Source organism: Manis pentadactyla, chromosome 8 (genome assembly GCF_030020395.1).
Source record: "Manis pentadactyla isolate mManPen7 chromosome 8, mManPen7.hap1, whole genome shotgun sequence".
In the NCBI taxonomy this organism is placed as follows: Eukaryota; Metazoa; Chordata; class Mammalia; order Pholidota; family Manidae; genus Manis; species Manis pentadactyla.
This window is the reverse complement of record NC_080026.1, coordinates 51,599,401-51,743,579: the sequence shown is the minus strand read 5'-3', so window position 1 is coordinate 51,743,579 and position 144,179 is coordinate 51,599,401. Positions and strand designations below refer to the sequence as shown.

Below are 144,179 nucleotides of genomic sequence, written 5' to 3'. Positions count from 1 at the left end.
TCATATTTATTGATCAAATGGTCGTTAACAACAGTAAAATTCTGTATAGGGGACTCAATGCACAATCATTAATCAACCCCAAGCCTAATTCTCAACAGTCTCCAATCTTCTGAAGCATAACAAACAAGTTCTTACATGGTGAACAAATTCTAACATAGTGAATAAGTTCTTACATGGTGAACAGTGCAAGGGCAGTCATCACAGAAACTTTTGGTTTTGATCACGCATTATGAACTATAAACAATCAGGTCAAATATGAATATTCGTTTGATTTTTATACTTGATTTATATGTGAATCCCACATTTCTCCCTTATTATTATTATTATTATTTTTTTTTAATAAAATGCTGAAGTGGTAGGTAGATGCAAGATAAAGGTAGAAAACATAGTTTAGTGCTTTAAGAGGGCAAATGTAGATGATCAGTGTGTGCCTATAGACTAAATATTAATCCAAGCTAGACAAGGGCAACAAAACATCCACAGAGGCAAAAGATTTCTCTCAAAACAGGGGGGGTGAGGTTCTAAGCCTCACCTCTGTTGATCCCCAATTTCTCACCTGATGGCCCCCCTGCGACTGTGCCTGTCTTAGGTTGTTCTTCCCTTGAGGAATCGAGAAGCGGTGTTTTTAAGGGGATAGTTTTAGCAGCTGTGGGTATGATGGTAACAAGGCAATCATACATCTAAGGACAGTGTATGAACCCCTTATATTTGTTTTTCACAAATGAATTTTCTTATTTTCAAATCCACAACCTTATGTGAGCTAGGTAATACCCTGTGAGGCATGCCACAAAGGTTTTATCATTCACATTTTCCTCACAAAGAAACCACAAGTTTGTGACTTCAGGGTCACAGAGACAGGAGGCGCTGGTCCTACCAACCAGGCTATTTGCTCATATAGGATGATATCTGGGAGATGGGGTTCCAAAAACATTTTTCCTTCCTATTCTTTTTACTTTTACATTAGGAAAACTTGTGTGTTTCCCAAAATTTCTACATTGGCCAAATATAATTTTATAATTAAAGGTGACATTAAATATTATTGCTTTAAAAAGGGACAAAATCTCTGCTTACATGCCTCCTACTCCACTTTTCTCAACTCCCTGCTGGAAGCTAGAGCAGACTTTCCTATTCCATCCCTTCCTGTATGCACCCCAATAGGAGGACTGGACTCAGAGGATGCATGGCTCTAGTCCTAGGCTGAGTGTAGGTCTAAGTCAGTGCAGAATAGACCAGGCTGAGTCCAGAAAACCCAACTAACATCCTACTTTCCACAATACTGGGAAGCTACTTTATAACCATGCGCCCCAGTTCCCTGTCCCATACCCTTCCTGCCAGATATGGAGTGTTTCAAGATTCTGAAGCCAACATTGCCTTACCAAAGAGAAGAGATACTAGGATTGCATTCTTATGGGAAATGGCTGAAATGCTGAAATGCTGCCTTTGAGTCTTTGGCTTAGCGTTGGCCTTGTTGAAAGGAGACTTTGGCCAGGGGCAGAGGGGGAAAGCCAAGTCAGTGGGCGTGTGAGGCAGTGGAGAGTGAGGTTATCGGCTGAGTGGAGATTGAACTCATCAGCAGCCACCCTGTGCTTCCTGTAGCCTCCTGTTACGGGCCTTGCTCTAATGTGATGCTCCACTAGCAGACATGCCACAGAAACTCCTGCGAGGAGGCTGATCTAGTGTCATAGGAAATAATAGACCAAGCTGCTTCATTGACTATGGGCAAGCAACTTAGCCTCTCAATTTCCCACTTTCTCTACCAGTAAATAAATTATCTCTCTGGGAGAGGAAAGATAATTGAGATCAAATCCCTGAAAGATTTTTAATTCCTCAGAATTCATGAGTTTCTACCTTCAGGGGCTCTTGGACCCTTTTGAGAATGTAACGAAAGCTACAAGCCCTCCTCCCAGAAAAATATGTACGTACCCATCAACCTTTCATATAAATTTGTGTGATTTATAGACTCCCTAAAGCTTAAAGCTCCTTTAGGTTGGAGAACATAAAAACTTGTCTTAGAAGAAAAGTGCTATAAACATGTAAACGATGACTGACGTGTCATTTTTTTCACATAACTGCCATCCTTGTGAACTTTACTTGTGCATATGGTGTGCTATGTCATCATCATTATCTTCATTTCATTATTACTAAAAATAACTCTGCTATCTCTATTGGCATTCACCCATCCCTCCACCCCAATATACATGTGTGTGTATATTTAGATTGTATTTGATTATTTCCACTCTGAAGGCCTTGGAACAAAGGAGGCTTTTGCTGTTCGGCTTCTGAGAGGCAGCATAGGCTCCTTCTTTCTGAGTGTGATCTAGTGAATAAATAAGAATACACATAACTGAAGTGGATTTTTAAATTGGGCTCTTCTTTATCACTCTTAGGCAGGTACAATTGCTATGACTGAGAGGAAATGAAAGTGGCCCCTCCACACATTAGAGAAGACACTTGACATAAGCATTCAATCTAAGACTGATTAAAATGTGCATGATTCTTTTTTTTATTTATTCTAAGATATCGAAAAGCAGTGGTCTTGAGGAATGTTTTTTTAAAATGATATTTTACACATAGGTTTAAAAGGAATCAGCCCACTTATTCAATAATGGAAAATACCATTATTTTCACATTCCCAACTAATGTCTTCTGCTTTCTTCCGACATTTTTTAGCTCAGCTGGGATTTAGGCATATTCCACAGTTAAACTTTAAAAAAAATACAGCTAGTATTGTGAAACAGCAATTATCTATCTTTTGCAGACAACTGAGTATGTTTAGGTGTTTCTTAGATTTGTATGAGACCCTCCTTTCTTTTCATTTCCCATTTTTGGCACAATGTGTAGGTGTCCTGCACACAGGAATGTGGAGTTCTGTCTCTGTCTCTGTCTGTCTGTCTCTGTCTGTCTGTTCTCTCTCTCTCTCTCTCTCTCTCTCTCTCTCTCTATATATATATATATATATATATGTATATCCCCCACTTTTACTATCTTCTATAAAAGGAGACTGCTATTGATTGCAGCTGATGGAACCACTGGAGTTGATATCTAAGCAACACTAACCCAGATAGGGATTAGCATTACATCAGCTGTCAGGCGAGGGAGCCTGGCAGCATGCCAGCCTGTAAAAACGGAACACGTTTGCGTCACTGTTCCCTTGGTAATGCTTCTTGGAGCCTTGTCAGCTGTCCCCTGAGGTTGTTTCCTTAATATGTCAACAGACATTCCTGAATCTTTAATGCTGAATAGCTCTTTTCCTTTTCCAAAAACACTTATGTGACCAAGCAGCTGGTGCGCCCTGTTGCTCTGATCTTTTAAAATGTATCTCTTTCATGAAATAGGTGTTTGTTCTATTGAAAACATTAGAGGGGATTTAAGGTTTAGATTTCTGCTTCTCCATGTTAGAGGATCTATTTTTGGAGAAACAGGGCAGCCACTTAGTGCTGAAAGCTGCTTCTCTGCTTTTATCTTCCCTAGGAAAACCCCTTATTCCCTCACCAGCTTATCCAAACCCACCAATTATCCTGTTACACTATGATATTTCATAGAACAAATGGCTGGTTGAAAGACCTGGCTGGAATTTGCCCCCATTTATGATTTGCTCTCTGACCTTGCTCTATGAACATTCTCGAGACAGAGGGTGTGGGCAGTGACCTTTAGTGTCCCCTGCTTACCGAGAGCCACAAATAAGAAAAAATTTGTCAACCATTGCCCACGTGAAGTCTATTTCCCCATATTCCTGAGGTCTTTTCTTGCTGTCCTGGTAACCTGATCTCCACTTTCATCTTGGAATATTTTACACTGAAAAGTACCATATCCAAATGGGAAAAGGGGGCCTCAAGTGAATTCCCTGCCTTCTTTCTCTCTGCAAGTAAACATTGCTCATTGAAGTTGGGTTATTTCCCCCTGTGCAATAACCCTCCAAATTGTCACACAGTACTTAGCAGTTGATCACAGCCAATAGTTTGAGCAGCTTAAATTTGGAGATCATTTATTTTTGGGGCGGGGGTTAGTCTGGGGGATGTAATTAAATTCATTTAATCATGAGTGGCCATGATGGAGTAATTTGGAGGGAAAGCCACTTCCCCCAATGTGAGCATCACACTCTGCTTTGCAGAGGTGCTTGTCACCACCTGCTCCTGGAGATGGCAGGGGTGGGGGGGTACTCAAGGGTCAATACTTTGGAAACATGGTAAGACCCCTGGGAGTTCCGTGGCCATGGGCTTTGCCTCTGGGCTGGGGCTCCCAGGAGCGCTGCTTTTGCATTCTGCTGACTGATGTAGCAATCCTGTTTCTGTTCCTAAATCTTTGTGCTCTCGTGCCTGGCCTCCTGGGAGCTCCTGGATCATCCCCACTGAGGAAGGTCCCAGTGGTTCACTATAGGAGAATGGAAACAGAGCTGTCCAGAAGAAGAGAGATTTAGAACCACTGGATTTTAGAACTGAATGAAGTTTTAGAGACAGTAAAACCCAAGCTTCTCATTAATTTTAAGAATGAGACATTTGAAGTTAGGAGAAGTGAGGTCAGTCTGCTGAAGTGGCTGTGGCGGTGTCAGATCTGGGAGGAGGACCCATTTCCACATGAGCCTCTGCTCTTCTCAGCACAGCATCCAGCCCTCACCCTAGGGCAGGCTGGGCTGAGGCAGACCATGGGGCAGTTTGCCCCAGTTTGGTGCCCTGACCAGAAGTGAGCAGCCGAAGACCATTAAGGTGTGTGTATCACAGACAGTAAGAATGGGCTTTCACTCCAGGGGGTGTTGCCTGAACCTATCTCTGTCTTTCCTCACTTAGCTGGCTGCGCACAGAAGAGCTGACCTGTCTGTGTTCCACTTTCAGTGGCAGGGGTATGCTGACTACAGACTGCACTTGCCCCAGGCAGGAGAGACAGTGGGAGGCAGCCCAGCAGTTGCTGTGGGGCCAGAGGGAGAAACTGGATAGAGCTGGAGACAGCGTTAAACTAGACTTTCACTTCCTTTCCCTTGGGATCCAAGGGGAAAAATATCATAGACACACATAGAGAAGCGGGGAGGGGTCTCTCCCCTGCCACAGGGCTGGTGAGTCCAGAACAAGGTTTCCTGGTCCTTCCCTTCTCTCTCCCCAGACTGCATGCATCCCCATGAGCTGGGATAGTGCATGGCTGGCTGAGCTGCGTGACTGATTCAGAGCAAGGACTATGGGTCCATCCTCCTAAATTTTAATACAGGCTCTGCCTCTTGATCTCTGTGTGTTCTTGGGCAAGATTTTATCAGTTTGCTCATCTGGAAAATGGAGATCATACTGTTTAGTTTAAGGAATATCATAAGGATTAAACCAGATAGAGTGCCATGTCTTGGCAAAGTGCCTGGCACAAAAGTGATCAGTACACCTCAGTCACTGCTGTTAATTGTCCCTTAAAGAACTTCTGTAGAGATTTTGCAAGGTTACCCACATCCACCCCACGTACTACTACATGCAGGGTGCACACACCCAGTCCACATGCTACTACGTGTGTGGTGCACACATCCATCCCACATACAGACATACACGTGTGGTCCAGCTGGGGTCCCTGGGACCTCCTCTTCCCATTTGCTAGCCCAGTTCCTCCATCAGCTCTAGCTTTCCCTCTCCTTGCCTCTGTCATGCTACAGCAGACTTGGCCAGCTGACTCCCAGAGTGAGCAGAGTCTGCCACTAGCTCTGAGGGGCCCTCTGTATCCCCCGTGGTGCCAAGCGAAAGAGTGTATCTGGGAACACCAGGGACGTGTTTTGAGCGGGGATTTTCTTGCTTTATTTTCTCTATAGGTTTTAGGGGTTTCTTTTACTCCTTTGGGAATAAAATTAATGACAATACAACCATAAATCTTTTTATGCTTGTGATATCTATACTCTTCATGGTTGGTTCATTGAAAGTTTTTTAATAGCTCATGATATTTTAATAGCAAACTTATGTCCCACTGGCTGCCACACATATGAATTCAGTCACTCATGTGTAGTCTGGGAGCACCTTCTGTGGTCCAGGCACTGGTCAAGCAGCTGAAGATACAGCAGTGAACAACATACTTCTTGTCCTTAGGAACATATATTCTGGTGATGAATAAAAAACTTCATAGATGTGTCATAAACCAAAACTAGAATGAAGGTCACTACATGAAGTCTCACTTAAACTTCATGGCCTATATTTATTCATATATTTTAAAATATTGTTATCTAGTCACTTAGTGGCAATCTAAATTTGAGGACTGGGGCTGCAGTTCTTTTCAGAAACTCATCTCCTGACTTTGCTGGCCTTTGCTATACACAGATATCCACCAGGCAGCCTGCTGACTAAAGCTGTGTTACAGAAAATCTAAGACTCTGAATTCTCCTATGGTGATTAGAAGGGTTTTACTATAGAACTCAGAGGGCACCACCCAACCTATGAAAAAATTGGGTTTTGCTGCAGGTTTATCTTGGAAAAGGACTAATAAGTAAATATAATATTAATGGTTTGTTTTTCTTTAGGGACATGGAAAACAGCTATTTAAATACACTGCTAATTTTTGTAAACCTGGCATTCACTGATTTCAACTGGTGGCTTGTTCATTCATACATTTCTTGAATGCTGCAGTGGGCCAGGCACTGTGCTCTGTGATAGAAACACAAAATTTAATAACACAAGGTGCTCACCCTCAAGGAGCTCATAATCCTGTAAGAAAAGCAGACGTGGAGACCATTGGGTGACTGAGACAGGTGCTGCCCTTGAGGTTGGTGTGATAGGCTCCACCCACCATTGGCAAGGGGGTGGGGAAGTCGTCAACAAGAGGACGAACGTTCTGACTGCGTCTTCAATATATGAGTTTAAAGATATTAAGTATCTCAGAAGAGCCAGTGCCCTGTATCCATCCTTTTCTCTCTAACATCTGTCTCCAGTGGCCATGAGGCACTCAGATCACCTTACCCGGCCACCAATACAGAGCCATACCAGCCCTTCTATGAAGTAAGCTGCTTAGTATTCCATTTTGTGCAATCAGAGATTAAATTCCAAATTCACTGACACTGAAGATGAAACAGCTAATTATACACAGTAATTGCACTTAAAACCCATGCCTTTGAATGACTGATGAAATCTTTTTAAAATGCTCCTGAAACTCAGTGCACCCGGCAGCCAACTGTAGTTAAGGGGCAGTACATTTTTAGTCTTAGAGTGCGGGCACAGCGTCATTCTCTTTCACTCATGTCCTTTCCCTGAATATCTTTGTTGTAAAGGAAAAAACCTTTTCTTCTTACAGAAAACCCTAAAGACGCCACCAAAAAACTCTTAGAATTAATAAACAAATTCAGTCAAGTTGCAGGATACAAAATCAATATCTAGAAATCAGTTGCACTTCTATACACTAACTGCAATCTATCAGAAAGAGAAATTAATTAAGAAAATATCCCATTTTTTAAATCGCATCAAAAAGGATAAAATGTTTAGGAATAAATTTAACTGAGGTGAAAGATCTGTACACTGAAAACTACAAAACACTGATGAAAGAAATTGAAGAAATCACACAAAAAATGGAAAGGTATTTTGTGTTTAGGGTTTGGAAGAATTAATATTGTTAAAATGTCCATATTAAAGCAATCTACAGATTCAATGCAATCCTTTTCAAAATTCCAATGGCATTTTTCATAGAAATAGGAAAAAAAAAATCTTAAAATTTGTATGGAACCACAAAAGACCATGAATAGCCAAATAAATTTTAAGAACAACAAAGCCGGGGGCACCACACTTCCTGATTTCAAGCTATGTTACAAACCTATAGGAATCAAAAACAGACACATAGACTAGTGGAAGAACAGACAGCCCAGAAATAAACCCACCCATATATGGTCAATTAATTTTCAACAAAGAAGCCAAGAATGTACAATGGGGAAAGGGTAGTCTTTTCAATAAATTATGTTTTGAAAACTGGATCTCCACATGTAAACAAATGAAACTGGACTCTTTCCACCATGCACACAAATCAACTCAAAATGGATTAAAGACTAGAACATAAGACCTGAAATAATAAAACTCTTAGAAGAAAACATAAGGAAAAAGCTCCCTAACATTGGTCTTGGCAATGATTTTTTGGATTTAACATCAAAAGCAAAGGCAACATAAGGAGATAAAGAGGCACAAACTTCAATTTATAAAATAAATTAGTTATAGGAATGGAAGTACAGCATAGAGAATATAACTAATAATATTATAATATCTTGGTATGGTAGCTGGGGGTAACTACACTTACTGTGGTAGAAGCATTTAGTGATGTAAATCACTATGTTGTACATCTGAAACCAATAAAATACTGTGTATCAACAATATTCCAATAAAAAAATGAAAAAAAAGCAAAGGCGACGAAAGCAAAAACAAACAGGTAGGACTCCATCTAACTCAAAAGCTTCTGCACAGCAAAGGAAACTATCTGCAAAATAAAAATCCACCTATGGAATGGAAGAAAATATTTGCAAATTATATGTCTGATAAGGGGTTAATATCCAAACCATACAAAGAACCCATACAACTCAACAGCAAAAATAAACAACAAAGGAAAACAAAACAATTTTAGGAATGGGCAAAGGACCTGAATAGCCTTTCCAAAAATATACAAATAGTCAAGAGGTACTTGAAAGGGAGTTCAACATCACTAATCACAGGTGAATGCAAATCAACACCACAATGCAGTATCCCTCATACCCATTAAGATGTCTCTTATCAGAAAGATAAGAGATAACAAATGCTGGTGGGGATGCATGGAAAAAGGAATCCTCATGCACTGTTGGTGGGAATGTAAACTAGTGTAATCACAATGGGAAAATAGTATGAAGGTTCCTCAAGAAATTAAAAGTAGAACTACAATATGATCCAGCAATCTCACTTATATCTGAAGGAAATAAAATCATTACCTCAAAAGGTTATCTGTACTTCCAAGTTCAGAGCAGCATTATTCACAATAGCCAAGGTATGAACAAATAACTTAACTGTCCTTCTGTGGATGAAGGCATAAAGAAAACCTGATGAATCTCTGCCTCACAGTTGTCCATCTAATTGAAGTCAGTTAGAAACAAAGATGTGTATGGATGGGAATATGTATATGTATCTTCATAGAAAAAGTCATGAGGCAGCGAGCAGAAAAAAAAACCCACTGAAGTATTAGAAATAGTAAAAGAACCCATGTCTATAATTAAGACAACATATGATACACAATAAACATAAATTATAAGATGCCATGAATTGATAATTTTGTAATTGTGTCATAACATTATACCAATGTTTATCTATAATATCTATAATATTTTGAAGTTTATAAACATTCCTAATGTTTCACATTTGAACTATTTTAAATATATATTTACAATTGTAGTGTTATTACTCATAATATTAGTCATTAGTTATTAAAATGTAGTCAGTCATTTATTAGAATTTATTCATAGAATCCACTATTCATTATAAATGTCTGGGGAAGGGAAGGTATCTTATCCAGCACCTATGCTTAAGCTAGTGCTTCTGCTGCGGAATCATCTCAGGGCATGGCTGTGTGTTTGAAGGACATTCAGTTTGGTTCTCTCCCAACGTAATTACTAGTTGAGGCTTTTGGAGTTGTTTCAGTTGGATGGAAAATGAAGGAAGTAATGTCAGATGAATCATTTCACTGTGTGTTGCTTTACAGAATCACTTCCCCTGGATAATTAATAAAAGATTGACAGGAAGAATGTCCTTGGAATAATGAGCAGCCGGTTTTTGGAACTGGAATTTTTATTTTTTTCATTGCTTAGTCAAACCAAGCACCTACTTTTTGCAATTTGAGGATTTTGACAGAGACGAGGCAGCCTTAGAGCAACTGCAGAGCTGATCCTAGTTAGAACACAGCCTGTGGATTCCCAGAACAGCAACCCCTGTCCTCTTCACCATAAAGGCACCAAGGAAGTGTGCCAGCGAAGGCAGGGAGCAGCCCTTGCGGACTCTCTGTCATGCCACCCCTGCAGAACCTCCTGCTCTGACACTGGTTCTGGCATTGAGTGGCTCTGACCCTCATCTTCATAATGAATGAAGTTTCTGGTTTTCTAGGCAGATACGTGTCAGGCAGGGCAAATTCAAGGGGCATAAGGTTTTCTTCTGTCTTTACATAAGATATACAAAAGATTTTCAGGGTTTCTACCAAGAATCTGAAATCCCATTTGGTTAAAATACACTTAGAGCTCATACTCTATTTAATTGTCTTGAACCCTGCAAATTCATGTGGAGACAATAAACTCATTCATCCTTTGGGTCAAAATGCAGACTTTCTGTAGCCCCTCTTTTTCCTGACTATAGTTTTCATATTTTTGCTTTTAAAATAATTTTGTTCCTTTTTGCACCTATCCTGTCATGTCTGTTTTACTTAGCAGAATAATGTTTTCTGATGCAACTGTCATGCTGATATGCATTTTGCAAGATAATTGATAATCTTGATAAGATTGTTAGCATTAAAAACACACGCCTGGCATGAATTTGCTATGTGATCTCCTGCAAGTCACTTAAATGCTTTGGACTTGGGTTTCCTGACTATAAAAGGAGGTTCCTTTCAGTGTCAACAGTATGGTTCTGAACTGCGCCTGGGTTGGCTTACTCCATAACTATTCCCAGTTTGATTGTGTGGTAACTGAAGGCTCCCCCACTACCCTTCTGGGGACCCTGCCTCACCTTTCAGAGCCTCCTTCCCTCTCCTCTCTCCATCTCTCCTCTAGCTCTCCCTAGGAACTCACCTTCCAGCCTTTTAGGGACCTGACCTGCTGCCCCAGGCCAAGAGCTCAGACTCACAGGCCATGTGGAGGGGGTCCAGCCCACCCTCCTGGCAAAATGCTCTGGGCTGCCATGGGGCCATCCACAGCTTGACCCAGTGTCTTATCTCTGCACGCCCCCACCCCTCTGAGGTAGCCTCATTCCAGCAAGATGGTACTCTCTGCCTTCTGAGATGGAAACCAATTCAGTGGCCTTCAAAACTGCCACCTAAGAATCCCTGAGACCAGAAGAGGTAAATGCATGTTTTATTTTAAAAGTTCATGGAAATTTTGCATTCCACTTCATAATATAGCAATTTGTTTCGTTATAAAAATACCATTTGAAATAGCATAGGAATACTAATTTACAAGTAAGACTGAAGCTCCCAGGAAAATGTTTGGGTAAAATGACACAAATTCAATGACCCATTTGCACAGCTTAAGGAAGGGCAACTTGCATTTCTTGAAGCCTACCTTCCTCCTTATACATGTTCAGTTAATGAGCATTTAACAATCTATGTGTATTTTAGTGAACTATTTCCCCGGAAATAATTTTTTTGTCTTTCAGCCCACATGGGAGGGCTACTTTGAGCCCACCAGTGTGGGGGCCTTTGGAGCAGATGGAGTTCCTCATTTTCTCCAAAGGAATGTAGGGACAGAGGTTGCTCTTTGTAAGTGCTCTGGACTGGCCTGGCTGATCTGGCCTGCCCTGCTGGGGTAGGTTGCTTCTCTCACCTGGGACCATACAGGGCTCCTGTTCATGCTTCCTCAGAGCTCATCAGCTTTTTCAACATTGTTGGAACATTTGCTATTTTGACAGTTTGTAGAACTGTAACTTAATGTGTCACAATTTACATGGCTAATTTCATGTATGCATGATTGTTCTATCACATCCCTGACAGAGTTTTGCTTGTTTTTGCCTCTGGGAAGTATGAGGAGCAGCCACCCTCCAGCTCAGGCTTCCTGTGGGCTGCAGCCCTGGGGAGGATGGCCTGTTTATACTCTGAGGGGCAGCATATACCCACAGGGCAGGAGGCGAGATGACTATTTCAGATCAAAGCCTTCGCCAAACACCACCACCCTGTAGTTGATCATTTACAACAGGGTGCTAAAAAGGGACCTACCTCACCAGGCTGTGTGGGTGCACTTGAACTGATGTTATGTAGCAGGACACGAGTGCTAAGTATCATTATAGTAATAGGGAGAGAGCTGCCATTAGCATTTTCAAGCCTACGGATACTTGAAAATCAGAAATTCATAGAGGTGCTGATAATGGCTGCCTGAGAGCAGGGAAACTTGCTTATGCACAGCCACCAAGTTGCCTGCATTTAACTCATCACTGTGCAGAGTAATTTGTATTACACTGGTCTGAAAGGAGGCTGGGGATCTGGAAGGGGGACTAATTTTTAAAAAATCCTTTGCTGTGTGTTCATTTAATCAAGAAATATTGACTGTCAGGAGTTGCTTCCGGCAGTGGGCGAAGGGTGAAGGTACTGTAGGGCAGCCAGCCTCCAGGATGGAGGAATAATCCTGGGGTGGGGGTTTATCCTGGGGTTGACAGGAAGCAGCAGGATCCAGGACGATGAACATGGGTGCTGGGGGTTGTGGAATGAGTAAGTGAATAAAAAGGAACAACAGTCAAAGTCCAAATAAGGGTGAGATAAACCCAGTCAAGTTAGAGGTTGCAAAGAAATCACTGGGTGGCAGGGAGCGTGGCCTCAGAGGGACAGCAGCATGGTGGCAGAGGTCTGAGGTACATACCTGCATTGTTCATAAGAATCCAGGGGCACAGAAAGACAGGGAGAACAGAGCAGGGAGGGCCAGTCCCCAGGTAATGAGCTGCCTCTAGGAACTCCTCTAAGCAATGGTGATAAATCCTCGGGCAGTGGCCCAGGGAACTTCCCCAAGTCCTCACACATGCCACCCTAAAGCCTGAATCTCCTCAGGTGGGCACCTGCCAGCTTCCCCAGCAGATTTTTTGACCCATTCATCCATTTCCATCTTTGCTGTAAATTTTGTAAATAGTGTCTCAGTCCTCAGAACAATGATTTGGTGGTTGGTACCGGCCCTGTTTTTCAGAGGAGGAACCTAGGCATAGAGAGGTTGAGCGACTTGCCCAAAGTCACACAGCTAGTAAATGCAATGGCTAGGAACTGGAACCAGTATGTCTGTCTTCACAGCCTGGCTTTGTTCTCCTTCAGCAAAGTATTTTGTGGACTCACAGAACCTCCAAATTGGGAGGGACCTGGGGGGTCATTTGGATGACTCCTCAAAATGATGCAGGAGGCCCTTACTAGCATTCTCCATCATAAGTTGCTTAAGCTCTTGGTTAGAGAAATAGCACACAGAACAACAAGGTAGGAAAGAAATGGGAAAAAAAGAGGGAGGGAGGGAGAAATCCAAATTCTAGCTTCAATGAATATATTCAGAATTTCATTGACAGAAAACCCTAGGAAAAAGCTATCTTAATTTCAACATATCTGAACATCTTGTATTTTATGTTTAGTGTTGTTTGTATATTGAGTTACATTTGGAGAGGGACCCCAGTGTCTTCTCCAGGTTGAAAGTCTCTGAAGGCCCCAGTCGGCTACACCTTGTCTTGGCCTCTTCGCAGGCAACACTTTGTCTCCTCTTGATGAAGGTCCTAATTTGCTGCCCTGGTAATGAAGCTCTTCTATCACCTCTCCCATCCTCCCCCAGCTTGACCCAGTGTCAGTATCAGCTCAGGGGAGTACTCAGTGGCCTGCCCAGGCTTCCTGAGTGAGACATGACCAAGGGGTCAGGTAGGAAACAGCTCAGCAGCACACCCCAGTCGGCGGAGATAAGGGGTAGCAGCTTTTCCAGATTGGGTATCTCAGAGAGACAGAGATGCCACAGCCTACAGCTGAAATGGGTGCAGACAGGTGATGTGGTCACTTCATGAGGTATTTGTTGGGAGACAGCTCTCAGGCCTAGAAGACTAGCAGCTCGGTCTAACTCTCCAGTTTGCAGACATAAAGGCTTTCCTCTCTTTACCAATGAGCCTCTCTGCAGTTCCAAGTAAGCGGGGAGGCAGCCTGCAGGCAGCACCTGCCTTCCAGCACCAGTACCTCCTTAGGCCTGGAAACCCCCTAACCAGCACAGGGAATGTAAGAACACAAGAAGGCAGGACTGGGGCTGTGGAGGAAACAGGTACACTGAGGTTCAGGGGAGCAGGGCTGGTAGCTGGAGAAGAGCTGGGCAGTGCTCATGCCTGAGGCCTGATTTTCCCACCCTGGACTCTACAAGACATCCTGTAATTCTTAGACTAAAGTCCCATTTTCACTTAGTTATGTTGAGTTTCCTTTGCTTTCAATAGCAACCTTCCTAATATACATATGTAGCCCCTTTAATTTTCTCCCCAGTCCTGCAAGCTCACTCTCATTGCCTCCTTGCATGGACCAAGTAGGTCTCAGGAAATAAGGCTCAGTGAGAAATTTGTTAATAATTAGCTGGACTCAACTTCAGGTCTGCCTGATTTCAAAGCCCAGGGTTTTCACCTGCTCCCCCGTAGTGCTCTATCCTAGTTTCTAGGGCTGCTGGGACAAAGTTCCACAAACTTTAACAACACACACTCTCCAAAGTATATTTCATTTTCTCATTGATGGGCCTTGGTTAAATATCCTTCACCTTCAAGAACTCCAGTGCCACTTTAGTCTCAAGAAAACAACATGACAACCAGGAAATGTCAGGGGAAAATCCATGAGAATGAAGACTGTTCAATCATCTTGGCATGGGAGACCAGTATTTGTAGGGGACATAATCTAGGGACCCTAGAGAGAGAAGATGTGTGTTGTAACATTCTGGATTAAGCACAAATCTTTAGCAACTGGGAGCTTACAAAAGAAATGTCTTCCCAGTTTCCAATTCTTCTGTCCCTTCATATTTCTGACATGGATGCCATCATTCTCCTGGCTGCGTTATGCCCTCCCCAGACCCCAGACACTCACACCTGGAGATACCCTTCTCCCTGGCTACACCCAGCATGATAAAGTGCTCCCCACCCTTCCACTTAACAGAGGATGAGGTAAGCACTGCATTCAGTTGGGACTGGTGGGTTAGTGTGTGACCCTTTCCAACGTTTGATTAAATATTTATTTAGCTTATTTCCTGTTCCTATTTTGAGGACAGTAAAGCCTCCCCCCAGTCAGTGAGCACATTCAGAACTCCTTAGTTTGGCATCCACTCCTCGGATGAACCTCTCCAAGCCAGCCTCTCAGTGTTGCTGGGGCATCAGCGTGCTCATCTGAGCCTTGATTCCATGACTCCCTTTCCCTCTCCCATGACCTCAGTCACAGGTTTGTGTCCGGACCCAGCAAGACCACTCCTGCTCTGTGGACATCCCAGAGAGGCCCCCTCTGAACTCCTGACGCTGCTTCTTGTTTGGCACTGTCTTTCTCTCCCAGCTAGGTAGACATCAGTGTCTAATATGGGCCAGTGCCATGCTTTGGTGCCTCACTGAGTCCCCGACTTCTAGGTTTGTTCACAGATGTTTGCTGCAGATATGAGGTCCAAAGATGGGAGGGGAAAAGCCAATGCTTACCCTCTCTCCCTGAATCAAGGGGCACCATAATTTAAAAAAACAGTCCTGTGTCATCCCTGACTCTCAGGGTACAGACACACACACCCTCCAGCCCTCCCTCATGACCAAAATAATTGAGAGAATTCTAAAACCCTAAAGAGGACAACATGAAAAGGAACTGAGCTTTTCAGTACTTCACATAAGCAAGCTGCACCTTGAATGTTCAAAATAGTAAATTATTGCATAAGGGGTGTTTTCTACACTCTTAGTCCTGGAGCTGAGTATTTATTTAGCTTTCTGCCATGAAGAGAAAGGAGAAAATAAGAAAACCACAGCTCCTAACTTTCTAAGAGATGTACCTCATTACACTGCATACATGTAGATAAGGGAGTCTCTCTCTAAATACAAAATAATACATGTAGAGAGGAGACAGCTATTAATTAATCAAGGACTGATTATCCAGTTAGGACTTGACCCATGCTTTCACTGTTTTCTATTCTTCCTTTCTCCCAGCCTCGTGGATATTTGGGCTACCATTGCCAGCCAGCAAGGGAAGAGAGCCATCCCTTTTCCACATAGTAGTTTGAACTTGGATTCTTGGAAGACTTTTGGATGGTCTTTGTGCCTTGATTTCTTCACAATTCCCCTAGTTCCCTAATTAAACTGCATCATTTCCAGCTGGTTGCACAGGAGAGCTTAATGATTTAAACCAAATTAAAACATTCTCTACCTGGCCATGCCATTTGAACAATATCTCCTTCCTCCTCTGCTACCCTGGGGCAGGAGTGGGTGATCTAAAACATGCCCTGCCTGGAGACAAACAAGCATGGGGGGTGCACAGACGGGCTAGCCCAGGGGTCTGCCTTACTTCAGGGCTTTGAGGAGTTACCAGTTAGGGGATGTAAGGTACTATAGAAACCTAAATTGTTTCTGAAAATTCTAAACAATAAGACATTTCTCAAAAGGGACTCAGTCCCTTCAGTATTTTGCAGGAATTCCAACTCAAGCAGCTTTACACAGCCATTATCACTTAATTACCAATATAAATCTCACCAGCAACTTCCATAACTTCATTTGCAAATGAATATGTGCACCTCCTAAATCACTCCCTCTTTTTTGCTCTCTCCTGTCAGCCATTCCTCTCCCAGCTGCTGTGATCCGCAGAGGCTCCTGGTTTCCCGCGTGGTCCCAGGCCAGTATGCACCTGGAACAAGGCCGTGCACAGCAAATGGTTCCCCAGGGTTTGCTCAGATCCATAAATCCCTCCTGGCATCGTGGGGGCAGACGCATGGCAGAAACCTGGCTCCCTCTGCTCCAAAGGTTCACAAACCACAGTGAACTTTTTTGTGATCTGAGGCCAAGTTTCCCATATGTAATGAAAACTGAAACCTGGTTTTGGGTTTCCTCCCCAAATTCACACAGAGCTAGTCATGACAGGAGGCGTGTAAGGTAGGCAGCAGGGACAGCAGGAGACAGAGCAGTGGGTTCTTTTTCCAGCTCTGCCACCAACTTGTGTGGTCTGAGGCCATCACCTACCCTGTCTCCGTGCAGCTAACTTTCTCCAGCACTGAATGGGCATTTTTTACCATGACTTACCTTTCTGGGGCCTGGGAGTGGGTGGCAGGAGTGTATCTTGAGACAGTAGCATTCCTTTGAATCTCTTTTAATTACAGCACACACAACTCCAAAATTTTACAGCCAACCTACCCACTCCATTTTTAAAGAAAATTGAAACAAAATCTAATCTATTAATAGGTTAGATCTATAAATCTATAAATCTAACCTATTTATTTAAGGCCCTCTAAATTCCAGCATTATCCAGAGGGCTCATTTAAATGATCTCCGAGATCCCTCCCAACTTGGAGGTTCTGTGAGTCTATGATATGCCTTTGTGAAAGAACAAACCTGGGCTTTGAAGTCAGACATACCTGGCTTTAACTACTAGCTATCACATTCACTAGTTGTGTGACTTTGGGCAAGCTGCTTACCCTCTCTGCACCTAGGTTCCTCCTCTGAAAAACTGGGCCAATACCAGCTACCAAATCATTGCCACAAATATTAAATTAAGAAGTTATTAAATAAGCAAGTTAAATAAGAAATTAATAAGACATGGAACAAAGTGCCTAGTATGGGGAAGGTGCCAATGTAGACAATGAGTCTGCTGTTCTTTATTCACAAGAGTCTCTGATGGGTCAAAAATGAAGGCCATAATAGATTTGAATATCGCTTCTGTCTTTACTCCCAGGGTTCTACTTCAGGAAAAGAAAGAAAGGAAATAAACAATAACTGTCAGAGGCCCTTCTGAAAGCATCACCCATCCAAAGAAATGTACTTTCCATTCAAAAACTAGGTTATTAATTATTCATTGCTATTGGAACTGAAAATAAGGGCAGAGCTGATTGCTTATGACCCAGAGCTTGACAAGAGTAGTGTTTCAAGTGCTTGATTTCAATAATTTCTGATATCTAGGCAATATATCCCAAATCTGAGTTTTATGTGTCAGCAGTAAAAAAAACTAGACTGAATGACTGTCAGTAATATTGAGTAAATGCCCTGGAATGACTGGCTGTTCACTTTACTTTACCTTCCACTCTGGGCAGTGCATTTCTGGGGGATTATTTCACTGCATGGGTGGCCCTGGCCCCTTGGCCTTCAGCCTTATGGCTCACTCCACTGCTCTGGGCAAGCAGTAACCACCCAAAAATGTAAGCCTTTCTTTCATGCCCCAGTGGCATGAGTAACATCATTAACTCTGTGAGGCTGAGGTTTGGGATTACATAAAAATCTCACACCCCATTGTGTTAGCAGTCAGTATACCAGCTACCAGCATAACAAAGTGTTTGAAGTTTGTTTTTGTGCCAGAAGTGCAGTTGCCCTAATAAACAATCCTTAAAATATTTTTTCTTAACGATTTGATTTCATCAGGATTGGGGGTTTCAAAATGCAAGCAAAGTACTCCCCATTTGTAGTGCTAATGGGAGCAAATATACAAGAGTGTGGGCTCTCAAGCTCTTCAGACAAGGGGAAATGCTGCTGATGGGTCCCCAGGAGGAAGAGGCCAGGAAGAGCACCGCTGTGCGGTATGGCGTTTCACATAGTCCTCTACAGATGAGCTCTCTAAAGTGTAAAATCCTTGCAAGGCACTCCTGCCGGAGGAGACACAGTAACACATTTCCTACAGGCCCTGGAGGCTCAGGGACAAACGAAGGCCGGCGCACGTGCACTGTGGATTCCGCGCGCCATCTGGTGGCTTCGTGTTGACAGCGCCAGCACCTTCCGGGCTTTTACCCCATTGATGTATGTTTCATACAAGGAGCGCGTGTGGGCTTCCAGTTCTGTTGGGAAGTGATCTCTGGAGCCCCAGAGAAAGGCGCCCAGGAGGGCCCGGCGTCTAAATTCCATTCCTTATTCTACAGGTGGATTCTCAGGCCTCACGTCCTCCTCTAGAGATAAAAACCTTCCTTTAGGACCAAGCTTCACTTGGAGAGCACTATCAGCAATCATCCCAGAACAATCTGGCCCCTCGTGTTCTCCTGTATGTGGCATGATCGCACAGGTCTGAGCACAGGAGTTCCCCTCTCGTCCCTGCCTGGAACACACTTATATTCTCTTCCCCAGCCTTCTGAATCCTATGCTTTCCAAGGCTGGGTCCACAGGCATCTCTACATTCTCAGAATATCCACCTTATTTTTTGCTCACACTAGTGTTTCCAAAACATGTGCCAAGAATATTGGTTTTATTATTAAGAATTGTATCTTTAAAAAAGAAAAGGCATTCATGTTTGGGAAACTCTGGGTTATATCAAGCTAGAACAGGTATTGTGGAACACCTCAGGAGCCTTGACACTCTGAGATCCTAGCAGACTTTTAAGAAGGAACTACAATTTGTATATTCTCTAAATTTATTTGACTTCAAAACCTATCCCCCACCTCCACCTGTCAAGTGCTCTCTGAATATACTGCATTTGCCAAAACACCTTTAGGGAGAAAATGGCCCACCCTACTCCCTTGACCCATGGTCAGACAGTCATCTTCTCTAAAGTGAAAGAGTGTCTGGTCCACTCTGGCTTCCATAACAAAGTACCACAGACCGGGGGGCTTCAACAACAGAAATTTACTCTCTCACACTTCTGGGGTTGGAAAATCTGAGATGAAGATGTCAGCAGGGTTGGTGCTTTCTGAGGTCCCTCTCCTTGGCATGTCGACAGCTGGCCGTCTGCTCCCTGTGTCCTCACGTTGTCTTCTTTCTGTGTGTGTCTGTGTCCTAATCTCCTCTTATAAGGACACCACTCATTTTGTGTTAGGGCCACCCTAACAACCTCATTTTAACTTAAGTACCTCTTTGAAGACCCCATCTCCAAATATAGTTGTATTCTGACATTCTGGGGGTTGGGATTCAGCTTTTGAACTCTGATGGGGATACAGTTCAACTCATAATGGCATCTTATTTTTGTTTCTGTTGGAGAAAATCTGTGCTTCAGTGGTATGCTATGCATCCTTTGGAATAAGGTCAGCAAACTACAGCTGTGGGCTGGTTATGTATTGCCACATTTATAAATAAAGTTTTATTGGCACAAAGCTATAGTCATTCCTTCATGGATTGTCAACAGTTACGTTCACGTTCAACAGCAGAGTTGAATAGTTGTAACAAATACCAAAAGGCTTGCAAAACCTAAAATATTTACTTATCTGGCCTTTTATAGAAGAAGTTTGCCAACCTTGGGCCTAGAGCACACCCTTTAGGAGTACCTAATTCTGACACTGTAGGAGCTGTGCACCTTTCACTGCCTTTGAGCTGTTTTACAACTCAGTAAATCATGGACAAAGCATAACGTAAGTTGTAGATTATGAATAGCCACATGAAATAGTCCTACCCATGGACACAAAGAAGCCAGTTCTACCTCCATTTGCTCATTCCTTTTAACATTCCTTATCTATGTATGTGTCTGTTCTTTAGATTCTGCTTTGAACTGGTTGTGACATTTTACACTGCCCTCATTAATCATGGATTAAATAAAATCTTAAACATTTATGCTCATTTTACAACTCAATGAGTCACAGTTTTACCTTTTTCAAACTCCTTTAACTTTTTAATGTTATTATTCTTGGGTGTGATAACAGCACTGGGTTTATAAAGGACAATGTTTTTGTTCTTAGAAATACATATATACTGAAGCATTTGGGGTGGGGTGTCATGCTACGATTTACTTTCAAAAAGTTTGGCATATATGATATATACCCGTGTGTGAGTGTGTGTGTGTGTGTGTGTGTATGTGTGTACATTCTCACACATATCTAATGTATATATAGGGGAAGAGAGAGCATCTAGGGTGAAAGAGTAACAATCAGTGAATCTAGGTGGAGGCCACATGATGTCCTAGAATGGTGTGTTACTTATTTAACTTCTCTGTAGGTCTGACAGCTTTCAAAATAAAAAACTGGAAGGATAAGTTCATGTCATGGCCCCAGCTGAGCCTGCAGCTGGCTGCATATCCTGTACATGTGAATGCTCCTCCAGTACTTCAGAGGGCAGCCAATCACAGACATTTGTTAGCCATCTGACTCCTTGAGGTTGACACCATTAAAAAGAATAAGTAAATGAAACATTGATGTTTCTATTGTCATGTGGCTCAGTTTCTTTTACATTTCTTAAAGACATGAAGGTGGAATTTTTTTTAACTTGACTTCTTATATTTCCAAAGAATGCCTTTAAAAGAAATACATCTTTTCAAATGTACCCAGGATCTGAGGACCACTTAGAGGATGTTCATGTTCAAGTTTAAGATACTACCTTTTGGGGTTGGTGCTGAGGTTTGTATATTGTTGTGTAGTTATTGCACACACACCACACCCAGCTTGACATCCTGGTCTTAACACAGTTAGGGACCCACTAATTGTGACTTGCTGCTTGAGTTGGGACTGTAAGATTTGGAGCTTTTAGCAGACTTAAAGGTATGAATGGCCAGGTAACAATGAGGGAAGAAAGTTAACTAAGCTCTCAAACACTGTGTCATTTAGCATGAAAGTTTGGGATTGAAATTTTCTGCCTGAGGGAAGCAGAAAAAATGGTTTTTTACAGAATACTGCCTGTTTCTAAATCTAAAAAGCACACTAAAAATAGCTGAATAGTCTGAGCTGCCCAGAGGCTTCTTGAGTCACCCAGTGGGAGTTCCTGCTGAGAGAACCTGTCCTGCAAAGCCACTGCTCCCAGCGGCCCTGAGAGTCAGTGTGTGCTGAGGCACCCTCCTGGGCTGCCCGGGGTTCACCTGCTCACAGGGAAGCAGGTGCAGGTGCTGGAGTGCACAGAGGAGTTCGCTAGTTGGAGGAGCCAGAGAGGAAGAGACTTCCTTCCTCCGACAGAGGCTGCTGGCTCCGAAGGTACAGGTCCAATGTGGGCCGCGACCAGACCACCTGAAATCAACCAAGAGCAGATGGGCTTTGGCCATGACTAACTCTAAAGAAAAAAAAATGCCTTTCTTTCCATCTCCACTAATATCATGCTAGTTACGATCTTGATTTTTTTCTTCTCCGGGCTATTGCCATAGCCTCTGATCCAGGCTCTCATCTTCAGTTTTCTTACTCTTCTTATTGAGGGACTCCTAAATCATATTTCTGTAGCCCAACCCAATACAAATTGTTCTATTTTTAGTTTGACTTTTAACAGGTCAAATAACCAAGCGAGCAAAAAGTCCCCACATTCTTCAGTGGTCCTCTACCTTTTATAGCATTAACCTAGCCCGTTAACCAGTTTCTAACTATACCAGCTACCTCTTGTTCATCTACTCCACCAAAAGCTGCAGAGACAGAGGAGACATTGTTCTGTCTGCACGGGGATGGCAGGGAACGTGCCATATTCATTTTTCTAAACCCCAGTAGTGTTTAGCGCAGTGTCATTCTACACTAACAGGGTTTCAAGAAATAGCCCTTGAAGGAATATACTAAAAACAATTAAAAGCAGGGACTCAAAGAGATATTTGTACACCTGTGTTCACAGCAACATTATGCACAATAGCCAAGGGGTCGAAGTAATGTGTCCATTGTCATGAATGGATACACAAATGTGGTCTATCCATACAATGGAATATGAATTGGCCCTAAAATGGAGGGAAATTCTCACCCATGGATGAACCTTGAAGATGCCATGCTAAGTGAAATAAGCCAGTCACAAACGGACAAATACTATATGATTCCACTTACATGAGGTTTCTAGAGGAGTCCCATTCATAGAGACAGACTGTGTGCTAGAGTGGGTGCCAGGGCTGTGGGGAGAGGGGATGGGAGTTAGTGTTTAGCAGGGACAGAGTTTCAGTTTTGCAGGAAAGTTGTAAAACAACGTGAATATACTTATTGCCATTGAACTGTATGCTTAAAAATGGTTAACATGGCTAATTTTGTGCCGTGTGTATTTTACTACAAATTTAAAAAAATAAATAGCCTTTGAATGTTAACTGTTGAATTAAAGAGTTCATGAATGATTTCTCCCACCCTTTTACAGGCCTGCTCTTTCGCCATGATGATCACATTTCTAAAATATGCAGAGCACATCATGTCAGCATTTCCTGCTCTCTCTAAAAGTCCTACAGCACCTTCCCACCTAGAATCAAGTCTGAAATTGTTCACGTAGCCCAGGGCCCCCCTGGCCCCCCTCATCTCTCACACACCCCGCCCAGTCCTACCCCACTCTCTGGCATTAGCCTTCTTCCCCCTCCCTCCTGTCTCAACACCTCCAGGTCTTTTCCCCTGGGGGAAACCATTATTAATTATTCATAAAAAGACTTGGACTGCAAACACCATGAAGACAGGGTCACTGACAGCCTCAACACAGGGCCTGGCACATCATAGGCATCAAAGATCTGCTGGGTGAACAAGCCTGAACTGATGTTGTCCTTCCTGATGTGGGCCCTTTCTGCCCATCCCATCATCAGGGTAAGTGCTAAGACCCCAGGAAACGTACCTACATATTCCATATAGCCATTTTGAGTCATCCCCTGATGTAAACAGGTCAAATCTATCAGCAATAGCAAGCTCTGCCATAACTCCTAACCCACAGGAGTCAACATGGACAGAGAACTGTGGTCAGATGCAGATCTCACTGCCCTGTGCATTCACATAGACATTAATATTTCCATAAGGTCAGCTCTAGATATAAAAAGAAATTGCCCAAACGCTAGATGTAGTGCTAGTTTACTGGTACCTAGATTCTCAAATTGAATGCAAACAAGTCAAGGACAATTTCTCTTACCTTCTCTACAGGCAACCCCAGCACTTGACTCCTCCTTGCAAAAGGAATTGGATGTCAGAACTTTGCAACGACTTTCTGTTGTTGTACTCCACTGTTCTTGGTCCTTCTGAAGGCTTTTGCTTTCTCTTCTCTTCTCCAACCTCCCCAACTACCCTCAAAGTCTTATTCCTCTTGGATTAGATCTCCTGAAGTAAGAAATAGTCAGTCTTTTTCTGTTCTCGCCATCTATTGCTAGATGAGGGTGGGATGTTGTGGTGTGTGTGTGTGTGTGTGTGTGTGTGTGTGTGTGAGAGAGAGAGAGAGAGAGAGAGAGAAGGGGTGGGGTGGTCTTCAGTTATGAGGATGGAGAAGGGAGCAGGAAGAGGATTTTCCCAAAAAATCATGTCTCTGGGTAGAGTATAAAAAATAAACTCAATTCCACCTGAAAAGATCAACCTCCTGTATGTTCTTTTGCTAAGTGGCTGTCCACTTCCACCTGTGCCTTACATCCTTACATTCCAAAGGCTCCCTTGTTTGACCTTAGCCTGGGTAGGCACTGGTACAAGGAAAGGAGAGGGAGCTAAATCTTCCCAGTCACACCAGTTTTTATAAACTGTGTAAGGAGTATATAGTGGATGATGCTGAATAAATTCATCTTGCTCTCTTGATTACTTAACTGAGAAAAGTTAAATAGCACCTATTTCCTACAGACTCAAAAGCATTGAAGTATTAGTAGATGAGAACAACATTGACCTTAAAAAATAAAACTACCCATCATTTGAAAGAGGTGAGATTACCAATTTTAAAACACAACAATCTTTAAAATGAACTTCTTGAAACATTCAGCAAATATGTCTTTTCCATTCTCCTTTATTTAACATTGCATTTAGTAAACAGTTTTCAGAAGTACTTAAGTGTTTGGGCACTCTTGTGCATTAGTGTTTTCTAGAGAAACAGAATCAATAGGATGCGTATGTGTGTGTGCGTGTGTGTGTGTATGATTTATTATAAGGAATTGGTTCATGAGATTATGGAGACTGGCAACCCCAAGTTTGCAGTGTGGGCCAAGCAGGCTAGAGACTCAAGTGAGCCAATGGTGCAAATGAAGACTGAAAGCCATTTATTGCAGTTTTCCATTGTTTAGGGAGGCCAGTTTTTTGTTCTGTTCAGGTCATCAACTGGATGAGGTTCACCCACACTACAGAACACAATCTACTTTATTCAACGTTCACTGATATAATATTAATCTCAACCAAAAATACTCTCCAAGCTGACATGTGCAATTAACCATCACATCTTGTATGTACACATTTACAAAGAAAGAGAACCCAACAGGGAACATATTTGAGTGAGAAAAAACAGCGTAGGTGTCACACCACACAAGAACTAACACACAGCCTGATAACTGCCTTGCAGGGGAGACGGGCACCACTGGCATCTGCTTTTGCCCTCACCAAACAGGAAAGAAAGAAACCGCACATACTTCTGCATGAAACCTAAAAATTGTCCCAACAGCTTACCGGACAAGCCTTGTCACACCTACAATGAGCAATCAGTAATATCTGTTTAATGCCCTCTGGCTCTGAGCCCGGGTACAAAAATTTAAATCTAGATGCCAAAACCCTCTCTAAGGAAACCTACGTACCTAGCAAGAAAAGGAAATTCCCAGCATTCCAGGAAAAGCTGCCTGCATAGCTATCGTTGGTAAGACTTCCATCCGTTTGGTATGTCCAAACCTAGCTAAAGCAGCTGTTTCATCATTTATCAGCAGGCTATCGAGATAAAAACAGTTGGTAATTGATTTCACCTCCTTCTTAATTGCAAATGTAGCTATTAAAGGTGCGCTCACACTGGTGAGAACTCCCCGGGCTTTATCTTTTCCCTGCAGTCATGTGCTGCCTGCCATGGAATTGCAATTCATCATTTAACAGGAATCCCATGTGACAATATATTGCCATGTCCTCCCTGGGCTAGAAGTAGCAGAGTGAGAGATTCTGACAAGGACAGAAAGCCTGAGAATTCTAATTTTGCCTCTGAAACAGACTATATGAGCAGGCTTAACCCTGCACCCTCTGCCTTCCAGACTCTTAGGAGGCTGCGTAAAGACCATAGGAACCAGCCCATGGATTGAAGCCATCTCCAAGATTATTCTATACTTATTGGAACAGATATGCACACTTAAGCAGGACCTCTTTCATTTGCAGAAAACAAAAAAAGTGTAGGACAGGAACTAGTGGTAGGAGTGGGTGATTTTTTTTTTTCCTTTTTAAAAGTTCTTAGATTGTGTTGAAAAGATGCTGGTGGAAAATTTGTTGGCTTTTGGAGCAGTTTCACTGGGCTCTCCAGGGAGACACACAGGGCCCACTGAGAGGGAGCGTGTCCCTCCTGGGCACTGCTGTGAGTGTGGTCACACCCTGTCCCTCCCCTGAGGCTAGGCCCATGGACCTCTCAGTACTCCATGAATCTTCAAAAGAGCAAGGCAGTCCCAAGTGGAGGTGAGATGACATCTAGCTATCATAGGGTGACATGCTGAGTGTTGAAAGGATGGCTTGTCCCCACATATTTAAGTTTTTTTGTGTCTCTTCCCCTGCTAATTTACTGTGAGCATCTACTGTGAGAGTGGGGAATGCAGGAGTAAGGCCAGCAAACAGTTCTAACCAGCTGGTGGAGTTTTTTGAAAATACAGATTTTCTGGTGTAACTGGTCTGGCTTAACTTGCTCTCATTCTGTATAACCTGCCTCTCCTGTGGATTAAAGATTCCTGGTGATTCTACTCTGTACCATGTGGAGAACCACTGGGTTAGGCCAACACAACTGAGGATCTTATTTTCTAGAAACAAAAATAAAATGTACATATCAGATGCTAATGGCTGTCCCTAATAAACTTCACCTTGGCTTGCCACTTGAGTTGGGAAAAAGGGGAAGGAGAAATGGATGCTGAGGAGCCAATGTGTCACCTCCTCTGTGTACTGGGATGACCAGGAGGAGTAGGGCTTGGCAACAGTGGATATGGGTTTCAAGGCAAAAATGATGCTGGTGATTGTTCAGAAATAGCCTCCTCATTCTGGAAAGAGTGAGATGCTGCAAACCAATTCAGCTAATCATACTAAATAAAATACAACTGGGCAGGAGTTCTGCATCAGGAATACTAGGCTGCAAGTAGAGCAAACTTGACAAGAGACACCTAAGCAAAGAGGGGCTTATTTCTCTCATCTAACAGTAAGTCTATGTCTTGCCAGTGGGTTTCAGCCCCAGCCAAGTTCACTATGGATTCAGTAAGACCAAAAAATGAAAATGGAACATTCTTGGGGTGAAAGCATATATACCAAGCCTTATTCCCATGGTGGCAGGTCAGTCACTAGAATCCTGTCCACTCAGAGCAAGTCTGCACGCAGCAAGCCTGTCTCTGCCTCTGGGCCTTTACATTCCTCTAGCCATCTCAGTCTCTGTCCTTGACAATGCCACCACTTCAGCCTTTGCCCTCCTGCAGCCATGCAGCCCAGAACACTGGGCAGAGCTCTTTACATAGAGTCAGTAACAACATATTGCCCACACATGTGTAGTGAGCTAGCCAACCAGGGCCAGGTGAGAATCCTGGCCACAGGAACTTTCATTCTCTTTACAGTCTAAAGATAGATACTTGCTAGCATTGGTTGAATAGCTCCAAGGAACCCAAGTTCTTTCTACGTTTTCCTCCCTGCCACCCTTAATGCCATTTGCCATTTTGCTCTTGTTCTGTCATGGGTTTGAGATGGCTGCCATGGGTCCAGAGAGGTCCTGTGTTCAGGCAGGAAGGAATAGAAAGATGGCTGTATCAGTCATGGTCTCTCTCCTTTTATCAGAAAGCAAGAGCTTTCCCAGCCATGACCCCAGCAAACTTCTGCTTAAGTGTCTTTGTCACGGACTAGGATACCAAGCCAGCCCCCATTCCCTGATTATAAGGAAGGCTGATGTGGAGAAAGTGAAGGTTCCTATGGCCAGGATTCTCACTTGGCTCTGGTCAGCTTTTTCACTATACACGTGTGGGCAATATGCTGTTACTGACTCCATATAAAGAGCTCCACCCAGTGCTCTGCACGACATGGCAGCTCCACAGGTGCAGGAGAACAGAGACTGGAGTGGTGGCAGCACTGAGGCAAAGACTGAGGTGGCTGTGGGGGCAGAGAGGCCCAGAGGCAGAGACCAGCTTACAGCATGCAGGCTTGCTCTGAAAGGATGGGATTCTAGTGAATGACTTGCCACCATGGGAATAAAGCTGAGTATTGTCTTGCAAACGGGTTTCAGCCCCGGACAAGTTCACTATGGATTCAGTGAGATGGAAAAATAATGAGAGTGGGACATTCTTGGGGTGAAAGGGTTTATACCCAACTTTTTTTCCATAGTGGCAGGTCAATCACTAGAATCCTGTCCTCTCAGAGTGAGTCTACATGCAGCAAGCTGGTTTCTGCCTCTGGGTCTCTCTGCCCACAGAGCTGTCCTTTAGGCCTCTCTGTCCCCATAGCCATCTCAGTCTCTGTCCTCGGCACTGCCACCACTCCAGTCTCTGCTCTTCTGCAGCTGCACAGTCGTGCAGCAGCCCAGAGCACTGGGCAGAGCTCTTTATAGAGACTCAATAACAATGTATTGCCCACATATGTGTAGTGAGCAAGCCGACCAGGGCCAGGTGAGAATCCTGGCCACAGGAACCTTCACTTTCCCTACAGTTATAAACCCTTTCACCCCAAGAATGTTCCACTGTCATTTTTTCAGTCTCATTGAATCCATAGTGAACTTGTCCTAGACTGAAACCCGCTGGCCAGACAGCTGGGAAAGTGGGGAACAGGACTGCCCTGTTGGCTGCCCAAGCACAAGCCACTCTCCCAGGAGTTAGCACACTGCCATTCGGAATAGTCAGGGTTTTGTGAGCAGGGGAGAAGGGAGGATAGATATTGGGTTAATAACTAATGGTATCTGCCACCGGTCCCCAGAGAGATCTCAGTTTTCTAGATGTTGCCCTTAACATAAACCTATTACTGATACTGCACAGCAATTTTCTCCATGGAGTCTCTGAGGGCTTTCATGGGAAACATCACAGGCGAAATCTCAGATGGAGTCTGTCAAGCAGCTCTTACATTCTCAGAGGCAAATAGCTGAAGAATCCAGCTGAATTCTTGCTATGCGATTGCTATTTTCTTTTTTCTATACCTGTCTAACACTTTGCGACCAGGAGCATTAAGTTGAAAGGATGTTTCATCACTGCGCGCTGACAACAGCACCATCTTCTATCCAGAGAATTGCAGCTTCTAAACAAATCCGGCTTTCTTGTTCCACAATTGCCCCTTCATTCCAGAGCATGAGTGCTGTCTTGCCAATGGGTTTCAGCCTCGGGCAAGTTCACTATGGATTCAATGTGACCAAAGAAAATGACAGTAAAAGACCCAACTTTATTTCCACCGTGCCAGGTCAATCAGTAAAATCCCGTCCACTAGAGCAAGTCTGAATGCAGCAAGCCGGTCTCTGCCTCTGGGCCCCTCTGTCTCCACAGTCATCCTCTGGGCCTCTCTGCCTGCACAGCCATCCCACACAGCCGTCCTCTGGGCCTCTGTCCTCAGCACAGCCACCACTCCAGCCTCTGCTCTCCTGCAGCCTTGCAGCCCTGCCACCTTGTTGCTCAGAGCACTGGGCAGAACACTTTGAATAGAGTCAATAGCAACACATTGCCTACATGTGTGGAGTGAGTTAGCCAATCAGGGCCAGATGAGAATCCTGGCCACAGGAACATTCATTTTATCCACACCCACTCATTATTTTCTGTGGATATCTGTCTTGTCAATGGGTTTCAGCCCCAGGCAAGTTCGCTATGGATTCAATGTGACCAAAGAAACTGACAGCTAAGCATTCTTGGGGTGAAAGTGTTATACCCAATTTTATTTCCAGGTGGCAGGTCAGTCACTAGAATCCCATTCACTCAGAGCGTGTATGCATGCAGCAAGCCGGTCTCTGCCTCTGGGCCCCTCTGCCCACACAGCCATCCTTTGGGCCCCTCTGTCCACAAAGCTGTCCTCTGGGCCTCTCTGCACAGCCGTCCCACACAGCCATCCTCTGGGCCTCTGTCCTTAGCACTGCCACTACTCCAGCCTCTGCTCTGCTCTCCTGCAGCCTTGCAGCCCTGCCACCGTGTCATGCCCAGAGCACTGGGCGGAGCTCTTTATATAGTCAACAGCCATGTATTGCCCATGGGTATGCAGTGAGCTAGTCAACCAGGGCCAGGTGAGAATCCTGGCCACAGGAAATCTCATTTTATCCACAATATCTAATTGACTTTTAGGGCCCAGAATATTGTGATGCTCTTGCCCACTGATTCTCTGGCAGCATTGTGAGGGAACTACCTAAGCACCTGCAGGGGCCTTAGCAACAGCCACAATGAGTTCATACAGACAGTCCCAAAGGTAGGAGGCATCTGAGGGGACATTTACTTAGATCACTTTTCCTAACTTACACTTCCCCTTTCCCATTCATTCTTGCTCCTCTCTCCATCACCCCTACTACAAGGGAAGGAGTATCCCTTTTAAGCTGGCAAAGTGAGAAGGGTCAGAATTAAAATGCTGAGGTACTGCTGAGCAATCATATTCCTAAATGCATGTGGATAAAACCCATTGGCAAGACATACATGAATACGTGAGCTCAAGTAACGAAAACAGAAGGTAGGGAAGACTAGCACTTGTCCAGACCAGCACCTTTTTTGATGTTAAAATAACAGCTGGCAATAAACTCTAACTCGTGTGTGGATGAAGCAGGAAAATTGCAAGGACTACAGGAAGCAGACTATTCTAAACTCTGTTCTCCCACTTCCAATGCAACCATTCCTCTTTAAAAGGATGATGAGGAACAGATGGAGACACCAGGTCGCCTCTACCAGAGCAGCATATTATCCCATGTTGAAGCAGGCCACAGGATTTTAGCTTCAAATGCTCATGTTCCAAGAATAATTATGTCACTGGAAATTTTCTGACTGATCAATTTATCATACTATCACTAGAAATACTGAATTCTTATTCATCCAGTTTCAAGTACTTATTGAGTAGCATGGATAAAATGGAAGTTCCTGTGGCTAGGATTCTCACCTGGCCCTGGTTGGCTGGCTCACTACACACATGCGGGCAATATGTTGCTATTGACTCTATAAAGAGCTCTGCACAGTGCTCTGGGCAACACGGTGGCATGGCTGCAAGGCTTCAGGAGAGCAGAGCAGAGCCTGGAATGGTGGCAACACTGAGGACACAGGGCCAGAGGATGGTTGTGCATGCAGAAGGGCCCAGAGGCAAAGACTGGCATGCTGCATGCAGACTCACTCTGAGTGAATGGGATTTTAGTGATTGATCTGCCACCGTGGGAATAAAGTTGGATATAACCCTTTTACCCCAAGAATGTTCCACTGTCATTTCTTTGGTCACACTGAATCTATAGTGAACTTGGTAGGGGCTGAAACTCATTGGCAGACAAGTAGCTACCATGTGTGTGTTACTATGTTTGGTGTGTAGTTACAAAATGAATGAAAGTTAAGTCCTAATTCTTAAGGTGCTCATAAGCCATGGTAGAAATGTACATATTCATTCATTCACAATGATAATTTACTGAGTGCCTGCTGTGTGCTAGCCACTGGGAGTGCAGGGATGATGTAGGTGGTAAAGGGTGCATAGTAATTGTGTACAACCCTTTCTTGATGTTCGGGAAGTAACGTAGCAGAGTACATAGGTTTGAGCCAGCTCTGCTGCTTTTTTGTTGTGTGACATTGGTACAAGTTAATGAACACCTCCCATTCTTGGTTTCTTATCTGTAAGATGAGAAAAATAATAGCAGTTCATCTGTGACTTGTTTAGAGGGTTAAATGCAACAACATTTATATATTTATATATATAAATATATTACCATGTCTTATTTATAATAAGCATGATAAATACCTGTTAGCCATCATTATTGTTACCACAATTAAAAGTGTAGGGAACACTAAAGTAGAAGTAAGTGTGATTAGGGGCATTGGAATGGCTCCTCAGAGATGCCTTGTAATTTGGGTCTTCATCAAGGAGTAGGTAATGATTCTTCACTCAGTAAGCATTACTTGAGCATTATACAGCTAGAGGTGCAGGTACTGCAATCAGTGTGATAAAAGACAACTGTGTATAACCGCTGTCAGTGCTCAAATTGCTCAGGGTGGGGGTAATAAAGAAGTAAACCTGCAGTTACAACACAGAGTGACAAATGCTGCATTGGTGATATGCCAGGATGTTTTGGGAATTTGGATGAGGGATCACCTAACTCAGATCGGGGTGGGGGGTGTTTGTGGTGGGAGTGAGGTATTAAGAAAGGGTTTTCTGGAGAGATGACATCTGTACTGTGTCCTGAAAGGAAAAGGAGTCAGGTGGAGTAGTGGTGGGGGATTTCCAGAAGACAGAAGGCTTTTTGAAAAGACTATGTGAGAGCAGGTGGTGCGTTTTAGGGACTTGAAAATCCGGGTGGATATAGGACGCAAGGAAGATGGAGCTGGAAACATAGGCGGGGGCCACCTCATGAGGCATCCTGGATGACATGCTAAGAAATTCAAACATTATTCTGAGCACTATGGTTTGCCGATGGTTTAATTTAGGAAGATCATCCTGGTAGCATTATAGAGTGTGTATTGGAGTGGAGAGGGAATCAGAAATGAGCTTATTGCTGTTGTCTAAGTAAGAAATAAGATGAAAACTAAGGGGTTGGAGGGCGAAAGAGAGGAGGGGACACTAAGAAAGTGTCATGGGAAGATTAGAGTGATTGTATGTAGGAATCAAGGAAGATAGTGGGAAGTCTACTGGCTCCCAGGTTTTTTGACTTAGCAACTGAGTGAATGAAGGCCATTCCCCTAAATAAGAAATACCTGGGACAAAGTATGCTGGGGAGTAATGGTGGAGTGAGAGGGGATGCCAACTCAATAGTCCAAGCAGGTTTATTGCTGAACCTGAGAGGGACTCCTCTGTCCTGGCCAGCAGAACAAAGGAAAGAGAGTCTCTAACAGGTCAAGAGGCTTTTTATGGCCAGGTGTGGGGAAGTTGGGATTCCTATGGCCAGGATCCTCACTGAACTTAAACCACCTGATGATGTAATTGGCCTGTTGCTAGGTTATCATTTTCATACCTTTAGGCAATAAGCTATTATTGCGCTATATCGAGAGCTTGGGCCAGTACTCTGGGCAGAGGCAGAGACGCTAGTGCTCCACCTACCACTGGGAAAACAAGCTGGGTGATTGAGGATAAAATGAGAGTTCCTGTGGCCAGGATTCTCACCTGGCTGTGGTTGACTAGCTCACTGCACACCTGTGGGCAATACATGGCTGCTGACTCTATAAAAAGAGCTCCACCCAGTGCTCTGGGCAGGACATGGTGGCAGGGCTGCAAAGCTGCAGAAGAGCAGAGCAGAGGCTGGAGTGGTGGCAGCACCAAGGACAGAAGCCTAGAGGATGGCTGTGCAGAGAGGCCTGGAGGATGGTTGTGTGGGACAACTGTGCAGAGAGGCCTGGAGGATGGCTGTGCAGGACAGTTGTGTGGACAGAGGAGCCCAGAGGCAGAGACCGACTTGCTGCATGCAGACTCACTCTGAGTGAACAGGATTTAAGTGACTGACCTGCCACCTTGAAATAAAGTTAGGTATAATCCTTTCACCCCAAGAACGTTTTGCTGCCAATTTCTTTGGTCACACTGAATCCCTAGCGAACTTGCCTGGGTCTGAAACCCATTGGCAAGACAATTGGCGAAAGTCGGCAAGGTTCAGTGTTGACCAAGGAATAAGACCGCTGCCCTTATGGGAGGGGTGCTTCAGCAGGCTGCCCTGTGAATGGAATTGTTCTATCGGGATCAGAGATGGGAAAGCTGTCTTCCCTGACAGTGCAGTCTGCCTCGAGGCAGCGATTACAAAAGGCACAGCAGACCCCAGGGAGTCACTCCCTCCTCGGCTGGCTTATGGCCACACTTCGTGCTGTGTGGCCCAGTCCGGGTGATCTGCCATCCTCTCCTGTTAGATGGCATACATATGCTGAGCTCCAACAGGTGCTATGAGAACTAGGCATAAGAAATGCCTTCTATAGTCCAGAGAATTATGACCCAGATGAAGAGATTTTCACTACTGGGATGAGAAATACTGTACTTCAAACGGCTCCTACATCCCTCTTTGGGTCTCTAGTGGCTAGTCTTTCCTCTCACTTAGGGCAGCCCATAAGCAAGGTGACACGTACAGTAGCAGACTTAGGAGAGGCAGAGGCAACGAGAATCCAGAAAGAAATAAGACCTGTTACAAGAAGAATTTACAGGGCCCCATCAGGGTTATGAGGACCCAGATGTGGGTTGATTTGACATGGGCAGGAGCAGATGGGAAGCAAATAGGATCTTACTGGAGCTATGGCAACAGCTGAAACCAGAGTAGCAGTTCCAGACATTAAGACCAAAGAGGCAGAAGTCAGAGACAGAGCCACAAGTCCAGCCTGTGTGTCTGCAAGACTTTTTGCTGGAGAGGCTGGAGAACAATGTTCGAGCTTCCTTGCACAGGGACCATTGCAGAGGGCTAAGGGCACATAGATTGAGGGGAGAGTATCCTGGAGGGGTGGAGTATGGATAAAATGAGAGTTCCTGTGGCCAGGATTCTCACCTGGCCTTGGTTGACTAGCTCACTGCACACCTGTGGGCAATACATGGCTGTTGACTCTATAAAAAGAGCTCCACCCAGTGCTCTGGGCATGACGGGGTGGCAGGACTGCAAGGCTGCAGGAGAGCAGAACAGAGGCTAGAGTGGTGGCAGTGCCGAGGACAGAGACCCGGAGGATGGCTGTGTGGAAGGACTGTGCAGAGAGGCCCAGAGGACGGCTGTGAGGGATGACTGCAGAGAGGCCCAGAGGCAGAGACCGGCTTGCTGCATGCAGACTTGCTCTGAGTGAATGGGATTTAAGTGACTGACCTGCCACCTGGAAATAAAGTTGGGTATAACCCTTTCACCCCAGGAACGTTTAGCTGTCAATTGCTTTGGTCACATTGAATCTATAGTGAATTTGCCCGGGGCTGAAACCCATTGGCAAGACACCAGGGTTCTTGGCCGGCTCTTTGAGGGGAGGGGTCAGGGAAAGGTGGGCTTTTGTGGCTTGCTGATGTGTCCTCTGGAGAATGCTTGTAGCCTAGGTAAGATGAAACCGAGGTCTCTCTGAGACGGTGGGTGGGCTTATTAAAAAGGTGGTACTCAGGTCCAGATTCTATCAGGGAGGAAGGTGGGGAAACAAGGATAATGAGGTTAAGTTTGTAAAAGTGGTGACTGAGAATGAGGACCTGAGTGATACTCAAATAGAGACATCTGGTGGCCAATTAGATAGGTTTGGCGCTCAGGAGAGAGATCTGGGTTGGAGATAAGAGATTTTTTTCATCATTAGCATGTAAATGGCAGTCAAATCTATAGTTTTAATGAAGTTATTCATGGACAATTTATAGAGTGAAAAGAAAAGATATCTGGAGGTATAAGTCTGGAACTATAGATTCAAACAGATCAGGAAGAGTCTTCTCCAAAGAGATGAGAAAGTAGGGAAAAGACAAAAAACAAAAAAGCTCTATGATGGAAACTGGAGGAAGAGAGAAGATAGTGTTTCAAGAAAAGGGAATCCTCATCACAGTAACTGTAAGGATGAAAAAGGGCAGCTTTGCAACTAACCGACCACTGCCCACACTGGTGAGCCAGGAAAGTGGTGATCGGTGGGAAATTAAGAACTTCAGGCAGAGAAAATAACTAGTGCAAACATGTTGTGGGAACAAAGGGAAGGGTAGGAGGAGTTAGGCTATGAGGCTGGTTGGCTTTCACTAGATCCTGAGAAGCCTTCGGTGCATACTTTATTTGGTAGTTAACAGGAAACAAATACTTAGGGAAACTTCCTATTCTTTTAATAAGTCATCTTTTAAAATTGAGGTGATGCTCACACACAGTGAAAGGCATAGATCTTAAGGGTTCCATTGAGGGAATTTTGACAAATGCGAAACCTGTGTAATTAACAATCTAATCAAGCTGGAATATTTCCATCTTTCCATCACCTTGACAGTTCCCTGGGCCCTGTTTCTACATCTCCCTGTAAGCTACTATGATTCTCATTTCTGTCCAATTATCTACTGTCTATTCTTGAATTTCATGTAAATGAAATCATGCAGTATGTAAATTTTTTGTCTCTGGCTTTTGTTCAACATGTTTTTGAGATTTATCCACGTTGCATGGATTAGTAAGTCATCCTCACTGCTGAGCAGCATTATTTATATGAGTAGATCACAATTCATTTATCTATTCTTCTAGTGATGGACATTTAGAGTGTTACAAGCTTTTAGTTAGAATGACTCATGTTGCCAAAAACGTTGTACAAGCATTTTTGTTAGAATATGTTTTCATTTATTTTAGGCAAATACCTATGGGTGGAATCACCAAATTGAAGATTAGGTATATTTTAACTTTGTTAGAAATGGTTTTTCAAAGTGATTGTGCCATTTACACATCCACCAGTAATGTGTGGGAGTTCTACATCCTTGGTCCTTGCCATTTGGTGTTTTCAATCTTTAATTTTAGCCATTCTAATTGATATGAAGTGGTATCTCTTCAAGGGTTTAATTTCCATTTCTGTAATGACTAATGATATTGAAACACTTTTTCAGATGCTTCCATTTGCTTATCTTCATTTGTTAAGTATCTGCTCAAGACTTTCCCATTCTTTTATCTATGAAGAATATATGTTGAAGGCAATCGATATTTATGGACACATACTAAATAGGCTTATAATAGAATAATTTATGCATTCTGTCAACAGAAAACTGAATGAAATATGGAAAAAAATCTTGCATATATGATGTAGGTTAACTTTAAGTTTAAATGACTAAATTATGTCAAGTCAAAAATATAAAAATTAAATAACTATATAAGAAAATAACCTTAAATAGAAATACCTTTAAATGATACCTTATCCATTATGCCTATTACACATTAAGCTCTTTGAAGGTGAGATTGTTTTCTTAGGGAAACTTAGGGAGAGATCATTATGGTTAGCAGGCAAAGAAAACCCATGGTCAGTGATTGAGTCTGCCTAGGATTGAGCCTGGAGCAAAACCAGAGCAGTCCATGTTAACATGAGATTTTGTTTCTATATTTAGCAGTAGATGTCAGAAATACAGTAAGTACGGACACCTGGGCTATTTTTGAGACTGCATGTGAGAGCACAAGCATTGTGTGGAAAGATCTGCATGCTGGTCAGCTTGGGAATTCATTTGACTGTAAGTGTTGGTGCGGGCATCTTGCTATCAGCCCTAGTACATAGCTATACTACTTTTCAGGACCTCTAATCATTATTGTGTTTTCATTACCTATTTTGTATGCAAATGTCCGGAACCCATTTCAGACCCACTATGTTAGTCTCTTTGTGGTGGTACCAGCCTGCACCTTTTTGAAAATAAGCTTCCAGGTGACTGTGGAGTACACTTTCTCTGCGTACCTGTGGCCCAAGCTCAAAGACACGCCTTGACTGATTTAGGGCCGTGGGGCAGGCCAGTCTTCAATTGGGAATCAGTGGAGAGGATGTAGATATTACATTAACGCTCTAAAAACACTAAGGGACAGGAGCGAGAGGGATCCGGTTCCAGGCAGCGCGGGCGGAAAGTATTCAAAGCTCTCTGAACAACACCGGGAAGCCTGCAAGCCACCTCCCTGCAGGAGTGCGCCCGGGCGTCGCGCACGCGCACGCACTCGCGCACGCCGGCCCCTTCCTCTGGGCGCCTGGAGTCGGCGGCGCGCGCACGGCAAATGGAGTGGGTGCTCACGGAAGCGCTTCTCTCGCAAAGCCGGGACCCTCGGGGCCTGCTTGAGACGCTGTGCCGCGGGGAGGCGTCCGCGGAGCGCGTGGAGACGCTGCGCTTTCTTCTGCAGCGGCTCGAAGACGAGGAGGCGCGCGGCGGCGGCGGCGGCGGGGGCGCGCTCCCGGAGGCGGCGCGCGAGGTCGCCACCGGATATCTGGTGCCGCTGCTGCGGGGTCTGCGCGGCCGCCCTTCTGGCGCCCCCGACTCCGGCCAGCCGGCCACCCGCAGCCCGCGCGTGCTGAGGGCGGCGGGCGCGGCCTTGTGCTCGTGCGTCCGCCTCGCCAGGGGCTCGCAGCTGGCCGCCGCTCTGGCTGAGGAGGCGCTTCGCGACTTGCTCGCCGTGCGGCCCGCGCCCGGTCTCGCGGGGGCCGTGGAGGTGCTGGCGGCCGTCGGGCCCTGTCTGCGGCTCCGCGAGGACGGGCCGCTGCTGGAGCGGGTGGCGCAGGCCGCCCTCGCCCTGGCGCTGGGCGGGGACGCAGCCGGGACGGCGGAGGACGCGGCGGCGCTGGTGGCCGGGCGGCTGCTGCCGGCGCTGGGCCAGTGCGGTGGGGCGGCCCTGCGGGCCGTGTGGGGTGGCCTAGTGGCGTCAGAGACGCCCTCGGAGCCCGGCCGCGTCGGGCCGAGGCTTCTGGTGCTGAGCGCCCTAGCCGAGAAGTTGCTGCCCGAGCCGGGCGAGCGCGGGGCGGGTCCGGACGCGCGGCGCTGCTGGCGCTTCTGGAGGACGGTGCAGGCGGGGCTGGCCCAGGCCGAGGACGCGCTGGCGCGCAAGCGGGCGCGCCACCTGCTGCAGAGAGCGGTGGAGGTGTCGGCGGAGCTGGGGGCCGACTGCGCTTGCGGCCCGCTGGAGGGAAATGGTACTTGCCTCTTTGTCCGCCAGCCCAGCCCTGCATGGTTTTCTTGGAACGAGGACTCCTGCTGCCCAAAACTACTTTCTCGGGGTCGCCTCCACGACCCATACATAATTTGTTATTCCCATAACCACAAAGCCTAAAAACCTTGGGAACCTCATTTCGAGGGCGTTCTCTAAAGTGACACAAATCACTGCAGCTGAGAACAGTCTGCATTTTCTAACCGTTCTAACCCAGAACAGGACGGAATAATTTAGGAAGATGACTGAGCTCATGCAGAATTTTACAGACCCAAGTTTGCGTTATATCGTCGTAGATTAGAATATTTCCATTGTAATAGAAGAGAAGGGATAGCTTCCAAATTGAAAGAAAAATTATTTACCTGTACTGACCAGTGAATTGAATCTTGAGTGTTAGAATTCTGTCATAGGAAACATCATATTCTTTTGAGTTTACCTTTGGTAATTCCCTCGGGAGCAGGATTTACTAAACTTTGTTAAACATATGGTCCTTAAGTCGACCTTCTGAGGGTATTTTTGCCATTGATTTAATAGAATGAGTCATATTTTTGTTTTAAATAATTTCTTATTGCATATTAAGTAATATTAATTTAAAATTTTTTTATTTTATATTGTGAGTGTACTTTCTACTACGGTACGTTGTTACAGAACAACAGTGGATGGAATAGCAAGTCTCCCTTCAATTTGGTATTTACTATGGATTCGTTTGTTCACTGAAATGTGTGGAAGTATCCTTCAGTCGTCTTCAATTAATTTTTGAGCTATCAGAGTCCAAAACAGACTTATTGAAAACTACCTTAATCGATAGAAAATTTCTACTTTTTCAACTGTAGCTTCCCATTCATTTATTACTAGTAAAGGATTTTTGTTTGGTTGAAGTTGTGGGTAGATTAGATTTTCATATAAGTTTAAAACATTAGATAGTAAAGGGGCAGTTCTCAAATTGGTGGTCATTCAATGAGGGTTTTCACTGGAAAACATTTTTAAAATAACCAAAATTAAACATGTATTTTAAAGAATCAGTCATTCTGAAGTTTTAAACGTAAGTAATAGTCTTTCCATGCTTGCCCCTGCCTTCCTCCATTTCAGAGAGCAACCTCTTAGCTGATTATTTTAGTATTTGCTCCCATGTCTTGAAATAATCTAGATATATTATAAAATCCATTGTCATAGCTATAATTTTTGTTACATGTGAGTTGTGTATCTGTAAAAGTATGACTATGAAAATACTGTTCATGGCTCATCTGTGTAATGAGCTACGATTTTTTTCCCTCGTACAAGTTTTCCCTAGAATTACATCATTTTAAAATTTGATTCTTTCTGTATTTATCACTAATTCAGCTGCAAATTCTTAGCTAGTTGTCTAAATCTTTCCTGTATAAAGTCGGATCATCAGATATTTTATAGATTTTCTTGAGGAAATCTCTTCTAGAGTTCTCCTAAAAACACAGCTGACATTCTTAGATCTGCCTTCACCATCATTCTGGGGATTCCCCTCAACTGAGTCCTCCTGTCTTGGACCTTTCGTTTCCTGGAGTTCATTCTGACCTTACCACTAGATCCTTCAACATATTCATCATAGTTTTGTATAAGTCCTATCCATGGACCATCTCTAAGTTCGGTTTTGTTTTTTGTTTTATCTCTTGGCCATGAGGTCACCTTTTCAATAGAAACTGAAGTAAATATGCCTGTAGATAGGCATCCCTCTTCTGTTAGGCCTTCAGGTTTGGAGGTTGAGTCACACTAGTGTTTAGTTAAGTTAGATTTGGATTTTGTTGCTATAGTTGTGAATTGTTGCTCCCTTGTGTTCAGTGTGAATCTGAATGTTCCTAAAATTTTTTCTCAGTGTTCTAGTTTTTCTGAAGCCATTCATGCTGATGGTACCAATGTTGTTCTACCTTCATGCCTGTCTTTTCCCTCGGAGTAGACGCTGATGTTTGTTACTAGTGCCAGGCTTCAGGTGGCGGTGGGGAACTTTTCATCCTCAGCGCCAGCCTGTTTTTAGGCCTCGTGTGCCTAAACCTCAGGGTTCAAGCTTTTTTGCCATCTCTGCTCCCTCTCCAGAGGCAAGTAAACTGTCTCCTAGGTAGTGAAGGGCTTAGAATTTCCTTGCCCTCTCCTGTGGGGGCTGCCTGTGACCTGTATCTGAGGTAGGTCTTGGGTGCTAGTTTGCTGCCCTTCCCCAGCAGCAGACCTGCTTTGTATCAGTACAGGACTCTGGGCACTAGAAAGTTTCCTCCTGTCCGTGCTGGGTGGAGAAAGCAGGCTTTCTCTCCATCCCCTCCAGGTAGCCCACTTAGGTATTGTGGGAGGAGCAGATCTCATGGAGATCTTCCCCTCTCCTGCTGAATAGGGAAGGCCTGGTCAGCATTCTGGGACCTGAGGGTTAGCTAAGATGGTGGTGGGGGCAGGTCAAACAGGGTCTTGGTCCCCAGGTTTCATACATGTTCACTAATTCCCATTTCCATGTGGTGCTCACCCCTGACCTCATACGGGTCTGGTGCATCTCAGTCCAGATACACTCCCTATTTTACTTTCTCCGGAGCATAAAGTCCACTCTTACTCCTCTTTAGAGCACACGAAGGGGCATCTGGGGATCTGATTGTTTCTTAAACACACTGAAAAAATCCTCTTTAGCTTTGCTTTTCACCTCTACTTAGAGAATAATTTCTGCTGCCAATTCCTTAGGTTTGGGGAGATTTTTCCATATAGATCAGTTTTTTTCTTGGCTTTCCCTGTGTCAGCTAATACGTTTCTTGAGTCTGCTTCATGTTAATCTGATTTTCAGTTTGTAAATTTCATTGCTGTTGCCTGCTTCCGTTTTCTCCATTGTTCCGGGGTTTTGCCTTTGAAAGATCCTTTGCTGTTAGAGTGAGGTTCTTAGAGAAAGTAGTTGATGTGTTCAGATCTGTCATTCTTACCCAGAACTTCAAAACAGTAATCTTAATAAAAAAAAAAAAATCTCCTTTTGAGATTCTGGTTAGCCCAAGCCTCCTGTCTAGGCTTTGATACCCTCCATTATTAGAGAATACAAGATTTGATAGCAGTGGTACAGTTTTGATAATGACTGTCACTGAGAAACTTACAAGATTTGCAAAAGGAAGAACTAATTTTCTTTTTTAAACCGTATCAGGCCCAAGTCTGTTTTGGTGGTCTGAGAAGAAAAAAGATGAGCTTCTAAAATTTTGGGAAAACTATCTTTTAATTATGGAAACTCTAGAAGGAAATCAGGTAAGTGTTTTCATATTTTAATAAATCCTATGTAGATGCATTTTTTATTTTTTTCAAACATTCTGTAAAAGTGCAAAAAGACCACTTGAATATAGCCTAATAGAATACAAGGGTACTTGTTTTTTAGCAAATGTACACTCGGGAAATAAAGTATATTTTCAATTGATATAAATTATTCAATAATTTAGTCTTATTTCATCTTCCCTTGACATACTTCTCAAGTGTTAGTTTTTAATTTCTCAATGTTATGAATAATCTCCAAAGAAACACTTTGGAAAATGTTACTTAAAACAATTCTGAGGTAAATTGTTAAGTAAGTAATTGCCCTTTAATTTTGTAAGTTTTCTTTTCGTTCTTAACATCTGTGCATACCTGGTCCTGAGAATGGAAACTTGAAACATCATATCAGCTGACTTTGAGTTAGTTCTGTAGATTCATGGAATTTTTTAATTGAGAGGAATCCCTTAAGTGACCTAATCTTGTCCACTTTGTCTCAGACTTTAACGTTCATCAGAATCACCTAGATGGCTTGTTGAAGTATAAATTGCTGGGTCTAGTCCCTAGTCCCCAGAGTTTCTGATTCCGTAGGTCTCGGATGGGGCCTGGTAATTTGAGTATTTTTAAGGTTCCCAGGTGGCGCTGTGCTGCTCTGGGGACCACCTTCAGAGAACCGCTGGTGTAGGGCTACCCAGTCCACAAGTTAGAGACCACTAAGGGGCCTACCATCTGGAGTCGCTGCAAGGTGTCAGTCTAAATGCACACCAGGCACTGGGGACTGAAATAAAGAATCCTCATATGTGCTAAATGAACATGGATACAAGGATGAGGAATAAAGAAAAACATTTCTGAATTCAAATAAACTTTTGTGGTTTTCCCAAATCAGTAGTTCTGTAAGACCCTCTACAATTTATTTAGAAATGCTGATTTATCTATATTTTGAAGGCTGTATAAATTAGACTTTGTAGCAGAGGTATCTATGTAGTATGAAAAACTGAACTTTGAACTGGTCCTACTTCTAAATGTGTGGCCTTGAACAAGTTGAGTGGCTAGAGAAAATATTTCAGTACTCTTTCCTCTGTAGTAAATCAGTATTATCAGCCTACGTATTTCCCTGGACAGTTGAGGATTATATGACGTTAATTTATAATATTCACTATATAAATATAACATTACTGTAACTATATTCAGATCATATTCATTAGCTCTATGTATATGATGTAAAAACCGGAAGACCTATGCACCTCCTGTGAAGTGTTTACATGGAGGAAGAGTGGGGAGGTGACAGAAGGGCTACCATTATGTAAATAGATGAAAATTCCCTTAAGTTTTTAAAGGCAAATTTTCACTTCATATGGTTTTTTTGCTTTTGTTTTCAGATACATGTTATAAAGCCAGTTTTACCAAAGCTAAACAATCTGTTTGAATATGCAGTGTCAGAGGAAAACGGTAATGGTTGCTTTCATTTTGATTTTTTATAACATTTATAGTTTTTTCCCTTTGATTTTATAACTAGCTGTTACTGTAGAAAATGTGGTAAAAACCATAAAGTGTAAAGGAGAAAATATAAATCTGCTGCCACTAAGACAATAGCTGTTAACACTCTAGATACATACCTCCTGGATTGATGTTCATAAATGTTTGTTCCACTTAGCAATATATCAAAACGCATTTACCTTTATCCTTAGTCTTTAAGGACACATTTTAAATGGCTGCAGAGTTTTCTGTAATTCCGAGGTGTGCTTAATTTTTAGAACTTTTGATTATGGAAAACTTCAGATATTTAGAGAAGAAAAGTCCGTATAAAGAACCAGCTTCAACTATGATCAGCTTGTGGCCAGCCTGTCTCTTTTATCATACATAGCCTCTTCTAATCCTCTACCAAATGACCTTGAAGCACATTCCTAGATGGCATATCATTTCATCTAATTATTTCAGCATATATCCTTAAAAGATAAGGACTCTGACAATGTTTTAATGATGGTATATTCTACATTTTGAATAATAGCTCTTTGGCCTTATATGTTTTAACTGCTTTCCATTCTTAATAATATATCTACTTCACTGTTTGTTAGAGTTACTTTTTTTCGGTTTCAGTTATTCTGTATCTTGAACTCCTTAGAAAAATTCCAAGATATACATATGTATATATATAGAGAGAGGTATTATTGATATACACTCTTATGAAGGTTTCACATGAAAAAAAACAATGTGGTTACTACATTTACCCATATTATCAAATCCCCACCCATACCCCATTGTAGTCACTGTCCGTCAGTGTAGTAAGATGCCACAGATTCATTATTTGCCTTCTCTGAGCTACACTGCCCAAGATATAATTTTAACTATGGTTTTAATTCCCTAATTAGTACTGTATTATGAAAACTCTTTAGGAGAAATAAAATGAAACTGGAGCTTCCTAAAATTATTTTACAAAATTAAATTTATGTCAATGAAAAAGCTAAACATAGCTAACATGTTTTGTATTCCTATGAATGATAAAATGCTACATTATCATGTTTACACATGAGACTTAAGCTGGGTAAATGGATTTTAGTGCCTACGCTAGATAATTACAACTTTAATAGTTTGACCCCTTAGGAATTGAGCTTTATTTAGCTGATTGCTGTAGTTGTTCTCTGATAACATGGGGATTTTTCACAGACTATAAGAATATATAGTCCCACCTGGGGCTAGAATTTAATTGAATACTGTTGTGACTTCACTTATGCATTTACTATTAAAATGATTCTCTTATTACCACGTTTTGCCCACAGCTCTTTGGCAAACCAAATCAAATAGCAGTGACAGATTTTTAAAATATTACCGTTGCCAAAGAATTGAACAAGCATCTTGGCATAAATTACAAATAATAGATTGATTTATTTATAGACTACCAAGAGTTAAAAATGCCAAATATTTTTTTCTAAAAGGATATTTCAAGAGTTAAAAAAAAATACATCTCTAAAGGTACACATTTATTCTGTTTTCACGCTCATTTGTATATTAATAGATATTTAATGTCCAGGATATGCTAAGCCCTGGGGACAAAACCTTGAGACATATGTACTATTTTTCACTTGATTTTTTTGGGCTATTTTCCATGGAAACATAGTTTTGATAATAAGTTCTGTGATGGTTAACAAACATGGGATTGAAATGGCATATGTAGTGAGTGGGGCCATACCTTACAGTAGTCAGGGAAAGCCGGCCTTAGGAATGACATGAAGCTCAGAGACTGCATTGTATACAAAGGCCTTGAGAGGGAACAGCTGCTTGAGGTGAGCACCAGCTGGACCACTGTGGCTCAGCATGGTGGCTGTGGGAGGGTGGTGTAAGGTTGGAGCTGTAGCATGATTCATGCCTTGTTACCTTGTTAGGATGTTATCCTAAGAGTATGAGAAGCCATTCAAGAGTTTTAGGCAGAATGGTGGTAGTTTCAGATTTCTGTATGAAAATGGGCTGATGTACTGTGAGAAAAGACTTGGTTGAAATCACCCCAAATCTGAAGTTCCAACTTGTGAGCATAGGATAATATTTAACTTGTGTACACTGTAGCAGCTGTTAACATTTGCTTGCAGTCATTCTAAATGAAGCTTTTTGAATGTGGAATACTGAATACTGAAGATATTTTGCTAATTCAGTAAACACGCTTGGTTGTTTATTTCCACAGGATGTTGGCTCTTTCACCCATCCTGGCATATGTGTATTTATAAAAGAACGTTTGAAAGTGAAAATAAAATTCTGAACAAAGAAGGTGTGTTTCATTTTCTGGAGCTGTATGAAACAAAGGCCCTTCCATTTTCACCAGAGTTTTCTGAGGTAATGACAGCCTTTCCTTTCCTTTGCTCCCTTTGTTGAAAGGTAAGAGGTAAAGGCATTTGTTGCATTACATGTGATCTTCAGAAAATATACTGGGGCTCTATAATAGCAAGTGAAGCAAGTGACATTTTATAGATTTGAGTGCAACAAGTCCTGATTCTCTTAATCTAGCTGTCATATTTGGGTAAAGCTTTTGTAACATAGTTTATCGACAGACTGAATGGTAGTAATGTGGTTTGTGGAAGAGCTGCCTGCACTATGAACAACTAGTTCTTTGGTATCAGTATTGTACACGCGAGTCAAGAGTGTGAAAACTGTGGGCTAGAAGCTTGGTAGTAGTGCTCTTTGCATAGTTCTGAATCACTGATTTATTGCTATTTATTTAGTGATTCTCTTCCCCCAGTTCTGAGTCATGAATCATTGTTATCTGCTGTGTTAAACAGAGGTTGCCTTTTGAGCTACCTTTATTAGCATCTATACTTCATTTGTCAGAAATCACACTAAACAGACTGAGAACTATAGTTGTGATTTAAGGCTTATAGTGTTATATGAGTCATATTACCACTGAGCGATAGTAATTTACCTTTCATTCAGAGGCAACCTAAGTCCACTTTCCTAATTATCTGATTAATGCTACAGTGTTTTGACATGTATCATTTCTCTATCCTTCCTGCATTTCTGTAAGCTTGCTTTTTTGACCAGTGTTTAAGTAATATTTTTGGAGATAGAATTTATTCCCCTTTTCCCCCCTTTATCTTCGGGCATAGGTGCTTAAATTTTCTCTCAAGTATCTTTGTTTTTCCTTTGTGACTATCTATTTTCCACCATGTTTCTTCTTTGGGCCACTTTCTTCTCAACCCAACATGAGCTCTCTTAGTATTCCATAAGTTTTTATCAGGTAGGGAAATGTTATACTTGTTTTATTGTTCTGGTGGAATTAAGGTACCCTCCAAAACTGTCACTGAATTAACCTACAGCATAAGAAATCAGCTTTACTTACAGCTGCTCTTCTGCAGGCCTATGTAGGACGTGCAGTTAGGGCAAGCTGACTTTATAAAGTTACAGTTACAACTTAACATCAGTTGCTTTTTTTTTTTTTTTAGTTTATTATTGGACCATTAATGGATGCACTTTCAGAGAGCTCTCTATATAGCAGGTAAACATTACATTATTTAGCACCAATGTAGTAATAAGAATTTGTTACATACATTTAACATATTTATGGAATATGACCAGGTTGTTTAATGCATTTGGTACATATATATGTTGCCTAATAGACATTGAACTTTTTCTTATTGCAAAGTTCCTTCTATGTTTGTTATATTTTGGGGCTTGCTTCTATTAGTTTATTCCTTTTTTTCTTGTTTTCTTTCTGACCTTGAGTCCTTCAGTTCTTGGGCTTATGGAAAGTACATCTTACATAGCCTACACTCTTCCCCTTACTCCTGATTTCTGCCCTCTTTAAAATTGTAGTGATTTGGGCTAACCAACACTTAAAAGTTTTTTTTCCTTTTTTTTAAACATTTTATTTTGACTTACAGGAAACTGGTGAGATTAGTACAAAGAATTTCCACTTACCTTTCATGCCCCAGATGTTTTACCACATCCGTGTAATTGTTCTCTGTCCCTGTGTGTGCATACATGTATTTCTTAGCTCTGCTGTTTATTTCAGTGTGTGGGTCTGTCCATCCATGTGAAGACTATGGGATCACACCAAAACATCCAATTCTAGTCCAGTACCACAGGGCAGTCCCCTTTGCCTATCTGACAGTGGCTACCATTATCATAACATGCTACAGCTGCCCCTTGAACAATGCAGGGGTTCGGGCACCGACCCTCAGCACGGTTGAAAATCTGCTTATAACCTTAACTCCCCAAAAGCTTAACTACTGTTGCTTAATACTGTAGCTTAACTACTACTGATCTTACCGGTAATGTAAACAGCCAATTAACATGTATTTTTATGTTACGTATTATATGCTGTGTTCTTACAATAAAGGAAGCTAGAGGAAAGATGTTTTTTCAGATTGTCACAAGCCTCCAAAAATTTTTCCAATATGTTTATTGAAAAAAGTCTGCATGTAAGTGAATCCAGGCATTTGAAGCCATGTTGTTCAAGGGTCAGCTGTACCTATTTGCTACCATTACTCTTTGAAAAGGTTGACAGAGAGAATAGTTTGTCAGTATTGTGCCTTGAGCCTCATTTTTTGAGCATTATTTTTGCCCTTGAATTGTCTCTTCAAAATTTGTCCTGCTTTTGAACTTATGTTGTTTTCCTAATATTAATTAAATAAAATTATACTTGCAAGTCTTCTGTTTGTTGTACCTCTAAACAGGAAAAAAGCAAACCCCCCACTGCTAATTTCTTTAAATTGTTAAATTAGTCTGTGCTAAGTTATATTAATATTTGGTACTATTTAATAAAAGAGCATAGCAATGCTTGATTTACCAGTTATTTTCCATTTTCAAATAATTCATTACTATTGAATAGTTTTCTGAAACAGTTACATGGCTGGAGAGCAGTAAAACCAAATTGGTGCTTTCTAAAGGAGTTGACTAACATGTTTATTATGAAATGTCTTCAGTTTTCTAGCACTCTGATATGTTCAATTAATAGATAAATGTTCCTGGCAGAAGCATATAATAGAGAAAAATGTGAGTTTAGTAGATGTTAACAATTATACTCTTGCAAAATAATTTATTGTTAATATATGTGTTTCTATGAATACTATTTGTTTTATTTAATACCTAAATATTTAAAATCATTGTACTTTGGAAACAAAATATAATTTATAATGATCATTTTTAGATTTTTTAAAAAATGCTACTATTTAGCAAGATTCATATATGTGTGTCAGGGAAACTATCATTAAAAGGAAATCCATGCCTGCTTATTCATCTATTACATTAATAACTCCTGTTCATTTTCCTAGATCTTGATGTTTTTGTAATCAGAAGGACCTTCAAAATGTTACTACAAAATATAATAAAGTGTCAGAAAAAGAAGATGTTTTGATTGTTTTATTGTTTTATTACTGAAAAATTTTGGGGCCATAGTCCATAAGTTTACTTATTTGTAAATAGGTTTTAAATATTTGTTTTTCCTCCTTTATAGGTCCCCAGGCCAGCTGATAGGAAGTGGTTCTCCATTGGGATTGAAATTACAGAAGTTTTTAGTCAGTTATATTTCTCTTCTTCCAGAAGAAATAAAGAGTATGTCTCAGTAAACAGGTTTTATTTTTTTTTCAAATTCATTAACTTTAAAATTAAAAACAAATTTTAGTATGTTGGTTATAATCACTATCCTATGACTATTATAATCAGTATTATCAAGATAGTTTCCTTTCTCCAGGATATACAAATTTGGTTAGAGTTATACAGGTGTGCATTGTAACTGAGTACATACTTTTGCTTTTGTATGTAACATATTATCAATATGAGCATGAATAGCATGGAAGTAATTTTCGAATGTGAGCTGCAGTTTGCTGTTTTTTCTATTTGTCTCTATTCAATTTCAAAACTAAAATAGGCTGAAGAAAGAGAGAATTTGGGTTTAGGAAAAAGTCGTTGACAGAAAATCCACTGTGGCAGAGTTGTCCCTTTATAGATATTGACTTAGATAAGAAAGAAAAATATATTTGCTTTATATAAGACCTTGTATTTTAGAAATATCCCACTTCTTCAGATTGGGTGTTTATTTCTCCTGTGAGGTAAATTGGTAAGCAAATAGTAAAACCAGTGTTATTTTGTTTGCTGAGCAGCAGAAGGACTGACTCCCCTTACTAAGTCCTTTTTTCACTTCTGGCTTTATGGCTTATTTAAGTGACACTGGGTATGAAATGTATATTTTTTTCTTTTGTATTCAATCTGCAAATAGGGTGAAATGATGGCCAATAGTATCCATTCAAAAGTCAGGGGAAAAAAGGGAAAAGATGGTTTGTATATCACAACTTTAGATTTATAGAAAATTGTTTTGATTACTTAAAAAAAATTAGCTGATGGAGAAGATAACTCTCAGAGCCATTCTTTAAGAAGATAACTCTCAGAGCTAGAACTTGGAAGTTTGGGGATTAATTTGCTGACCGTGCTGGCACATCTTTCATCAGTAGTACAGGGAGTGGGGTGTAGAGGTCAGCGCCCCCTAGAGTTTGGCCAGTGCCAGGCACACAATAAACACATGTCAATGTGTTAAATGAATTTGAAACAAAAGCTTGGGTAACACCATCTTCCTTGTGTCCTGAGTGAGGTGTTAGGCAAAAAGATGGGAACTTAACTAGTTCAGAGCAAAGGGCAAGTAAAACGTTGATTCACAGTTTTTACTTGGAAGTTCTTTCAGTCAACAATTTACAGTAAGTCTCTTAAATATATCTAGTTTCATGCTATGTAGGAGCTTCCAAGGATTTCTTTAAAGTCACTCTACAGTGATGATCTGAGGAAACAGACGTTTTCACTAACTGCATGACTTGAGGGTCCTTAAGAAATCACATGTTAGCAGAGAAGGCAAAATGGAGCACATTCCTTTGTATCTTAACGTAGAAAAATAAAAAGTGATTTTCGTGTGCTTATTTGTAGCAATGATATTTTAAAACTTGTTCTTTTAGATAGTTTGCTGTTAAGTTTTATTCAGAAGATCTAATGTTATTGTAAGCAGTTACCAGAGGCCAGGTACTCTTGAGTATTTCTTACTGTTTTTCTTTAACATCTACAACAGAAGAATGGTTTCTAACAGTAAGAAATTTATCTTTTACCTGAAATTTTTTTTATAGCTGCACAGTTGTCAGACTCTCTACAGTATAGTAGACATTTATGTTATTAAATAGGAATGAAATTGGAATAACATTGACTTTATTCCAACAGTTTTATTAAGATATTCATATACCATCAAATTTGCCCTTTTAAAATGTTTAACTCAGTGGCTTTAGGATATTCATAGAGTTGTACAAACATCACCACTAATTTCAGAATATTTTCATCACCCCCCAAAAGAAACTCAGTGCCCATTAGCAATTACTTCTCATTCTCCCTTCCCTCTAGGTACTATCAGCCACTAATCCCCTTTTTGTCTTCATAGATTTGCCTGTTCTCGACATTTCATATAAATTATATAATGGCTGGCCTTTTATGTCTGGCTTCTTTCACTTAGGATCATGTTTTTAAGATTCATCCATTTTGTAGCATGTATCAATATTTATTTCCCTTCTGTGGCTGAATAATACTCTACTGTATAGATATTTCACATTTTATTTATCTCATCAACTGGTAGACATCTGGATTGTTTCCACTTTTGACTATTATGAATAATGCTGCTGTCAATATTAATGTACAAGTTTTTGTATGAACACATGCTTTCAGTTCTCTTGAGTATGTATCTAAGAGTAGAATTGTTGGGTCACATAATAACTGTGTATAACTTTTTGAGGAGCTGCCAAACTTTTTCACACTGGCTGCACCATTTTACGTTCCCACCAGCAGAGTATGAGAACTCCAGTTTCTCCACATCCTTGTCAATGCTTGTTATTGTCTGTCCTTCTGATTATAGCCATCCTAGTGGGTATGAAGTTATATGTCATTATGGTTTTTATTTGCATTTCCATACCTAATAATTACTGATGTTGAGTATCTTCCCGTGTGCTTATTTGTAGCAATGATATTTTTGAACTTGTTCTTTTAGATAGTTTCCTGTTAAGTTTTATTCAGAAGATGACAAGTAGACATTGGTGTGCTGTTCCTATTTTGTTTCTATCTAAGGCTTTGGCACATGTCCCAAGATGTAAAGCCTTGGATGTAGAAGGGCTTTTTGCTCTCAGGTAATTTACTAATTTACTCTGTGTATGTTCACATATGGTTATCTGCCATAGCTTTCCACCAGTAAATTTTATTTTCCCCTCTGCTTTAATCTATAGTGAGCGGTTTTAGTTAATATTGGCATTGGGATTTTTGAGCTCTTAATTTTATACAAGGAAAAAGTAAGAAGATCTATTATTCATACAGTTGAACTTATTGAATTACTAATTTAAATATGTGCCATAATATATGCTATTGGATTTTGATCACTTTAAAATAAGGCAAATAAGTTTTTTTTAACACATTGGTATATAGAAAACTGGAGCTAAAATATCAGACAGTAATATTGATGACACAGTATTTCAAAAAAGGTAAAATTCTTACTTTAAATGTATCTTCACTTATAGTCTTATTTTCAAAAGAGATTTGTTTCATATTAAAAATAGCTCTACTAGATACCTTAGTGGAAAGTAATAGCTTTGAAATTCTGACAGTGACTTTCTGCATTCGAAATTGTAGATATTATAAATCAACTTGTCAGTAATTACAAATTATTAGAATTGTGTTTGGGAGCATGGAAATACAGTTTTTGTTTTCTGATGTCAGAGATGTTCTTCAGTCTACTATGATCACACATCAGATCCTACTGAGAGGGGCGGCTCAATGCTATCTTCTTCAGACAGCTATGAACTTGGTAGATGTGGTAAGTTATCTTTTTTACTCATGATACTTCAATTTACAGTCTTTGTCAGTGAGTGGGTGTGTAAAAGAGTTAATATAGCTGGCTTGTAAAGCTGTCCTTAGAGAGCCGGGCTTGTAAGGTTGGCCCATGGCTGGATTTCAGGAGGGTTCCCACCATCCTAACAGATAAAAGGGCTCACTGTGTTGAAGTGTTGATGTAAACAATGTTGCTTATACTGAGCACCTGCTTTCCATCTGGAAGTCTGGAATTTTCGTAGGTGCTATGTGGGGTGTGCCTATGTGACCAGCCCCCAGTAAAATCCCTGGGCAGTGAGTCTAGAATGAGCTTTGCTGGGAGACAACATTTCACACATGCTGTCAGGACTCATTTCTGCAGGAATGAGGCACTCCTTGACTGACATCGCTGGTAGGAGACTCTGGGAAGCTTTGGCTTGAGTGCCTGTACACATACTATTTTTATTGTTTGTTTTTCTCAGAGCCCAGTAATACTGCTACTGAGAAGACTGAAGAACTGGATTAGTAGTTTTTTTAGGCTTCGTGGGTCATATGGGCTCTGTCACAAATACTAAAAAGCAGCCATAGATACGTATAAATAAATGGGCATGGCGTGTTCCACTAACACTTTATTTACAAAACAGGCTGTGAGTGGTTTTGCTGACTCCTGGCCTAGAGCAAGGTATCCTAATTCAAGATGTATATAATCTTAAGGGAATGAAAAGACCTGGGTGGATTTCTTAAGGTAGGGGGTCATTTTGTGGCTTTGAAAAGTAGGAACCACTTTTTGTAATTTATTTTATTTTATTTTATTTTGTTATCATTAATCTACAATTACATGAAGAACATTATGTTTACTAGGGTCCCCCTTTACCAAGTTCCCCCCACAAACCCCATTACAGTCACTGTCCATCAGCATGGTAAGATGTTGTAAAATCACTACTTGTCTTCTCTGTGTTGCACAGCCCTCCCCATGCCCCCTGCCACATATTATACATGCTAATTGTAATACCCCCTTTCTTTTTCCCCACTCTTATCCCTCCCTTCCCTCCCATTCTCCCCAGTCCCTTTCCTTTTGGTAACTGTTAGTCCATTCTTGGGTTCTGTGATTCTGCTGCTATTTTCTACCTTCAGTTTTTCTTTGTTCTTATACTCCACATATGAGTGAAATCATTTGGTGTTTGTCTTTCTCCGCCTGGCTTATTTCACTGAGCATAATACCATCTAGCTCCATCCATGTTGTTGCAAATGGTAGGATTTGTTTTCTTCTTATGGCTGAATAATATTCCATTGTGTATATGTACCACATCTTCTTTATCCATTCATCTACTGATGGACACTTAGGTTGCTTCCAATTCTTGGCTATGGTAAATAGTGCTGCAATAAACATAGGACTGCATCTGTGCTTTTCAAACTGGGCTGCTGCATTCTTAGGGTAAATTCCTAGAAGTGGAATTCCTGGGTCAAATGGTAAGTCTGTTTTGAGCATTTTGAGGAACCTCCATACTGCTTTCCACAATGGTTGAACTAATTTACATTCCCACCAGCAGTGTAGGAGGGTTCCCCTTTCTCCACAACCTTGCCAACATTTGTTGTTGTTTGTCTTTTTGATGATGGCGATCCTTACTGTTGTGAGGTGATATCTCATTGTGGTTTTAATTTGCATTTCTCTGGTGATTAGCGATGTGGAGCATCTTTTCATGTGCCTGTTGGCCATCTGGATTTCTTCTTTAGAGAACTGTCTGTTCAGCTTCTCTGCCCATTTTTTAATAGGATTATTTGCTTTTTGTTTGTGGAGGTGCATGAGCTCTTTATATATTTTGGATGTCAACCCTTTATCGGATCTATCACTTATGAATATATTCTCCCATACTGTAGGGTACCTTTTTGTTCTATTGATGGTGTCCTTTGCTGTACAGAAGCTTTTCAGCTTGATACAGTCCCACTTGTTCATTTTTGCTTTTGTTTCCCTTGCCTGGGGAGATATGTTCATGAAGAAGTCACTCATGTTTATGTCCAGGAGATTTTTGCCTATATATGTTTTTTTCTAAGAGTTTTATGGTTTCATAACTTACATTCAGGCCTTTGATCCATTTCGAATTTACTTTTGTGTATGGGGTTAGACAGTGATCCAGTTTCATTCTCTTCCATGTAGCTGTCCAGTTTTGCCAGCACCATCTGTTGAAAAGACTGTCATTTCCCCATTGTTTGTCCATGGCTCCTTTATTGTGTATTAATTGACCATATATGTTTGGGTTAATGTCTGGAGTCTCTATTCTGTTCCACTGGTCTGTGGCTCTGTTCTTGTGCCAGTACCAAATTGTCTTGATTACTGTGGCTTTGTAGTAGAGCTTGAAGTCGGGGAGCAAGATCACCCCCACTTTATTCTTCCTTCTCAGGATTGCTTTGGCTATTTGAGGTCTTTGGTGTTTCCATATGAATTTTTGAACTATTTGTTCCAGTTCGTTGAAGAATGGTGTTGGTAATTTGATAGGGATTGCATCAAATCTGTACATTGCTTTGGGCAGATGGCCATTTTTTCGATATTAATTCTTCCTAGCCAAGAGCATGGGATGAGTATCCATTTGTTAGTGACCTCTTTAATTTCTCTTAAGAGTGTCTTATAGTTTTCAGGGTATAGGTCTTTCACTTCCTTGGTTAGATTTATTCCTAGGTATTTTATTCTTTTTGATGCAGTTGTGAATGGAATTGTTTTCCTGATTTCTCTTTCTATTGGTTCATTGTTAGTGTATAGGAAAGCCACAGATTTCTGTGTGTTAATTTTGTATCCTGTAACTTTGCTGTATTCCCATATCAGTTCTAGTAGTATTGGAGTGGAGTCTTTAGGGTTTTTTATGTACAATATCATGTCATCTGCAAATAATGACAGTTTAACTTCTTCTTTACCAATCTGGATTCCTTGTATTTCTTTGTTTCGTCTAATTGCCATGACTAGGACCTCCAGTACTATGTTAAGTAACAGTGGGGAGAGTGGGCATTCCTGTCTTGTTCCCGATCTCAGAGGAAAAGCTTTCAGCCTCTCGCTGTTCAGTATGATGTTAGCTGTGGGTTTATCATATATAGCCTTTGTTATGGTGAGGTACTTGCCCTCTATACCTATTTTGCTGAGAGTTTTTATCATGAATGGATGTTGAATTTTGTCGAATGCTCTTTTAGCATCTATGGAGATGATCATGTGGTTTTTGTCCTTCTTTTTGTTTATGTGGTGGATGATGTTGATGGATTTTCGAATGTTGTAACATCCTTGCATTCCTGGGATGAATCCCACTTGGTTGTAGTGTATGATCCTTTTGATATATTTTTGAATTCAGTTTGCTAATATTTTGTTGAATATTTTTGCATCTATGTTCATGAAGGATATTCGTCTGTAATTTTCCTTTTTGGTGGGGTCTTTGCCTGGTTTTGGTATTAGGGTGATGTGGGCTTCATAGAATGAGTTTGGAAGTATTCCCTTCTCTTCTATTTTTTGGAAAACTTTAAGGAGAATGGGTATTATGTCTTCTCTGTATGTCTGATAAAATTCCAAGGTAAATCCATCTGGCCCGGGGGTTTTGCTCTTGGGTAGTTTTTTGATTACCGCTTCAATTTCTTTGCTCGTAATTGGTTTGTTTAATTTTTGTGTTTCTTCCTTGGTCAGTCTTAGAAGGGTGTATTTTTCTAGGAAGTCCATTTCTTCTAGGTTTTCCAGCTTGTTAGCATATAGGTGTTCATAGTATTCTCTAATAATTCTTTGTATTTCTGTGGGGTCCATCCTGATTTTTACTTTCTCGTTTCTGATTCTGTTGATGTGTGTTGATTCTCTTTTTCTCTTAATAAGTCTGGCTAGAGACTTATCTATTTTGTTTATTTTCTCAAAGAACCAGCTCTTGGTTTCATTGATTTTTTTGTATTGTTTTATTCTTCTCAATTTTATTTATTTCTTCTCTGATCTTTATTATGTCCCTCCTTCTGCTGACTTTAGTCCGCATTTGTTCTTTTTTTTCCAATTTTTATAATTGCTACGTTATACTATTCATTTGGGATTGTTCTTCCCTCTTTAAGTATGCCTGGATTGCTATATACTTTCCTCTTAAAACTGCTTTTGCTGCGTCCCACAGAAGTTGGGGCTTTGTATTGTTGTTGTCATTTGTTTCCATGTATTGCTTGATCTCTATTTTAATTTGTTCATTGATCCATTATTATTTAGGAGCATGTTGTTAAGCCTCCATGTGTTTGTGAGCCTTTTTGCTTTCTTTGTACAATTTATTTCTAGTTTCACACCTTTGGAGTCTGAAAAGTTGATTGGTAGGATTTCAGTCTTTTTGAATTTACTGAGGCTCTTTTTGTGGCCTAGTATGTGGTCTATTCTGGAAAATGTTCCATGTGCACTTGAGAAGAATGTGTGTCCTGTTGCTTTTGGATGTAGAGTTCTATAGATGTGTATTAGGTCCATTTGTTCTAGTGTGTTGTTCAATGCCTCTGTATCCTTACTTATTTTCTGTCTGGTGGGTCTATCCTTTGCAGTGAGTGGTGTGTTGAAGTCTCCTAAAATGAATGCATTGCATTCTATTTTGTTCTTTAATTCTGTTAGTATTTGTTTCACATATGCTGGTGCTCCTGTGTTGGGTGCATATATATTTATAATGGTTATATCCTCTTGTTGGACTGAGCCCTTTATCATTATGTAATGTCCTTCTTTATCTCTTGTTACTTTCTGTGTTTTGAAGTCTATTTTGTCTGATACTAGTACTGCAACACTTGCTTTTTTCTCCCTGTTGTTTGCTTGAAATATCTTTTTCCGTCCCTTGACGTTTAGTCTGTGTGTGTCTTTGGGTTTGTGGTGAGTCTCTTATAAGCAGTGTATAGATGGGTCTTGCTTTTTTATCCATTCTATTACTCTGTGTCTTTTGATTGGGGCACTCAGTCCATTTACATTTAGGGCGATTATTGAAAGATATGTACTTATTGCCATTGCAGGCTTTAGATTTGTGGTTACCAAAGGTTCAAGGTTAGCTTCTTTAGTATCTTACTGTCTAACTTAACTCGTTTATTGAGCTATTATAAACATTGTCTGGTGATTCTTTATTTCTTTTCCTTCTTATTCCTCCTACTCCATTCTTTATATGTTGGTTGTTTTATTCTGTGCTCTTTTGTGTTTCCTTTGACTGCTTTTGTGGGTAGTTGATTTTATTTTTTGCCTTTAGTTACTATTTGGTTGGTCTGCTTTCTTTGCTGTGATTTTATTTTCTCTGGTGACATCTATTTAGCCTTAGGAGTGCTCCCATCTAGAGCAGTTCCTCTTTAATACCCTGTAGAGGTGGTTTGTGAGATGCAAATTCCCTCAACTTTTACTTGTCCGGGAATTGTTTAATCCCTCCTTCATATTTAAATGATAATCATGCTGGATACAGTATTCTTGGTTCAAGGCCCTTCTGTTTCATTGCATTAAATATATCATGCCATTCTCTTCTGGTCTGTAAGGTTTCTGTTGAGAAGTCTGATGATAGCCTGCTGGGTTTTCCTTTGTAGTTGACCTTTAAACTCTGTCTTTGTCCTTGATCTTTGCCATTTTAATTATTATGTGTCTTGGTGTTGTCCTCCTTGGGTCCCTTCTGTTGGGAGATCTGTGTATTTCCGTGGTCTGAGCGATTATTTCCTCCCCCAGTTTGGGGAAGTTTTCAGGAATTTTTTCTTCAAATACGCTTTCTATCCCTTTTTCTCTCTCTTCTTCTTCTGGTACCCCTATAATGCGGATATTGTTCTTTTTGGATTGGTCACACAGTTCTCTTAATATTGTTTCATTCCTGGAGATCCTTTTATCTCTCTCTGCGTCAACTTCTCTGTATTCCTGTTCTCTGATTTCTATTCCATTAACGACCTCTTGCACCCCATCCAGTCTGCTCTTAAGTCCTTCCAGAGATTGTTTCATTTCTGTAATCTCCTGCTGGACTTCATCCCTTAGCCTTTGCATATTTCTCTGAAGATCCATCGCATAGTTATGACCTTTATTTTGAATTCTTTTTCATGAAGATTGGTTAGGTCTATCTCCTTCTCAGGGGTTGTGTCTGTTATTTTGGTTTGGATCAAATTCTTATGCCTTTTCATGGCGATAGAGGTAGTTGTGGGGAGCTGGTGCATGTGTCGACTGGAAGAGTGTCCCTTCTTGCTAGTTGTGGCCTTCCTCTCCTGGGAGAACAGCAACCCCTAGCGGCTTGTGCTGGGCAGCTGCGTGCAGACGGGGTCTCTGGTTCTTGCCTGGCCACTGTGGAAGAAGCTCTGCCTGGTTGCTGTGAGCGTGGCCACTGCCCCTATGGCAGAGTCATGCCGGAGGGGGAACGGGTGGGAGGCTGTTTATTACCGTGAGGGGCCTCCAAGCTGCGCTGCCGCCCAGGGGGTTGAGGCCCCTGGAGTTCTCTGGGATTCCCAGTTACTGGGCTGATTGCACCGGGGCGATTCCAGCTGTGAGGTCCCTGTCCCTTTAAGATTTTCAAAGAGCACTCACTTTTCTTATGTCCCAGAAGCGCCGGCTGTGGGGACCTGCTCACAGGTCTTACTGTCCTGTTTCCCTAGTACCCAGCACCCCACGAATTGTGTGTCTGCACTCCAGTGCGGATGGCTAGGGCTGGGTATTTAGCAGTACTGGGCTTCCTCTCCCTCCCTACTCTGTCTCATCTCCTCCCGCCGGGGAGCTGGGGTGAGGGGTGCTTGGGTCCCGCCGGGCTGCAGCTTGTATCTTACCCCCTTCGCGAAGTGCTGGGTTCTCACAGGTGTAGATGTAGTCTGGCTGTTGTCCTGTGTCTTCTGGTCTCTCTTTTAGGAATAGTTGTATTTGTTGTATTTTCAAAAATAAATATAGTTTTGGGAGGAGATTGCTGCTGCTCTACTCACACGGCCATCTTGGCTCCACCCCTGCGGCCCTGCCTGCTGCTCAGGCCCACCCAGGGCATGTGCAGGATCTGGCCTGGGACAGCACGGGCTCCGGGGCCTCTCCTCGTCCCCGGCCTCTCGCCCTGGTGTTGTCACCACCACCTCGCCCTCCCTCCTGGGACGCTTGGGTCTCTGCGGGTGCTGCCACTAGTGGCTCCACGCACGAACCGGTGGGGTCAGAGGCAGAGAGGTGCTGCTGGGCGGCGAGGGTGGGGGTCTGCACGGAGACTGTGCCACTTTTTGTAATTTCTTATAGAATGTTTTTGTTTTTGATTTTGGGTCGTGGCCATGTTTTCTTTAAGATAGTAATTTTGATTTAAAAAAATAGATTTATAAAATAATTTTTCATTTTATACATTGTACTAGTTACGTGTAGTCAATATCTTCATTTTAAAAGTTGCATAATTTCTTCTTAAAAAAGAGTTTTCTTTTGATTTAACTAATAACAGTCTACTTTAAGTAGTATACTAGCTTGCTTTTTAGTGATTTCATTTTATTCAATTACAATTTTTTTACTAAGTAATTTTTAAAAATTTCCCCCAGGAGAAAGTGTCATTTTCTGAAGTCTCAGCTTTTCTCATGTCTCTGAGACAAGAGGAGTCCTTAGCACGAGGAACTTCGTTGTGGACAGAGGTGAGTCTGAAAATAGTGATAAGGTCTTTGAAAACTTAAAAAAAAAATTGTTTTCTAACTGAATTCCATAATAGCCATTTATTAAAATATATGATTGGTTTGTTACATATCAACAGAGATTTTAAAGCATTGTATATTTGCTTTGAGCAGATTTAAGAATAACGCTGCCAAGGTTCTTAGGGAGAAATGGGAGACAGGAAAACGTTTGGAACAGAAATAGACCTATTGGGAAGTGGACAGATCTCAATTCTAGATGAGCCCCATTAGGAATAGTGATGATATTAGACTCAAAAACAGGCAGTAACACAGACCTCCTCTTTCATTTTTTTCTACCTGTTAATGACACTTTCATGTACCCACTTGCTCAAGCCTGACATTTTGGTGGTTCTTAATTCTTCCTGACCTTATGCATCTAATTCATCATGAAATCCTAGATGTCCTTCCTTTTCTCCAGCCAGTGGAGACCCTCCCTTAGTGCTGCCTCCACTGTTGTGGCTTCTTTTGTGTTGGTAACTGGGACCTCGCCCTGCCCCAACCCTCGTGCAGAACCTCAGAGGCAAGCATGGTCTGACACTGGGACTCTTCTGCAGTCAGCTTCCTCTTCCTTTGTGTTTTGTTTTAAGCCATGGTACTCAGTTCATACTGTTGATTTTCACCCTTATGTGTCAGATACTTGGTTGAATTCTAAGCTGTGTCCTCTATAGAGTACATATTTTTGAAGACGGGCTTTATTTTTCTTTAAATTTTGTATTTCCTCACTGCCTAAGAGATCACTCAAGCTAGGGATGTGATTATTCTTTTAGAAGGCAATTCTGGCTGTGTATGCATAGAGAATAACAGGATAAATCAGCTTGCACTGTGTAAAATAGGCCCTTATCATACCTCAAAATGTCAACAATAATGTCTTGATTTCAAATATTCAGTGTTTAAATTTCTCCAGATGTCTGATAAATGCACTCTTGTTTGTTCTTGCATTTTCTTTGTCCAAATATTCAATTTTCTTTGAGTATTCAAATAAGATGTAGTTATTGCATTGATATGTGTTGTTTATAACTTGTGGTCAATCCATCTAGAATTTATTTTGGTGTATGGTATGAACTGGGAGGTTTAAATGAGAAATGCATGTAAAAATGTTTCAGACTATGGTAAGTGTAAATATATATTACTGTTCTTATCCAGATGTTTGTTTTATTGTTTTAAAGTAGCCAACCCTCAGAGTTCTTTATTTGTCCCACTTAATTTTTCAGTTCTTTAATTCATTAATATATGTTTTCATCTTTTTTCTTCTTTTATTTTTTCATAGAATGTTTTGCTTGTCTCTTAATGCCTTCATTCACTGAAACTATTTATTGCACACCTTCCACATGCCAGGCTCTTACTAAGTGTTGGGAATACAGTGGTCAGGAAAATAAACATGACCACTGTCCTCAGGAAGCTTATGGCCTGGTATTTATAGTTGAACTCAAATTTTAATTCCTTTTGTTTGTTTAATAATAAAAACACATATATGTATGTGTATGTATCTGTATTTTATAACTTCCATATGTTGGCTATATTTTATAACTTCCATATGTTGTCCTCATTATTGTGTGAATCTCTATGAGTCACATAAAATCAATGATACTCAGTCATTATTCAACCTATAGAAATGGCAATATCACATAGCTCAACCTAAATAATTTTTAAATTAAAGAACTTAATTTTTTTAGAGCAGTTTTAGATTTATAGAGAAATGGAACAAAGTACAGAGTTCCCTATCCTCCCTCACCATTCTCCCCATCACCCCCAGATGACCCTATTACGATTGATGAGCCACTATTGATATATTATCATTAACTAGTGTTTATAATTTACATTAGGATTCACATACTTTATGGGCTTTGACAAATGTATAATGACATGTGTCAACCAGTACAGTGCCCTGCAGAAGAATTTTACTCCCTAAAAATCCCATGTGCTCCACCTAGTTATCCCTCCCACCTCCCAAACCCTGGCAACCACTGATTTTTCATTGTCTCTTTAGTTTTCCCTTTTTCAGAATGTCATGAAGTTGGAATCATACAGTATGTAGCCTTTTCAGATTAGCTTTTTTCACTAAGTAATGTGCCTTTAAGGTTCATCCATGTCTTTTCATGGCTTAATAGCTCATTTCTTTTTTTTTTTTTATTAAGGTATCATTGATACCTCTTATGAAGGTATCATTGATACCTCTTATGAAAAAACATTGTGGTTACTACATTCACCCATATCATCAAGCCCCCACCATACCCCACTGCAGCCACTGTCCATCAGTGTAGTAAGATGCCACAGAGTCACTACTTGTCTTCTCTATGCTGCACTGTCTTCCCCCTGACCGCCTCCCCCACACCATGTGTGCCAATCATAATACCCCTCAATCCCCTTCTCCCTCCCTCACCACCCCACCCCCTCCCCTCCCCTTTGGTAACCGCTAGTCCCTTCTTGGAGTCTGTGAGACTTAAATGACACTTTCATGTACCCACTTGCTCAAGCCTGACATTTTTGTGGTTTTGTTCCTTCAGTTGCTTCATCGTTATACTCCACAATGAGGGAAATCATTTGGTACTTGTCTTTCTCCACCTGGCTTATTTCACTGTAGCTCATATCTTTTTATCACTGAATAATACTCCATTGTCTGGATGTACCACAGTTTATCCATTCACCCACTGAAGGATGTCTTGATTGCTTTTAAGTTCTGGGAATTATGAATAAAGCTGTTAAAAGCATTTATGTACAGATTTTAGTGTGGACATAACTTTTCAACTCATTTGAGTAAATACCAAGGAGCACAGTTGCTGGACTGTATGGTTAGAATATGTTTAGTTTTTTAAGAAACTGCCAAATTATCTGTCAAAGTGGCCAAACCATTTTGTATTTCCACCAGCAGTGAATGAGAGTTCCTGTTGCCTCACTCCTTGTCAGCATTTGATGTTGTCATTGTTTTGGATTTTAGCCATTCCTATAGGCATGTAGTAGCTCATTGTTTTAATTTGTAATTCTCTAATGACATGCGATGTTGAGCATCTTTTCATGTGCTCTTTGTTCTCTGTGTATCTCTTTTGGTTAGGTGTTTGTTCAGATCTTTTGCTCATTTTAAAAAATTGGGTTGTTTTCTTATTGTTAAGTTTTAAGAGTTCTTTGTGTATTTTGGATACCAGTCCTTCATCACATGTGTCTTTTGCAAATAATCTCTCCCTGTGTGTAGCTTGTCTTCTCATTCTCTTGACAGTATCCAAATAGACTTTTGAGACTTATATTTTAGTATGAGAGACTGATAGGTAGATGCCATTTTAAACCATAAGTCTGACATGAAAACTCTTTGAAGGGAAAAATTTTGTGACAGATTTCAGGAAAAGAGTCAAATAGGACTTTGAGTTTACTTGTCAATAATTTTGTTAAAGTAGGGTTATGATTGTGGAAATATATTTGGAAAACTGTGCACATTTTTGTAGCAATAATTAAGAAACTTAATCTGGCTGGTTTGAGAGGAATATAAAGAAAAAGTATATATAGTCGAAAGATAAATCCTGGCTGACTTCACTGTTATTTTAATATTATCCTACTTGTTAAAGATTTACACAGAACAACTTCCTTTAATGTTACTGAACTGCTCATTCATTGGTACTTAAAAGTATGTCAGTTTTAGTTTTGACCGATTCATTCATTCATTCATCAATTTTGTCTTTGGTTGAGTGATGTATTATTATTTCATGTCCTTATATGTACTTTTGGGTGACCTTAATGAATGCAAAAAATAGTTTAAAAAAATTCATTTTTAGGAAGACTCATTTCATAATTATTATTCATTATTAAATTCATGTGTTGATATTGCACATTGAGATATAATGTAAAAAGAAAACTGAGAACACAATTCAATTTCAAAACAAAATTCACAGTTATATCTGATCAAAGATGAATTCTCTGAAATTCTGTGACTTTCAGTTTTGCAGATTATCTGAAAGATATAATGGAAAAAGACTAAGACATTATTTCTCTCTTAAATTATATATAGTTGACCCTTGAATAACATAGGTGTGAACTGCATGGGTCCACTTATATGCAGATTTTTTTTTTCACTAAATATGTTGGAAAATATTTTGAAAATATTTTGGAGACTTGAGACAATTTGAAAAAACATTTTCTTTAACTTTATTGTAAGAATACAGTATATACAACATACAAATATTTGTTAACCATTAATGTTATCAGTAAGGCTTCTGGTCAACAGGAGGCTATTAGTAGAAAAATTTTTGGTGAGCCACAAGTGGATTTTTGACTGCACAGAGGATTGGTGCTCCTAACCCCATGTTATTCAAAGGTCAGCTGTCTTTTAAAGTATACACATGAGAGAAAATAAACTTGTAAGAAGGGTAGGAACTTTAATTATAACTTATATTATATTTCAAATCCTACATTCTTTGAAAAGTAAACATGTTCTTGTTTTAGTATATGAAACTGTAAAGAATTTAGATTTAAGGTTGTGATTTGTTTTGCATGGTGTGTTATTTTTCACAGGGATGTTCTTATCAACGTGGATTTCATATTAGATACTTTAAAAATTCTTGCCTATTAATGAAGTTTGTACATTCTTTGAGGGAGATTAGATAACACATAGCCACACATACATGTGCATGTATATATATCGTACACATACATACATATACACCCATGTATACATATATATGCATGTATGCATTTTTTTCTGTCTGCACTATCTGTAAGACTCAATCATAACAAATATTTTATTACTTTGTTATGTTCAGTCATTTAAATTCAGTTTGTGGAAGAAAGAGTGGGCTTAGGGAAATTAGAAACTGTTTGTTTAGTTAGGTTTTTAAAATAAAGTAATAACTGTTTTCTTTTCTAGCTCTGTGATTGGTTACATGTTAATGAAAGCTGTTTTAGGGGCTCCTCAACTTGTAGCTCCGTTGGACTTCATGAGACATCCTCTTTAAATGCTTATGTAAAGAACCTGGTTCAGGAGTATATTAAGTCACCTGCTTGGGAAAGTAAGTATGAAATCATTTTATGGGTTGACATAACCAAAATATTTTCAAAGAACTTTTTGCTAGTTTCTTAGATCAAGATTTAAGTTTAACCAAATGTGTGCTGATTTACTGATGTCAAACTTGTATTTCAGCCAGATAATCTGAATAACAGAATGTAAAAATACTGTCTCCTAACCTGTACTTTATCTGTTCTAAGACTTGAGATTTTAAGCTATTTTATATGTTTTTAAGAAATAGTAAGTTGCTGGAACAGCAGGTGGACACAAATAAGCTTATTAAATTATTCTACAGTTACTGAATCTTTGTGGGTCAGTTATTACAGATGTGTTTTCAGAGCCTCTGTGCTCCAAAAATTTTTGTAGATGAATCTGTTCATCTTTTGTTTTTTTTCAAGGCATTACATTTATTGTGAACTGTTTATGAAAAATAATTTTAGAGAGAAATGCTTGAAAGGATGGTTTTGTTTTTTCTTTTTACCAGATACTTGGCAAAGATCAATTTTGCAACTTCTTTAGGGAAATATGTAAGACTGCATGAAGGAAGAATGATTAACAGATTCATTAATATGGATTCTTTTACATGTCTAATGCTTCCTCTTCATTAAAGTCATTAGTGATAATTTGGATAAATTGCATCTTTGAATTTAACGTGTCTTAATTTCCTAGCTTTGTATCAGATTGAATCATTTTCTCTAATCTGATCATGGAATAGGTCTTAAATGATCAAATAATTATCCTTCCAAAATACATGAATTTATCTGTTCTTCCTTCTTAGAACATTTCTCTTTTGTGTTGTATTCTCTCTATTGTGTAAGTTTTCAGTGCTATTACATGGACAGTGGTTTTGTTAAGCCTATAAAAGTAAATAAATTTTAGTCTTACCAGAGTAATCATAAATTAAACTCCCAAAATATCTATAAAACTTGCCTTATAATTCAGAGTATAAAATAGCATCAGATTTGATGGAATATTCAAAATTGGATGAAAAAATATTTTAAGAATTCTTAATATTTCTAGGACTTCAAATATACAATTTAATGTATGCTATTTTAAGTTTATAAGAAATTTAAAGCTTTATTTCAAGTGCAAAGAAGGCATTTATCTGTGTGTGTTTAATATTTTTGTTTGACTTCTAATGCCCTTAGCTAAGTGCCTTTATATAGTTTTAGTTCAGTTATCAATTGGCAGTTTTTAGAACAAGTTAATAAATTACAAAGCAAACGCTATTATTACACTTGCACTTTTGACCATAAGATAGATACTTGAAATATTCAAATATGTTTTTAAATAAAGACTCATCAGCCAAACCACCACTTTCAATTAGAGTCTACATGTAAAGTAGCTTTTTCTTTGGGTTTTGAGATAGTACAGATACATTTTACACTGTTTATTCAGAAAGCATATATAAGATGTTTTCTAAGAGCCAGGCATTGCAGTTACAAAGATAAAAGATACATCCCCTGCCCTCAGAGAAAGCATAATCTAGTAATGGAGCTGATAAGTAAGCAGATAAACCTAGCACAATGCCTTGAAAGACATAAGCCCTGGGATGGAGGACCTGTGTGAGCTGTACCTGTCCAGAACAGGCAGACCTGCAGGGCTTGAGGAGGTCACCAGAGAGTGCTATTTGATGAGTGACTAGGAATTAGGGTGAAAAGGGGGAAAGAATATCCTACAAGGTTTGAATGAATGTGCATCCAGGGAGCTGCAAGTAGGTAGGTATCCATCCAGCTATCCTGTCTGCCTATCTATCAGGTGAAGGATAAGGGTGGATATGAGTAGGTAGATATGGAAATGTACCACATCATATATATGACTGATAAGGCAACAAAACAGTCAACAACAAAAACCACACAAAACCGACATTATCAATAAGCAAAAATATTAAAGAGCTTCCAGAGCAGACTTTCTGAATTACAGAAAGTGAAACACTGTTTCGAAACAACAGTAAGGGCTTGTCAGAGCTTGGGGTACCAAAATCAACCAGGGGGTGAAATATATTTAAAGAAATTTATACTTAAATCAGGCAGTCCATCAGAAAGGATTTTTTGTGTAAAGATTTTGTACTTAAATAATGTGCCTACTCAAAATGTAACCAGGAAATCTAAAGATATGCAATAACCCCAGAGTAGTATGTTGCAGCTGTAACAACAAATTTTAAAAACAGCTTTGATGTGTAATTGACATTTATTAAACAGTACATAGTTCAGCTGTATAATGTGATGGATTGCCTGTGTATACGCTCATGAAATCATCAGTGTGTCAAGACTTGAACAGACTGTAACCCCCAAAGGTGTTTCCCTGTCTCTTTGTGATCCCTGTTTCTCCCATCTACCTGTTCCTCCTCCATCCCCAGACAAGCCCTGAGATGCTTTCTGACACTGGAGATGAGTTTGCATTTTCTTGAAATACACTAAGTTTTTAAAATTTACAGTAGCAAGATTTGACTATGATTCAGTGTTAAATTGCATTAAGGTGATTAATAATAACCAGTGATTCTTTTGTTTCTTTAAAACCACTGTTGCTTCTACTTTTCTAGCTTCAATGTGAAAAGGGAGAGTAAATAAGGAATTCTGTGCCAGTGATTCACAGACCATAGTTTCTAGACCAGCAACATCAGCACCACCTGGAAAGGCATTAGAAATAGAAATTCTCGGGCTCTACCCCAAACCTATTAAATCAGAAACTCTGGGTGTGGGGCCCACCTTCTGTTTTAATGAGCCCTCCAGGTGATGCTAGACAAGCTGATGTTTTGAGACTCCCTGCTCTATAGCATGGCTTTACGGTGCCCTAAGAACTCAGGAAGCAATCTACAACAAAAATCCTTGCAGGAGTGTGGCCTCCGCTGAGAGGTGAGGCACTTTTGTTACCAGCCTGCTACTGTGGCGCTCCTTGAAATCAGAAATTGTTAAAAACCACTAAACTTCTGATTTATAACCTTCCCTTTCAGTATCCAAGGTGAAAAATTGCTTAGAATTTCAGAAACGATCTCAGAGTTCTTCCAGAACTCTGCTATTGGAATTTTGCTTGAGGCAAGTGAGAGCTGTCTGGTTAGTCACTTTGAAGACCCCTAATATGTGTGCCATCTATACCAAAATGTGTGGTGTTTATGCTTGAAGGCCTCCAGCTCACATGCTGTATAAAGGGTGCTTAAGCCACTGGAATTGGAAACATTTCATTCTCCAGTAGCCACCCCTCCACCTTCCACTAGTTCAAAACGTATCTGATTATTTGACTGCTAATGAAACTATAGGGAACTGAATAGTGTTAGCCTTTGATTTCAATTTAGTCTTCATTTATGAATGAATTTTTAATATAATTGTGAGATACAAAGCATTAATGTGAGTAAATATTTTGAGGGAACAAGTTTCAGTAACTCACCTATTCATACCTATAAAAGTAACCTAATTTTTTCTGCGTAGCACCAATATTTAGATTTTTTTAAAAAGTAGAAGCAGATTTTTTATTGCTGGCAACCAAATGGGATTTATAGCATTAAAAATGTATTATAAAATTCATCCTTTGGTTGTATTTTTAAATGACATCCTTCATGCAAGCATATGTTTTTAGTATTGTCTGTCTTCTGTACTATTCCAGTAAACTTGTATCAAAATATATTAAATTATCCCTATCTATCTTAAAATAGAATGTTTAAGAAAATGTTTTAAGGATTTGAACCACTGGGCTGGAAAACTAGATCTCTTACCTAAATTTTTCTTGAGAGTGAGATGAAAAGTATAATCTTACTATAGTAATATACCATGAATGAAAAAGAAATCCTCTATTCATGAATTATTTTAATTTAATAGGCTTTCAGAGATAGGAAAACATTAATTTTATCTGTTAACCAAGTTATTTCAAAACTTGTTCTAGGGAATTCGCCTATATTATTTAATTTTTATAATAAACCCAAGGAAAGTCAAGGTTTCGTCACTTTGATTTCATGAAAGATGACCTAAGCTTTTTGAGAGGATAATCAATTGCCCCAAGGCCCACAGCCCACGGGGAGCAGGGCTGCGGTCAGACACAGGTCTGAGGCTCCAGAGCCTTTGTGGCTGAATCCATTAAATCCCCTTCTGGTTATACTTAGGGACCTCTCCTCTCAACGGAAATACTAGAATTGCCTCTTAGCCAGTGTCCTTTCATCTACCCTTGTATCCTATATTGTACCTGGAGAAATCTTTTTAAAATACAAATTTTGATGAAGTTTTTCCTCCTCTTCTTGGTATACATTCCCTTTAATCTTCAGTGGCTTCCTCTTGCGAGGACTGAAATCCTTTTACATTGTCTACAGAATGCCCTGGCCTCTCCCTGTTCTGTTTCTGTGACCTCATCTTTGGTAACCCCCTTTCTCCTGTCTTTGTGAACCCAAGCCACACAGGCATCTTTCTGTTTCCTGGAATGTGAAAATCCCTCCTGCCAGAGGATCTTTGTCATGCCCCTCCTTTTTTCTGGAACCGTCTTGTCCTTCTTACTATCTCATTCTTTCTCCACCTTCATGTACAACCCAGTTGTCCCTCCTCTTACTCCCAGATGAGGGCATATCCTCAGCACCATCTATGGTGCTCACTGCAATGACTGTTTTGTTTTGTCATTATTTGGAAGATGCTGTTCTCCTCTACTGCTCTGTAAATTCTATGGGCGCAGGAAGCATTGAGTCTGCAGTGCCTTGGTCAGGGGATGGCCTGTAGTGGGCAAGCAGAGATTTGCTTTCATTCGTGTGTAACAATGAGCCACACTGTAGGGTGTTCTATATTTTGTCTCAACTGGCTCTCTCTAATAATTTCATGTTGATAGGCATAATCATTTAGATGTTTTGTTTTTGAAACATCATCTATGAAGGATTTTGTTAATGTTTTGCAAACCTTAACCTGTTTTAGCAGGAGAAAACCGCTTTATGCCTGACTGGTTTGAAGCCAAGCTTGTTGCTATGATGGTCTTGCTGGCTGTAGATGTGGAAGGAATGAAGATTCAATCTAAGTAAGTGTTTCTAAACTTAAAACTTTTAAAAAAAAGGCTAATCAGATTTACAGTGTCTACTCATACTGTTATGTGATTGGTATGGAATTGGTCACAATATATTAAAGGAAGGAACTGGAATATTGGCAAATTTACTAAAGAAATGTTTAAAGTTAACAATAAATTAATAAGAATAGGGGCTTGCTAATCCTTTTAGGTAGTAAGTCAAACTATTAAGAAGGTCAAAAAAACTATATGCAATAATCACTGGTTTTATGTAATAATATTAGAAGAATGGATTGTAAAGATCCTAGCATAAGATTAGGTAAGTAAATTTACTGAATTTGACCCCTTTGTATCATGTGTAATTAAGCAAAAAGGTAATTGAGTTAAAATGATATAATTTATATTTTGAGAATGTGAGCAGATCCGTTCTCACCAGATTTTAATTGCTGCAAAAAAGCAGCTTCATTAGGTTGTGTATTTGCATGATATGCAGTTAATTTGATTAACATCAAATATCTTTCCTAGACAAAGAGAGTACTTTTCTAGTTCTAAAGTTGGTTATAACAGTTTTTCATAAAGCCTTAATTCTTTGTATTTTTTTGCTAACATGTCTCAATTCCTTCACTAGTTTATGTTTGTTTGTTTTTTAATTATTGAAGCAGGTTCTCCATATTTTAAATTGCAAGTAAATTGGATACAGAACTTCCTCATACTAGTGCCTTGAGTTGAGTCCAGTGTGTTCTTCCCTGTGCTTCCTTCTGTAGTGAAGCTCTACACTCACTGAGAAGGCACAGACTTGACCGGTCACTGAGAGTCCCCATAGGTGTGATGTGTTTGGATCATCCATAAGAGCTATTTTGTTTAATTGAGTCCATTAGGTAACCAACTTCACAGATTATAGATGGAAAATAATTTCTGCTTTTGAAGTGCCTGATTTGGGCATGTCTTTTAATACCTAGTGAAAAGTGGAGAACACAGAATGTGTTAAGGATATTCTTAGATCCTCTCCTGGATGCTCTTATGAAGTTTGGTACAAATGCCTACATGCCCTTGCTGAAAACTGACAGATGCCTCCAGTTGCTGCTGAAGTTGTTGCACACTTGCTTGTTGAAAGGTTTCAGTACCCAAGATGGTAAGGATAAATAGTTTCTGTTGGTGTCTCACTTGGTATATTGGTATTTAGAATGAGAGGAAATTTCTGATCTCTTAAAAGGATGATTTCATGCAATCAGCAAATATTTATTGAGTATCTCTTGGTGCTGGTGAAGGAGCAAACCTGCCCTGGTGGAGCTGACATTCTAGTGTTTACATCTGCTAGTTGCTTTTGATTTTATAATATGATTTCATTTGCTTTTATTTAATTTTTAAATTAATGCTCACTTGTTGATTTCCAGACCATCAAAAAGGATTGCTATTTCATATGTGTTTAAGCAGATCCAATTCTAATTGCCATTATGCTAGATGTGTCAGAAAGTAAGCTGAAGCATGAGAATGGCAGTAATTTTATAATTACTTGTTTTTAAATACATTAATCTCTGAGCACCTTTTAAGTAGAAAATACTTCATACATAAAGTATTGTGGTAGTAGATAGAAGCACCAAGCCTGCTCTCCTCTCCTTAAACTAAGGTATATGTAAAAGAGTAGTGGAAAGCTCGTGGACATTAGAGTTGAGAATATTGGAGAGTAAGCCTTGATTCCCAATCCTTTTTGACCAATGTCATATGGAGTTTTAGAAATTTGGTGTTTAAAAATTAGGTTAAACCAGAGGATAGCATTGGTGAGATTTTTAATTTTACATATGCTTGTGAAATATTAAAGCTATTTTTCCAGTTCTGATGTTTTTCATAGTGGTAGCAAAACCAAATACTGTACACAAAACAGTAACTTTTTATAATATTTTTGTTAAGGGCATAAATTTGGGTTCATTTGCTATGTCTTGACTGTTTTTACTGGACTTAGTGCTTTCAAGTGCAGGACTGGGTCATAGATGCCATTTGTAAAATTTCCATGATATTTGATAACACAAGAATGATGGTTATATGTAAGTTATGATACAGAATAAACACTCATAAACTCAGTACCCAACCTAAAAAGAAATTTACCTATTACACCTCAAACCCCTTCTTTTTTCCTCATTATTTGACTTTATCTTCCATGCACTTTAAAAATGGTTTTACCACATATATTGATATTCCTCAGCAATACACTATCTAGTTTTCTTGCTTCAGAGCTTTATAGAAATGTTACTTTACTATAAGAAGTCTTCTGTAACTCTTGTTTACTTGCCACGTATCTAAGATTCAACCATGTCCTTTCTTGTAATTCATCATTTCTCCTGTTGTGTAATCTTCCATCGTATGATGTAAAGTGCTTCCATGAACATGTGTCTGCATGTCTTCTGGGCCTGTGTGTGAGTCTTACCAGGATAGGTAGTGATTCTTGTATATGTGCATACTAAGCGTTATACGATAATGAAAAATTGTTTTTCCAACTAGTGTGTACATACTTTTTGTTCTTACTTGCAGAATGTAAGAGTTTGTGTTGCTTTTCATGAATTTTTTATGTTACCAAGTAAGAGGCAAAGAAATACCTACTTAATCTTGTTAACTTCCATATGACTGGTAAGCCATATCAAGTTTAATTACTGTTAATAGATCTTATCCCTGAAAAGATTTTTTTAATGAGGGAAGAAGGAAATAGGCATTTCCATTTTATAAATGAGTAAAGAATCTAGAATTTTATCAGTACCAGGGTCAATGTACAAATAAAGGGTTAAAGTCAGAAATATCTAGGTATACTTACTATCAGTGGATGAGATTGAGGTCTAACTGTATACTGCTGTTTCGGGCAACTTTGACTTATTGTTTCTTAAAATTTCTTAAATTTAATTTTTGATGTTTCATTATCAAAATCTTTAAAGATAAAAATACCATAATAAGTCCCCATATACCAATCACATATCTTCAACATTCTGTGTTTTATGTCTTTGAGAGATTACAAACTACTGTGGTTTCCCTTTGTCCTCCTTTTTTTTTTCTTTTGAACCTGAAGCCTTGACACATGGGCCAAAAAGAAGCAAGAGGAAGGATATCTGTGTGGAGGGTGTATGGTTAGATGTTCTCCCCACCATTTAGTATGTGGCAATTACTGTGCTGATACTTAGGTTTCAAAGATGTTTAGAGCTTAATGGGGGGAGACCAGAAAACATTTGATCTGATGTTGGGGAATTAATTCAGCAGATATGTATTGATCATCTGCATATGCCAAGCACTGTTTTGAGCACTAGGATACAGCCATGAAAAAATCCCCTTGTTGCGATTGCTTTCTGTTGTGGGGACTAGAGTGGGATGGGGAGAGAGATAATAAGCAGTAACCGGATAAAATACATGAAAGCTTGACATGTGTAATGGGGAAAAACAAGGCAGGGAAAGTGGGGCAGGGAGTGCCTGGGGTAGAAGTTGAAGGTTGCAGCTTTCTTTAGGTTGGTCAGTCAGGGAAGGCCTCACTGTGAAGGCCACATTTAGGCAAAGACTTGAGGGAGGGAGACCCCCACAGATGCAGGGGAGGTCGTTCAGGAAGGTATGGTAAGTGAAGAGGCCCAGTGTAAGAGCCCGCTGTTTGAGGGAGTGGGGATAGGATGCAGTGAGGTGAAGAATAATAGGAGATGAGTAGGGGCAGTGGTAATTGTGTGTAGGATTTTGTAGGCCATTTTAACGGTATAGCTCTCATTAGAGGGTTTTGAGCTGAGGAGTGATAGGATACAATTTCTGTTTTAAAAGCTCCCTCTGTTGGTTTCAGGTGGTTTGAGTATGAGATACCATTTAGCTACCTAGTGGAGTTGTTGAGTTAACATTTGACTTTGAGACTTGAGTTGAGGGAGAACTACCAGTTAGTTAGAAATCTGGGAGTCATTAGCATCTAGGAGATAATTAAAGCCATGAGACTGAATGAGAACACCAAGGAGAGCAAGAGAGATGGAGAGAGGTCCAAGTACCGTAGGGAGAACCAGTGTCTAGAGGTTGGGGAGATGAAGCGGAAGTAGCAAAGGATACTTACGAGGAATTTGTAAGAGAAGAGAAAAACCAGGAGAAGGTGATATCCTGGAAGCCAATGAAGAGCATATTTACAGAAGGAAAGAGTGGTAACTGCATCACATGCTGCTGATAAACTAAAATAAGGACTGGGAAGTGACTGTTGGTTTTGGCAACATGAGTGACCATGACAGATGCAGTTTTGGGGCGGTGGTGGGGGCAGCTCATGGAGAGGAATAGCGATGTTGAGTATGGAGAGCTCTTTCAAGGGGTTTTGTGTATAGGGGATCAGAGAAATGGGGCAGTTGCTGGTAGAATAAGAGAAGTTTTATTGCCTTAAGATGGAGAAAATAATAATGTTGTAATGTTCATAAGATTGTATATCAGTGACACCTTAATTAAAAAGAAAATAACATAAAATTTACATGTGCTGATGGAAATGATTCAGCAGAGGGAAAATTTGAAGATGTAAATAGGATATTTGCTTACTGGTATCTAAGGAGGTCAAAGTGCATGGGATCTTGGAACAAGTGGAGGGGCTGGTCTTAGATGGGAATGCGATAGGGAGGTGATGCAATTAGAGGGTGGGTGTAGGAGGTTGCAGAAATTCTTTCGTAATTGATCCTATTTTCTTAGTGAAAGAGGAAACAGAATGGTGGAGGAAGTGTATTTGTCTGGGAAGGCATTAGTAAATGGACTAGGGCAGTGTAGGCTTGCTGTGAAGCCCTCAGGTGCACTTGAAGCTAGTGATCATGAAGTTAGAGTGAGAGCATGGCTGTGTGTTTTCCTTGAGTTTGTGATACATATATATATATATAAAGTTAGACTGTAATCACACCAGAGTCAGGGATTCTGATCCTACTTTGGTGCATCCATATATACATAAAGGAAGAATGCAAAGTGATGTTTCAGTGGTTATTTTTTTAAAAATTCGAAATAACTTGAGCCTTGAGTCTTTATTTTTATATTTAAGGAAATACATTTTTGGTTACATTATAGCTCTCCTTTTAGTTACATTGGTTTATGTGGGCCAAAGTAACTGGCCTTAAATATAACACTTGCTGAATTGTGTCCTACTTGCTGAACTGGTCCCTATAGTGGATATGATCCTCTTTGCCGAGTCTTTTTTCCCGGGTTGCTTTTATTTTCTGGCCTTGATCAATCTCTGTGTCTATTTGAACTTTTCTTCTTGAGGTAGCCTTTTGTAAAAGAATTGTGGTTAAAAAATACATAACAAATGGGGTTGGGGGGAATTTGATAATATGGGTGAAGGTTGAAACCACAATGTTGCTCATGTGAAACCTTCATAAGATTGTATATCAGTGATACCTTAATTAAAAAGAAAATACGTAACATAAAATTTACACTGTAGCCATTTGTAAGTGTGCAGTCAGTGGCATTAAGCAGTCCCGGTGTTGTGTGACCATCACCACCGTCTATCTCCAGAACTTGTTCATCACACCAAATAGGAACTGTGTCCCTTTTAGACAGTAACTGCTCATCTCCCTTCCCAACAGCTCTGGGCAACTATTGTTATACTTTCTGTCTTTGTGAATTTGACTATTTTAAGTACCTCATAAGTGGAATCATACAATATTTGTTCTCTTACCTTGAGCTTATTTCATTTAATGTAATGTCTTCATGGTTCATCCAGGTTGTAGCATGTAGCAGAATTTCATTCCTTTCTAGGTGCAGTAATAACTCTATTGTATGCATATGCCCTATTTTGTTTATCCATTCATCTGTTGATGGACATTTGGGTTGTTTCCACTTTCTGGCTCTGAAGAATGCTGCTCTGAACATTGGTGCACAAATGCCTGTTCAAGTCCCTGCTTTCAGTTCTTTTGCTATATATATATATATATATATATATATATATATATATATATATATACTCAGAAATGTAATTGCTGCATCATGTGGTAATTCTATGTTTAATATTTTGAGAAACCTCCATAGCAGCTGCACCATTTTACATTCCATTCAGAAGAACACAAGGTTTCAGTTTGTCCTCATCCTCACCAATGCTTGTTGTTCTTTTTACTATTTTTGATAGTAGCCATCCTAATGGGTGTGAAGTGGTATCTCATTGTGATTTTGACTACGATGACTTTTTGACCAATTCTAGTCCTGACATTAGGATTCGGGTTACCACTGTCAATTGTATGAGGCACACTAAGTAAGAAACGAAACCGTAAACACTACTCTGGTTGAACCGTTACACCCAGTTTGTCTATTGTGATGGGCTGTCAAACATGGACGTGTGGCAGTGACTGGGAGTTCTAGTGCATGAGGGGTTCTTCTGTGTTGTGCTCATTGGCAGGAAGCACCGTGGCAGTGATGATGATACTGGAAACCCTAAGAGCATTTACTTCTTCATTTCATTTTGTTATCTGTCCCTAAGCTTTCCTTGTAATCTCAAATTAACTTTATTATAAACTAATGGATTTGAATGTATCTGCAGAAAATATTTCTTTATACTGTTGATAGAGCTTTGAGATTTGAATATGGATAGGAGAAAGAAAAGGCAGAGAATATGAAAAAGAAGAGTATTCTGTTTGTACCATACTCATTGGTTATAGTTCTTACTTTTTTAGTAAAAAGCTTTACTTTCCAACCATATACTGGTGGCTTCTTGACCCAACCAGTGACTCGTGAGACTTCAGAGGCTGTATAGTATTGTGTCCTTTATAACAGAAAATAAGAAAAATTCTAAATTAATGCTGTAATTTTTAATGCGTATGTAATCTTTTTAAAAAATGAATATCTCTAAGAGTGATAGGTACAGCATTTTGCAGCATTCAAATCTTTTGCCTATTTTTAAATTGTTTTCTAATCTTGTATGAAATGTATATAATGAGAGTTCATTATATATTCTAAATACAAGTCCTTTGGATATGTGATTTACAAATATTTTCTCCCAGTCTGTAGCTTGCCTTTTCAGTCTCTTAAGTGTCTTTTAAAGCAAAAGTTTTCATTTTGATGAAGTCCAGTTTATTTATTTTTATTTTGTGTTATGGATTGTGCCTTAGGTTTTATGTTTAAGAAACCTTTGCCAGGCAGTATATACAGAGAAGACAAGTAATGATTCTATAGCATCTTACTACGCTGATGGACAATGACTGTAATGGGGTATGTGGGGGGGACTTGATAATGGGGGGAGTCTAGTAACCATAATGTTGTTCAAGTAATTGTACATTAATGATATCAAAATTAAAAAAATTAAAAAAAAAAGAAATCTTTGTCTTAACCCCAAGTAACATAAGATTTTCTTTTTTCTTTGAGTTAGGTTCTTAAGGTTTAGGTTGAGGTTCATCTCTTGGCCTGGGGATATTCAGTGGCTCCAGGCTTATTTGTTGAACTGTTTGTATTTTTGTCAAAAATTAATTGGCCATGGTGGAAATAATCCAAAATAGATGGGTAGATGCATGGATAAACAGCATGTAGTATTTCCATAACTGACCATAAAAAGGAATGAAGTACCAACAATGCCACAACATGGATGAACTCTGAGAACATTAAGTGAAAGAAGACCGCATGTAAATTTATAACATTTACACGAAATGTTCAGAATAGGCGAATCTATAGAGACAGAAAGTAGACTAGGGTGATGGCTAAAGGGTAGGGGTTTCTCTTTGTGGTGATGAAAATTAAAATTGACTATGGTGATGGTTACACGTATCTGTGACTACACTAGACACCAATTGTACACTTTTAACAGGTGAATTGTGTTATGTGAATTATGTCTCAGTAAAGTTGTTTAAAAGTAATTAGTTGGCCGTGTTTGTGTGTATCTATTTCTGGACTCTGTGGTCACCTGTAGATCTCTGTGTTTACCCCTTTGCCAGTATCACATTGTTTTGGTTAGTTTAGATTTACAGTCTTTAAATATGTGGTGTGGTTCTTTCAATTTATTCTTTGTCAAAAATATTTCCAGCTATTCTAGTTAGTTCCTTTGCCTTTCCATTTCCATTATAAACTTTATAATCATCTGTTGGTACTTGAAAAATTCGGCTGGAAGTTTGACTGGAATTAGATTAAATCTATAGGTCAGTTTGTGGAAAAGTGCCTTCTTTATTATAACTGAGACTTTTAAGTCCACAAATGTAGTATGTCTCTCGATTTATTTAGGCTGTCTTTGATTTAAAATTTTGGTTTTCAGTTGTGCATTGCTAGTCTACAGAAATGTGATTGACTTGTGTGTGTTTACCTCTTAGAGACTGGCTACTGATTTATCAATTTTATTTGCCTTTTCAAAGAAGCTTTTGGTTTCACTGATTTTTCTTTCAATTTTATTGATTTCTGTTTTTTATTTTCTTCTTTCTACTTGCTTTTGGTCTATTTGCCTTTTTTAAAAAGTTAAGATGGAAACTCAGATTATTGATTTTAGATCTTTTTTAAAATGACATCTAATGCTGGAAGTTTTCTTAAGTTTAATTGCTTTACCTGCATCCTACAAATTTTGGTATATTGTATTTTCAGTTCAAAATATTTTCTAACTTTTCTTGAACTAACCCATGAATTATTTAGAAATGTATTTGGAGATTTTACTATTCTCTCTCTGTGGTTATTGCTTTTTAATTTAATTCTCTTTTACTCAGGGAGAATACTTTGTACAATTTCAATTTTTAAAAATTCATTAAGGTCTGTTTCATGATCTAGGGTATGGTCTATGTTTGTGACTGTTTAACATTCTGCATTGTTGAATCGTGTATCTTATAAATGTCAATTATAATAGAGTTCATGGCATTTTTTTAAACACCATTTCATATTCCATTTTATCTGTTGTGTTTTTTTACAAGATATTCCAAGTTTTTTGTGATTGCCCTAGGGATTATGATGTGTGTACTTAACTTTTTACAGTCTGTTTAGAATTAATATTCTGCCACTTGAAATGAATGTGGAAGCTATACCCCCTTATAGGTCCCTTGAAAATATCCCACTTTACAGATCCCATGACCTCCATCCCTCATCTGTTATAATTGTCTTGTATTTGCATTTGTTGAAAACTCCACCAATAGTTTAATTTTTGCTTTCAAACATCAAATAAATGTTAAAGAACTCCAGTGAAGAAGAGCGTATTTCTACTTCCAAGAATATTTCCTAGATATTTGCAGTTTCCCTGCCTAATTCTTTGATCCCTGATGCTCCATGTTTTTCTGTGACAGTATAAGCCTTTTGTTTAAAAAACATCTAGCATTTCTTTCAAAGCAGGTTTATTGGCAATGAATTCTCTTAGTTTTCCTTTATCAGAGAGTGTCTATTTCACCTTCTGAAGGATATTTTTGATGGTTATAGAATTCTGGTTTGAGCTTCTCTTTCAGCACTTTTAAAATGCTCCACTTGCTTCTGTCCTCCATGGTTTCCCATTAGAACTCTGAAGTAACTTAAATTGCTCTTTGCCTAAGTAATATGTTGTGTTTCTCTGCTTCTGAGATTGTTCATTGTTTATAGTTTTCAGCAGCTTGGTTTTACTGTGTCTGATTGCAGATTTTATTGACCTGTTTTTAAGTTCACTGAGTTTTCTCTCACATCTCCTTTCTGTTGCTGATCCTATCCAGTGAGTTTTTAAACTTTCAGTTATTGTATTTTTCAATCATGAATTTTTGGTGTATCTTCTGTTTCTTTGTGCAGATTTTCTATTTTCCATTTGTTTTGAGAGTGTGTTTGATTTTTTGGAAGCATTTTTATAGGAGTGCTTTGTCAGATTGTTCTAACATTATCATCTCTGTGTTGTCATCTGTAGATTGTCTTTTCCCATGTGAGATAGGAATTTCCTGATGCTCCATATGCCCAGTTCTTTTGAATTGTATCCTAGATATTTTGAATGTTATGTTATAAGACTCTGGATGTTGTTTAAAGCCTGTGGAAAATGTTGATATTTTTGTTTAGCAGACAGACAGCCTGATTCAGTTTGGGCCTTAATTCCTGATGTTACAGCTCCCATGGGCTTTGGCTCCACTATCAGTTTTGTGTTCAAATCCTTTGCAGTTTTGTCTGGCCACGTGCATTCCACCATTGGCCAGTCTGGGACCCAGGCAGTTGTCTTTCTGTTAGTTCAGCTCTGAAAGTGGTTGGTGTTGATTAGATGGCATAGCAGCTTGGAGTTAGCCCAGCAGTTCATAAGCCACTTTCCTGGGCTATTTTTCTTTAGAATCTCCTAAGTCCTCATCGTCTGCTTCTCTGGGGTTCTTCTTTCTTATTCTCTTACAAGAAAGTCAGGGCCTATTCTGCCCCCCACTTTGTTGACTGTTCCTGCATGGGTTCCAGTCTGCAGGACCGGAGCTGACTCACTGCTCTTCCACGTCTCTTCTTTCTGAATCCATCTTCCACTTTCTACCTGTCAGAGTCTTCAAACAGCTGCTTCAGATACTCTGTCCCAGCTGTATAGCTGCATTCAGTGAGAGAAGGTGGTACGTCGCTGTTTCATCTTATCCAGAACTGAAATTCCCAAATGATTTTTAAGATTAATTGCACATGTCCCCATGGTATTAATGACTACAATATGATCTTAATTTATTTTTAGTACATAATTCACCCATATGCTTAACATAGTTGTACTTACACAAGAATATCTGATGTATTTTGTACCAAATAACTTAGTTCTGTCATTTCAGTTGCACATTTTTTTCCCATACAGATGAGGTGTTGACTCTTCTTCAGAACTTTTTCATGTCTACTACAGAGAGCATTTGTGAATTTATTCTCAGAAGACTTACTGTGGATGAACTAAATAGTGTAAGTGTTTATGGGAGTAGCTTCTTATTCTTTTCATCAATATTTGAATGATTACTAATTGGCAGGCATTGTATTGAAAAGAAAAATTAGTTTAATGTGATAGTTTCTTGAGAAGCGGCCTTATGAAGTAGAGAAAATGTAAGCTTTGGAGTCTCCTAGTTCTGGTTATGTCTGTGCAGTAACTATGATCTTGGGAAAGTATGTAGCTTTTCTGAGCCTCAGTTTCCTCATCTGCAACTTGGAGGTAATCTACTTCCCAGGGATTAGAGTTTCAAACAGTTTAACTTATTTGAAGTACATTGCATAGTTGATGTATATTTGGTCCCAGTATCCAGAGATTGGGATTTGGCAGGTTTGAGACAGTACCCATACATACATATTTTTAAAGCTCTGTGGTTCTGAAATGCAATTAGAGGTGGGAACAGTAGGTCTGAGGTAAGGATGTAGCTGTCTCTGCTCTCCGCATAATTTGTTCTTTCTAGGACATCTGAAAAAAAAAATTAACAGTTTTCCCCCTTTCTCCAATAATTTTCTGTACTATGTTAATTTCTGAAATTTTATTTTTAATACATTTCACAAACAGAAACCTTCTAACGCAACACACAATTCCATAACCAAATGTTTCAATTTCGTCAGCATTCTTTTAATTATTTCCACTGTCGTCCCTCAACAAAAGTGTAATCCCAGACATCTTGACAAGAAATATTTACTGAAAAGAATCTACTTTTGAGCTGGTTCTAAGGATTCCTGTCCAGTGTGTTTTCTTTCAGTTACCTGTGATAGTAAAAAGGTCAACAGGACACAGCAGCTCAGATGATTAGGTTCCTATTGTAGGAACCAAAGCACTGAACAAGAGCACTTTCTCCTCACCTCCTCTGCACCTCCACCCAAAATTACTCAACAGCTGCTGCCATGAGAGTAAGAGAAAAGCAAACTGGAGGCTCTGGCCTGGGCACAGGAGAACGAACTGTATGTGAAGCATGGTCATACATGGCAAAAGATGCTTCCAAGTTAGTGGTGGTGGCCTAATCAGTCCAATTCTTATAGAAATGCCTATTCTTAACTTTTTTTTTTCAGTTAAAATTTCTTAGGGACAAATATTGAAGCAGTTAGAACCATTAGATTGTTAATAAAGTGAGAAAATATACTTACTTTAACAAGCCTTATTAGAACACCTACTGAAGCAGGTATTGTTTGATAGGCTAGTAAGCAGGTGTGAAAATGTAAAAAGACAAGTTTTATACTGTATTTTGAGATGTTAAAATGAAGGCAAGGACATACAAAGGAATAAACCCTCTGAGTGGGGGATGCTAGCTTTCTTCTTACATAAGCAATTGTTATCCCAAAATTTTTTTGCTACCCCTAAATTTCCAGGAAAGCACTTAGTAAAGAAGTAACTTTTTTGTTTATTCTGCTCTAGTATCACATTATCATCAGTATTATTTTACCTTTTTATTATGGAAATTTTCAGACACAAAAGAAGTATAATCAACTGGCCTTATATAACATGGATGTTTTAGTTTGGTTGGAATTTGAAGCCAAAAATAGCTTTCAAAAGGGACAGGTTTAGTCTTTCACATGCAAGTATTAAAAAAAATAAACTCAGCATATGATAGTTTAAAATCATTTTTTAAAAACTGGCTTAAAAAGGTATTAGAATTCCCAGCTTAGTACATTTGTTTGGTAGCTCAGAGTTGATTAAAAGTCTCTTTCCCTGCCTTTCCTCCCCTCAGTGGCGGGATGTTTAATGTTAACAACTGGCTCTTAGTGGGGAAAAAAGCCCTGATTTTCCATTTCCATGGCTGATTTCAAGCTACCAAGGAGGCCACTGAGTCGGAGAGATGAGCTGAGACTCTTGGAGTGCATGCTGGCTCCAGCATGCCGCCCACCTCACTGTGCAGAGGAGAGGCAGCCAGTGGGATTCACTCACCTCCATTCAGACTGTCAGATGTCTCCACGCTCACTCACATCTTGCCTCCTGTTTACTAGAACAGGCAGTCTGGATTTCATCCTCTTCCATTTGTTCAAGGCATTTACACTGTTCATTATCCGCTCTCTCTCTCCCCCTGTTATGTTCAGCCTTTCCTTTTCTCTTGGGTTCCTTTCATGAGCATTGAAAAGCTTTAAGACTCCCTCATCTTAACCCTCTCTACTCTGGTCCCTTCAGCACCCCACTTCCTCCACCTTCTAAGCTTAGCCATACACACTCCTGCACCCCATTCCAACCTGGTCCTCATGGCACGGATGTGACTGTCTCTAAAACTGTCAATAACTCCTTTGCCATAAATCTAGCCGATACTTTTCAAACCATGTTCCTTGGCTCCTTGCCCCACTGGGCACTGCTGGCCACTAGTCCTTAGCATCTACAGCATCATCTTCTGGCATCTCCCCGCTCTCTGGCCATTACTCCCACTTTTCCTTTGAATGCCCATTCTCAACTCTGCAGCCTTGAAAGTTGGAGCTTTGTCCAGCGTGGCCTGGCCCCTCCTTGCTCAGCCTCTCCTCTGTGCCTGAGATGTCATCTGCGTCCACAGTGTTGGTTATGGCAGCAACCCTTCCCGGAGGTCTGCATCTCATGCTGCTCTTCTGAGCTTAACCCTTTTAGCCAATTGCCATTTGGCACCTCAAGTTGCATTTCTGACACTTGTGCTGTTCAGAACTAAAACCCTTATCATTCTTACAGGGGGCTCCCCCTAAGTCCCCTTCTTGGTGACTATACCACCATCCAACTAGCTTCTCAAGCCCAAAACTTGAGGCTCACTCTAACCCATTATTTTCAGTCTCACCAGGTCCTGCACTGTCACCTTCTGTCTACACTGTGTCGTAAGACTTGACAAAGTGCCTGACATAGAAACTGATTAAGTGGATGAATTATGTGCTTCCTGTGTATCCTAGAAGGTCTCTGAGATATAGTACTTGGGACAGTAATAATAATTAAGGCCACCACTCAGTGCCAGTCCGTCTGGCATACTTTCTCTCATTTAGTTCTTTGAAAAACCTTGTGATGGGTAGATATTACCTTTTTCCTTTTATGGATAAGGATCTGAGGCCAGAAGAGATTAGGTCACCTTCTGCCAGTCACAGAGCTGGTGAGTGGTAGAAATGGAGTGTACCTCTATGCCTAACTTGTAGAGTCAAAAAGACCTGCATTTAGTTCTGTCCCTCCCACTTACTAGCTCTGAGATGCTGGGTGAGTTGTTTAACCTCCCTGATAGTCTTCTTGGGAAAGTGGGTCTTCCTGTGAGAATGGAGTATTGTAACCTGCCTGAACCAAGGGAAGTGGTAACTGTTACTATTTATGCCCTGTTAACCCCGGTATGCAAGAATTGGTAGAACATAGTTTCTGCCTTCCAGGGTCTCATAAATAAAGTGGGGAGCCAGGTGAGTGAATTGTGTCAAATGCAGAGTCACTGTGTAAGCACAGAGAAGAATGGCCGTAGCTCTGCAGGGGGCATTATGGAAGGCTTCCTGGAGGAAATGACCTTTTCTCTCATTAATGTCTTAGTTTTGTACTTTTAAATAAATTTATTTCTGTCTGAGCTCTGGTAATTTTGTGAAAATTATGGACACTACTTGTTAATTTTTTGTCTTAGGTTTCAGATCTAGATCGTTGCCATTTATACCTGATGGTATTAACTGAGCTTATAAATCTCCATTTGAAGATTGGGTGGAAAAGAGGTAACCCCATTTGGAGAGTTATTTCTCCTTTGAAAAATGCATCCATTCAGCATCTTCAGGAGATGGACAGTGGACAGGTAATCTTTGATTCAAGGCTTGTAGTTATGTTGAATAAGGCATACATGGAATACTATTTGATTATCCTAAAATATTTGATATCATAACAAGCATCTGCTGAAATTTAGTTTTGAAATTAGTCCTGTGTTCATAATATCTGATGGAGATTGGGACTCCTGTCATAATGTTAGGTATATAATAGGTGTGGTAGCTTCAGTCTTAACGTTACTTAGATACAGATAGTGGATCTGCACCAAGTCCTGTCTGTGCACCAGTAAGAGACTCTAATGTGTCCACATTCACCCATCTGGCATCCAGAGCCCTCCATACTTGGCTTTCTGCCCAGTGGTCCACTGCCTGTCCTCTTCCTTCCACAGTGTTCCCCTTGCTGCCCCCTCTAGGCCACCTTGTAGGGCTTCCCAGATCTCAAGCCAGTGCCCTGTACCTCTCCCTCTAGGCTTTCATCCTGTCTGCCCTTCCTGAGAAGGCCCACCCTCCACTTTGCTTGGCACTAGGTGCATCCTTTGACCCGATTCTACTCACACTTTCTTCCAGCCTTTTCTGGGATCAGCACCTCATTCCTTCCTTCATTTGTCTACTGTTCATTCCACCTCCACTACAGTGTTTGTCTCCATCTTCCTTGTTTTGGGAATACTTTATGTGCATACATCTTCTCCACTAGACTTAATACCTGGAGGCATCTCTTAAATGTGATGCGATGAGGTGCAGTGACTGTGAGCACGGCTTTGGTTTGCGTTCCTGGGTTGAATCCTGGCTTTATATGTGCAGGTTGTGTGACCTTGGGGAAATTACTATGCCTCATTTACCACACCTGCAAAATGAGGGTTAAAGGGTTATTGTGAGAACTAAAGCAAGTGTATACGTGTTAACCCTTTAGAACAGAGCCTGCTACCTAGAAAGTCCTCAATAAGTGTTAGTTAGCTGTTTTCGTTTAGCAATTAAGTGTTTAATAAAGTTGAGCTGAATTATGGTCTAGTCTGGGCTGCTAATTAAAACAAAGAAACCACTTGATTGCTTTAATAATATAATTCTTAAAGTAGTTTTCAAGAACTGTCCTAAGCGGAAATGCTAAGAGGACTGATTAATATTTCAACATCCTGGCTAGTACACATCTGTATGTTTGCATTAGGACAGGACATTGTGATATGGACCAAAATGATGAACCATACCACAGTAATTCTCAAAGATTGGCTTGCTTTCTTTAGTAATCCAATAAACTACACTAAAATGAACAGGAACTATATTGGCTCAAAAGTAACACTAAATTTTATTTCCTATGTTGGTAATGTTGTTATGTAAAACTTATCTGTAGAGGTGCTTGATTTATTGGGGATGAGGGAAGGCATGCAGTAAGTAGTAGGATGTTCCTTTCTGGCAGGTGTTACTGGTTGGCAATGTTTGGGGGAACTGCTCTGCTCTTCCACTGAGCTGGATTCTAGGTCTAGGTTCTTGCCTGCACCGTGCCCATGGCTTTTTGGTTAGCGATTATTGATTTTTCTCTCAGAATTATGAAGGTGGCCTCTCTTGGTCTTCTTCCTGTGTGCTCCTACATGAAGGGTTCCAAGTGCTTCACGTGAAATAACCCATTTATTTAGTGGTCGCAACAACCCTGTGAAGTAGATTCAATTACTGTCCCCATTTTACAGACGCAAAAACTAAGGTGAACTGTGGACCTACAGTCGGACTGGCAGGAAGTGCAGAGCCAGGATTCAGACCTAGGCCATGTGGTTCATGAGTCTCACTCTCACCTGCTCTGCTGTGTCACCTTTCTAAAAGCAGCACATTGCTGATTGCAGGAGTTATTTATATAAATGTCTGGAACCTTTTTTTCTAACATCCTTCAGCCAAGCAGTTAAAATAAGACTCACCCTAGGAATGTCATATCTGGCGTGATGTGAGTAAAAAAAGGTTGGGAAGTACTAATTCACAGGCTGGGAACTAAGGCCCTTCCCGAGTAAAGTTTGCTTATGTGAAATGAAAGATTGTTCTGTTTCCTGCTCAGGAGCCGACACTTGGTAGACAAATTCAGAGAGTCATGAGTATGGCTGCTTTGGCCATGGTGTGCAAGGCCATTGACCAGAAGCCAGAGCTACAGCTGGACTCCCCAGATGCTGGGCCCACAGAAAGGTTCCTCTCCTCTCTCCAGCTCAATCAGACGCTGCAGAAGCCCCACATGGAGGAGCCAAGCAGGTATGTATGTTCACCCCTTGGAATGCAGCATATACAAGAAAGGTATCTTTCTGCTAATGTTTAAAGATCCATTTTTGTTTCAGTCATTGACATAATTAGTGATTGCCCAACTTTACTTCTAGAGTTTTGGAAATTTAGAGATGAGACTTCATTCAGGATGACAGTGTATTATCACATTATTTATCTCTATTGCTGGAAACCCACTTACTTTTCAACATTTAGTTTTCAGTGAATTAGTTAAAGTGTGTGAAAATGCCTACTTTCAAGGTAGTTAGAAAATTGAGGTTTATATGATTTCCTTGTTTTTGATGGACAGGATATTTAATAAGGAGTATTTAATTTCTCCCTTTGTAAGGATAGTGTACTGCATGGAAAAGAAACTGAGACAGGCTTAAGGAAGCAAGGAGAGGTGACTTTATTTTTTGTTTCAGTTTGTTTGAAGAATCATCTTCCCAAGGATGGGGGAAAATAGTTGCACAATATATTCATGATCAGTGGGTCTGCCTATCTTTCCTGTTGAAAAAATATCACACCCTTATACCAACCTCAGAGGGTGAAATTCTGGAACCCATTCTACCTGCTGTTCACATGCCAATGAGGACACTGCAGTCTGCACTAGAGGCCCTCACAATCCTTCCTTCTGATCAAGTTTTGCCTGTGTTCCATTGCATGAAAATTTTGGTTCCCAAGGTAAGATATTGTGAGACATGATTTTAAAGAATAATTACAGGAACAGAAATGAGTTTCTGAAATTAAGTGATAATTATGTGTTTCTTTTTTTCTGCCTATCAGCTTCTGACTTCCTGTGAATCACTCTGCATAGAAGCTTTTGACATGGCTTGGAAAATTCTATCTTCTTTAAGCAACACTCAGCTGATATTCTGGTCTAATTTAAAAGCTTTTGTCCAGTTTGTTTTTGATACCAAAGTTCTTACCATTGCTGCAAAAATCAAGGGCCAGGCATATTTCAAAATAAAAGAGGTAACTTTTTTAAAATTGGGGTAAAAAAACATAAAACATAAAATTTACCATCTTAACTACTTTTAAGAGTACAATTTGATATTGTTAAGTATATTCACATTGTTCTAATAGATCTCCATAACTTTCATATCTTGGGAACCAGAACTCTGTATGCATTAAACACTTCCCTCCCCTTTGCTTCTCCCTCCCCTGATCCCTTGGTATCCATCATTCTACTTTCTGTTTCTATTAAATTGACTACTTTAGATAAAAGGAGGTAGCTTTTATTTTCTTTCTAAATAGAGAGTTGTATTTGTAAACTACATATTAGATTGGTTGTTATTTATTCATTCAGTTGGTAATTATTTTGAACCTGTTTCAATGTCATGAGTAAAGAACAAGAAAATCTATTAGTTGTAAAAGAGTAGCTGCAAAATGGTAACCCATGAACCATATCTGCCTCACAAATGTATTTTATTTGGTTCATATAATGTTTACAATGAAAATTAGTTGCTTTCAAGAATTTGGAAACTTGCATGAAAATCTGTATTTCCCCTTCTGTTGGAATCTTGGAAAACCAGGTGACCAGGAGATGCCAGTCATTCCTACATGACAGCAGTGTCCTGGCCTTGAGTAGGAGCTGGTCTTTCCAGATGAGATATATCCTCTGCACTTCACTCCACAACCATTCCTTGATTTGTCCTGGATACTGAAGGCAAACAGGCACCATTTTTCATTGCATTTATGCTGTTGCTTTTCCTGAATAGACAAATATTTCTCTGAATATAACTTCATGAAAAGGTCTTTTTGGTTTCTGGAGGGTTTGTGTTTATAACCACTCATATGTAGAAGGGAAAACATGGTGTGATGGAGTAACATCCTGCCTAGGAATTACATATACCTCCTAATCCAAAGAGGAAAACACAATGTCCTTTTGTTACCCTGCTGTTTCCGCACTGCCTCATGCAGGCCTTTCCTGCCAGACAGTACACATTTAGAGACCGTGGTCTTTGCTGCCTCGGGGAAAGGGAAGCCACTGGCAAAATACAAAGAATACTGAAAATGTAAAAGGAGAGGTGTTTTTTCTCCCTCTCATTCTGTTCCCTTGGGCAGTTGTGTCTCTGGGAGAGTTCTGGGTAAATATCACCATTAGTATAATTTTATTTATTTTTACTCTTTAGGAATGAAAAATTAGCACTCTGTGATTATTGATCATCTTGTGAAATTCTAATGGAGAATTACAAATTTTTTACACTCTATCAATGGTTATGTAGAAATAATTGAAGCCATTCAAGTAAAGCAACACTGATTTTTTTTAAACTAAACTGGTCAAGGGATAAAATGACTGTTGTATTTTATTCCAGATTATGTACAAGATAATTGAAATGTCTGCTATAAAAACTGGAGTCTTCAATACACTGATAAGTTATTGCTGCAAATCTTGGATAGTTTGCACTTCAAATGTGTCCCAAGGATCTTTATCAAGTGCTAAAAATTATAGCGAACTTGTCCTTGAGGCTTGTATATTTGGAACTGTGTTTAGGCGTGACCAAAGGTAAAGGATGCCATTATTTCAACCTGTCATAGCTTATTTTAAGTACCTATTTGGGTAGAATTGTATCTTTATTTTGAGGCTTTCAATTAGAAGAATATAATGTATTAATTTTAAATTTGGGGCTTAATTTTTCTATCTAAAACCTGTTGTTCTTGGTCAATTTTTTTTTTTAATGGAAAGACTCATTCAGGATGTACAGACCTTCATAGAAAATCTTGGACGTGATTGTGCAGCAAATGTTGTTATTGAAAAGTAAGTATGGGAGACTTTCCATTCTTGATGGAAATATTTAAAATTTAATATCATATGAGAGATATTCTATATTTGTTAAATTTAAGTTTACTAGTGATAATCTAAGATAATGAGACTTCGAAAGTGTAATTTCTTCAAAAGAAATTATATTCCCTTGCTAATATGTTTTCTTCAAATTTGTCACTATTTACTAAAATTTGATAAACTTAAAAAACATTTTTAGTGCAAAGTCCAGCATAAAGAAGGAAATAACTGTGGAGAGCATAAAATCCATATCCCTCTTCTGTTTTCAGGTGGAGAGGTGATCATCAGCACACACATCTTAATTATTTTTTTCTGCCAGCATTAACCATTTCATAAGTCAACATGCTACATACAAAAATAAAATTACTCTTGGGACAGGCACTAGAGTTTTGATATCTGGGTTAAGACTTTTAATCTAACCTCTGAATTAATTTTTTTGGAGATTGTCAAATAGCTTTTTTTAGTTTTACCTTTTTCACATAATTTTGAACAATTTGTGTTTATAGATATTTATGAAGAAGATAATAAAATAGTGTTATTATTCTTCACTGTGATTTTAGAGTTTAGAACAACAAACGATAATTGTGTATAGTTCTCCCCATGTGTTACTACTCTGAGAGTGATTGCTATGTTTTAAATCATCTGCCACTCTTCATTAAGTAAACACATTTTTCATTGTTACTTGTTTCAATTGGTTTTTTGTCTTTTGGCTGGTTTAGTGTAGCAAATAAAGTTGATGTCTATGGCTCCAAAATACTAGATTTCTACTAGTCAGAAGTTTTGTTAAATTAAAATGAGATTTATTGACATTAGAACAGTTAAAATGAGCTTTGGCAATACTTAACAATTTTTCTCTGTTTATCTTTCCCCACTTAGATACTGAAGATGCTGGGAGCTTAGAGCACAAGGTGCTCCTGGGTCTCTCCTTTGCTTGGAAAGAGTGCTTTTGTTGGTACACAGTGAAGATGAGCCATTGAGGCATTTTACGCACTCTTTCCCCTGAGCAAAGAGTTTTCCATGGTCTTCCAGGAATAGTTTCATGAGCTCTTATCTGTTTTGTCTATAGTTAAGATACTGCTGACCAAGGATCAGTAGTGTGTACATTGTTTTCCCAGAAGTCTGGGTGTATTTGTGGTCACCCAGACTTCTGCACAGGCTCTTCTTTTGGTATATTCATTTGTTATCTTCTGCTAGTTTGAGTATGCAGTGACTTAATTTCAGAAAATGATGGAAGTTGTTTCTATTTTGAAACTACTGTTGAGTGTGTTTTTCTGTTTTGAAAATGTGTTAACGTAGTCTATCATTTTATATATTTTAGAACCAAAAGAGAGGACCATTATGTAAGAATTTGTGCTGTCAAGTTCCTGTGTTTATTAGATGGCTCAAATATGTCTCATAAGTTGTTTATGGAAGATCTTGCAATCAAGCTATTAGAGAAAGTAAATATGCCTTATTTTACTTTTAAAGTATCTTTGTTTTTGTATAGTTAGGTCAAAATCCAACATTTGCTCTATTGACACAATATGTATTTGCAAATATTTTTTATCAGGAAAAAAACATGAGGTCTGTGTTCCATATTTTTAGTTAAATCTTGGTTAGTGATTGCTCAACTCAAAAGTTTGGTTTCATGAACAGTAATATTTTCCCTATACCATCTAAACTTCACTCTGTGTATTTTCCACTACTAGTCAAAAACAGTTATGTTTAGAATGATACATCCATACATTCTTTTATATAAGAAATACAATAAAAAAGTAAAAATTTAGAAAATGGCATAATGTGAAGAACTGATTTTTTTCTGAACACTGGGTTAGTAAATCTGGAGAGAAGAAAGTGGTAAAGTCAAATATACTGCTCACTTCTGACCTTGAAGCCAAGATGAATAGGTGCTTGGTCTGCTTTCTGACCTCTGATTTGGACACTGGGTTATAACTGATGACATAGAACCATTGAAGTCATCTGCACTGAAATAGTGCTGTTCATCGGGCATTTGTTTTCTGAAGGTAGCAGCCAGCTTTAGTTATATAAAACCTAGAAAGTATGTTTTACGTAAAAATTCCCTCCTTTGCACTGTTGGAGTCAGGGAGATGTCTCAGGGGAAATAGTGTTTTACAAATTTCCTGGAGGATGAGAAGAATTTAAAGGTGCAGGATACCCATCAGAACACAGGTCTGTAGTATAATGTGCACTGATGTGCAGCATAAAATATAGGGTGCTCTGAAGAGAAGTAGGCTGAACAGGGAGGAGCAGATAGCTATTAGAAAAGAGGGCTTTTCTCATAGGTGATGGGGCTGAACTCTGGGAGACTTGTCAGTAAGGGAGGAGAGTACCAGGAGAGGGTGGAGTCTGGAAGCCAGATGAGGAAGATGCTCTCTGGAAGGGTGGAGGAAATGAGGCTGTGGGGGGCCATTAGATTCTGCAAGGGGTATGGTGAGAATGAAAACCTAAATGGAAGGGGCCGAGAGAAACTGGTGTTGAGCACGTGGAAACAGTGAGTGTAGGCTTTCTTGAGGATTTGCTCTGAAAGAGAAGGAATAGATGGGGTGGTGTCTGGAGGGATGGGTTAAAGGGCTTTTAAAGAAGGGAGATAGAGCTTGTCTGTCAGCTGAAGGAAATGATCCAGTGGGAGGAGAAAATGACAAAAATGGAGAGACCAGAAGTCACACAGGCAAAATCCTGGCCTAGCCCCTTCACATTCACTTGGATGACTATTAAAAACAAACTGACCAGAACAAGTGTTGGTGAACCTTGAGAACTTAAGCCAGCTGAAAGAAACGGTCATAAAGGACTATGTGTTGTAAGATTCCATTTATATGAAATGTCCAGGAGAGGCAAATCCATAGAGACAAAGAATAGTTAGTCGTTGCCAGGAGCTAGGAATAGGATTGATCAGGAAGTGATTGCTGACAGGCATAGGATTTCTTTTGGGGGTATGAAAACGTTGAATTAGTGGTGATGATTGCACAACTCTGAATATACCAAAACCCACTGAATTGAATGCTTTAAAATGGTGATGTTCATGGCTCATGAATTACATGTTTTTTTAAAAACCCTAGAATAGAGCTCTAAGGTCCAACAATCTTTATTTAGGAGATGAAAAAGCAAAGACAGAGAAGTTACATATTAGAAACTTGCTCAGACCAAGAGTTTGTTTTTGAAAATCAGGAGAATTTGAGCAGGGCAAGTAATAAATGAAAAAGGGAATTTGCAGATAAAGAAAAATAGAAGAATAATCCTAGAGAAAGTGGGAAAAGATTGTATCCAGAGCAGAGTGGACAGGTTAACGGTCGTCAGAAGTAACCCCTTAGCCTCAGAGCTGAGAGACAGGAGCATGGCAGTGAGTTTGTATAAAGGAGGGCAGCCTGGAGGCGTTCTTGACAGAGGCATGATTTTTCTGAGTTGGGAGGCAGGGTCATTTCTAGATTGAAGAGTCAGGAATGCAGTTGGGATTTGGAAACCAAGGTGAAGGGTTAAATTGTAGCAATGGTCTGAGAATGAAATATATGTAACATTGCTCTTTCCCACTGAAGTGCAGCGGCGACAGAGGGGGTACTCTCTGCTGTGTCACTGACTCCTGTGTTAGATACTCAGTTTTGAGTGAATGAGTAAGTAAACTGACAATGGAGAAAAGGGAAGAGGCCACGAGTTGCAAGGAGATGTTACAGGGTTGTCTGGAGCCGTGGAAGTTCTGCTTTGTGGAGATACTAAGAATGTGCAGGGCCCCCAGCCTGGCTTAGCCCTCAACGTGGCCTGTCCCCTGGTGGGTGAGCAGCTGCCTGGGCAAGCGGCCTTTGATTCTTTTCAAAAACTCTTCCAAGTTTTCGACTTTATCGAGGTCCATGAGGGTAGTATTTTGTTTGCTTTTTATTGAAAGCTTTTGAACATTTTGTAAAAGCTTTCCAAGTTACCAATTCATGGTCCAGCTCAACCATTACCAACATTGGACAGTCTTGTTTAGTTTCTTCCTGATGTTGACTTGCCCCAACACACATTATTATTTTTTTAAATATATATATATTTTTATTAAGCTATCATTGCTATACACGCTTATGAAGGTTTCACAAGAAAAACAATGTGGTTACTACATTCACCTTATTATCGAGACCCCTCCCATACCCCATTGCAGTCACTTCATCAGTGTAATAAGATGCCACAGATTCACTATTTGTCTTCTCTGTGCTACACTGTCTTCTCCATGACCCCGCACATACCATGTGCACTAATCATGATACCACACAATCCCTTTCTCCTTCCTCCCCACCCACCCTCCCCCACCCCTCGCCTTTGGTAACCACTAGTCCCTTCTTGGAGTCTGTGAGTCTGGAGTTCCTTCACTTTTGTTTCGTTGTTATACTCCACAAATGAGGGAAATCATTTGCTATTTGTCTTTATCCTCACAAATGAGGGAAATAATTTGGTATTTGACTTACTTCACTGAGCATACCTTCTAGCTCCATCCATACTGTTGCAAATGGTAGGATTTGTTTATTTCTTATGGCTGAATAGTATTCCATTACCAACACACATTATTTTGAAGCAAATCCTAGATGTCATTTTCGTTTGTAAATGTTTCAGTGTGTATCTCAGAAAGATAACCACTCTCTTAGCCGTAACTACAATACCATTTTCACACCTAAATTACTTAAATGTTATCAAATAGCCAATGCTTAAATATAACTCATTGTTTTACATTTCTTCCATAGTTTTTTCATTTGAAATATGACTCAAATAAGGTCCACACACCAAAGACTTGAGATGTCTCCAACATCTCTAATCTACAGGTTCCTCTCTTTTTTTTTTTAAACTTGTAAGTATTTTTTGAAGAAAGCAGATTGTATTTCTCCTTTAGAGACTTCCTTAGTCTGGATTTTGCTTTTTGAGTTTCCATGGTGTCTTTTAATATGTTTCTCTGACCTCCTATTTTCTATAAGATAGTATTTAGATCTAGAGCCATGATCAGATTTAGGTTTGATTTTTTTGGGGGGAAAGGGGATGTACACCCATCAGGAAGCAGCTAGTACTTGACTGTGTCTCCTCTTGTGTTAGTCATTAATGAATTGCCTAGCTCCATTAATTTTCTAGGGGTTGCAAAATGGTGATATTCTAATCCTGTTATTCCTTTTTAAAAAAATTTTTTATAAAGGTATGATTGATATATACTCTTATGAAGGTTTCACATGAAAAAACCAATGTGGTTACTACATTTACCCATATTATCAAGTCCCCACCCATATCCCAATGCAGTCAGTGTCCATCAGTGCAGCAAGATGCCACAGATCCACTATGTGCCTTCTCTGTGCTACACTGTTCTCCCTGTGATCCCCCACACCATGTGTACTAAACATAATACTCCTCAATCCCCTTCTCCCTCCCTTCCCACCCGCCCTCCCACACCCCTCCCCTTTGGTAACAACTAGTTCATTCTTGGAGTCTCTGAGTCTGCTGCCATTTTGTTCCTTCAGTTTTGCTTCATTGTTACACTCCACAAATGAGGGAAATCATTTGGTGCTTGTCTTTCTCCGCCTGGCTTATTTCACTGAGCATAATATTCTCCAGCTCTGTCCATGTTGTTGCAAATGGTAGGATTTGTTTCTTTCTTACGGCTGAATAGTATTCCCTTGTGTATAGGTACCACTTCTTCTTTATCCATTCATCTACTGATGGACACTTAGGTTGCTTCCATATCTTGGCTATTGTAAAAAGTGCTGTGATAAACATAGGGGTGCATATGTCTTTTTGAATCTGAGAAGTTGTATTCTTGGGTAAATTCCACAGAGTGGGATTCCCGGGTCAATGGGTATTTCTGTTTAGTTTTTTGAGGAACCTCCATATTGCTTTCCACAATGGTTGAACTAGCTTACTTTCCCACCAGCAGTGTAGGAGGGTTCCCCTTTATCCGCATCCTTGCCAGCATTTGTTGTTCTTAGTCTTTTCGATGCTGACCATCCTTACTGGTATGAGGTGATACCTCATTGTGGTTTTAATTTGCATTTCCCAGATGATTACTGATGTGGAGCATCTTCTCATGTGTCTGTTGGCCATCTGAATTTCTTCTTTGGAGAACTGTCTTTGGAGAACATGTTCTAGCCATGTCAATAGGCAAGAAAAAGAAATAAAAGGCATCCAGATTGGAAAGGAAGAAGTAAAATTAGCTATTTGCAGATGACATGGTCTTCCATGTAGAAACCCTAAACTTCTTTGGAGAACAGTTCCTCTACCCATTTGTTAATCAGGTTATTTGCTTTTTGGGTGTTGAGGCATGTAAGTTCTTTATATATTTTGGATGTTAACCCGTTGTCAGATATGTCATTTACAAATATATTCTCCCATACTGTAGGATGGCTTTTTGTTCTGTTGATGGTATCCTTTACCATACACAAATGTTTTAGTTTTATGTAGTCCCATGAGTTCATTTTTGCTTGTGTTTCCCTTGCTCGAGGAGATGCGTTCAGGAAGAAGTTGCTCATGCTTATATTCAGGAGATGTTTGCCTATGTTGTCTTCTAAGAGTTTTATGGTTTCATGACTTACATTCAAGTCTTTAATCCATTTCGAGTTTACTTTTGTGTATGAGGTTAAACAATAATCCAGTTTCATTCTCTTGCATGAAGCTGTCCAGTTTTGCCAACACCAGCTGTTGAAGAGGCTGTCATTTCCCCATTGTATGTCCATGGCTCCTTTATCATATATTAATTGACTATATATGGCTGGGTTTATATCAGGGCTCTCTAGTCTCTTCCTTTGGTCTATGGGTCTGTTCTTGCCAGTACCAAATTGTTTTGATTACTTTGGCTTTGTAGTAGAGCTTGAAGTTGGGGAGCATAATTCCTCCTTCTTTATGCTTCCTTCTCAGGATTGCTTTGGGTATTCGGGGTCTTTTGTGGTTCCATAAGAATTTTAGAACTGGTTTCTCTAGTTTGTTGAAGAATGCTGTTGGTATTTTGATAGGAATTGCATTGAATCTATAGATTGCTTTAGGCAGGATGGCCATTTTGACAATATTAATTCTTCCTATCCATGAGCACAGATGTGTTTCCATTTATTGGTATCTTTAATTTCTCTCATGAGTGTCTTGTAGTTCTCAGAGTATATAGGTCTTTCACTTCCTTTGTTAGGTTTATTCCTAGGTATTTTATTCTTTTTGATGTAACTGTGAATAGAATTATTTTCGTGATTTCTCTCTCTGCTAGTTCATTGTTAGTGTATAGGACTGCTACCAATTTCTGTGTATTAATTTTGTATCCTGCACTTTGCTGAATTCAGATATTAGTTCTAGTAGTTTGGGAGTGGATTCTTTAGGGTTTGTTATGTACAATATCATGTCATCTGCAAACAGGGACAGTTTAACTTCTTCCTTGCCAGTCTGGATGCCTTTCATTTCTTTGTGTTGTCTAATTGCCATGGAATTAGACAATGTTGAATAGATGTGAGGAAAGTGGGCATCTTTGTCTTGTTCCCGATCTTAAAGGTAAAGCTTTCAGCTTCTCGCTGTTAAGTATAATGTTGGCTGTGGGTTTGTCATATATGGATGGCCTTTATTATGTTGAGGTACTTGCCCTCTATACCCATTTTGTTGAGTTTTTATCATGAATGGATGTTGAAATTTGTCAAATGCTTTTTCAGCATCTATGGAGATGATCATGTAGTTTTTGTCCTTTTTGTTAATGTGGTGGATGATGTTGATGGATTTTCAAATGTACCATCCTTGCATCTCTGGAATAAATCCTACTTGATCATGATGGATGATCTTTTTGATGTATTTTTGAATTTGGTTTGCTAATATTTTGTTGAGTATTTTTGCATATATGTTCATCAGGGATATTGCTCTGTAATTTTCTTTTTTTGTGGTGTCTTTTCCTAGTTTTGGTATTAGAGTGATGCTGGTGTCATAGAATGAGTTTGGGAGTATTCCCTCCTCTCCTATTTTCTGGAAAACTTTAAGGAGAATGGGTATATTAGATCTTCACTAAATGTTTGATAAAATTCAGCAGTGAAGCCATCTGGTCCAGGCGTTTTGTTCTTAGGTAGGATTTTGATTACCAGTTCCATTTTGTTGCTGGTAATTGGTCTGTTTAGATTTTCTGTTTCTTCCTTGGTCAGCCTTGGAAGGTTGTATTTTTCTAGAAAGTTGTCCATTTCTTCTACGTTATCCAGTTTGTGAGCATATAATTTTTCATAGTATTCTCTAATAATTCTTTGTATTTCTGTGGTGTCCATAGTGATTTTTCCTTTCTCATTTCTGATTCTGTTTATGTGTGTAGGCTCTCTTTTTGTCTTGATAAGTGTGGCTAGGGGTTTATCTATTTTGTTTATTTTCTCAAAGAACCAGCTCTTGCTTTCATTGATTCTTTCCATTGTTTTTTTCTTCTCAATTTTATTTATTTCTGCTCTGATCTTTATTATGTCCCTCCTTCTACTGAGTTTGGGCCTCATTTGTTCTTCTTTTTCTGTTTTCATTAATTGTGAGTTTAGACTGCCTATATGGAATTGTTCTTCTCTCCTGAGGTAGGCCTGTGTTGCAATATACTTTCCTCTTAGCACGGTCTTGGCTGCGTCCCACAGTTTTTGTGGTGTTGAATTATTGTTGTCATTTGTCTCCATATATTGCTTGATCTCTGTTTTTATTTTGTCATTGATCCATTGGTTATTTAGAAGCATGTTGTGAAGCCTCCAGGTGTTTGTGGGGTTTTTCATTTTCTTTGCGTAATTTATTTCTAGTTTCATATCTTTGTAGTCTGAGAAACTGGTTGGTAGAATTTCAGTCATTTTGAATTTACTGAGGCTCTTTTTGTGGCCTAGTATATGATCTATTCTTGAAAATGTTCCATGTGCAATTGAGAAGAATGTGTATTCTGCTGCTTTTGGGTGTAGATTTCTGTAGATGTCTGTTAGGTCCATCTGTTCTAATATGTTGTTCAGAGCCTCTGTGTCCTTACTTATTTTCTTTCTGGTTGATCTGTCCTTCAGAGTGAGTGGAGTGTTGAAGCCTCCTAGAATGAATGTATTGCATTCTATTTCCCCTTTTAATTCTGTTAGTATTTATTTCACATATGTAGTTGCTCCTGTGTTGGGAGCATATATATTTATAATGGTTATATCTTCTTGTTGGATTGACCCCTTTATCATTATGTAATGTCCTTCTTGTCTCTTGTGAATTTCTTTGTTTTGAAGTCTTTTTTTCTGATACAAGTACTACAGCTCCTGCTTTTTTCTCCCTATTAGTTGCATGAAATATCTTTTTCCATCCCTTCACTTTTAGTCTGTGAATGTCATGGGTTTAAAATGAGTCTCTTGTAGGCAGCATATTGATGGGTCTTGTTTTTTTATCCATTCAGTGACTCTATGTCTTTTGATTGGTGCATTCAATCCATTTACATTTAGGGTGATTATCAATAGGTATGTAATTATTGCCATTGCAGACTTTAGATTCGTGGTTACCAAAGGTTCAAGGTTAACTTCCTTACTATCTAAGAGTCTTAACTCATTTAATATGCTATTACAAACATAATCTAAAGGTTCTTTTCTTTTTCTCCCCCTTTTTCTTCCTCCTCCATTCTTTGTATATCATGTATCATAGTCTGTACTCTTTGTCTATCCCTTGATTGACTTTGGGGATAGATAATTTAATTTTGCATTTGCTTAGTAATTAGCTGTTCTACTTTCTTTGCTGTGGTTTTATTACCTCTGGTGACAGCTATTAAACCTTAGGAACACTTCCATCTTTAGCAGTCCCTCTAAAATACACTGTAGAGATGGTTTGTGGGAGGTAAATTCTGTCAGCTTTTGTTTATCTGGAAATTCTTTAATCCCTCCTTCAAATTTAAATGATAATCTTGCTGGATAAAGTAATCTTGGTTCCAGGCCCTTCTGCTTCATTGCATTAAATACATCATGCCACTCCCTTCTGGCCTGTAAGGTTTCTGCTGAGAAGTCGGATATTAGCCTGATGGGCTTTCCTTTGTGTATGATCTTATTTCTCTCTCTGGCTGCTTTTTACAGTCTGAATGAAAGGGCAAGCTCCCAGATTCTATTTTAGCCAATTGAGACCCGGATCCTACCTCAGCCAATTGGGAGCCGGATCCTATTTCACCAAATCGGAGCTGGTCTCTCTCCCCTCCAGTCAGCAAGAAGTACACCCACCACCCCTAGACCCTGCCAATTGACCAAAGCCACGACTCATCACCCCCCCAACTACCCCCAGGCCCAGCCAATCAGCCAGGGCCACGACCATCACCCCCCAAACTGCCCTGGAAACCCATAAAACCTTTGTTCTGGGGAAAACGCACTCTCTTTCTCTGGCATCTTGCCACTGTGTTGGTGTAGATGAGAGATTGAGCTTGAGCTAGCTCAAATAAAGGCTCTTTGCTTTTGCATCGGTGTTGGCTCCTTGGTGGTCTGCTGGGATTTGCGACTTTGGGCACAACATGTCCTTATCCTTGATCTTTGCCATTTTAATTATTATATGTCTTGGTGTTGTCTTCCTTGGGTCCCTTGTGTTGGGAGATCTTTGTATCTCTGTGGCCTGAGAGACTTTCCCAGATTGGGGAAGTTTTCAGCAATTACTTCCTCAAAGACACTTTCTATCCCTTTCTGTCTCTCTTCTTCTTCTGGCACCCCTATAATGTGAATATTGTTCTGTTTGGATTGGTCACACAGTTCTCTCAATATTCTTTCATTCTTAGAGATCCTTTTTTCTCTGTGCCTCAGCTTCTTTGTATTCTCCTTCTCTAGTTTCTATTTCATTTATCATCTCCTCCACCATATCTAATATGCTTTTAATTCCCTCCATTGTGCTCTTCAATTATTGGATCCCCAACTGGAATTCATTCCTGAGTTCTTGAATATCTTTCTGTACCTCCATGAGCATGTTAATGATTTTTATTTTGAACTCCCTTTCAGGAAGAGTCATGAGGTCCATGTCATCTTTCTCAGGAGTTATATTAATTTTACTCTGAACCAGGTTCCTTTGGCATTTCATATTTGTATATGGCATGCTCTAGTGTCCAGAAGCTCTACTCTCTCGAACTGCTCAGCCCCTGAAGCAATGTTGGGGGTCAGGGAAGTGGTATTGGTGCCTTGGGGGAGGAAAGAACTGTTTCCTGCTTCCTGGCTGGTATGCCTGTCTCCACTGCCTGATCGAGTGGACCAAGCACACAGGTATAAGCCTCTATGCTTTGTGTTTGTAGTTGCTGTAGACAGATCTTCCCTCTGGCTGGCCTAATGCCACGGTAGGGTTTGCTGGTTTGTGAGCCAGGTGGGGCTAGTGGGAAAAAGGTGCAGTAGGCTGCCTACCCTCGAGGGGGTCCTTGTTGCTGTGTAGTCATCCAGGGAGCTGGAGCACCTGAAAATCGTGAAAGCTCCCAACCTGCTGGGCAGAGTGCACCTGGACAATTTTGTCTACCTGTGGTTTCTCCTGAGCAGTAAGCTCTGTGCAATCCTTGCCCCTTTAGCAGCCCTCTTGCTAAGGGCTTCCTTGTTAGGAAGTGTCTCAGACTGCCCACCTTTCTTTTGTCCCAGAGCAGCCGGATATGGATCCCTGCTTTCCACAAGCAGCTGGAATCTCAGTCTCTTCAGGAATTCTGCCTGTCTTAGCTTTCCAATCCCCCAGTCATGAGAGTATCATGAAAGCACCATGAAATGTAGGTTTGGGCTCCCAGAGCAGATCTCCCGAGATAGGAATTCAGCAGTCCCAGGCCTCCACTCCCTCCCTGCTCCGTTTCTCTTCCTCCAGCTGGTGGGGTGGGGGAAGGGCTTGGGTCCCGCCCAGCTACAGCTTTGGTACATTACCCTGTTCTGTGAGGTCTGTTCTTTTCTCCAGTTTTATGAAGTCTGGAGCACCCTCTTTCCTGGTGCTCTTTCAGGATTAGTTGTATTAATTATATTTTCGTGTTATATGCGGTTTTAGGAGGAAGCCTCTGTCTCACTTCTCATGCCGTCATCTTTAATCCCTGTTATTCCTTTTTCATGTATTAGCTGCAATACTTCTGTATCCAGTGAATGTATAAAATATTTGAATACCCTGAGCTATATTTCCTATAGGAAAGGCAAGATAAGTGTTTGCTTTTTTCCTATTATTTTTCAAAAAAAGTATTGGCTTTGTAGTATCTTCTAATTTCTTCTAAAGGTGATCAGTGAGTGTTTTGCTTTTCATTTTTTAGCTTAAGCATATTTAATGTGTTGTAATCCACTGTAGTTGTTATTATTAATGCTTACATTGTCCCAGTTTTGACCAGGTGAAAGAGAAAATTTGAGAATATAACTTATTTGTGGATGTATTAAATCTGAGTTGCTTTTGGGCATCCATGTGAAATTACCCAGCAACTGGTAGTGAAGAATATGATATTTAGGAAATAAATAGAAGCCACCATACCCAGTTGAAACCAGGAATATGCACAAGACTCTAGAGAGCGGTAAAGTATGGGAATTTAGGAGGCACTAATATTTTAAGTATATTGGGAGGAAAAAGAACTAAAAAAAGATCAAGAAAAGAAGATAGGGTAGAGAAGTAGATAGAATCAAAATTGGGTGCAGGTAGGGAAGAAATATCTAGTGTTGCTAGTTGCCTTAATTTTTTTCAATGAAAAATCTTGTCTATAGAACATTTGGCATAGAAATATTTATTAATTTGTTAATGATTATAAACTTTAATCTCAGAACACAAATTCAAACTCAGAGCCTGTTCTTTTCCACCACAAGCTACCTCTCAGGTGGCCACTGGCAGACACTTACCAGTGGTGTCCCCTATAGTCAAGCAGGTAGGAAGCCAGTGGAAAAGAAGCTGCTGGGAATTTGAGTGCTTCAAGAAGCATGTTGCCATAGAGCCAGTTTGCAGTAGATTGAAGTGTGAGCTAATGTGCAAATAAAGCAAGAACTCTACTTCTAAAAAACTGATTTGATATATCTCTGGGAGGAATATAAAGACCTTTCTTCCTCTGATACAAGAAGGTATCAGGAGTCATCAAAACCTATATTAATTTAGCTCTTGTCATAAAATGTTACACACATTCAAGTGTATGGAGTGGGATTATGAGAGAAGAAAGATCACAGAATTTTCAAAGTAGATGAGGACTGCCTACACTAGATGAAAATGGTTTTGGAGATGATGAATGATTTAGTTTTTCATCTTTAAGACACTTGACAATGTGAATACAGTCTTTAGTTGCCTTCTTAACTTAGCACTAAAGCAACAGAGTCACAGCAGGAAAGCCAACCTGGCAGCTGACTGAATTAAGAGAGCACAGACCGTTACAAGCAAGGGAGAGCTCTGCTGATGTAGGAAGGCTTGGTGGCGCCGTGCTCTTGAGTCTTGTGATGGCACTGCACAGTCCATTTACTGTGCCACTCCTGTCTTCATGGTGGTTATATCAAATTGCAGATACCATTACTCCAAACTTGCATGAGACAACAGAGCTTCAAATGTAAAGTGTCTGTATTGATGTATGGTGCAGCATGTCATATAGCTCAGCCCCTCCACCCCCAGTGACCTCTTGGTATCCACCTTAACTGGATGCAAAGACAGAGAAGCATATGTTCAAATATTTTCTGTACCGAATACAGTTTTACGGTTCCTTTTCTAATTTTTTTTTTCCCTTTTCTAATTTTAAAAGCAGCTAAGTTAAAAGCAACTTAAGTTAGTGTTTTGAAGGGAAACTTAAAAAAAAAGCCTTATCAGAAAGCCTTTCTTACCCTTTCTGCCTTTTGGAGGATAACAGGCTCCTATGCTCAGTGTAAATCTTTCAAATTTGAAGTTGTCATTGATTCTGTTAAATCTCAAGTTCAGTAAGTAATTTAATTTTGGTTCTCCATCCCTCTCCAGGATGAACTGGTGTCCAAGTCTAGAACTCGATACTATGTGAACTCTCAGCAACACAGAGTGAAAAACCGAGTATGGCAGACTCTGCTGGTCCTCTTCCCCAGATTTGATCAGGTATGATACTGTTATATTTGTATTTTAAGCATAACTTTTTCATATGAACAAACTAGTAGAAACTGTCATGTGCTGTTTTAAAATTGAGAAAGTAATCTGCTTAAAATGTATACTTCTTGAAATTGAAGTTATTCAGAAGTTTCTTTTAATAGAAAAAATACTAAGGCAATTAAGTATTGTGAAAATAAAGTAGAAACTGGTTAACATGGCCCTATTTAATTTTTTTTTCCTTCATTATTTTAATGTACATAATATTTTAACTGTTCAAAGTGTCCTTTGCTATTTGGTTAGAAAATATGAATATATTAACTGCGAATTTTCCATAGCTAAGTTATTTTGGAGTATTACTGTTTTGGATTATCCATGTACTCTAGAAACCAGGTAGATTTGCATCATTTAGGATGGGACTGTCATTTCCCATGGTTGATATTTTTTTTTTTTTGCCCTTAATTTCATGGATAGTGTGGCTATACAAACCAGCTAAGCAAAGGCCACAATCTCTGTCTCTTACAACAGTCTCTTTATCCAGTTACCTTTTCTCTTACCTGAGGAGGCAGGGAACAGGCATGTGAGGAGGCAGGTAACAGGCATGTGGACTGTCTGTTTATTTGCTTAATATTCTGTTAAGATAATAGATTATGAGAAAGTGATGGTCTATCTCACACAATTTAAACTTTGAAAGCATTTTTGAATGCAGAAAAATTTCCTCAGACTTGAGTTTCCTAAAGTCTTCCCCATCCTCTCATATGTTTCAGAGAATTTTAAAAACATATCAGACTTTTAAAATACAGTTTCAGGAAGCCTTCATCTGTGAATTAAATGTTTCAGTAACTAAGTATATAGGTATATCTGAATAAACTGTTTGGCTAAATGTAAGAGAAAAGAGAAAATAGATGGAAGAGTTCTTTCTGGGGAATATTGCTGCTAACTTCCATCATGGGCCTTTTAATGTTTTATTTTATTACTGTATATATTATACTTCACTATACATAACAGTGAATTAAAAAAAATACTTAGGAATGTTGTACTAGGTCACTGAGAGCATTTTTTTTTTCATGGAATGGACAGGCCCAGAGAGAGGGCTAATGTTGGAGGGTGGGGATGTTGGAGCAGGCAGGGACTGTAAGGAAGAAGAAGACTAGAGTCTGTCATGAAGCAGCCACTGCTAAGAATTTTAAGTTGTTATATGTTAAGGTTTCATTTCACCTTCATAATAGTCTTTCAAGGCAGACCATAAGTATTCCCATTTTACACGTAGGAGCCCCGGAGCTCAGAGAGATGGGTGACCTACTGTAGGATAACACCGCTAGCGAATGGTGGAGATGGAATTCAAAACCAGGACTGACCTAAGTTCATGCTCAACTTAAAGAACTGCCTCACAGGCTTAAAATGAGCTTTTCTGCACTTCTGAAAATTAGGAATTTTTAAAAGGTAGATTCTTCTACTTTGAAGTAAAGAGATGTACATGATAATTTTTTTTAATGTTATATAAGTAGATATTTTTTTTACCTGCTACTTGGATATGTTCAGTTTCCCATATAGAAGCACAAGTTTGAAAGACATGAGTGGTGCAAAGGAGAATGATTTTGGAGCTCAGGGCCTTGCCCAGAAGACCTGGGAGGCTGTGCAGGCAGAAGGATGACCAGTCCAAAAACAGGGAGCAAGGTACCCCAGCCCTGCTCCACATGGCCTCCTGCTGAGTTTGGCCTCTTTCATCATTGTTCTGAGTTTGAAGCCCATGGCATCTTGGCAGATGCTGATTTAAATCTGAATTCTGCCACTTCAGTAGGTGTGTGCTTTGAGGAAGTTATTTAGCTTTTCTGAATCTTTTCCTTTCCCTATAAAAAAAAATACAGATTAATAACCTTCCTCATAGATTTGATGTCCAAGTAAAATGTAAAGTTCTCAGTAAAAGTACCTTAGTGTTGTATTTCAATTAACAGTTTTTAGGGTCGTTGCTTGGAGAGTTAAAGATTCAATAATTACTTAGAGTAAAACTTTCAGCTGCTATTTTTTAATGGCAATTTAAAAAAAAAATTAAAATTAATAGCTATTTTCAAAATTGCTAAGAAACTAAATCTCAATTGTTACCACTACTAAGGAGAAATGATAATTATGTGATTTGATGGAGGCTCTGGTGGTAATCATATTGCAATATATAAATGTATCAAATCAATATGTTATACCTTAAACTTACATGATGTTATATTTCAATTATATCTCAATAAAAATAAATTTAAAAAAATTAATAACCATAGCATAACAGTTTAATTTGTGAACTTTATTCTTCTCAGAATTTCTTGAATAGAATTGTTGACAAGATCTTCCAGGCTGGCTTCATCAATAATCAGGCATCCATAAAATATTTTATAGAATGGATTATTATATTGATTCTTCATAAATTCCCTCAGTTTCTTCCAAAGTTCTGGGATTGTTTTTCTTACGTAAGTAAAGGAGACTTTTCATATTTTTTTAAACTGAGAAAAGATTTTGGCTATGCTGGGAGATTTGTTTCATTTTAATAGTTGGGTTTTTTTTTACTATCAGTTGCCCTGTACCTAATATGTTGACATCCTAAGTTCTATTTTGCAAGATTAGAATTAATTTAGGAGACAGAAATCCTGGGTGTTTGTCTTGAATACTTCTTAGTTTTCATTTGAGCTCTTCTATTCCAACAAAATGAAGATGGAAAAGGCTTTCATTATTGAGAAGGGAAATGGTGCCTTCTGTATTCTTATTTCCCAAGCAGTGTCTTTGTTTGATCTTAGAAATAAGAATAATGAGGAATTAAATACATTCCTCGCATCTTAAAGACTTTTTTAGTAGACCAACATAACCAAAGTAGAAAAGCAAGTGTCCATTCATTCCCGCCCTTTCTTCATCTCCACTCATCTGCCTCCTGAATCCCCCTCCCCAGCATTGCTTTTTATTTTTATTAAGGTGTTGTTAATATACACTCTTATGAAGGTTTCACATGAAAAAACAATGTGGTTACTACATTAACCCGTATTATCAAGTCCCTACCCATGCTGCATTGCAGTCAATGTCCATCAGTGTAGTAAGATGCCACAGATTCACTATTTGACTTCTCTGTGCTACACTGTCTTCCCTGTGACTACCTACACCATGTGTGCCAATCATAATACCCCTCAATCCTCTTCTCCCTCCCTCCCCACCCGCCCTCCCACACCCTTCCCCTTTCGTAACCACTAGTCCTTTCTTGGAGTCTGTGAGTCTGCTGCCATTTTGTTCCTTCAGTTTTGCTTCATTGTTATACTCTACAAATGAGGGAAATCATTTGGCACTTGTCTTTCTCTGCCTGGCTTATTTCACTGAGCATAATATCCTCCAGCTCCATCCATGTTGTTGCAAATGGTAGGATTTGTTTCTTTCTTATGGCTGAATAGTATTCCATTGTGTGTATGCATCTTCTTTATCCATTCATCTACTGATGAACACTTAGGTTGCTTCCATATCTTGGCTATTGTAAATAGTGCTGCGATAAACATAGGGGTGCATCACCAACATTTCTTATAGCTCGAAACTCATTTTTCAGGAATTGGTGCTAAGATTAGTGATGGAGTTGACAGTTGCAGATTTTTCGACAAATACTGAACCGCATCTGAACATCAGTCCTAAAGACTCACCTTGTTTCCTCTTGGCTGCCCAGTTCACCCTTCCTCCCTTGATAAGCAACCTTGCCCTCTGCTTCGTGTGAAAGAAGGGATGCCTTCCTCAAAGTATCTCTTTTTCTGTGTCTCCCTTTCTATGTCAGGGTAGAAATTGTTCTCCTTTTCACATCTGTCCCTGTGTCCTTACTTGTTCCTTTTGGGACTTGATTCTGAATTCTCCCTCTTACTGTTTCCACCATCCAGACATGGAACTGTCTTCTTTACTGTTAAGCTCTGAGGATAAGTGATCTTGGCCTCCCTCTTGGGTTCCTCTTCAACCACTGTGGTCCACTACATTTTCAGAATTCACACAGTGAGGATTTTATGTGTAGCTGCAGACAGCCTTTTCATTGTCTTTTTGTTTCTTCATCTTCCCCAGCCTCCCTAATGGCCTTTCACTTGGGCACTAGATTTATGCTGCATGTACCTCATAGCCTCCTCCTGTTAAGCTGCTTACTATTTTTTCATGTCGTTCCTTTCTCCCAACTCTTACACTTGTTATCCCAAGAGTAATTATTTAGCCCCTTGTACCTCTCTTCCCACACTCCCTTTGTTTTTTAAGCCCCATCTCTCCTGGCTCACTCCCCCTCTACCACCTACGAGGTGTTCCCACATAATTGCTTCAAATCACGTGAATGAAACTAAACTCATGGTGGTGTCGTCCCTAAAATTGGCTCCCTGTTTGTGTCCCTTCATTCTCCATCTTCTCACTTGAAACCTGGTGTCACACTAAGCAGAGGCAATATCATCCTCACAGTAATTCTGAGAAATAGGTTGGGGTTTTTCTTTCCTTTTTTTTTTCAAACTGTACTTACAAAGAAACTGAGGTTCAGAGAGATTAATTTTTCACACCACTAAGAAATGACAGCTTTAATTCATATGACTGTTTAATTTCAAAACCACATTCTTTATTCAATAGTTTATTTTCTGACTCTTCCTTCTCCTCTTCATGTCCAGGTAATTAAGACTATTCTACTACTTTCCTTTAATTGCTTCTCATGTTTTTTTTATTAAGCTAGTTTGTTCTGCCTGCTCTCAGGTGCCTTGGAAATTCTGACAAAAGTCAGGCTGGCTCTACTGTACCTCTAAGACCTCCTGACCCTTGTGTATCCCCACTCATGCCGGCACTTCTGTTAAGTTCTCACTGAGCATGGTCTCTACTTTTCACAGACCTTTCAGAGCTTGTCTAGTCTCTTTAAGTCTTTTCCTGCAGATGCCCAATGTACTCTTTATTGTAAGCAAATAAAACAACTTTAGCCAACTGAATCAAAAAGGGACTTAAATAAGCAGTACGGGAGGAGGGAATTAGGTAGCATAGAGAATGCCTGGAGAGCGGCAGGATCAGCCTGCGAAATATGCAGGAGCCTGGAGGCTTGGTGGCTTCCAGAGCTGCAGTCACAGGCAGCCGTAGAGCCGGTCCCCCAGGACATGGTTCACCCCATTGGGCACGTGGTGCTATCAGAGCTGTGCTGCGGCTGTAGTCAACTCAACACCTGCTGCCTCTGCCACCTGCTTGGAGGTGGGTTCTCTGTGGGCCTTATCTCTCTAGGTTATGGTGTCTCCACCAGAATTCAGGCCAGTGTCTCTGGATCCAGGTCAGGTGCCTTCTCTTTAGCTGCAAAGAGGCCAAGTAAGTAAGTACCAGGCACTTTCATCTTCCCAGAAGACCTACAGTGTAGGAGAATTCCCTTAACTTGGAAGGGGACTCAAGATAGATGCCAAAGAAAAGGCAAATATCCACTACAGCGTTTTCTTCCTTTATTGGAAGGAGATGACCTTAATTTATTTTTTGAGAAAATAGAAGTCATCACATAGTAATACCTGTGTCTTCTTGATAGCAGTCACAGATTTCCCTATGTCTGTTCCTCCAAGACTTCTTCCTCCTTTTACCGTAAAGGACCTGAGTCTTCTGCTTGTCCTTTGACTTGTCTTCTCTCTGCCTTCTTCGGAGCTGTTCACTATCAGTCTTTCTGCTATACACTCTTCTTCCTACTAAATGGTTCCCATTGTCTTTTAAAAGTGCTCCTGTGTAATTCCTTGCTTATGGACCCTTACCCAGGACTTCTCATCCCTCTCCTGGACTTGCCTTGTCTCACTACTTCCTGAAAGGCATCCAGTTCCACAGTTGGGTGTTTTTTCTTGTCCTTCCCACCACCCCTTCAATCTGGCCTCCAGCTTCCCCTCAGGCACTTCTAAGAAGACCAATGTCCAGACTTGGTGTTCAGCTTCCTCCTCCTGCCCCACTGTCCCTCCTCTGTATCCTCTCCAGGCTTTTCCTTCCCTCCCAGCTGCTGGATATTAGCACTTACCAAGGCTGGGCCTTTGTGATTTCTCCTTGTTTGATGGTCAGTTTTACCAGAGTTATGGATTTGCTTATTTTCTGATGTGAATGACTCATTGACTTGTCTTTCTATTCCAGACATGTCCTCCAAGTGCTAAATCAGAGGGGCCAAAGCACAGCCAATGCGGCCTCGCACAGTTTCCCTGGGCCACAACCACACCCAGTCACCTACATGCTGCCTACGGCTGTGTTTGCCCTCGAGTGACAAGAGTTGAGCAGTTGCAACAGAGACAGAAAGACCCACAAGCCATATTTTTATTTACCGTTTAGTCCTTTACAGAAAAAGCATTTGCTGAGCTCTGCTATAGACATTCTCCTTGCATGTTTGTAAATCATCTAAAACATAGAGTCCAATACCAAGTGCCTTATTTTTTCCCCAAACTTGATCTTCCACTATGGTGAACAGCAGCACCGTCCATTCAGCTGCACAGACCAGAAACCCTGATGCTTTTCCTGCTGCATGTCTGATTCGTGACCTGATCCTTGATCTTACCTCCTAAGTATTTCTTAGTCCTCCGACTTCTATCTCCACTAGGCCATCTTGGTCCAGGCTGCTGTTACCCATTGCACAGATTCCTCATGGGCCACTTTTATCCACTCTTGCCTCTGTTTCAATATGTTCTCCATCCGAAAGCCAGAGTGGTTTGTCAAAGGGGAAATTTGATCAAGTTATCTACTTGCTTAAAGCATTGCTGTCAAAATAAAGACCAGAAGTCTTCAGAATGGCCTGCAGGTCTCACACCCTCATCCCCCTCCAGTCCCTTTGTGTGCCACACTCCCCCTTCTGCACTGCAGCCTTACTGTTGTCTCAGTTCTTTTCCCAACCGTTGAATGTAAACAGCAGTACATCATTATTTGTCATGGTTCTGGGTAGAGGGCTTGCCTGGGCAGTTCCTCTCCATGTGGTGTTGGCTGGGGCATCACTGCCCCTCGTGTGTCCAGCAGGGTAGCCAGACCTCTTCTGTGGTGGCTCAGGGCTCCAAGAAGGACACAAAGAGGACATATTTTAATGGGCACGCACTGCCCAGCTGCTGGTGCATCCTGCTTGCTAACATCTCAGCTAGAGCAGGTGGTGTGACTGAGCTTCCCAAGGTTGTAGGGGGGTGCGTCAGGGCATGAATGCCGGGCAGCTCGTTCAGTGGGGGCCTCTGGTGTGACTCAGTTCCCCCCAGTCTCTGTTTCACATTCATCCAGGCCCTTTTGCTCTCAGGCCTTTGCACATGTTCCTACCTGAAATGGTTGTTTTCCTCCTCCTCTCTACATAACTGCTTTTTGTCCTGGAGGTCTTAACCTTCATGCATCATATGTGCCATTTCTGATCTTAAAGGGAGTTGTCTCCCTGAGTGTTTGGATCCCCTTGTGATGGGTTTTTGTAGCACATATACAGTACCTGTTATAAATTGGAATTTTAATTTGTTGTCTGATTGGATTCTATTTTTTCTCCCCACTGGACCACAGCGCCATGAAGACAGGAACCTGATCTATTTTTGTTTTCTCCTGTTTCTGGCACAGTACCAGGCACATAGAAGACATTCGGTAACTACCAGTTAAAGAAAGGAATACATCATCGGATTTTCCCTTCAGTGTGGTTTCCGAACAGTAGTGTTTGTAGTCTCTTTCTAGTCTATCTAGCCCCCATCAGTTTATTATCACTTAAATATGTTATTCTCAATCACTGTTAATTAATTGGGAACATTTCTAAATTCCTGTTTAATACTCTTATGTAATTTTTCATCATGGCTTTTAAGTTGTCAAAAGATCCCATTTACCTTTGGAACCTTACTCTGCCACTCCATCGCTGTACTGGTCTCCCCTCAGCTTATTGTCTCTGCCCGTCATTTGCCTCCTTATCTGTCTGTCTGATTCTCTTCCACCTGTTCTCTCTCCTCCTGCACCCCTGCACCGTCACCTCTGTGCCAGTCCCTCATCCTAAAGGCCTTGCCTCTTCTGAGTGAGTGTACCCTTCCTTGGCTCTATCACTTGACAGGTAAATTAGTAACTTGTGGTGGCTCCTGATTGTTCAGTGTGTTGGCCTTTGGCTGTAGGAAGTTCCTTTTAATCCTGTTTCCCCACCCGGGCTAGGCCTAGTGCATCAGGGAAGAGACTGCCTCACATGCTGAGCCCCAGTGTTTCCCGCTCAGCCCTGCTCCTGCACAGGAGCACAGTAAACCCTGAATGACTATTTTGTTTGTCTGACTTTTTTGTCAGGGTGAAGAAAACCTTAAAACAAGCATTTGTACGTTGTTGTCAGTTTTATCACATTTGGAAATCATAACTCAAAATACTCCAGAAAAGGTGAGTTTAAATTGCCTGTAACAAGAGTTTAACGTTGACTATCAAAATAGAAATTTGTTTTTGTACTAATTTTGTTTAAAATATAGAGTGTTCCTCGTGTTTTTTTGCCATTTCCCCTACTTCCTTCTTCCTGTCTGCTCATGTTCTCATGGACTTAGACACAAGTACACAGGAAGGTCCGACCCACTTGCACACATACACACTGAGGGATGCCCGAGTGCATGCTAAATCTGTAGACAAATTAATGGGCAGTTTTTAAGGAGATGATCCTTAATTTTATGTAAGTATTTACATAAGATTTTGTTAGTTGGATTTAACGATTGCATTTAACTGCTTCTTGAATGATACAGTTATTTACCCAGTTATTTGCTTGTGCAAAGAAACTTATGGTCTGTGTTAAAATGCCATTGGGTAATTGAAGGTTGATGTACAATGTTACCATCTTCAGTGTCGAGGCCAGCTTTTTCAGCTTTCTCAGGTTTAGAGTGATTTTTCTAGTGGTTTACCCCACAGGTAAGTAGAGATCTTAGCTAATTCTGGCTAATCATGGTGGAACTGTGAAGAATTTAGGAGAACCAGTAAGAAGGCAAGGTTCTATAGTATTGAATCTACAGAGAAGAATATGGTATGTTGTAAACTCTAGAAGAAAAGTTAGTATATGAAATGAGAAGTGTGGTCCTGTGTTGAAAGTGAAATAAAAAAAGAAAAGATTTCCTGGAATTTTTCAGTATTCTTGTCTTTAAACAGTATTGATAATCAAATTTAGTTGTAATTTATTTCATCAATCCTAAAACAGACCTTTCTCCCCACCCCATTTTAACTTTTAAAATCCTCTTAAAATTTATGGTGTCTTACAGTGTCTGTCAGCAGATGGCAGTGTGTTAGTTAAAGTTACCTGAGAACTTGTGTTAACACCTTCTGGTAAGATCAGGAAAGCGCTAGCATCAGATAACATCAAATGTTACCTTTCTGTTTTAAATATGTGCAGGAAAGAGATTTGCTTACAATCTATTGAGGGAAGTAAAAGAGATAAGAAATTGTACTGTTGCAGGGTGGATGAAATAGCTGAAGGATTGTTTAGACAAATTCTGACAGTGAATTCATCTTCCAGGCAGACCTGATTCAGACCTTAACTTCCCCCCCTACTTGGTGTGTGAGTTGTTCACGTGAATTAACCATTTTAAAACTCCCCTTTTCCCCAGCTCAACAGTGGTGTAGGACTAATGCCCAGTAAATGAGGAATCTGGACTTTATCCTAAGAGCATTGGGGAGCTGCTGCAGGATTTTAAGCAGAAACATGACAGGGTCTGATTTGTGTGTGTGGCTACAGCATGTTGCATGGGTGGTGCGGGGGCAGACCTGGAGAGAGGCAGACCAGCTAGGAAGCTGCCAAGGGACCTGAGTGCTTTCATGGTGCCCTGTCCTGGGGTGGTGGCGTGGAGCAGGTGAGCAAGTCAGTGTGACATGTATGTGGTAGAGAGAAACCCCAGCCTTGGGGATGGGCTAGGTGGACAGATGAAACCCAGGGGGATGACCTGGGCTGCCAGGCTTACCGTGCCTTTCACACATGGGGGAGATGATGATAGGCAGCGGTCTGAATCTGTTACCTGTGACCCCTACAGAGACACAGGAAAGAGCAGTTAGATATTGGGGTCTGCAGCTCAGGAGGGTGGTCTGAATAGGAAATCCAGCTCATGTTAGAGATCACAACTCATTATCTTAAGCAGCCAGGCAAGTAGCAGAAACAAACGTTGCCAACTTGTGAACCAGGAGGGTGGGGAAGGGCTGTGGGTGAACCGGGCGCTCTTGTGCTGTGAAGGTAATGTGGGGCTATAGTCCATTACACGCCTGGGGCTGCAAAGCCTGGAAAATGAAAACCTCTATTTTTAAAGCATCCCTGGAGCCAGGTCTTCAGGCATTTGCAAAGGGTCTGGAAGGCAGGAGCACACCTGTATGAGCATGCCAAGTCACAGAGGCACCTGTTTTCCTGAGGTAGGGTTAGCTGAGGCCCCAGTGTCCAGCTCTGTGAACACTAAGAGGCAGAGGGCAGCTCATTTTTTGCTCATGTGAATGCAGGAGGCATGGCGTGGTGTGAGGTCTGGAAACAGTGGTTGTGGCTAGATTATAGAAGAGGGAGGTGGTGGCCCAGTTCAGTGGTGTGGCTCCTGGTAGATCACCTTGAGAGCTGAGAGTCTACATCTTTAGTACTTCCAGGGGTGCAGTAATAAAGATCCATTTTTGCCTGACTAGCCATATTCAGTTCCTGCAGCCAAGCTCTGATGGGTTAAGATTAAAATATTTTTTTCAAAACACTGTGCAGGTTGTAGGACTAGGAAGGTGGGGGGAGGCAGGTGTGGTTATAAGGGGACAGCAGGAAGGATGCCTGGGTGTAGGAGCTGCTCAGTGTCTTGACTGTCATCGTGGATACACAAACATACACATGTGAGAAAACTGTCAACACCACACACACACAAATGAGTACAGGTAAAACTGAGGAAATCTAATTTACCAGTGGACTATATCCATGTCAATATCCTGTTGTGACTTGATACTGGAATTTGCCAAATGCTGCCATTAAGAGAAACTGAACAATGTCTTAAGAGAGGCACAAAGGATCCCTCTGTTTCTTAAAACTGCAGGTGGGTCTAAATTGTCTCAATAACAGTTTCAATTAGAAGAAGAAAGTAGCTGTCACCCACAAGTTTGGGAACCTTGAGTGGACTGAGGGCATGGGTGTGAATGAGGTCACACAGAGTGAGCGCAGCCTGATAAAATGGGAAAGCCAAGGACCCAGAAGAGCACCAGCATTGGAGGGGTGGGACAGGAAGAGGGTGCAAAAGAACAGCAAGAGGATGAGGAAGACCCCCCTCAGGATTGTGGTGTCCTGAGGGACATAAGGGGACCTTCCCAAGAAGAGAAAGACCAAGAGTGGAGCGCCTGGAGAGGGCAGGCAGAGAAGGGCGTCATCCACAGTTTTAGCAACAGGCAGGTTGTGACTTTGGAGAATGCACTGCAGTGGCGCATGAAGAGCACCCGAGGGAAAGAGGTGGGCAGACTCGGAGATGGTGTGGACATACAGATGCTTTGGGTCAGATGTTGGAATAGCTGGTTTTAAGGTCGTAGAAAAAAGAACAGCGTTTTATGACAAGGTCTGGGGTATGGCAATGGGCAGAGAATGGTAGGCCATGGTTTTTTCATGGTGGTGGAGAGGTAATGATGGAAGTCACACTGAGGGTTGGAAAGGCCCCAGATCCTCCTCTGATTTAGGAAGGAGGAAGAGAGGTTGAGGAATTTGCTGTGGATGAGAGTACTGAAAGGTTCAGGGGTGGGCGAAGGAGAAGGGAGGGCAGCGAGGGGAGGAAACACAATCCTCTGGGAGCAGAGGGAATCCATGGAGTTTGTTTGGATAGTGAGCAGAGACCATGGAGATAGGGCGTGTGTGAGATCTCGTTGGCTGCAGGCTCCCTGTTGGAAGGCTACTTGGGAAGAAGTCATGTTGGTTTTTTGCTTCCCCTTTTCTTCCTCACTCCGATGTGTGTCCTCTGCGTATTATGTGTCTTCATATGTCATTCTAGGCCCCTGGGATTCCTCAGTGAACAGAACACGCATCTCTCTCCTTCATTCCGGTGGGGGGGCGTGACAAAGGAACAGGCTGCTGTCAGCCGGCGACACCAGCATCAAAGAGAAAGAAAACAGAACCAGGGGCTAAAGCCGTTTAGAAAGTGGGTTCAGGAGAGACCTTTCCAAGAGGATGATTCTGAACACGTGCCCGAAATTGGTGGGGATCCAGGTACTTTCCAGGCCGAGGGAACAGCAGGCGCTGGCTGTAGGTGGGACCCACCTAGTCAGGCCCAGGAGATCAGAAGGATTGGTGCAGAATAAGGGAGGGGGCGGGGAGTGAGGACTCCATGTAGGCTGTGGGGAGAAAGCAAGACCTTTGTAGGGTATGCTGTGTGGGGGACCACTGTCCTGCTGACACTTCAGATTTGCCTCTTCTTCACAGTAGTCACCTACTATGTGAATTGAGGGTGATAAAACCTCTTAAGTGGTGCATGTTAAAGGCAGTGTATGTGAAATGTTGGTGTAGCACTTGTGATGTATAACTAATGGCAGTTGGGTGTTATTTATGTTAGATACCACATGTGCTTCATAAAATTTTAAAGGACTATGAAATATTAGTAATGACTGACTTTCTCTTTTTCCCTTTTTTAAATGTTTAAATTCTCTTCTAATGGTATTTTGGTTGTCTTGGTTAACCTGCTTTGGCCTCCAGCTTCTAGATTTCATCACGTATCATGCAGAAGTTTCCCTTTCCTATACCACCCTGGCACTTCTCTTTGATCTTCCTTCCAACTAAGTAAATGTATTTTCTCTTCCCTACATGTCATTTGCTGGTTTTCTTAGATAACCTTGAGTATGCCCTCCAGCCTTCTCTCTTCACCTTCTTAGCAGCTGACCTTCCTCCACGTGGCCTTTCTACTGGGCCCTACATGACTAGTCACCCCACCTTACCCCAATCCAGGCACAGACAATGTTAATTGTTCATTAGGTAGGGATGGTCATTTTTATATCATAGTTATGTATGTGTGTATATGTATCTATATGTCTCCCAACAGTGTTTTTGTAATGCTGACAATACTGTGAACTTTGATAAATGTTCATAACATGTTGAGTAAAGGGATGAAATAAAGAAGATTATATATATCTGTATGTGGTCCTTCCCAGGGACTTTGGGGAACTGAGATGTGCCAGTAACCATGCTGGAGTACTGGGAAACTCTCCAGTGCATACCCTTGTTTCTAATCAGTCAGGCAATGCTGACTGTGGGGCTCTTCAGCAGGTACAGCCCCAAGAATCTTCAAGTGGCCCATTTGGCGGGGGCATCAAGGTAGCTCCTGTTCTTTTATTAAAAGTTTGAGTCCATCTGGTTTCCCATTAATACATGTCTCTTCCTTTGCCTTTTGTTGTCCGTTGAGCTGTGTGGTTTTAGAAACTGGGCTATCATTGCATGAAGTCTCCAGGCTGTGAATGTGGAACAGTCTGTGAATCCATAGGAAAAGACCACAGAGAAGGTTAAATGATTGTGTTAATTTGTTGCCACATTTAGTGCTCTGTGGGTCCAAGATCACCATAAGAGAGAACAGAGTAGTTCACAATCAGAGGCAAGGAGGAAACAGCATCTTAGGAGATGCCTTCCTTTAGAAGCACTTTCAGGTTCACCAAAAGTGGAGCCCTTAGGGAATAATCCTTGCTTAACCTAGGTACCAGAGTGTGGGGAAAAATGTACTGCAGCCCTGTGAATGAAAACTAAAGAGCAGGAGGATATCTTTCTGACCAGATTGCTAATGCCAAGGCTTAATTTGAGGAGGAAATCTGCATAGACCCTAATGTACAACCCAGGAACTAAGGCCCACTATGTAACACTTTCATAATTTGTATACCTTGTTTTTGGTCTTTCAATCAAGGGTAAAATGGTCCATGTTTACATGTGAAGAATTTTTTCCTTTCTTTTCAGAAACCAGTTCTGAAGCAAGCCCTTATTACTGTACTGAACTGGTGTTTCAATCACAATTTTAGTATCCGACTGTATGCCTTAGTTGCTCTTAAGAAAATCTGGAGCATTTGTAAAATGCTGCATGTTGAAGAATTTGATGCTTTGACTTCTGTTATTGAATCCAGTCTTAATCAAGTGGAAAACATGCATGGAGCAGGGTAAGTAGGCTGGCACCCTTCCCGTTACTTCTGAGAGAGCACATGGGGAGGACAGAGGAGCCCGTCTTGTTCTCCCTGTTCAGGTGTAGGGCACAGAGCCTGGGTAGGCAGGGGGCAAGCAGGTCACTACGTGATGTACAGTTTAATTAATTCTAATTGCCATCAGCTCCATCTTGATCTTTTTTTCCTTTTTTATCCTTGATCCTTTATTTTATAAGTCTTTTACACATCTTTAGATGTTTCTGTTCAGTACACCCAAATGTCATCATCCTCTGTTGTCAAAGAACTGCTGAGAAGCAGCATGATCTGACTTGAAAAGACATATTCTTAACCCCTCAGCTGTACTAATTAAAGCTGGAAGTGTTTTTCTTTTTTTCAAAGAGAATGTCTCTATTTCTCAAACAAAATCCTACTCAGATTCTCAATATAAAACAGATAAAACAACTGCTGCTATGGGCAGAACAGGGGAGGGGAGCATGACCCAGGGTTTTGTGAATTCTCTTGGTTGAAAGTCAGCAAAGAGTGTGAACTTGAGAATGACATCATCCATTTCACTTCTGCATTTTTTAAAATGTGAGGAGCAGATCAGAGGTGGGCGATAGAAATGGGAGGAAAATGGAGAGTTGGATTAGTATGAGAGTAGTCAGGGCTCAGAGACGTGGACAAGGTTCAGGTAAAGTAAAACAAGCCTGAGAGTACAAGAGCAGTTCCAGTGGTGGCATTGGGGTGGAAGCCAAACTGAAATGGGTTGAAGAGTGGAGGGGACAATATGTTATTTGAATCTGGGTGATTGATAGGTTGGATGGTGTCACATTATTTTCTATACTTGAATATTTGAAATTCTTTGTGTCTTTTATTTTTAAAAATTGAATGATGAGGAAGCTAAAACAGCCAACTTGCACAGATAATTTTCTCCAGAACTTTTCTGTGTAGTGTAGAAGGAAGAACAATAGTTAAAGGTGGATGTGCTGTCAAAGAAGGGCTTTTACGTTATTTTTTTTGTAACAGTAGTTTTTAATAGGTATACATGGTTAGGAAATTGAACAGTACAGAAAGATTTGACGAGACAGTCTCCTGCCCTGCTCCCATACCCTCGTTTCCCACCAAGATAAGTTTCTGGTAACAGCTCCCTGCTGTTCTGTGGCCATGCCATAAGTTATGTCACCACCAGTCCCTACTGAGGGACACTTTAGTATGGTTTCTGTTTTTTAAGATAGACATAAAGCCCTTTGAATAGGCTGAAGAAAAGGCTAGTATAGAGAAGAGATTCAAAAGGGGAAGATGGGGCAAAATCCAAGGAAATGAGACTTGGGGCACATACTGGGGTATTGTCCTTTAAAAGGGACTCTTGAAAGCAAAGGAGAAGTGAGGACAGGGGACTGGAGAATGAGAAGTCTCCCATGCAAGGTCTTCTATTTCTCCCTCCTGTGATATGAGAGGCATGGCCTTCAGAAGGGAGGAAAGGGGCTGGGGGCCTTGGGGATGGGAGAAGCCAGGCTGGCCGTAGCAGGAGAATGGTCTTGCCAGGAAATTGTCTTGAAATTGCTACTTAACTTTGGGGCTGTTGATCATGAACCAAATCAGAAACTGCTGGTCATGGTAAAAGTACATGGCATAACTTTTTTCTCTACCTTTTTTGCCTTTTAAAACTTGACAAATGCGTTGAGAAAACCTGCTCAGATTCCATTTGTTTGGCTAGGAAAGTTGGTAGCTTGGCTATGTGTTATGAATCTTCAGAGTAGAAATAACAACTTATGTAATGATTTTCTATCCTGAAAAAAAAAAGTGTTTCCTCTCAGAGAGAGACTTGTAAAGATTCTGACCCAGAGTCCTTATCCAGTTCTTTTAGAATTCTTTATTCCCAGACATGTAGGTTGTATGTCTGGCAGGCTGTTCCTGTGAGGTCTTTCCCAAAACGTTGTGCACTGAGACTGTCTTTGCTTGCCTTCACCTCTGATAGGGCACAGGCCTCTGCACACTCCACTAGGTGATCCCAACACTCAGCGTGACACCTGGCTCTCATCCTTGTTGAATCATTGTTTGTTGTATGGCTGTGAGGGAGTTATTTAATTTCTTGGTCTGACTTAGAGTTTTATTTCAAAATCTCAAATTGACTGTCAGTTTTTCAAGTATATTGATCTTGGAGATACGGGTATGTCATTCTTAGGATAAAATTCACAAAGCTTTCCATTCATTTTAAATTCTGCAGTACCACTCTAGGATAGCTAATAGATTTTTCCCGCTTACCAGGGTTGTTTCACTTGTTGGTACCTCACACCACATTTTTAATCTCTACTTAGGAATGCCAGGAAGAATTGGCAACGCATCCAAGAGCATTTCTTTTTTGCAACATTTCACCCACTGAAGGATTACTGTCTGGAGGTGAGCAGAGAATATCATTTGTAAATTCTCTACTATATCTTTAATCCTTATGCTTCCTTTCTGCCGTAGTTGTTGAAGGGTTATGATTAGGTTAATTTTTTTCCCTTAAACAACGTCAATTTAACATTGTGAGTTCTGAGTTTAATTTTGTCACTTTATGCAGATGACTTCTTGCATTTCACTCTTAAGCAGTGAAAATTGGCTAGTCACTCTCACTTTCTATTTCTCAGGCAGTGTCTGGCTTGTAAACACTGGAAGGGGGATATTTAACTCTAAACAGAAATCTGTTCTGACATTAAAAGGAAATGAGTGAGAACATTGTACAGGTGAGATTTTGTTGTAATGAAGCCCATTGTTAATGAAAGAACAAAAAGACCTACCCTCGCTAATTGATTTTTTAGGTTCTGGGCAAGTAAAATTGTATAGTCAGTGATACACCAATGATACACCTTATTGATCATAACAGAACATACTTACACAAGTCTAAGAACCATAAACATATGTATTACAATTAGCATGTGATTAATTAATATATAAATTATTAAAATTTGTATGTTGTATTACTTTCTCCCTTTCAGCTACTATTATAGTGTTCTGCCTTTGAATTTAAAAAATGTGACTTATGATTTTTTTCTCTAAATAACTTGGAAATACCAGTTACTTCAGCTACTGGCAGATTGCTAATAAGCTGGCCTTTAAAAAAATGTATAGATATACATGTTGTGAAATATTTATCATAGAACATTAATGTATATTTTCTGTTGCTTCATCTGAAAAACTATTTAGGATCTTTCAAATATTTTAACATGCTCTGTTCTGTGTTCTTTAGTGCCCAGAGTGCTTTGTTTGACATCTTTCTGAAGGACTCTTTAATAACTCTAGTGTTAAGTCAGCCTTTTATATCCAATTCTCCAGCAGGAGTAAGTCCCTTCCTTCCCTCTTTCCTTCATCCCTACCTTTGACCCTCCCTTTTATTTATTTTATATATTTTGTTCTCCATTAATGATATGAATAACTGTATGTGTAAATAAAATAATGGCTCACAAGAATTCTGTGTCTTTATTTATACATTTGGAGCTATACTTCATACCTAAATAAGCATTTAGTAACAATCATTATGCCAGTTTAAATTTGCACAGCATTAGCATGAAGAAAACCATATTCATTGTAAAAGCTTATGAAATTTCATTTTTAAATCACCTGTTACTTGTGCTTCTGTTTCTCACGTGCCTTACCACCGTTGACGATTTTCTGGTTCTCAGTTTTCTTTCAGAAGGTAAGAAATAGAAAGGAAGACTGTTTATGTAGTGACTCAATAATAACCATTCCAGTGGTGCCATACTGTGCCGTTTACAAAACATTTTCATGTGCTGTTTTAACTTGGTTGTATCCTTAATTTACAAATGAGGGAGCTGAAGCTGAGGAAGGCGACGTGGTTTGTCTAACGTCGCACAGCTAATAGGTAGTCAAGGCAAAATTGAGATTCTAAATTTGTCTGAATAGTACATCAAGAGCTTGAACCTGATCACTTATGGAGGTGTTTGGTTACCAAAAAATAGCATTTATTCAAATGTCCTGCATTCATATTGACTAATTCCACAACTTTTGCATTTATTAAGAGCATGGTGGCTTATTACATCAATTAGAAATACCACAGTGGAAGATCTGCCTGTTTTCAAGGATTTCCTAAATTGGTCCCCTAATTTCTTAGAGAAGATGAGAAATATATATAGACAATTGCTGCAAGAAATACATGCAAGTGCGTAATTTGACAGATAATGATAGTTTGGGATAATACATCAGTAATAATATTTAAGTTGTATGCTGAAGATGTTATTCACATATTTCTTTGTTCTATTTAAGGGAAAAACTTCAGATTTTACAATTCTTTTTTCAGACCATATTTTACATCCTTCCACGCCTTTCAGGCCTTATTGAAGATGAATGGATTGCTATTGATAAGTTTACCCAATTCACTGATATCCCTTTAGATGCAGGATTTCAGTGGTACCTTTCTCCAACTCAACTTTGTGAACTAAAACCAGGTGACTGGTCTCAGCAGGACATAGGTAAAAAAAAATTTTGTTTTATTTTTTTCCCTTTGTTGCCTTGGTTAAAACTTTTTGATTTAAGTTAGAACAGGCAGTCAATAATAGTACTTCTTCATTGATGTGGCAAACTCTGCTCCTTGCTTAGAGAAAAGACAGTGAGAAAATGTGGTATGATCTTGACCAAAAAGCTAAAGCTAGTGGCTTTTCTTTGAAATGCTGTTACTATTCATTGCTCTTCCACTATATATTTCTGTAAAAGAGATTTTTGAAAGGTCCAAATTATTAGAAAATCTGTTCTTGTCCATTTAGGAGTAAAGCAGAGCTCCTGACTGGGGCTGGCAATACACCACTCATCAATTAGCCTCTCTTTCTCCTGTACCTTTGACTTCCTTTTTACACCTACTCCTGCCCTGCAGCTTTCTTAGGACCCACATCGACCTCTCGCTCACCTCCTCCTCCTCTTCACTGTCAAGTTATCCTAAAAAAAACAAGGATCAATTCCCCCCACTATTTTGAAAATCACAACCAATGGTAAAAGTTGCGTGTAGTCTACATTCTCATCATTTCTCTCACTCATGTTCTGTCTTCATTCTGGCTCTCCCCAACTCTTACCCATCACTGAAACTTCTCTTAGAAAATCAGAAGTGTTCTTTGTCTCCTTTACAGAATCTAAAATAGATGCTCTTCTCTTACCTACCGATGTTTACATAATGTTTATTTGGTAGTTTCTTGTTCTCCTGATTTTCATCCTAAATCTGACTCTTTTCACTCTTCTTTTTTGATCTCCCCCACTTGTCTCTTGTAGTTCTCTGAAATTTTAATGTTTTCAAGAATCCTTTGGACAAGTTGTTAAAAGTACAGATTCTTGGGTCCCATTCTGAGATTTTACATCAGTATGTCTGGAGAAGAGTTCTGGGAAAGTGCATTTTTTATCAAACACTCTAGATAGTTCACTAATGCATTTTAAGACATAATCACTTTAAATTAATTTATTCAGCAGAGATTTATTGATTGCCTACTATGTGCTAGGCTAGTAAGACAAATTCCCTGCTCTCATGGACCTTACATTCCTACAGGGAAGCAACATGTCTTGCCAGTGGGTTTCAGCCCCTGGCAAGTTCACTATGGATTCAGTGTGACCAAAGAAAATGACAGTAAAATGTTCTTGGGGTGAAAGGGTTATACCCAACTTTATTTCCACAGTGGCAGGTCAATCACTAAAATCCTGTTCACTCAGAGTTTGCATGCAGCAAGCCGGTCTATGCCTCTGGGCCCCTCTGCCCGCACAGCCGTCCTCTGGGCCTCTCTGCCTCCACAGTCGTCCCATACAGCCATCCTCTGGACCTCTGTCCTTAGCGCTGCCACCACTCCAGCCTCTGCTCTGCTCTTCTGCAGCCTTGTAGCTATGCCACTGTGTTGCCCAGAGCACTGGGTGGAGCTCTTTATATGGAGTCAGTAGCAACGCATTGCCCACATGTGTGTAGTGAGCTAGCCAACCAGGGCCTAGTGAAAATCCTGGCCACAGGACCCTTCATTTTATCCACACAGCCCTAAACAAATATATAAGGTAACATCAGGTAGTAAAAAGGACTATGAAAAAAACAAAGCAGGGTAAAGATAGTGACAAATGGTTAAAAAGATCTTTCTAAGGAGTCGACACTGAGCAGAGACCTGTGTGAAGTGAGAGCAAGTCAAGCACTGATGTAGGGCAAGTGCTTTCCCCAAATAGGGGGCAGCAAATGTGAATATTTGGGTGCAAAAGATGGTGACAAGAGCCATTGCACTGGTGTGGTGGGGACAGCCCGACTAGGGTGGGTGAGCAGAGACGGAGAGGAGAGGAGGGATAGCACCTGTGGGCAGCCAGTTTGAGTTTTGCCATAGGTGGAGCAGAGAAATGAGGGGATGGGACAAGGCTAAAGAGGTCTTGTTTGTTTTGTTTTTGGTAAAGAGGAATGTTGCAGTGTGGTTTTTATGCCAAGACTTAAATGTTAGTATCTCCCAAATGTTTTCATTGGCCTGGTGTCCTTCTCATTCTGCATGCTCGCCTTGAACATTTTTATTAATTTCTACAACTTGAAACCACCACCTACATAATGTTACTTTTAAATCTTTCTCTCTGCCTGCCCTGTTTTGAGCTACTGGGCTTCTGTACCCAGATACTCCATAAACTCTTTAAACTCAACATACCCAAATCAGATCTACCTTTCTGCCCAAACTTGCCTCCTCTGTATACCCTTATTAGTGGTCACGTTGCCATCACAGAAGTCATTCTTTTCCTGTTTTCTCTCTTGCCTCATTACCCATTACCAAATCTCAGTGGTTCTGCTTCCCAAACCTGGCTGCTTCTCCTCCTCTTTAGCCTCTCTTGCACTTACTTTGTTGAGACTGTCTTTGTCTTTTCCTGGATGAGTACAAAAGTGTCTTAATGTTTCCCAGCCTCAACTTATCTTCACATTGCTTTTAAAGGGATTTTTCTAAAATACAAAACTGTTCTGGCCTGAGCCATCTCATCTCCCTCCGTGGCATGCTGGGAGCTACACCAAAGTTTTGCTGGTGCCCAAGCCATTTTCCTTCTGTGCCCTGCATGTGCACACATGCATACTGTGGTCTGCACGGTCCTTCCCACACTGCACTTGCTGACTGTTACCTCTCTTCCCTTGAGCCCTCCTGGGGCTCTTTGCCCTCCTCCCCTAGACACTGATAGCTCTTCCTGTGTGCACATACCCTCACTGTAGCACTGCACTGTGGTTATTTCCACGTCTCTTCCATCTGCAGTAAGCTAAGTGCTCCTCAGTTGTTCAGCCAATAATTGGGAGCTGGGCAGAGTTGAGGAAAGGCCTGGAAGAGTCTCAGTCCTTTACTAGAGCTTAGAGCACTGTAGTTAGTTTAACAGCATCTGTGTTTACTCATTTGGTCAGCAAAGATAGAACTGCTTCAGAGAATATCTTTCATTTTAGAGAAGTGCCCCCAAGTACTTGTAAAATAATTAAAGACTGTATTGTTTCAGTAATATACTTACATAGAAAGTTCCAATACACTATGGTTTGTAAGACACACCATTATTTTATGTACTGCTAGGGAAAAAAAATGCTACCAAACTATGATACCTATGGGTTCTAAGATGCTTCCCAATTTTGGATATGCTAAAATGTCAAAACTGCATCTTATATTTTAATGAACTGTTGTAGTATCTCAGGTGTAGAGTTGAATTTGAATAAAATTACTATTGAAAATAGCAATTGTGTCTGAATCCAAGTAAAGCTCTTTAGTTAATCTCATTCTAAACTATCATTTTTAACTCTTAAAAATGTGTGTGTGTGTGAATAGATATTTAGATAAATGGGATTATTTTCTTTTTCATTCCCAGGTTATAACTCAGGCGAAGCAGATACCCAGTCAGAGTGGACTGATGTTCAGAAGAAGATTATCCCATGGAAAAATAATGTTCCAGATGTAGACCTGGAGCTAGTATTTCAGGATCGTGCTGCCAAACTTGGAAAATCAATTAGTAGACTGATTGTAGTGGCCTCACTCATTGATAAACCAACCAATTTAGGAGGTACAGTTGTTATTTTCCAGGGGTCTTGTTTAAAATCTTTTGATCCTGAAAACTTATCAGTCCAATGTCATTTTGGGCTGTCTTTTCCACATTTAACCCCCTTTGGGAGCTTCAGAGGAGCACATGGGGTGTAACAAGCTCAGTGTTACACCAGAAGCAGTAACTCCAGCTTGTTTTTTGCAGGTCTGTGCCGGACCTGTGAGGTCTTCGGGGCCTCGGGGCTCGTCCTTGGCAATCTTCAGTGTATCAGAGACAAACAGTTTCAGCACCTCAGTGTTTCGGCTGAACAGTGGCTTCCATTAGTGGAGGTGAGTAGAAAGTTGTTCATTATTAAAATTTTTATCATAGTACTATCCTCATGTATCAGTTCTTTTGCAGTGATTTATAGTAGTCCTGCCTTTTGATCATTTTAAATAATACTTAGTGTAAAATAATACAGCCCATTTCTGTTATCCAATTCCTTTTACTACCTTTCACATTGTTGTATTTTTAGAAATCATCAATAATGTTCAGTTTTTTCAGTTTTTTTCATGAGTCCTGTTGTAACTAACTCCTGATTTAGGAATACTTTTTATAAATTTATGTGGTGTTGGGGGAATTCTTTTTTATAGCATATAATTGTCCTTTTCTTTTTACCCAGCTTAGTTTCGATTTTTCTCCAAGCAGGACTGTACATGAATGATTTTACTATTCTACTCTTTTTAAACTAATATTAAGGTAAAACCACGTCAGCTAATTGATTACCTGCAAGAGAAAAAAGCAGAAGGTTATACTATCATTGGTGTGGAACAAACTGCCAGAAGTTCAGACCTAACCCAATTCCGCTTTCCTGAGAAATCTCTACTCTTGTTGGGGTAAGAAAATTCTCGAGTCTCAGTCTAGAAACTGTTTCAGGAATTTCATAATTCACTAGACTCCTGATATTACACCCATACTCAGTTTCTGACTTGTAATGCTTGTGAAAGCCCCCCTAGTTCTCATTTCACTTCATTCACACTTTAGGATGGTCAGGTGAACATACAGACTGATAAATTTTTTTGTTACATTCTTACTCTCCTAGTACCATAGATTTACTTCATTTTGTTAATCTGTATCTTCCAGTGACATTCAGAATATCTGAGAAAAAAATTATTTTTGAAAGAAAAGAAAACTAACCTTTCTTTTCCCATTTTTCTCCATCAGAAATGAGCGTGAAGGAATTCCAGCATATCTGATCCAGCAATTAGATGTTTGTGTGGAAATTCCTCAGCAGGGTATCATCCGCTCACTTAACGTCCATGTGAGCGGAGCTCTGCTGATTTGGGAATATACCAGGCAGCAGCTGCTTAACCATGGGGACATGGTATCATGAAGTCAGTGCCTTATCTGAATTATTGGTGCTACTGAAACATTTTTAATAATTATTTGGACTAATGAAATAGATAATGAAATTTGCTGGGATGATTTGTAGTTTTTTTCTCACAATGCCAAAACATTTTCATGTGCCTTAAATATATTACTCTGTTGTCCCCTTTAATAAACATTTTTAACTATACCGTATTGCTTCTTTAATATTTTAAGCAATTGTGGAAATAAAATAGTGTATTTAAGGGAAATAATTTCTTTCCTAGAAACTGTTGTCAGACATGTGGAGTATGATAGGAGTAAAACAGAATTAAGGCAGCTACTATGTACGAATCTAATGTCTGAATGTCGTAAGGAAGCAGTGGGGTGGTAGCTAAGGTTCTGCATGAAGAGGAGCCACTGCCTGTCTTTGCTGCTTTGTATCTGCTTATTCCCAGGGGGCAAACATGCTTGGATAGATGCTGAGCGAGCTTTCCTAGTAAGTCCATGATGCTCAGGTAATCAGTTTTATTTTTAAAGCCAAAAATTAGACCATAATCATTCATATGAATTTTTTAGGAAAATTTTCATATACTACCTTTGCTCAGGGAGTTCAGATAGTGGTTAAAAATAGTCTATATTCTGACAACTGTCAACTTAGAGCCAGAGATGCATACCATTACCAGAAGTGAGAATGGAACCCACAGGGTTGATGTACTGTTTCTGTTCTTTGTTTGATACTGGGATTTCTTCAGAGTCCATTACTTGTATATATTTTTTTATTCTGTAGCTTTATTAAAATTTTTATTTTGCAGAAGAGTTATAAAGTTACTACATAGCTTCAATATGCCCTTCACCCTGATGCTTCTAATAGGATCTTATAACCTTGGACATTTTTCAGAACTAAGAAATTAATATTGACAGTGGTGCGGTTTACTAAACTACAGACTATAATATATATATATATATATATTTATTTATTTATTTATTTATTTATTATTTATTAATTAATTAATCCAGTCTTCCCATTAATATCCTTTTTCTGTTCCAGGACCAATCCAGGACACTAACTTGCATCTAGTCATCACGTCTCCTTAGTTTTCTCCATTCTCTGACAGATTCTGTTTTGTCTTTCATGACCTCGACACTTTTGAAGAGTGCTCGTCAGGCATGTAAAAGTCTCACGATTTGAATTTGCCTGGGGTTTTCCCATGACCAAACTGAGGTTCTGGGTTTTAAGGAAGGGTACTGCAGTGATGAGTGCCTTTCTTGTCACATCTCAGCATGACTTACCACCTCCATCATCTGCTTAAGGCCGTGTTTGCCAGGCTCCTCTTTGTCAAGTTGCTGTTTTCCCTTCCCATGCTGTTTTGTTAGAAGCCAGTCACTAAGCCTCACCAACACTCAATGAGAGAGAAAATGAGCTTCACTTCTTGGATGATGACATCGGTGAATAGAGGCAGTTTTAGTTCTTCCCTCCCTGGTTTTTTTTTTTTAAGTAGCTAGGAATCCAATACCTTGTTGAATAGAAGTGAGAAAGGACATCATTATCTTGTTATTGATTTTAAGGACATTTTAGCTTTTATTGCCTAATCATTAAGTATGATATTAGCTCAAAGTCTATTGTAGATGGACTTTATTATTTTACTCATATATTTTAAGTTCAACCTTCCTCTTCCAATCCTCATTTTTTGTGCTGGTATTAATACTCCCAGGACACACAACAACCTACTTTTCTCAGTATCTGTAATATTTGCCTATTATCCTCCCCCAAAAAAGTACATATGTTTTTAATAACAGGCTTTTAATTTTTTCTTAAAATACAGGTTTCTTAATTAAAACTCAGCATATTCCATACTATTTTCAGTTCTTCATAGTTTGATGGAATCTTGTTTGATTTTATTAGAAGTTGTATATATGGAATAAGTATTGATGCTTATTTACCCTAATTCAAACTATTGTCCCATAGTCAATGGAACATTTTTGAATGTCCAGAAAGAATAGTTTCAACTTTCTGAAAAGTTCAGGAATAGCCTAGGATTCTGTGGTTGTTTTTGAAGGCTGGAACTGTCCTGCTTCAAATTTTTCTTTGAACTTTAAGTAGTCTCTTCTTTTATCAAAATATTTTATCTGTGGAGAAAATGGGTTTGAAATAAGGGTAAGTTGTGCAGCTTAGATAGAAGCACAGATTTAAATGTAACAAATTCAATATAAATTGTATAGTGACATAAGTGATTTATATTCTAGAACCATTTTGAATCAGTGCATTTGATATTTAAGAGTCTCTAAAAAGGGTGAAGAACAGTGACTGAGCCCTAACCCTTTATGGATCTTGAGAATTTAAGCAATTCATGAAACTTCTTGAGAAGTGTACATGTGCTTAGACATGTGAAACTTGCCATGCAAGTTCAGAGTTCAGAGACCTCACATCATAAAACAAGAAAAATTTATACATTCTTTTAATCATTCCATAATTTTTATCAATTTATCTCATCCAGAAACATTTAAGGAGTCAGTTAAAAATTATATTTATGAACTGTGACTAAGTAAATTATAAAACTTCAATAAGACTTTTTATTTATATCCTTCTCTTGCCATAGGGACTTTGAAGTATCTTAAGACCTCATATCCTGAAACAGTAAAATCACAGTAGATAATCAAGGTCAACCACAAACCTGTCAGAGTATCTGTATGAGCTGCTTTACAACAAGGAGGCAGAATACCACACAATTTTGTCAGAATAGAAAACACTAGTTCTTTTGTTAAAAGTTTTCTTAAGAATCAAATCCTCTATTATTCAGTGGAGCCTGACTAAGTGAAAATTAGCTTAGACTGAGAATGTAAAAAACTTGTCTCAAGCCGGACAAGACACAGATAAAGCCAGCTGCAAAGTTACCATTTCACCTGAGGACACACTACAGCCATGGAGTATCCTAATAGACATAAGTGACTATTGCTTTCTTATTCACCACAAAATGCTGTACTTTAGAATCACAGATTGTCAGAAACTTGCTCTTAGAAGTTACCAGTAAGAGTGAAACATCCTAATTTTGCCTGGAGGATCTAAGGTACTTTGATACACAGAAGCAGCCCGGATTCCAATCCAGGTACAGGACTTCAAATAAGGGATTTCTGATTGATCATGACATTCAGCACTTGTTTTTGTAAAAATTGGACACTGGGTCTACTTCTCAGTCCAGAGCTGACGATGACTGTTTATACACAGCTTTGCTTTTAGCCATTTCAATTTTACCTAAACTCTACCCTTCCCCCAAATCCTCTAGCAACTCCCTTCCTTTGGTTGATGAGTTGCCCAGTTCCTCTGGTATGCAGTCTTCCTGGTCACAGCATGTTATAAATATGTCAGACTACACATTTACTCCTGGTCTTAGGCTGATGAGGCTGGGAGAGGTGTTACTTAGAAGGGGCACCCAATGAAGAAGTGGGTAATGTTCTTAAAATTTTTGTGGCAAATTAATAATCTTCGAATCTCCTGTCACATCTCTAGTTGCTGGACAGGCAATTCTATTTATGAGGGCCTATCAACATTTGAGTTCCAACTGGCCCAGAATTCAGCTCTTCTCCAAATGTTTCTCCTCCTCTACTATTTCAATGAACTCATCACTATCCACCTCTCTCACCACCTCTATTACTTAGAGGCCAGGTCCTCATTTTCCATGTGGATTAGCTCTTTAAGTGGTTTCTCTACCCTCCTCAATCTACCTGTCACACTGCTGGCATTTTTGAAACCCAGATCTGACCATGTCACTTGCTTGTTTTTATCTTTATTCTCTGGTTGTGACATCAGCTTGGAAAAGAACACAAATTTTGAAGTCATAGAGACCTGCAATCAAACTTCCCCTTTAGTATTTAACTGGTTAGCTGATCTTGAACAAATTATTTCACTTTTCTGAGCCTTAGTTCCTATTGTGTAAGCATACAATGGTACATCAAAAAACTGAAAATTAAAGCTAATGAAAACAAAATATCTCTCATAGAATGCACTCAGAGACCTTCCACCTCCCCCTACCACCCCACCTCCTCATACACAGCCCTGGAAAAATCTCTTTTTAATTCTACGGCTATTGGGTGAGCCGTCAACAAGGTAACACTTGAGGAGAGAGCACAGGTGCAAAGGGAGAAGGCTGAGGAGGGGACCTCAGTTGCACCCTGAACAGGAACGGCACTGCAGAAGAAAACAGTTCTGCATGGGAAAGTGGCTGTCACTGTCAAATGCTGCACAAGTCAATTAGAAGATATTGCTACATTACCCTCTGCCCACCTTTGCTGGAGTCATCTCTTACTTCACAGGTCCCTCTCATTTTCTCCAACAATACTCATGTGACTCTGGTGATTTCAGTGGCCACGTTGTTGATCCTCCAGTACCCTGGCCTCTCTGCTTCCATGTCCTGTCCTCCAACCTACATTACTCCCAGGATCAAAAAAGCCTGGAGCTTGTCCTCACCAATAAACAGCCCTTCCATAATCCCAATTCTAAGCATCCCATTTCTCACCTTTACCACCTCTTCACTTTCCCTGTCAGACCCTGATGCCAACAACCATCAACCCTGCCACCTCTCACTGACTCCTATCCCTCCCGTGTTCTCACTTGTCTTGTCACTCTCACTTCCCCAGTCACTCAGAATGAAGTCACCATCCCTGGCCTCCCATCACCTCTCTGACCCTCACTTCTGCTATTTTCTCCTTGCTGTTCCTTAAACACACTGAACCTGTTCCCACTGCAGGGCTGTTGTATGTTACCCTGCTCCCCTCCTGAAAACTCCCCTCCGATATAATTCCTGAAGCACAGGATGCCACCCTGTCTTTGGGCTGCACTGATATGGTGTCTTTCACCGAGGCTGGGAATGTGGGAGGAGAGGCCCTTTGGGTACAGGGTAGGAAGAGTTCAGTCTTGTATGTGCAGAGGTCAAGGCTGGGCAGAAACTGGTCTGCCAAACAGGTGCTTCTGGACTAGGAGAGTGAGCCAGGCTTCAAGCTATGGCTGTAGACAGAATTGTAGAGCAAGTAGCATAGAAGGCATCTTTAAAGGGCACTGGCATTTATCAAACACAGAGGAAAGCATTCATAGAAGCAGTGGCTGCTAGAGATGGAGGAGGAGAACTAGGGGAGTCAATTGTAAAGGGACCCAAGGAGATAGGGCTTTGATATGTAAACAGTGGAAATAGACTTTATGTCTCAGTTTCTAGAACACCAGGGAAACCTGTACTAGCTATTTTCATGGATCCTTTTCTTGCTTGACAGGCACGGGAAGCAGCATGTGGAGCAGGGAAGGTCATGGCATCTGGACTCAAGACTAATAAACTGCAATCCAGGCTCTGCACCTTCAAGTGACTTCATTTCAATATGTCTGTGTTCTCGTCTGTAAAACTGGATAACCGTGTTATTGTGAGGAATAAAAGTTAGGTGCCATATTTGCAGTGCTTACAGCATATGCTCAGGCAGTTTTAGCTGTGGCTAGGACGCAGTAACCCAAGAGGGCCTTGTGTCATGACAGCCAGTTAAAGAGTGGAAGACAGTAAAGAAGACTGGCTGGCCATCAGAAACCCTTTATAATGCAGAGAACAGAAATTGCCCTGAAAGTCAGGGAATGGGAGGGAGGGTCTACTGGCCACTAGATCAGAGAAAAATCAGTGGGTTTAGGGGAGGATACAAAAATAGGGCTGAAGTGTGACTTCCCAAGTGTGAATGGGCTAAGATGGCGATTTCCAACCATGGTTACCCAGCAGAATCACCTGCAGAGCCACAGCCCTTTTGAAAGAAGGTGAGTTTCTAGTTACCGAAATTCAGTAAACCTGAGGTGAGGTCTGGAACATAGCCATTAAAAAAAAAAATCACACAAATCTGATAGGCAACTTGAGTGGAAATCATGGCTAGGCTAGACAGGTTTCATAGTGCTAAGGGCTCCTGGGGAAATGTGAGGGCAGGGAGAGAGTGGAACCAGCCACTACTCTGGCCTTGACTTACCTCAGGGCTGGCTCTTACTCTGCACCACTCCCACTCACCCCAACAGCCTCAGGTCCTTACCCATTCCCAGCGCTGCCCTGCTCTAAGACTGCTAGCTCAAGAGCAGAAGGGGACAGCGTAGTGATGGTATCGTGGCCTTAAAGGAATTGGGTCTGACATCAGCCCAGAAGCCCAAATTTTCCGCCTACTTAAATCACAAGTTACTCTTAAGGCATCTACGTAAATCATCTATCCAATCAAAAAACCCTGCATTTATCAGTTTTCAGCTGGTAGGTCAAGTTAAGACATTTACTCTTCATAGTAATCCCATGAGATAGGCTACATTATGCTGGCTTTACAGATGAGGTCATCTAAAGCAACTCCTATCCACTGACTTACTACCAGGTCTGCCCACAACATGACCCGGACACTATCACAGTCTTGGGGTCTCCTTCAAGCCCCAGGCTCCTCATCCACAAATATTTAGTGTGAGAGAATGAGGACCCTAAAACTACTTCATTTCTAAAATGCATATTCTCAAACTTACACTCTGGAACAGCATGGTAGAGTGAAAAAGCACAGACAAATCCAGGTCCAAATCTTACATCAGCCAGCTGGGCCTGACTTGGAATTAGAGTTCTGCCACTTACCAATATTGAGCACGTATTTTGATGTTCTGAGCTTCACCTGCCTCTAGAAATTGAGAGCAAGCCACCCATCTATAACTGCACTGATGAGGGAGTATCAAGCACTTACACAAGAGCACTTAACTAAGCTCGAGGATGTTAGTTCCCTTTTCCAGCCCACCTCCTGTACTAAGGACAGGCAATCCAGAATAGGAACACCTGTCAGGGAGGTATCTAGGGCAGCCGGTGGCAAATCGACAGTATGAACATTTCTTCTACTTTATAAACTATTCTTTATATATTTGGCATATGATTTTGGGTGGGTCACTGGGAATACTTTACTTCTGACAGTAGCTTGAGGCCAATACATTTGCCAACTGTTGCCCAAGATTAAATATTATCCTTCAAGATCCCAGAGAAGTCTACCAATTTAGTGGGTTGGACTTTTCTGTATTGTCCATACATTTGTTTTGTTTTAGAATTACCTTTAAAGCATCAGGTGACATTTTCCAAAGGTATGCCTGATACAAGCCAAGATTACCAGTTTTCTCTGTGGCTCACAGAAACTGTTGATTTGACATCCCTCAGACAGTGCTTCACTTCATAGACTACCACTCGCACTGCAGAGCAAACAGAAAGACACTCACATCTGACTTACCCACTGTTGGGGACAACTGGATTCAAATGAGCTTCTCAACTTCTTACATTGTGAAGCATCGTCTGTGTTCTCATCTAAACACTTCCAGTATTCATCCCGGGCTCCCCAGCAAACCTGTCTTTCTTTCATAGATGGGGCTGCCATTACCAGGGGGATTAAGCTGTTGGTCAAAATAACATTCTATGTTAATAAGGAACTTGCAATTTGAGCGAAGGCAAGGAAAAAATACCGTCATTCCCTCCACCCTGTTTTTAAGTTACACCTCTGGATTTTAATGATCCAACTGAAACCGATCAGTTCTAAATTAACCATACCAGGAACACCGGCTTTTTGAAGCTTCTCTCCCTACCCTTCGTAATTTGATCCTCCACTGGGGTGGCAGCTTGGTCCCGTTGGAATTGGGTTCTCTCACCATTATTCTGTACAAACTCACCATTACATTAGGGCAGCTTATTTATTCCCACAAGCTTGTTTCCCCATCAATAAAAAGAGGGATAGCAGTGCCTCTTTTATAAGGCTGCTGTTGGAACCAAACTGCTGTACAAACGCAACAGGGCAAAATTACCAAGCAGTGAGACAGGGACCATGGGTGTAGTCAGAGTAGGGTGAGGGCCTCTGGAAAAAGACCCCTACCAAAACTCCGTATCAAACAGTTAAGTAAAGTCAGTCATAGTAATTCTCTAAAGTAAAACATAAAACTAGGAATATAAGCATTATTCAGTGAAGATTAATTAAAACTTAAAAAGCCAAGAGTAACTTGGCCTGGAATGTTTGAACATCCCCCAGATAAAATACCTCAGCATAGCCTATGTCTTGTTTGTGTCAATTAAATGAGGCTATTGTAAAATTTACTTTAGCCTACTAAAAGGCCCAGTTTAACTTTATTCAGATGTTGCTTTTCCTCCTCCAGACCCTAATCAAATAATATATAACCTGAGCAATTAATATAGCAAGCAGGCCCAGGCGTAAACAACATAGTGAAGGGCAGAATAAGATTGCATTTTAAAACCCAAGAAGTTAAGAAGTAAAATTCCTAACTTACTATTTAGCAAACAGACAATAACTCAGCCCACCTTGAGAGCAGGACAGGAAGACTTGACTGATATGCTCCCAAACCAAGAAACTGCTATTCTGGGAAAGAATCAAAGCAGTACATTTCTTACATTAACTCTGCAAAATAGTCTGGAAAATTGATAACTTAGTGTCTCTTCAAAAAGAAACATTTAGAGACCATTTGGTGGGTCTGCATCCCTAGCTCTTTGTCTCTCACCCGCCTATAAACCCCCTAGACAACGCACCACTACGGACTCTCTTGTACCCTCCTGGCGTGAGCCAGGAGCTCTGTCCTCTCACTTTACCTCTAAATAAAAGCCTTTCCCTGGCTCTCCTACCTTGACTGTTTGCTAAGAACATTCTTCGACTCTGCAAACAAGAACCCCGGCATCAGCAGGACAAGGAGTACTACCCAGTCCGGCCGAAGTGACCTCCGGGGCTCATACTCCGCGGTTGCCCGCCGGTACCCACAAGCAAGCTGACCTCTCCGCCAGCCCGGCGCAGACGGAGAAAGGGCACGCAGGCCAACAACGGGGAGGAGAACGCGGAGCAGAGTCTGGTGCCGGAACCTGGGCCGGACTGCGCGCAAGCGGCGCAGAACTCACGACCTTCCAAGAAGGTAATTCACGCGCAAATTAGCCGGTCTCCTTATGACCCTTCCGGGCTACCGTTTGCGCTCGGGGGCGGGACTTCCGGCTCGCTTTCTTACCTTTGGCTGACTTCCGCGCCTGCTCTGAGGAAGGAGGTGGTGCGGGTTAACGGAAAGTGTGAGTGAGAGAGTATCTGTCGCAGCCGAGCGGTGACGTCCTGATGCCCCTCCCCACAGTTTGTCACAACCTTGAGGAACTCTGCTCCTTTGTGAATCAAAGTTTCTCTGTATATCTCGTTCAGCGCCGCTCGGAAGGTCAAACCTGCCGGACGAAGCGGGTTTGTGTGGAAGCCTGCACCTGAGCGATGAGAGCTGGACGAAGCGTTACGGATGAGAACTTAACTCCTCGTTTCTTAGATTAAGAAAAAAAGAGAAAGGACGGAACGGCCCCGAATGAGGCAGGTGACGATCCAGGATACCTGGCAAATCAGTGACCAAGCTGAGAGTCCAGGGCACCGGGCTCGCAGCCCCCCGGTTGCGATTTCATCCTGGTGCGCTTCTCACCATCGTCATCACCTCAGCTTGAACCCTGCGGCTTGCTTCTATGGCTGGAAAAGATCCTTTTAGTTGGTATTTGGAGACATCTAGTGTAAGAATATGAAAGCAATGTTCCAGTCTGCTGAGATGTGTGAGGGATTATAACGAGCCTGATTAGAGATCCCGGCTAGGATTCCTGTACTGTGGATCTGAGATTTGTGATAGGTGGTACAAATTGGTCAGGAGAGTTGGGAAAATAAATTTTTGTATTTCTGTTCTAATCTTTCTTGTTTTAATCTTATGCCCCAAACGCCAAGGGTATTAAAAAGAACGAAAAGAGCTCCAGATATTTTGAAAGGATGGTATTTTAAATATATGAGTTTATATCTCTCAGCAGTATATTTAAAAGCACATTTATGGATAAAGATTAGTCGTCTGGTTCTCCTAAGATTCCATCTGCATCATCTAGTCCTCTTGAAGGTCCAAGTGCTTACAAAACTCAAGCAATTTAAAGTTCTGCACTCAGTGCTGTTATTTGATCTTTTCTAAACTCAACATGCAGATCTTCAGGGTGGCTGTGTGAAGCTAAGTATCACCAAACGTAATAGTTTGGAAAGTATTTGTGTAAAGTGTATGAGTCTTAATACTGGATTCTTTATCTTTACTAAAGCAACTCATTTCTTTTACACTTTATATAAACTGCCCTTGGTAGGCAATATCTTTTAAATGTGAATGATGAGGTATAAAAGGGATGGAAAGTCTTGGTGACTTATGAGTCAAAAAAATTAATATATTTTCAATTTTAAGTTTATGTGTACTTAATGGTAAGTGTATTAAAGTACATAAAGTGAAAGGACAGAGTTACAAAGAAAAAATACTATGGTCGTTTAGGGTTTAATGAGCCTTTCTCAGAGATGAAGGCAAGCAAAAGAAAAATCAATAAGGGTATAGAAAATGAGAATAATATGACTTACAAGCTTGACCTAATTAATATATACATAGAATACAACCAAAATCAGAATGTATTCTTTTAAAGCAAACATGACACATTGCCAAAATTGACCACACATTTAGCTGTAAAGCAACCCTCAACAAATTTTAAGCATTGAAATCATTCAGCACGTTTTTTGACACAATGCAATTAAGCTAGAAATCAATAAAGAACTGTAAGAACAAGGCCATATAACCTATAGTCAAAGAAAGAGTCATAATGGTATTGAAAAAATATTTCGAGCTGAAGAATAAAATACAAGAGCAATACCTGTGGAATGAAGCATAACAACTTAGGGCAAAATTTATAGCCTTAAGTAAATATATTAGAAAAATTAGCTGCAAGGTCTTTAGCTAAACATCCCTTTTCAAGAAGTTAGAAAAAGAGAGCAAAATTAAAGTAGAAGGAGAGGAATAAGAACAAATGAATGAAAGGGGAAAGAAAAGTAGAGTGCCAGAGACAGCCTGTACTGGCTCAGGGGAGCCAACTGTGCACATCTCATCCCAGCTCCACGGTCATGACATCAAGTGGGTAGCTTGCAATTGTCCACAATGGGAGTATGCACACTATGGAAATCACCAGACAAGCTAGTATTATGTTCAGTGCCACTCCTGAATGTAATACATTCATAAAATCCAAAAGTTGAATTTTTGGGGGGAAATAACTAGTAAAATTGACAAGTATCTAACAGTATTGAGCAATTAAAGATGTTAACAACCTGTATCAGTAATGAGAACTATAGAGTCCAGAAAAAGAACATCTTGAAAACAATTTAATGTAATTAAAATTTAGGTGAATGTACAAATTTCAAGAAAAAGGCCAACTTGCTGACTCAAGAGTAGAACATAAGAATAGTCCTAAACCATTGAATAATTTAAATCATTGGTAAAGAATCTTCACACATCAATTCCTGGTCCGTGGCTCCACGAGTAAATTCCTGTAAACTTCGGGATAATTTCGTTCTCATTGTGTAAGGTTACCATAACTTTTGTACTAATTATAAAATCCCTAAACCTCTGAAATACCGAATTCTTTGGAACTCAGTTGAAAAATGTGACTTAGTACCGTGAGACTCCTTATAGTCATTATTTATATATTATTTAGATGACTAATATTTTGCTATAGAAATATGAATGTGTAAATATTTTTTATTACAGGTGCTGTTTCAGTTCTTGCTTTGAGTGTTACATAATTAATATATGTTGCATGTTTCATAGTACTTTTCCAATATCCAAAAAAAGTCTATATCTGGCTCTAGAGATTTCAGATAAAATACATCAACCTGAATGGAAGAATATTTTTATGCCTTTGGGGTCTAAAATAATTTTCTTTCTTTGGTATCATTAATCTACAGTTACATGAACAACATTATGGTTGCTATACTCCCCCCATCATCAAGACTCCACCACATACCCTACTACAGTCACCATCAATCAGGGTAGCAAGATGCTATAGAATCACTACTTGTCTTCTCTGTGTGGTACAGCCCTCCCCGTGCCCCCACACACACAATGCCTGCTAATCAAATGCCCTCTTTACCCCCTTATCCCTCCCTTCCCACCCAACCTCCCTGAGTCCCTTTCCCTTTGGTAACTGTTAGTCCATTCGTGGGTTCTGTGAGTCTGCTGCTGTTCTGTCCTTCAGTTTTTTCTTTGTTCTTATACTCCACAGATGAATGAAATCATGTGGTACTTGTTTTTCTCCACCTGGCTTATTTCACTGAGCATAATACCCTCTAGCTCCATCCATGTTGTTGCAAATGGTAGGATTTGTTTTCTTCTTATGGCTGAATAATATTCCATTGTGTATATGTACCACAGTTTCTTTATCCATTCATCTACTGATGGACACTTAGGTTGCTTCCATTTCTTGGCTATTGTAAATAGTGCAGCGATAAACATAGGGGTACATATCTCTTTTTGAAACTGGGCTCCAGCATTCTTAGGGTAAATTCCTAGGAGTGGAATTCCTGGTTCAAATGGTATTTCTATTTTTAATTTTTTGAGGAACCGCCATACTACTTTCCACAATGGTTGAACTAATTTACATTCCCACCAGCAGTGTAAGAGGGATCCCCTTTCTCCACATCCTTGTCAACATTTGTTGTTTGTCTTTTGGATGGTGGCCATCCTTATTGGTGTGAGGTGATGTCTCATTGTGGTTTTCATTTGCATTTCTTTGATGATTAGCAATGTGGAGCATCTTTTCATGTGCCTGTTGGGTCTGAATTTCTTCTTTGGAGAAGTGTCTGTAGAGATCCTCTGCCCATTTAATTGGATTATTTGCTTTTTGTTTGTAAGGTGTGTGAGCTCTTTATAATTTTTGGATGTCAACCCTTTATTGGATATGTCATTTATGAATATGTTTTCCCATACTGTAGGATGCCTTTTTGTTCTATTGATGGTGTCCTTTGCTGTACAGAAACTTTTCAACTTGATATAGTCCCACTTGTTCATTTTTGCTTTTGTTTCCCTTGCCCAGGGAGATATGTTTATGAAGAAGTTCCTCATGTTTATGTCCAAGAGATTTTTGTGTATGTTTTTTTCTAAGAGTTTTATGGTTTCATGACTTACATTCAGGTATTTCATCCATTTTGAATTTACTTGTGTATGGCGTTACACAATGATCCAGTTTCATTCTCTTACATGTAGCTGTCTAGTTTTGCTAACACCCTCTGTTGAAGAGGCTGTTATTTCCCCATTGTATGTCCATGGCTCCCTTATCATATATTAATTGACCGTATATGTTTGGGTTAATATCTGGACTCTCTATTCTGTTCTACTGGTCTGTGGGTCTGTTCTTGTGCCAGTACCAAATTGTCTTGATTACTGTGGCTTTGTAGTGGAGCTTGAAGTTGGGGAGCGAGATGCCCCCTGCTTTATTCTTCCTTCTCAGGATTGCTTTGGCTATTCAGGGTCTTTGTGGTTCCATATGTATTTTAGAACTATTTTTTCCAGTTCATTGAAGAATGCTGTTGGTATTTTGATAGGGATTGCATTCAATCTGTAGATTGTTTTAGGCAGGATGGCCATTTAGACAATATTAATTCTTCCTAGCCAAGAGCATGGGATGAGTTTCCATTTGTTAGTGTCCTCTTTAATTTCTCTTAAGAGTGTCTTATAGTTTTCAGGGTATAGGTCTTTCCCTTCCTTGGTTAGGTTTATTCCTAGGTATTTTATTCTTTTTGATGCAATTGTGAATGAAATTGTGTTCCTGATTTCTCTTTCTGCTAGTTCATCATTAGTGTATAGCAAAGCAACAGATTTCTGTATATTAATTTTGTGTCCTGCAAGTTTGCTGAATTCTGATATTAGTTCTAATAGTTTGGAGTGGCGTCTTTAGGGTTTTTTATGTATAATATCATGTCATCTGCAAATAGTGACAGTTTGACTTCTTCTTTACCAATCTGGATTCCTTGTATTTCTTTGTTTTATCTGATTGCTGTGGCTAGGAACCTCCAGTACTATGTTGAATAACAGTGGGGAGAGTGGGCATTCCTGTTTTGTTCCCGATTTTAGGTGAAAAGCTTTCAGCTTCTCGCTGTTAAGTATGATGTTGGCTGTGGGTTTGTCATATATGGCCTATATGATGTTGAGGTACAGGCCCTCTATACCCATTTTCTTGAGAGTTTTTATTATGAATGGATGTTGAATTTTGTCAAATGCTTTCTCAGCATCTATGGAGATGATCATGTGGTTTTTGTCCTTTTTGTTGATGTGGTGGATGATGTTGATGGATTTTTGAATGTTGTACCATCCTTGCATCCCTAGGATGAATCCCACTTGATCACAGTGTATGGTCCTCTTGATGTATTTTAGAATTCAGATTGCTAATATTTTGTTCAGTATTTTTGCATCTATGTTCATCAGGGATATTGGTCTCTAGGTTTCATTTTTTGTGATGTCTTTGCCTGGTTTTGGTATTAGGGTGATGTTGGCTTCATAGAATGAGTTTGGAAGTATTCCCTCCTCTCCTATTTTTTGGAAAACTTTAAGGAGAATGGGTATTATGTCTTCTCTATATGTCTGATAAAATTCAGCAGTGAAGCCATCTGATCTAGGGGTTTTGTTCTTGGGTAGTTTTTTGATTACTGATTCAATTTCATTGCTGGTAATTGGTCTGTTTAGATTTTCTGTCTCTTCCTTGGTTAGTTTTGGCAGGTTGTATTTTTCTAGAAAGTTGTCCATTTCTTCTAGGTTTTCCAACTTGTTAGCATATAGATTTTCATAGTATTCTGTAATGATTCTTTGTGTTTCTGTGGGATCCATCATGATTTTTCCTTTCTCATTTCTGATTCTGTTTGTGTGTAGATTCTCTTTTTGTCTTAATAAGTCTGGCTAGGGGTTTATCTATTTTGTTTATTTTCTCAAAGAACCAGTTCTTGGTTTCATTAATTTTTTCTGTTATTTTATTCTTCTCAATTTTATTTATTTCTTCTTTGATCTTTATTATGTCCCTCCTTCTGCTGACTTTGGGCCTCATTTGTTCTTTATCCAGTTTCAATAATTGTGACTTTAGACTATCCATTTGGGATTGTTCTTCCTTCTTTAAATAGGCCTGCATTGCTATATACTTTCCTCTTAGAACTGACTTTGCTGCATCCCACAGAAGTTGGGGCATTCTGCTGTTGTCATTTGTTTCCATATGTTGCTTGTTCTCTGTTTTAATTTGTTCATTGGTCCATTATTAGGAGCATGTTGTTAAGCCTCATGTGTTTGTGAGCCTTTTTGTTTTCTTTGTACAATTTATTTCTAGTTTTATACCTCTGTGATCTGAGAAGTTGGTTGGTAGAATTTCAATCTTTTTGAATTTACTGAGGCTCTTTTTGTGGCCTAGTATGTGGTCTATTCTGGAAAATGTTCCATGTGCACTTGAGAAGAATGTGTATCCTGCTGCTTTTGGGTGTAGAGTTCTGTGGATGTCTGTTAGTTCCATCTGTTCTAGTGTGTTGTTCAGTGCCTCTGTGTCCTTACTTATTTTCTGTCTGGTTGATCTGTTCTTTGGATTGAGTGGTGTGTTGAAGTCTCCTAAAATGAATGCATTGCATTCTATTTCCTCCTTTAATTCTGTTAGTATTTGTTTTACATATGTAGGTGCTCCTGTGTTGGGTGCAGAGATATTTATAATGGTTACATGCTCTTGTCGTACTGACCCCTTTTCATTTTGTAATGTCCTTCTTTGTCTCTTGTGACTTTCTTTGTTTTGAAGTCTATGTTGTCTGATACAAGTACTGCAACACATGCTTTTTTCTCCCTATTGTTTGCATGAAATATCTTTTTTCATCCCTTACCTTTAGTCTGTGTATATCTTTGGGTTTGAAGTGAGTCTCTTGTAAGCAGCATATAGATAGGTCTTGCTTTTTTATCCATTCTATTACTCTGTGTCTTTTGATTGATGCATTCAGTCCATTTACATTTAGGGTGATTATCGATAGATATGTACTTATTGCCATTGCAGTTTGGATTCATGGTTACCAAAGGTGCAATAGTGGCTTCTTTACTATCTAACCGTCAAACTGTAACTCACTTATTAAGCTATTACCAAAACAGTCTGATGATTCTTTACTTCTCTCCTTTTTTATTCTTCCACCTCTATTCTTTATATGTTAGGTGTTTTATTCTGTACTCTTTTGTGTTACCTTTGACTGCTTTTGTGGATAGTTGATTTTATTTTTTGCCTCTAGTTAGTATTTGGTTGGTCTGCTTTCTTTGCTGTGATTTTATTTTCTCTGGTCACATCTATTTATCCTTGGAGTACTTGCATCTAGAGCAGTCCCTTTAAAATATCCTTTAGAGGTGGTTTGTGGGAGGCACATTCCCTGAACTTTTGCTTATCTGGAAATTGTTTAATCCCTCCTTCAAATTTAAATGATAATCTTGCTGTATACTGTATTTTTGGTTCAAGGCCCTTCTGTTTCATTGCATTAAATATATCATGCCATTCTCTTCTGGCCTATAAGGTTTCTGCTGAGAAGTCTGATGATAGCCTGATGGGTTTTCCTTTGTAGGTGACCTTTTTTCTTTCTCTGGATTCCTTTATTACCCTCTCCTCATCTTTGATCTGTGCCATTTTAAGTATTATATGTCTTGGTGTTGACCTCCTTGGTTCCCTTGTGTTGGGAGATCTGTGGGTTTCCATGGTCTGAGAGACTATTTCCTTCCACAGCTTGGGGATGTTTTCAGTAATTATTTCTTCAAAGACACTTTCTATCCCTTTTTCTCTCTTTGTCTTCTGGTATGCCTATAAAGCAAATATTGTTCTGTTTGAATTGGTCACACAGTTCTCTTAATATTCTTTCATTCCTAGAGTACCTTTTATGTCTCTCTGCCTTAGCTTCTCTGTATTCTTGTTCTCTGATTTCTATTCCATTAACAGTCTCTTGCACCTCATCCAGTCTCCTCTTAAGTCTGTCTACTGATTGTTTTATTTCTGTTATCTCCCTCCCAGCTTCATCCCTTAGTTCTTGCATGTTTCTCTGCAGGTCCATCAGCATGGTTATGACTTTTATTTTGAATTCTTTTTCAGGAAGATTGGTTGTATCTATCTTTCCAGGGCCCCTGTCAGGTGTTGTCCGAGTGATTTTTGACTACCAGATTCTTCTGCCTTTTCATGGTGATAGAAGTGATTTCTGGCAGGTGGCATGTGTGTCAGCTGGGACAACAAAGTCCCTTCCTGCTTGCTAGTCACCTTGCCCTTCTCTGCTGCCTGTGCAGGTTACCTACACACAGGGAGAAGTCTCTGGGATAATCTCCTCAGCTGCCATGGGCGGGGCAGCCCTCCGGATAGCCTAGGGCACTGTGGGGTTTGCGGATGCACTGGGTGTGTTTTCTTGTGAGAACGGCACCCCTTCGTGCTTTCTGCACCTTGCTCCAGCTTCCTCTGTCTGTGCTGGGCAGCTGCATTCTGGCGGCAGCCTCTGGGTCTGTTCCGGTTAGCTGCGTGCTGGGAGAATACTCTATGTGGTTGCTGTGGGCGGGGTGTTCCCTGGCTGCTCTGCAGCTGTGTTGCGTCCACTGGTTTGCTTGCAGCACTGGCTTGGGGGAATGAATGGCAGGCTGCTTATCGCTGTGAGGGACTTTGGAACTGCATTGCCACCCAGGGGGTTAGGGCGCCTGAAGTTCCTTAAGATTCACAGCTTACTGGGCTGAGTGTGCTAGGACGATTTAGTCCAGCTGTTAAGCCCTTGTCCCCTTAAGACGTTTAAAAAGCACCCGCTTTTCTTTTGTCCAGGGGAGTCGTCTGTGGGGACCCGCTCGCAGTCTCTGTCTCGGATTTTACTTTTCCATTTCTCTAATATCCAGTACACCATGCAATGTGTGTCTGTGCTCCTGGTGCAGATCACCAGGGCTGGTTATTTAGCAGTCCTGTGCATCCACTCCCTCCTCACTCTGATTCTTTTTCCCCACTGGTGAGCTGGGGTGGGGGATGTACTCAGGTCCCGCCAGTTCATGGCTTTGTATCTTACCCTGTTCGTGAGATGCTGAGTTATCGCAGATGTAGATGTAGCCTGGCTGTTGTACTGTATCTTCTGGTCTTCCTTTTAGGAATAGTTGTATTTGTTGTATTTTCAAAAATATTTATGGTTTTGGGAGAAGATCTCTGCTGCCCTACTCACACTGCCATCTTGAGCCATCTCTCTCTAGAATTTTTATTTAGTCATTAAGGAAAAGATCAATAAATTC

The 144,179-nt window shown here is 40.2% G+C and overlaps 2 protein-coding genes across 7 annotated transcripts; one reads left to right on the top strand and one right to left on the bottom strand.

Annotated features, from left to right (window-relative positions):
- Positions 1-37,192: 37,192 nt before the first annotated feature.
- On the top strand, positions 37,193-126,290 carry TARBP1 (TAR (HIV-1) RNA binding protein 1). 4 transcript variants are annotated; one of them, XM_036919252.2, is made up of 30 exons: positions 37,203-38,217; positions 41,365-41,462; positions 42,839-42,908; positions 45,133-45,281; positions 46,385-46,437; positions 48,397-48,494; positions 50,953-51,088; positions 51,672-51,768; positions 59,232-59,321; positions 64,207-64,348; positions 69,231-69,327; positions 70,272-70,444; positions 79,985-80,082; positions 83,676-83,837; positions 85,841-86,028; positions 86,460-86,718; positions 86,821-87,009; positions 88,353-88,543; positions 88,724-88,795; positions 90,138-90,258; positions 102,635-102,745; positions 105,040-105,189; positions 110,966-111,052; positions 116,568-116,764; positions 119,065-119,146; positions 121,044-121,215; positions 124,565-124,756; positions 124,940-125,064; positions 125,474-125,610; positions 125,939-126,290. In XM_036919252.2, exons 1-30 carry the CDS (start codon positions 37,311-37,313, stop codon positions 126,105-126,107), a joined length of 4,812 nt encoding a protein of 1,603 aa, XP_036775147.2. In that variant the 5' UTR covers positions 37,203-37,310; the 3' UTR covers positions 126,108-126,290. The 4 variants fall into 4 exon arrangements, 3 of the variants coding, with proteins under 3 accessions (XP_036775147.2, XP_036775144.2, XP_036775148.2); XM_036919249.2 differs by having other exon boundaries at positions 69,228-69,327; XM_036919253.2 differs by lacking the exon at positions 88,724-88,795 and having other exon boundaries at positions 69,228-69,327.
- A 1,313-nt stretch (positions 126,291-127,603) lies between these two features.
- On the bottom strand, positions 127,604-135,067 carry LOC118929297 (cytochrome c oxidase assembly factor 6 homolog). 3 transcript variants are annotated; one of them, XM_057505728.1, is made up of 3 exons: positions 134,864-135,067; positions 133,328-133,487; positions 127,604-128,209 (listed from the first exon to the last, which is right to left on the bottom strand). In XM_057505728.1, the coding sequence occupies exons 2-3, from the start codon at positions 133,469-133,471 to the stop codon at positions 128,114-128,116; spliced, it is 240 nt and encodes a 79-aa protein (XP_057361711.1). In that variant the 5' UTR covers positions 133,472-133,487; positions 134,864-135,067; the 3' UTR covers positions 127,604-128,113. The 3 variants fall into 3 exon arrangements, with proteins under 3 accessions (XP_057361711.1, XP_036775152.1, XP_036775153.1); XM_036919257.2 differs by having other exon boundaries at positions 134,719-135,066; XM_036919258.2 differs by having other exon boundaries at positions 134,852-135,066.
- Positions 135,068-144,179: the final 9,112 nt, after the last annotated feature.

Excerpts from the sequence above, each read along its gene's own strand:
- TARBP1 (XM_036919249.2), top strand. The coding sequence starts at position 37,311 with ATGGAGTGGGTGCTCACGGAAGCGCTTCTCTCGCAAAGCCGGGACCCT. Across the intron at positions 38,218-41,364 it reads CGGCCCGCTGGAGGGAAATG|GCCCAAGTCTGTTTTGGTGG; the intron begins GTACTTGCCTCT and ends AAACCGTATCAG. Across the intron at positions 69,328-70,271 it reads GGAATGAAGATTCAATCTAA|TGAAAAGTGGAGAACACAGA; the intron begins GTAAGTGTTTCT and ends TTTAATACCTAG.
- LOC118929297 (XM_036919257.2), bottom strand. The coding sequence starts at position 134,771 with ATGCCGGGGTTCTTGTTTGCAGAGTCGAAGAATGTTCTTAGCAAACAG. Across the intron at positions 133,488-134,718 it reads GTTCTTAGCAAACAGTCAAG|CTTAATCCCCCTGGTAATGG; the intron begins GTAGGAGAGCCA and ends TTTGACCAACAG. Across the intron at positions 128,210-133,327 it reads CCAGTTGTCCCCAACAGTGG|ATAAAATATTTTGATAAAAG; the intron begins GTAAGTCAGATG and ends TTTTCTCCACAG.